This window comes from Drosophila obscura, unplaced genomic scaffold (genome assembly GCF_018151105.1).
Source record: "Drosophila obscura isolate BZ-5 IFL unplaced genomic scaffold, ASM1815110v1 contig_165, whole genome shotgun sequence".
NCBI classification, from domain to species: Eukaryota; Metazoa; Arthropoda; class Insecta; order Diptera; family Drosophilidae; genus Drosophila; species Drosophila obscura.
Genome location: NW_024542752.1, coordinates 97,432 through 236,080, shown reverse-complemented (window position 1 = coordinate 236,080; position 138,649 = coordinate 97,432). Strand labels below are relative to the sequence as shown.

At 43.8% G+C, this 138,649-nt stretch overlaps 17 protein-coding genes and 2 long non-coding RNA genes across 21 annotated transcripts; 11 read left to right on the top strand and 8 right to left on the bottom strand.

The window, feature by feature from the left end:
- Positions 1-24,678: 24,678 nt before the first annotated feature.
- On the top strand, positions 24,679-25,954 carry LOC111070735. The gene is made up of 3 exons (XM_022361477.2): positions 24,679-25,211; positions 25,266-25,438; positions 25,503-25,954. Exons 1-3 carry the CDS (start codon positions 24,745-24,747, stop codon positions 25,757-25,759), a joined length of 897 nt encoding a protein of 298 aa, XP_022217169.2. The 5' UTR covers positions 24,679-24,744; the 3' UTR covers positions 25,760-25,954.
- Positions 25,955-26,825: 871 nt separating this feature from the next.
- On the top strand, positions 26,826-27,971 carry LOC111070733. Its single transcript, XM_022361475.2, has 3 exons — positions 26,826-27,423; positions 27,478-27,650; positions 27,715-27,971. Exons 1-3 carry the CDS (start codon positions 26,981-26,983, stop codon positions 27,969-27,971), a joined length of 873 nt encoding a protein of 290 aa, XP_022217167.2. The 5' UTR covers positions 26,826-26,980.
- A 94-nt stretch (positions 27,972-28,065) lies between these two features.
- LOC121403891 lies at positions 28,066-52,207 on the bottom strand. Its single transcript, XR_005967536.1, has 3 exons — positions 51,371-52,207; positions 39,633-39,666; positions 28,066-28,752 (listed from the first exon to the last, which is right to left on the bottom strand). It is a non-coding gene; the product is annotated as an uncharacterized LOC121403891 (long non-coding RNA).
- Positions 52,208-53,144: 937 nt separating this feature from the next.
- On the bottom strand, positions 53,145-55,603 carry LOC111070676 (atypical kinase COQ8B, mitochondrial). The gene is made up of 2 exons (XM_022361392.2): positions 53,910-55,603; positions 53,145-53,831 (listed from the first exon to the last, which is right to left on the bottom strand). The coding sequence occupies exons 1-2, from the start codon at positions 55,346-55,348 to the stop codon at positions 53,279-53,281; spliced, it is 1,992 nt and encodes a 663-aa protein (XP_022217084.2). The 5' UTR covers positions 55,349-55,603; the 3' UTR covers positions 53,145-53,278.
- Positions 55,604-55,876: 273 nt separating this feature from the next.
- On the bottom strand, positions 55,877-57,564 carry LOC111070688 (FAD synthase). The gene is made up of 3 exons (XM_022361412.2): positions 57,439-57,564; positions 56,405-57,109; positions 55,877-56,338 (listed from the first exon to the last, which is right to left on the bottom strand). The coding sequence occupies exons 2-3, from the start codon at positions 57,050-57,052 to the stop codon at positions 56,045-56,047; spliced, it is 942 nt and encodes a 313-aa protein (XP_022217104.2). The 5' UTR covers positions 57,053-57,109; positions 57,439-57,564; the 3' UTR covers positions 55,877-56,044.
- A 314-nt stretch (positions 57,565-57,878) lies between these two features.
- On the bottom strand, positions 57,879-59,806 carry LOC111070711. The gene is made up of 2 exons (XM_022361443.2): positions 59,393-59,806; positions 57,879-58,980 (listed from the first exon to the last, which is right to left on the bottom strand). Exons 1-2 carry the CDS (start codon positions 59,544-59,546, stop codon positions 58,073-58,075), a joined length of 1,062 nt encoding a protein of 353 aa, XP_022217135.2. The 5' UTR covers positions 59,547-59,806; the 3' UTR covers positions 57,879-58,072.
- Positions 59,807-60,411: 605 nt separating this feature from the next.
- On the top strand, positions 60,412-61,124 carry LOC111070713 (probable 39S ribosomal protein L49, mitochondrial). The gene is made up of 2 exons (XM_022361445.2): positions 60,412-60,522; positions 60,583-61,124. Exons 1-2 carry the CDS (start codon positions 60,466-60,468, stop codon positions 61,063-61,065), a joined length of 540 nt encoding a protein of 179 aa, XP_022217137.2. The 5' UTR covers positions 60,412-60,465; the 3' UTR covers positions 61,066-61,124.
- Positions 61,125-61,148: 24 nt separating this feature from the next.
- Positions 61,149-62,780, bottom strand: LOC111070712 (breast cancer metastasis-suppressor 1-like protein). Its single transcript, XM_022361444.2, has 3 exons — positions 62,418-62,780; positions 62,080-62,324; positions 61,149-62,002 (listed from the first exon to the last, which is right to left on the bottom strand). The coding sequence occupies exons 1-3, from the start codon at positions 62,662-62,664 to the stop codon at positions 61,607-61,609; spliced, it is 888 nt and encodes a 295-aa protein (XP_022217136.1). The 5' UTR covers positions 62,665-62,780; the 3' UTR covers positions 61,149-61,606.
- Positions 62,781-63,249: 469 nt separating this feature from the next.
- Positions 63,250-64,767, top strand: LOC111070725 (protein YIPF1). The gene is made up of 4 exons (XM_022361465.2): positions 63,250-63,829; positions 63,902-64,108; positions 64,190-64,282; positions 64,348-64,767. Exons 1-4 carry the CDS (start codon positions 63,356-63,358, stop codon positions 64,636-64,638), a joined length of 1,065 nt encoding a protein of 354 aa, XP_022217157.2. The 5' UTR covers positions 63,250-63,355; the 3' UTR covers positions 64,639-64,767.
- A 20,299-nt stretch (positions 64,768-85,066) lies between these two features.
- LOC111070686 lies at positions 85,067-88,773 on the top strand. The gene is made up of 2 exons (XR_002607383.2): positions 85,067-85,703; positions 88,601-88,773. It is a non-coding gene; the product is annotated as an uncharacterized LOC111070686 (long non-coding RNA).
- Positions 88,774-89,335: 562 nt separating this feature from the next.
- Positions 89,336-93,016, top strand: LOC111070685 (ELAV-like protein 2). 3 transcript variants are annotated; one of them, XM_022361410.2, is made up of 5 exons: positions 89,336-89,930; positions 90,163-90,207; positions 90,294-90,551; positions 90,637-90,880; positions 91,315-91,378. In XM_022361410.2, exons 1-5 carry the CDS (start codon positions 89,732-89,734, stop codon positions 91,361-91,363), a joined length of 795 nt encoding a protein of 264 aa, XP_022217102.1. In that variant the 5' UTR covers positions 89,336-89,731; the 3' UTR covers positions 91,364-91,378. The 3 variants fall into 3 exon arrangements, with proteins under 3 accessions (XP_022217102.1, XP_022217101.1, XP_022217100.1); XM_022361409.2 differs by lacking the exon at positions 91,315-91,378 and adding an exon at positions 92,291-93,016 and having other exon boundaries at positions 89,340-89,921; XM_022361408.2 differs by lacking the exon at positions 91,315-91,378 and adding an exon at positions 92,291-93,016 and having other exon boundaries at positions 89,340-89,930.
- Positions 93,017-98,656: 5,640 nt separating this feature from the next.
- Positions 98,657-104,328, bottom strand: LOC111070726 (calcitonin gene-related peptide type 1 receptor). Its single transcript, XM_022361466.2, has 10 exons — positions 104,243-104,328; positions 101,138-101,346; positions 100,733-101,066; positions 100,444-100,534; positions 100,288-100,379; positions 100,102-100,228; positions 99,930-100,031; positions 99,483-99,601; positions 99,296-99,369; positions 98,657-99,238 (listed from the first exon to the last, which is right to left on the bottom strand). The coding sequence occupies exons 2-10, from the start codon at positions 101,328-101,330 to the stop codon at positions 98,859-98,861; spliced, it is 1,512 nt and encodes a 503-aa protein (XP_022217158.2). The 5' UTR covers positions 101,331-101,346; positions 104,243-104,328; the 3' UTR covers positions 98,657-98,858.
- A 1,718-nt stretch (positions 104,329-106,046) lies between these two features.
- On the top strand, positions 106,047-107,541 carry LOC111070727 (heat shock protein 60A-like). The gene is made up of 2 exons (XM_022361468.2): positions 106,047-107,146; positions 107,199-107,541. The coding sequence occupies exons 1-2, from the start codon at positions 106,139-106,141 to the stop codon at positions 107,475-107,477; spliced, it is 1,287 nt and encodes a 428-aa protein (XP_022217160.2). The 5' UTR covers positions 106,047-106,138; the 3' UTR covers positions 107,478-107,541.
- Positions 107,542-108,173: 632 nt separating this feature from the next.
- On the top strand, positions 108,174-109,568 carry LOC111070728 (spore coat protein SP96). The gene is made up of 3 exons (XM_022361469.2): positions 108,174-108,449; positions 108,521-109,191; positions 109,258-109,568. The coding sequence occupies exons 1-3, from the start codon at positions 108,182-108,184 to the stop codon at positions 109,417-109,419; spliced, it is 1,101 nt and encodes a 366-aa protein (XP_022217161.2). The 5' UTR covers positions 108,174-108,181; the 3' UTR covers positions 109,420-109,568.
- A 7,009-nt stretch (positions 109,569-116,577) lies between these two features.
- LOC111070724 (cell wall protein DAN4) lies at positions 116,578-118,476 on the top strand. Its single transcript, XM_041591947.1, has 4 exons — positions 116,578-116,826; positions 116,886-117,428; positions 117,463-118,133; positions 118,197-118,476. The coding sequence occupies exons 1-4, from the start codon at positions 116,586-116,588 to the stop codon at positions 118,425-118,427; spliced, it is 1,686 nt and encodes a 561-aa protein (XP_041447881.1). The 5' UTR covers positions 116,578-116,585; the 3' UTR covers positions 118,428-118,476.
- Positions 118,477-119,219: 743 nt separating this feature from the next.
- LOC111070715 (mucin-5AC) lies at positions 119,220-122,058 on the top strand. Its single transcript, XM_041591973.1, has 4 exons — positions 119,220-119,520; positions 119,585-119,743; positions 119,819-121,291; positions 121,354-122,058. Exons 1-4 carry the CDS (start codon positions 119,229-119,231, stop codon positions 121,677-121,679), a joined length of 2,250 nt encoding a protein of 749 aa, XP_041447907.1. The 5' UTR covers positions 119,220-119,228; the 3' UTR covers positions 121,680-122,058.
- Positions 122,059-122,261: 203 nt separating this feature from the next.
- Positions 122,262-123,124, bottom strand: LOC111070720. Its single transcript, XM_022361456.2, has 2 exons — positions 122,997-123,124; positions 122,262-122,936 (listed from the first exon to the last, which is right to left on the bottom strand). Exons 1-2 carry the CDS (start codon positions 123,054-123,056, stop codon positions 122,346-122,348), a joined length of 651 nt encoding a protein of 216 aa, XP_022217148.2. The 5' UTR covers positions 123,057-123,124; the 3' UTR covers positions 122,262-122,345.
- A 348-nt stretch (positions 123,125-123,472) lies between these two features.
- LOC111070658 (mucin-5AC) lies at positions 123,473-124,811 on the bottom strand. The gene is made up of 2 exons (XM_022361366.2): positions 124,221-124,811; positions 123,473-124,156 (listed from the first exon to the last, which is right to left on the bottom strand). Exons 1-2 carry the CDS (start codon positions 124,777-124,779, stop codon positions 123,492-123,494), a joined length of 1,224 nt encoding a protein of 407 aa, XP_022217058.2. The 5' UTR covers positions 124,780-124,811; the 3' UTR covers positions 123,473-123,491.
- Positions 124,812-132,591: 7,780 nt separating this feature from the next.
- LOC111070701 lies at positions 132,592-134,013 on the top strand. The gene is made up of 4 exons (XM_022361429.2): positions 132,592-132,965; positions 133,044-133,310; positions 133,381-133,580; positions 133,656-134,013. The coding sequence occupies exons 1-4, from the start codon at positions 132,669-132,671 to the stop codon at positions 133,918-133,920; spliced, it is 1,029 nt and encodes a 342-aa protein (XP_022217121.1). The 5' UTR covers positions 132,592-132,668; the 3' UTR covers positions 133,921-134,013.
- The last annotated feature ends 4,636 nt before the right edge of the window (positions 134,014-138,649 follow it).

The following is a 138,649-nucleotide window of genomic DNA, read 5'->3' as shown; positions in this document are numbered from 1 at the left end:
CCAACCTCCCAACCCACCGCCCATTCCCCTTCGATTCTCATTTCATTTCGTTGCCTGGGTGCGTGGATGGATTAAGATTGCACTGCACCTCCTTTTGGGGGGCTGGCACTGGTGGAGGGAGCACCATGGCAATGCATAAATCTAGCTTCGCTCCGTGTAGTGCCGCAGGCGGGTGTCGTGGGACGGGGGATAAAGCTCAAACTGAACGATAAAAAATACACGATGCTGGGGTTGGGGATGGGTGGGGAGGGGAAACAAAGCTCACGCGGCTTCGTCGCAGGAATTAGCTCAAAATTGCAAAACTTAAGCCAAATGCTGGGACGAAGAAAATAACACAAAAAAAAAAAAGAAAACAGAAAAAAAAAACCAAAGAAAAATAAACTTAAATGCGGTTCGTTGTCATTGCGACTGGGAGATACCCTGCAATCGAGGAGCAGCTGCAACTCAAAGCTCTGAGTTCCGCATCCTTGACAACCTGTTCCGAACTGTCGTTATATAGCCACTGCAAGAAAAGGGTATAACAAAAGCAGAAACTGAGCTGTCGGTGGGGCGATGGGCGGATGGGTGGAAAAAGGGAAAATCAAAACCACAAAACCAGACGAACAAGCGGCCGGAGGAAGGACCAAGGTGCCTCATTCTTTGTTCTACGCCATCTACATAATAGATGGGACAGGACGGGAATGGCAAAAGGAAAGAGCTAGAGCCGGAGAGCGGTGGAGAGCGGCAGAGAGAAACGGAAACAAGTCAATTTGCATTCCGGCTTAAACGAGCAGCGAGCAACGAGCACGAGCAGCGCGCAGCGAAGGAACATCTCCGGGTTGCTTAATGTTGCAAGAAGGCGAACTGCTGGGACTGGGAAGAGCCGTGCTGGCGGCTTATAAGGGAGTGGGCGGACCAACGTCATCCCATCCGGATTTCGGTTGCATCAGAAATTGCAAATTAAAGAAAAGAAAAGAAGAGAAAAGGGAGGGTTGGGTTGGGTAGGGTAGAGGGTAGGACACCGCAGCTAATGATTATCGCTTGTGCGCGGCTGTTCAAACTTATTTTATTGTTTCGAAATTAGTTTTGCCCAACCACCAACACCCACTAACGGGCCAGGGCACCCATCAATCCATCCATCCATCATTCCAACGCAAACGCTCTGTGAGGGGTTAAAAAGTTCGATTAACTTTCTTCACTGCCACTCGGCCGCACGGCCGCACGGCCACACGGCCACTCTGCCACTTGGCCCCCCCTCCCGCAAACAGAAGTTAGTGTCCAGCAATTAACCCCAACTTTGATAATGAAATAGAACAAGACATAACACAATTTAAGAGCAAGTTGCTGGCTGGGACAGCCGAAGGACCTTTTGCAATTGGCCGACCCCATCCCATCCACCCACCAAAATGTTCGAATATCATGGCAGGAGCACAAAAAAAAAATAGATCTTAATGCTTGCAGTTCATAAATCTCTACAAGAACTCTACTTTCATTTCGTTTAAAAATTGAGCTCTTAAAACTAATCCCAGCCATAGCCATAGAAATATACGAAATATACATGCATAAATGATTAAGCAAAAGTGTATATGCATGTTTTGCCCGAACCAACCACAGCATCAAAGTTTAGCTGCTCGTTGAGAGAGAATGCCTTTCTCCATGCTATTCATGGTGGGTACATAAATCAAAAGTCCTCCCAGACAATGGACTAAAATTAACAACACATTTTCGCATGTGAATATTTAAGCCAGGGGGTATAAAAGGCGGACACACCCGCATTTTGGAGGGACTCAACTATAAAATTCATTAAATGCGGCTAAACAAAATGCTGAACCAAATAAATAAATATTATTGACTGTGCTTTATTGGATTTCGGTGTTGTAACTGACATGGCTATTATAAAATTAATTAAATTACTTTGCAGATGGGCGCGCGCACACAGGGGGGGGGGAAGATACAGATGCAGATACAAATACAGATACAAATACTTGTATAGATGTGTATGGCATATGGCAATGGCAATTATAAAACCATAACAGGCAGCCGCCGACACCCCCGACGCATCTGTCTCTATATGCAAACTTTTGGGGCACTCAAAATGCATTTTTTTGTGTGGATGCAATTGTCCTCCACAAACACAATATTTGTATTCATAATGGAGCGAGCACACGCATGCGAATTCAATTAGAAGGCTTTAAAAGCACACAAAAAAACTGCAAAATTGAATGAAAAATCAGACCAAATGCGACATGCATTGGACCAAAATGGACAAAGGACAAATTACAAAGCTCAAAAGCGCGGAAATTTCGTATAGCAATCATTTGTAGGCCTGCATTATGACTGGAGTGCCGAAAAATGGAGCTTTATATATTTTTATATATTTGTATTTTTATTATCTTATATCTATGCTACGCACTGTCTGAATGGGTAGGAGTGTGGTAAGCATTCTGTTTGGCACTCTTGGTCAAAGTAAGCTGTTGCCAAGCTCCCAAAAGGGTTCATTCCCGGGGGCCAATCCTTTCGCCTTCGAGTGGCCCGAAGCACAAACATCGGCCAAAACGCTAATAGTGTGAAAACAAAATGAAGAAAGGAGGCTACGCCATAAGAAGAGGAAACAAAAGCAACTAAGTAAAGTAAGTAAAATGCTAAGGCAAACAAAACATTAATAAATAATGAACATTGATTGTTTATTTGGACAAGATGAAGGCGGACATAGATACGGATACGTTTACGTTTACGGATACGTATACGGATATGGATATACATATGTATGTCGTTGTATGTCGTCCAATCATTTTGGTTGGGTAAGGGCAGAGACAAGCGTAATTGATTTGGGTGTGTGTCAGTGTCTCCTGCCTCTCTCTATGTCTCTGTGTCTGTCTCTGTTTCTGTGGGTCAAGTGCTAATTGTTCAGTAAGGAGAAACTATCATGAGATGGCTCAAATATAGAAACAGATACTCGCATACACATACGTACACGTATGCGTGTGTGCATAAATCCACTGCAATCGAACGGAGGGCGACACTGCCATCGGAGAGGGAGAAGGAGTGGGAGTCTGTAGAGCGGATGACTAATCACGACATACACACATCCTTTGTATCGCACATGTAACAGATATCCGCTGCCAACAGGGTGCTAGCATGGGATGCCGAAGCAGAAGCAGGAGCAAAAGCAGGTGATAATTCCCACTGCATACCGAGAAGGTTAAGTGCTGATGTCCATTCAGCTCAGATTGGACTGACAGTTTAAGTCTCAAATATGCAAATATTTATACCAATAGAAATTGAAACTGAGACGGATGACGGAGACCGCAACTCGACACTCAAATCGGATCAGAATGAATGGCAGCAGCCATTAGAGAAGCTTCTGAACTGCTTTTACAATTACGAGCGTAAGCGGAATGTTTGTCCCGTTAATGCCAAATGAATCTCTATAAATGTAATGCAATTCACAATTAACCTCAACGGTTGAAGCAGCCAGCAAGCAGCACTGGACAATGAGAATTATTTCCCAGCAAAATATTATTTCTCAAATCTGCACTTTAAGTCCACAGACTTTGCAAATGGAGAACAATGGTGTAGAGTGAAATGCCTTCTTCCACAGAGCTCTAAGTGCAGGTTGTTATTTCAAGGAATGAGAGGATGAAGTTTCGCTGCAAAATGAAAGCTAGAAGCAAAGCTCCAAGCCAAAGCATGAGTCATGTTTGCCCTTCATTGGGCTTGGTTTATGGCTTTCAATTTGGCCATTTCCCTGGGCACCCCAGCTCTGTCATGCATATCCACGCTACGAGTCCAAGGTGCTTAATAATTTAGGCTAACGCATGCATATATGTATGTATGTACATATGTGTAGAACGGTATGCAAGGGGGTACTGGGCTCTCCACAATCAATGCCATTATGCGCGTTCTATGCTCTGCGCTCCCCCGTGTGTCTCTCTCTCTCTCTCTCTCTCTCTGTGGTGTTGCATGGGAATTTAATGCACTTCTTGATGCAGCTGTGCATAAGAAATCAGATGCAGCCAGCAAGGAATGCTAAAAATTGTCTTATTTTTCTTTCTCTCCATATACGTATGTGTATCTGAGTGCACGAAGAATTGTGGGTGAATGGTTGGATACGAGTACTCGCAGCTGGAGCTGTAGTACATACGAGTGTGCACAGAATTTGCATATTCCCGCAACGAGAAAAGTTTTACTTCTCATCGCATAAACAATGCCACAACCACTAGTCCGAGTGCTGGGCTAGTTATCTATCTATAGGGTTTCCGCAGTTGTTGGGGCGCAGGGGCGCGGGGGCTCTGTTTGGGTTCCTTGAACGGTTTCAACATTTGCATGACGTTCCGTGCGTTATTTACAGAATGGCTAAAATGGCAACATGGCTGCCAACCGCGGCTAATGACATTTTAAATATAAAGACCTCCATAGCCATATCTATATACGTATATATAGCTCTCTCTCTCTCTCTCTCTCTGTCTCTTTCTCTATCTATATATATATATATCTTGATCTTCGTTGTTTTTTCTCTGCTCTGCTGTGGCCTGGCAAAATGCTTTCAGCGTAAAATATGAAAATGTTATTAGCATTAAGACATATTTTATATCTGAGTACGAGTATATCCATAAACGGAACGGAACGGAGCACGGTTGCAACGGGTTAGCCACTTAGCAGCAAAAAGTGGAAGCGCCACTAAGTATGCAATGCCATTTGCCGCACATTTCAATGGCATGGCATCGCCAACGGGCTGGGCAGGGGCAGAACAGGGCATTGGAAAAAGTCTAAATAAATAATTAATTAATACCATTAAATATGCTGTTGGTTTAAATAATTTTGTTGCTTTAATTGCATCGATTTTTATTGAAAATTTAATCATTGATATGTTCTTGATGCATTTTTCATCGACACTGAATTAAATATATGTATTCCTGAAATTCTTTTTTGCATTTCTGCTCACATTTTTGTTAAAGCAATTATTAAATTGTTAATGAAGAGAAAACTTTTGTTAATTTAGAAACAAATCGAATCTGTACGAATCTGCATAATATTTCTTAAGAAGCTGAACAAAAACCTCGTTCTAATGACGGTTAATTGAGGCACAACGCGGCCATAGCCCATGGCCCCCTCCGCAACCCCAGACAAACATTCAAACACGCAGAACAAACGACAACAAAGGAACAAACAAAACAAAAACCAAGCAAAAGAAGGGGCTGTGGATGGGTTGTGGATGGGTTGGCGGTGGAGCGGGGGAGTAAAGCGCCTAATCTACAATTGACATACATAGGCGCTGAACAATCTATCTACCCCTAGAGTCATCTGCCAGCACCCCAGCCCCACTCCCCACACCAGACCCGCAGCCACATACATAGCTATGAGTACGAGTCCGTCCACCTTCAGTCCCTGCCCCGCCCTGAGCCACTCTCTCTCTCCCTCTCGCTCTCTGCGAGCACTTGCAGTGGAGCACCACATGGAGACCCAGCGAAGCGCACAACTTGCGCTGTTTTCTCATTATTTATGCGCGACCTTGTTTTGCGCCATTTTTATTATTTTGCTAATTTCGCGCATTATAAAAACAGAACACAAAAAAAAAAAACAAAACAAAAAAAAAAAAAAAAACAGACATAACCCCAAAGGAAGCCATGAGGGCAAGGGAAGTTTCTAGCTAGCTGTAGACCTGTACGGGAAATCCTTTGGCACACATGAAACATCTCTGGAGAGAGAGAGGCAGCAGCGTATCCAGCAGGCGACTAAATTCGAGCATTTTTAATATTTTCAACGGTTTTATTTATTTGCTTTTTTTTAAGCCAAACTTATGGTTTTCGTTTGAGAGCTTTTAACCTATTTTCGCCGTTTTCCCATATTATTTTTTGCGCAATTTATCAACAAGTTAATGTAAGCATAACGCCTCAGATACACATACACATACACACATGTGGCATGTGGCACAAACATATTTACAACTTTTTTGTTTGTTTGTCAAGAAAATTTGCATTTTCCTCATTTGTATTTTTTATTTTGTTTTTTTTTTTGTATTTTTTAAATGCATTTAATTAACTCGAAGAGCGGGTCTTTGCCTTCCACTTCCACTAGTGTGTATCTATGACTTGAGTGTGCACGTGCGAGTGGGCCAGAGATATGTACATTGTACATATAGGAATGGTACGAAAGCATATAAGGAGGAGAGTCAAAGGATTGTCAGGTGGTTGGGTGGCTTTTTATTCTCAAATTTGTAGAAGTTGGCCCACATAATTATATAAATTTTATTAATAATTTATTTTGCACTCTTTTCCATGGCTACTCATTGCTCGTTCATCCCCATTAGGATTGAACGATGGCTGGACATCTTTGAGCAATGCAATTAAAGCATTTTATGCTATTCAGCTCATTTCCACTACGATCCAGTCAATGGAAAGTTTCCTTTTGGTGAGGAACTCCCGGTGCTGTGCTTTGGATATTTCAAATACTTTTTGCTTATTGGTTCTGTCAGTTATTATCTCTGTATCTCTGGCAAGAAAATTCACGCTCGACAGGCACATATGGCATTCAAAACGATGAAAGTTTATGACAATGCGATTCAACGCCTTCGCTGCTCGTCCCTTGGTTCTACGTGCCTCACTCCGATGATGCCCACCTGTCAGTGGCTACCCTGCATACGGGTGGGGTGCAGCCCCCCTCCCTCCCCTTGGCTGGCGTATCGAAGTGAGCCGCATAATAGAAACAAATGCAAAACTTTTGATTGGCAGCTGCCTTTGTCTGGTGGCCGGGAAATTTGGAAACTTTGGCAAGCCGCAACTTTAGACAGGTGCGAAAAAAAAGGAAAGAAAGCCCCCCTTCACCAACACACACACACACACCACACACACACACACACACACTAGTAGATGCCGAGCAGACCGCATAAGCGTTTCCTTTTTTTCCCACACCCACGCAGAGACACCCACTCAGGTTTTAGTGCCTGGGAAAACTGACACCCAGCCATTGCCATTACATTAAATGCCACAGCAAGTCACTCAATTCTTTTGGTCAGCCTCTTGTCCCTAACCGGGATCCCTATCCCTATTCCCATTCCTGTCCTTATTCCCGTGCAGGGCATTTCCCTCTCTCTCTCTCTCTCTGTAAATTTCCATAATTTTATGAGCTTGACAGGCCTCCCAGCAAAAACACAGTAGTAAAGTGGAATTTTCAAGAACATTTGAAACCACACACCAGTCCCCGTTCCCTGCTCACCGCTCCACGTACCCATTCCATGCCCATTCCCGACCCTTCTCGCTTTCATTTTTACATTTATGCATTAAAATTTATAGGCGCTAAGGTCCTGTACGGGCATCCGTGGCTGGACACCTTCGTGAGCAGGCCTACCTTTTGGAGCATTCCCACTCTCATCTTTCTCTCATTTTCACTGGCCCAGAACTATCATTCCAGCAGATCGAATGCTTTTATGCGACAAATTAATGAAACCAGAGGAGAGAGTGGATGTTCCGGACAGCCTTAGTAGATCCCAATAGCAGATTGCATTGCCACCAAATAAAATCAGCAAGAAAACACACACACACAAAAGCGCTTGGAATTATACAACTTTCAACGGGGAGGAGTCTTATTAAATTATCCAAAATTTGTTTAACACTTTAAATTTTTGTGTTAGAATATTTCAATGGGTTTTTGGAACTGCACATCATCTAAGCTGTGTTTGAAATGCCAAAACACAAGAACCTTTGGCTAGTTATTTAACTATTATAAGTAAGCGCGTCATAGGGATGGTACGTGTGTCTTAGAGATGGGACAACTATATTTGTATAAAATTAATCGGTATTAATGCTTTTAAAATTCCCTCCACTTTCAATTGTTTTAAGTTGTTGCAGCTTTTTCGCTTCGCTTTGTTTTACTTTCTTTTATTTTTATTTTACGTTCTTCGTCGCCCTTTTGCGGCAATTTCGCTGCAGGATATTGTGCGCTAAAATCTGTCAACAGAAATTCAATTACAGCTTGTTCTGTTCTGCTTGTTGGTGGCGTGGCAATGGCAGTGTTGGGTGGTGTTGGTGCTGGTGGCGCCTCGACTATGCCACGACACGACGCGTCGTTGCGATTGTCAGCTTACAAATGCTACAACATGGCGCGTGGTGCGTGCTGCATGCTGCGATCCGCCTTTTTATGGCTGCAACTGCTGGCGCCAGCTCTTTCTCTTGCTCTTTGTGCTTCTACTGCCGCTTCTTTACCTTCCTCCTGGGCTGCTGCTCCTCCACCGCCTGTCTGGCTGGCCACATCGCTTAGTGTTTTTAACTGCTTTTGGCTTAAGCGTCGCCGCAGCTGCCGGGAACCCAGCCTGCCCCTGGCACTGTCACTGCAGCCGTCGCACAGCAAGCGGTGGAACAGCAGGCGGCACACAGAACTGGGCAAGGGATCGGGAAGAGTGACTGCCAGCACCCAATCAGACCCAGAAATTGGCTTTACAGCACTGAATGTGGAAATGTTTTGCAACACTCGCGCACCCCGTTTCAGTGTGGCCAAAGTTCGTGCAAGTCTGACAGCCAAGCCACGCGAGAAAAGTGCAAATCAGAAAAGGAAAAGAGTCACGTTCGGTGTTTTCGCTGCGTGTTCTGTGTGAATCGGATCGGGGCTTGGCTTTCTTGAGGATTGGTAATTGCGCGAATCACTTGTTAGCCATTTGCCATCGTTCCTGCAACTGAGGGAACCAATTTGCACCATTTCAGTCCAAGTTCCAAGCTGTCTGTGAATATCTTCTGCGAACACGTGCTTCAATATGCCCAACAGTAATGCAAGTGATGCCGTGCAGTGGTACCGGCAGCCCAGGGAGGGACTGCTCCTGAGCACTCTCTGCGAGAGAAGCCTGGGGAAGAGCGTAAATCACTTGACGGCCACGCACTACTACCACGTGGCCTGCGAGAATGAGATGGAGAACCTTCGGAAGATCGTGGTGGACTGGTTTCTCGTCAACCTCATGGACCCCTCCATCGGCCAGCCCCACCTGCTGCGACGCATCCCCATAGAGCTGATGACTGAGCTCGTGGCCAGCCCCAACCTGTACGTGGTGCCCGGCGAGAAGGAGTTGTACGAACTGCTGTGCATGTGGATGTATCTGCGCATCCACCTCGGCTCCGAGCCCGGCGATCTGGAGAACCAGGAGAAGGTCCGCGAGACGCTGCGCAAACTGGAAGCGGCTCAAATGACTCCGTCGCGGTACTTCGCCGAACGCTACGGCCCTCGTGGCTCCTTTCTTGACACTGCCGCCGGCCAGCCCTACGTGAAGGTGTTCCAGAAGCTGCGGACTCAGTATCTCTGCAAAAGCGACAGCAGTGTGAAGGAGCTGGACGACGGGTACTTCCCATACCCGCTGGCATGGTTACGGTCCAAGCGGTAGTTCTGACCAAGCCATCTAAGGAATGGTGGCGCTGGCCGAATGCTGACATTGACTTGGATATTTGCGGAAAAGTGGAAAAAAACAAGCTCAAGATTCGTTTTGAATATGCCGGAAACCCTTCAGGATTTCAGGAACTCTACCAGGGGCAACAGATCCTAGTCCGCGCCCGCCTCACCGCCCTAAAAGAAGGACTGCAGCTGGGACATGGCCAAGAGTCGATAATTTTTCCGCTGAGAGAGGGCTTAGAGAGCGGTGAACCGGTCACAGTGTGTGAGGCTAGCGTGTGGAGGCGCTATCCCCTCAAAATTTCGCTCAACATTTTATCGATTATAGCTGCGTAGCTTTTCGGCACTTCCATATTAGTAGCAATAATCCTCATCTGCACTGCAAATTTACTCGAAACTAATTAGCGCGAAAATTTGGCGCGCCAAAAGGTGCCGTGCCAAAAGAATATTATAAACAAAATGCACGTCATAGTGTAGTGTTTCCAAAACGTAATTAAAAGGACTGTAAGCTTTCGCATAGGATGCAACGAATCCATGCCGAGTATTTTGCAGCTCTTGCAGAAGCTATTGCTATTGCATTTCACAAAGAAACTGTCCGCTTTACATGCCCATGCCCCATGCTGCGACTAAAAAATTATCTTTGGCTTAGTGCAAACAAATAAACTCGCATCTGCTAAGACGTAAATAAATATTTCAGAAAATGGGAAACATATATACACACATATATGTATATTTGCTCATTTATTGCTCAACATTCTGCCATAATATGAGCAGATCATTTGAGCAATATATGCCCCAGTATATGTTGCAAAAGCGCAACAGCTATACATACATTTGTATGTACATACATATGTATAAAAATGCCTCGCACGAAATGCACAAATGTAATTAATTATAATGATCTTGTTGATCTTGAAAATGTTTTTTTAAAGAAATAAACTCTAATCATAATCAATTACAATACAAAATAAAATTAATTTGTTTTAGTGGGGATTCGGGTTTGGATTACAGCAGAAGAGCCGCGACGGATCGATGGTAATGGTTATACTCGTGGAATTGTAATATCCGTGCAGCGGTATTCATTGTATTTCATAGATTTGATAGCAGTTCTCAGCGGATTTTCCCCTTGCAGCGGCAAGGACGCCCTGCCGTGCGCTCCGTGAATGGTCAATATGCAGGATGTTTTGTATTGGGCTTACAGTAGAAGCACAAGTACCCTCTGGTTGGTTCTTTTGGCTTAATTGAAAGTGCACTAAATTGTTTTAACCACCAAAAAGGCATCGGAGCTGGCATCAATTTAAATTCGCATTCTGACATTTCTGGGCCGTCGCAATTGTGTCGTTTGTTCGTTTGTCGATGGTCGATTGTCGCTCCGGCCCTCCGTTCCGCCGCAAATCGACATTTTCTTTCCAATAAATTGAGCATACACCACAGAGGACAGAGACCCGGAAAACTCACCCAAAATACAAAAAAAAAACGAAAAAGGCTAACGGATATGCAAATGGAAATAGGGAAAAAAGGAAAACCAAGCCGCAGCCTAAATACGAGTAGAGCAAACACACACACACATACATACATACACCCCATAGACTTTCCTCATGTCAGTCGGCCAGTGCCAGAACCCACCCAGTCCCCCCCCCCCCCCACCACCACCGTCCCTCGACACACCGCGCAACCCCTTAAGCATATGCATTTCCATTTTCATTTTCATTACACAAATGAAATTTTTATGCACATGCATATGTAATACGTATGATGTGTGTGTGTGTACCAGTAGATCTCTGTCTGTGTGTGGGTGTGGGTGCAGGCGACGTGCCACTGCCAGAGAAAATCATAACTTGAAATGCGTTAAAATGCATATAAAAAATTTATAGCCTACACTTAGACGCACATAAAATGACATGTCTGTCAAAGGCTTGTCGCTGACTACCCCCGCCCCCACCACCCTCACCCTAAAGATCGGCAATCTGGAAGGGGATATGCTGGGGAAATTATGTACTGTGCCTGCAGCTGGTGGCCAAGCCTGGAAACCGCTGCCTTCGCCCGACCCTGGACCGGCAGCCTGTCTGATCGACTCTGCTATAGCTGCTGACCCCAAAAAAAAAAGAAAAAATCGAGCAGAGCAATGAAAAAAACCAAAAAACCAAGCAAGTGCCGCTGCAGTCCGACATTTCGACTATGTGATACCCACTAAAACTATAAATAAACCACTAACTAGTTGGCGGAATCTTTTGCTTTTTGATATCTGTGAAAGTCTACCAATTGGAAAACAAGTAAAGTTCCAAGTAAAGGCATCTGTTTGGCATCGATTGCAGGGTATTCTTGTAAGCGAAAACGTATATAACGATGATGTGTATTTTAATGCACAATTTGCGAGCTTTAATAACACACAAGCCAAACACACACACATACACACAGCTAGCAGCAGGTCGGTCTTGCTGCATACCTCAAGGCGTAATATGTGCATATGTATGTCCCATTTGGCTTGGTGGCAGTACCAGTACCCCGAACACCTTGGCAAGAAGAACGTAATCACAGCCTTTCCCTCATGCCAAGCATTGCACTCCGAACCGAACCGCCGTTCCCATGCAGGACAATTGCTGGAGGGGGTGGTGATGTGCCGCCATAATTGATTAATTTTCGCTGATTTAATAAATTTGTCGTGGAAACTTTTCCATTTGTTCGAGCTGCCAGCATCAGTGCGTCAGTGTGCATACGGAAAATCCATTAAAAATATTATTGAAAAGTTTTCGAAAGAGCAGAAGATCGAATGCCAGCAAGTACTTTCCGGGTCAGTAATTGGAAATTTACCTTTGAGATATTATATTCATTCATGAATATATAGATTAAATGCTGGCTGTAACTGCCGCAGGCTCAAACTTTACTCTGCAGTGTAATCGGTCCCAGTCCCTTTGTATTTTTTACACTTACAGATTTTATATTAATGAATCCCTTTTCCTTCACATAAATCAGAATAAATAAAATAAATAAATGGCCATTTTCTCTGGGGTGAAAGCTTTGTCTTTCCTCTATCTTTCCTACAGTGTATTCCTGGCTCTCTTGCACGTAGAACTAGTTACAGCACACAGGGCTAGGCTGGCGCAGCACTTGACCGGTTCTCGTACTCGTTCTCGTTTCCCTTCCCTTTCTCCTTTGCCTTTGTTAATTTCTGTTGTTTGCCTTTGACCCCCAAACACACAGGGGGACCCCACAAAGCGGAGCAAAACAAAAAACCCGCAATCGAAACTGAAACAGAATGTCAAAAGAGAATAAAGAATCGGGCGGCCTTTCCATGACAGCGCCCAAAATATGTATGATATGGCTACCAGTCATCTGTGGCTGCCGATCAATGCCGATTTACACTTAAAATTATCGAAAATGATTTCTGTTAGTATGGGGGGAAAGTGGGAAAGTGAAAACCCATGTTCGGGCTACACAAACGCAAATACATAGGGACATATTCAGAGACATAAATGTGCCACGATCTCGAAATCACTTGCCTGATTTTCTGCTGGTTTCTGTGGTCCTTGGGGGCTTGGCGCCTGATAATGCCGATGGTTTTTGCCGGAACGGAACTGATATTTGAGTGGCTTTTGGAGCACTGATTTCTCTGTGGTTCTCGCCCTAGTATCTCTATCGGATATTACACATACGCACTGTAGTTGCACCAGAAAATAATTTGCAAAAAAATCAACAATAAAAAATACATACATATGTACATATATTTCGGTTTTTTTTTTTTTTTAATTTGTTCGGTTTATTGTCTCACGGATTTCAACCGCATTCAATTCTTAATCATTTGATGTCCATCATCTTTATAACTTTTCTTTTTGCCGACACTTTTGTTTTGTTTGCTTTCGATTTCTTTATGCCACTTCCTCTCCCTCTTTCTTTTTTTGTGTTTGGTGTGTATGTGTGTTTGGTGTGTGCTTGTGAGGGTTTTTGCTGGTGCGTGTGACCGAGTGTGAATGTGTGTGTGTGTGTGTGTGCGTAAGCGATTCCCTCTGCGATAGATGGGCGTGTGGGTGAAATAGTTGCTGTAATCCGCACAAATCCGCTGGTAAATTTGAACTGAACGAGTTCAGAAGCCAGAGTGAGTTGTCATACCCCGAAAAAGGCTACCCCACAGCCGAATCGCAGCCGAGCCGAGCAGCCGAGGCAGCCGTAGCAGTCGAACACTCAACCGAGCGGCCCGAGTGGCCTGCCGAAGTGTCCTTGAGAGAAACTGTGCTAAAAAGCTCTGCTTCGTGTGCTTAACGGCTTTACCCAAAAACTGTTCACATTTGAAAATATTCGAAATATTCAAAAAAAAGTATTGAACAAAATTCAAATCTCTCAATTTGCACAGAAGTAGGAAAACAATACACAAAATTCGGCATTGGCCCACCAGCAACTTTCACTTGAAAGTGTTATACTAGCTGTATAACAGTTTTCAACACGTTAAAAATTGAAAATTTGGATTTGTAATCCATCGTTCGAAAATATCAGCATTTCGTAATAAATGCCATCAAAATGCTCAATATATTAAATTGATTTTGTAGATTGTTGCACAAAAATCGAATAACCATTTTCTCAAGCAAATTAAAACGAATTTTCAAAAGCCAAAATTCCTGTTTATGTGAAGTTTTGTTTAAAGTTAATACAAACAAACATAACCAGCACACACACAAGCTCACAACACACAAAAACACAGAGGAGGCAACAAGTCCTTTGTGGCACACTTCGAAAACACTTTTCTGAATGAGAACTCTGGCAACACCAACCGCTCTGAACAGCCCTCCAAAGGGGATCGAACTGAACAGAACTGATGTGAAGCAACAACTGACCGAGCCGAGCGTTTTCAAAACCCACAGATGCAGCCGTATAACAGCGTAGAACAGTGAACGAAGCAGCGTCCGAGCACACACACGAAATGTGAGCGAGCGAGCGCCGAAAGGAACGTTTTGGTGAGCGAAAGCTTCGGGGGCTGGCTAAGGAAGCTCAGCTCTCCGGTGCTTTCCACACAAGGAAATTAAATGCATACAACAACAACAGCAGCAGCAGCAGCACAAAAAAATATGGAAATGCTGGGATAAGAAAATCAAGAAAAAAAATAACACCAAAAATTTCGGTTTAGTTGAGGGCAAACGAGAAGAAAAGCTCTCCTTCTCTCAGCGCCTGCGCTTGCGGGAAAGTGTGGGTAAAAGTCTACCCATGTCTTCACACGTTGTTGCTGGGGCATTGTTGCACACCTGCGATTTGACGACGAGCAGGACAATTCGCCTGCCACGTTCCACGTTGAGCACAGCCGAAAAAAAAAACACCTCACGAGTAGAATATGAAAACGCGGCTGGAGAAACACTAGACAAGAACAACCACAGCCGCAAGGCGGGCGCCCTTACTGTTGCGTGGAGCGCTGGCGGGGGGTGGGTCGCCTTACGAGCATTCGTCCGACGCACTTAGAAATGATAGCCCAGCTTTATGCTAATGTTTGCCATTGCCTTAAGTATCCAGTTCAGTCGGTGAGTTAGTCACTCACTCACTCGGTCAGTCACTCATTGAGTCTGTCTGTCTGTCGGTCTGTCGGTCAGTCAGTCTCATCTCTCGGCAAGGTACTGGGACCTGAGCTGCCCGTAAGTTGGGTCAGCATGCAGATGGCGGGTGGCTGCGGCGTTTGCTTTTGGGGTAGGCTTAACTTTCATATAAAACAGCTTTCATCGGAAATAGCTGAGCCCACACATGTCCAGAGCCCAAACACACAGAGCCCAGAGCATAGAGCACAGAGCCAAGAGGCCGTGTCCTGTGGTCGTGGGCTGGCTGCCATTCCATCAATTCCACTTCCTGGTTAATAAAGCAATAAAATTAGCTCAAGTTCTGTATCAGCCTGGCAACATTGGGTCAGCGCTATTTGCTTGGGTAAGGAAGGGGGCAAATCAGCATGGAATACGATAACTTACTTCAAGGAGTTTCCGCAAGACCAATTTTAAAGGGAGTAAGCCCTTAAAATCTCCTTAAAATCAATTTAGTTTCGCATTCTTTATTGTTTGTACATGATTATTGGACGATGCTTGGAAATCTTCTTTCGTTTCATTTCGTTTCGTTTCGTTTAAGCTTTATATTAATCATGAAAATTATATCACAGGTAAATAGAGTTTGGGTTAAGTATCTCCCCCACGACAAGCACACACACACACACACACAAATTTATATGTATAAGAAAATTGTAATCCATGCTATAAATTTTGGTCTCCGTGTTAATTACATGGAACTCCGACACCATCCATCCATTCCATCCTTCCAACGTTTTATACTTCGTCCCCCCTCTTTTTGGTTGGCGCTTAACGACGGAAAATTCAAGCATCCCAGTGGAGGAGCAGCCCAGAGCCCGACATGCAAATCAAATTATTTTGGCATATAAAATACTTATTAACAGATTATATGCTCACTCAATATTAACTGACGAACAGACTGACTGACTGACACACTGACACACTGACTGACTGACTGACAGGCAGACTCTCTGACTGGATGGAATAAATGGAAGCCAAAGGCATCGTCTCCTCAACCCTTGACTTGGGTTGTTGGTTTGGTTGGGCGGCATTTTTGTCTTTGTCTTTGGACTTTAATACCCTTTGATGGTATCGGGAGGCGCAATGAGTGCTAAACACTTTGGGCCGCTTATTTATGGCCGATAACAGTCGACAAGTCACCGGACAGATTGACACACAGACAGACAGACAGACAACCCATGGGTGGTGGGTGGTTTTATGTCTTTGTTTGGGTTCATGGGGTTCAATCAAATGTCATTCACCGATGATTCACTACGGATAGGAAGTGCTTGATTTTTCCAAAGGAACTTTAAGGAAAAAGTTCTATGGAAAAAGAGAAGGCATATCCCTATGAACGTTGACCTGCAACGAGAGCACCTTGGGGGAGACCTGTTGAGGGGTTTTTCGATTCAATAAAATTTAATTTAATTAAATGCAACCATTGTATAAAAATATTTCAGCCATTTCAGTCCCTAAAAACTCTTTCTTTCGCTGTTGCCCAAAATAAATTCGTATGTAATAAATACTCTCCTTCAGCCACTTCCTTTCTCTGGCTCTGGAGCTGCTGCTGCTTCTGCTTCTGCTTATTATTCAAGATTTTTGGCACTGTTTGATTTAAATTTGTGAGGGTTGGGTCTTTGGAAATTCAACACGGAGTGAGAGAGTGGGAGGAGAGCTGTTCGAGTAGCTATCCCAATAATAATCAACATCATCCGCTTGGTTCTGGTGGGTGGGTCCTGGTCCTGGTTCTGTTCTCCTGCTAGTTGTTGTCCCACAGAGATTGGGGCAGGCATTTCATTTGCAGACAGCCACGCAAAACAAACCTAATTACACTTTACTTTCACTTTTGCCAGCAGAACTGTGAAGCAGCTGGAACAAGAAGAAGCCAGCAGCCAGGACTCAGCATCCAGGAGCCGTAGTCAAAGCAGTTTGGTGAGAAAAAAACTTCAAAAGCTTCTGGTCAAAAGCAAAGTTGGTCCTGTCCGGTACGTCCCCCGTCTCTGTGTCAGATTTTGCGTAATATATATATATATATATATATATATATAAATTTTACTGGCAGGTGCGGACCGGAATGGAGCGGAGCATGGAGCATGGAGCAGCTTCATGTACATGAATATTCCTTTGGCCTTTAGCCAATTTTGAAAAGCCAATAAAACGTTTAAAGCCTTGTGACAGATTTTCTTTCTTCTCATTTTGCTTTTCATTCGTTTTTGTTGCTCTGCTTTGCTCTGCTTTTTACCTCCAAGTTTAACAAAGGCAAAGAGCGGCGGCTGCTGCTGCTGCTTCTGAAGATGAAGCCAAAGCTGAAACTGAAACTGGAGATGGAGCTGAAGCTGGAGATGGCAATGGAGCTGAAGCTAAGGTTGGAACTGGTACTGGGGCTGGGGCTGGTACTGGGGCTGGTACTGGTACTGGGGAATCTGGGAAAAAGCATTGACATTTATTGTTCATTTGACAGCATAATGAACATTTTTATATGCAAATACTCCTCTCTGCTGTTAGCTGTTGCTTGTTGCTTGTTGCTGTGTGCGTGTGCTGAAAAAGTGTTATAAAGCGTTTTTCAAGCGCTTATTTGTATGTTTTTATTTAAATAATAAATGGGCGCCCTCACCCTACCCTCCTCTCTTGCTCACTCTCTCTCGCTCTCTCTCGCTGTTCCACTCTCTTTCCATTTTCATGGAGGCGCTCATAAGTAGGCAATGATTTTTGCTTTGTTGCTTCCCGAATTCGAGGCACCACCACCAACCACCCATCCACCATAGCACCGTCACACGGTCGCACCACCCACTCCCTGGGCAAGTACCAGTGGCCCGTAATGAGCGTGTCATTTAGCGTAATTTCACTTGATTGTTATGGCATTACAACAATGCCCGAGCACACAATACGCACAGCACACAAACAACAGGAGTGTTGGGCGGGGGTTTATCTTATCGGCACAGGCAACCTCTCTTTGTCCGCATAAATTATGAATATACCATGCACACATACTACTACATATACACAGCTACATGGCTACATAGGTCCTTTTTTTTGTTTGCGTATAGCCTAAGCATCGTTTAGTTTTACATTGCGATGATCGTGGGAACCTACCTGAACCAAATTACGAGTGGAACACTTTTTGGGACTGCTCACCTGCAAAGAGCAACGGGAGAAAATTGTTTGAATTTCAATTCAAATGTTAATAATAACATAAAATCAAATAAAATAAGATTCGATGAGCAAATGGAAACACAACAACAGAAATTTGTTCATTTATTTATGTTGATACTTCAAATACAATGTGAGCAAAAAATGTATATACATATATTTATATTCCCCTTTGGGCATGGGTAAAATTCATTGTGTTTATTTTTGTTTAAGACGTGTAATATTTTTTTTTGCCAAAAACTAAATGCTACAGTTCAAATATATCTATCCCAGGATAAGTGCCTATGGTTGCTTTAAGCAAAATTTATCCTTTGACATATTATTGGGATAATTATCTGTGGGTATTAGTTTTTGACTGGCTTTTTAATCTATCAATCAATTAGTTCAATTTCAAATTTCCAAGGAAAATAAATGCCAACGTGCACATGTAAATGTGTCTCTAGGTATTATATTTTCCATGGAAATGTGTGTGCCTTTCTAATGGGGCTTTTTCCCTCCATTAGTTCAATTTCGTGCATGTGTGTGTGGGCTTCAATTAGAGAAGTTCATTTTGAAACTTTGGGTTTCGTATAAATATGCATTTTGTGCAGTGCATTCCACCCCTTTCTCAGGGTGGCCTGGCCCGAGTCCTGGCCCAGGTCCCGCTCCTTTTGCAATAAAATTACTTTGAATAACAAATTTGTTTGCCTTTTGTCGTTAATAATTGATCCCTTGCAATGGCATTGCTGGCAGGATTGGTGGCATTCAACATGCAGTCAATACATTAGATATTTTTGCTCGAGCAGTCCTGCCAACTGCAGCAGAAGGGGAGGAGGGGCAGGGTAGCAACAACAGCAGCAGGAGCATCGATTATAATGTTGCCATTTGTTTGAGTGTCGAGTGTGTCCTCTGGGTACATTTTGTTGTGTTTTTCCAATTTTGGTAGACCATTGTCACCAAATTAATTGGGCCACTGCTTCGTTGTTCTTCGAGCGCTCATTGATGGGCGATGAGCACAGACATGTGAGCCGTATTAAGCCATCCCATTGATGGCAAACAATTTCGTTTAATTAAAACATGACCACACTTTGCCGCCTCACCATTATTATGATTGAGGCGGAATTGAAGCAGCAATCGAATAGAAAACAATATCGATGGCATTTAGGAGTCATCGAGGAGTCATAACCCCAATCCCCTGGTGCCACACACATAGACAACAACAGCAGCAGTGGAAGCAGCAGCAGCATCAGCAGTAACAAGATTGAAAAACGAACAGACATTTGAAATGTGGAACAGCAGAGTGAATTTTTGGGTGCGAAAATGCCAATGTGCATTGTGCTGGCCATTGAAAAATGCACACTCAAATTGTATGCACGAATTGCAGCCAATGGAGCAATGGAGCCAGCCAGGAGCAAGACCCAAAACCAGCACCAGAACCAGCACCAGCCCCAGAACCAATTGCCAAATGGATGGACAGCCTTCGCCCAATGCTCATTACAGTCAATTGAAGTTAATGCAGCTGCCAGATGTTTATTTTTGTGTGTGTACCCTGTACCCAGGGCATGTTAGTAGGTTAGGCAGAATATCCCAAGGTATCCGTGGTAACCTTTACTCGACTTTACCTGCATTTCGCTCTAATTTTTCCCCTCTCTCTTTTTTGCACTTTTTTGCCCGCCCCAGAGGTGACGAAAAGTATGCCAAAAAGAGCAAAACAAAACAAAATAAAAACAAACAAGCAAAAAAAAAGGTAAAAACAATTCAAAAGTGAGAACAAACAACGAAAAAAAAAGAGCAAGTAAAATAAAGGGGAGCGTAGAGCGGCGTCACAGTCGCAGGCTGCCATTATGGCAATTTAATCGAGCGGAAATAAAGTTCTTAAGCGTCATAAACAAGATTTAATGTGACAAAAAGGCAAATCACAGCACACCCAAAGCGCGGGTGGAGCGGGGGGGAGTGGAGTGGTGTGTGAGAGCAAACAGGGGGGGAAAGTCGGTGGCAAAAATGTCAAATGGCATTTCCTCCAAAGGCGACAAGCCGATGTAGCCAGCCCCAGCTACTACTTGCCCCTCTCCGTAGTGTCCTGTATAACCCTGAAAAGGTACGGGCATTCCCACAACTATGCAGGGGGGGATGGGTAGGTGGGTGGTGGGTGGTGGCTAGTGGTCCAGGGGCTGCTCTCGTTGCTGGGTACCATGAAATATCGCGGTCTAGTTACAACTTCAAGCGTTTCCCTCTCGGATTATGAAACCGTAAAAGAGTGTACCCCTCAAATCTCCATTGAGTGGGGTCGTTCCCTCCTACTGGATATACACATATATATGTGTGTGTGTGTGTGTGCTCCAACACTTGGATAAATGCGCGTGGACCTGCCCTCTCGCATCCGTGTGAGGCTGAGGCTGTGTGTGTATTTGCCAAATACTTAACACACTCAACCAGCGCCACCAGTTTGTTCTTTGTCAAATGCCAGGCCTAAGGGATAGCCAGCGGCAGTGATTAGTGATGGATCTGCCACACACACAAAGGGATCTTCAGGCGGTTTAAAACTGATGCAGAAAATGTTTGGATAATTATTTGTTGCATTGCCAATTCAGCACTGAAACAGGTTTACTTTTGTCGATCTCTGTTGATGGGCATCAAACGAGTCGAGGCGGCCTAATGTGGCTGTGGCCAAGTGTCTTGCGGTCGACACCTTGCCGTCCCATTCCAAATATTTGCTCTAGCAATGTCAATAAAGCGGAAACGGAAGTACCAGAGCCAGAGCAAATGAGTGGAGAATGGAAACTGCCAGATGGTGGATGGCTGGGGAGATGGCCGGGCAGATGGGCAAGGAAATGAGCCAGCAATTAACTCAAGTTTCACTTTTCAACATTAAATGGCAGGAAACAAAAAAACCCATGCAGATTTAGATTCAACGCGCGGGAGTGCGGCGGCGGGCTGCGAGTAGCTGCGTGTATCTGCGTTGTGTCATCAATAAATGTCTGGAGGGGCGGGCACTCCATCACAGCCATTATCGAAACGGTAGCAGCAGGCAGCAGCAGCACACATCGACATTACTGAAAAGTGGCAAAGAAGAAATACAAAAAAAAATAAAAAAAACACCACAACGAAAAACTTAGGAAAACAGATACCGAAGCGAAGACAGCGACAGCAACAGAGCAGGGAGAGAGAGTGGGAGAGAGAGAGAGAGAGAGAGCCGTGTGTCAATCACATGAATTGTCAATCTTATGGCTTATCGCCAAATGCAATCGAATCGAAAGCGAACAAAATACAAAACTTAAGGCGGGCTGCTCGGCCCGGTCGCCGAGAGGTCTCTTATCGGTCTCTTAGGCTCACTTAACCTGCTGTAACTTTTGTGGCTGTGCAACCAGCAGCGCGATAAATCAATCAAATCAAATCGAATCGAATCAAATCAAAGTCAATAAATAGCAAATAATAATTAGACTCAAGTTGACTGAACAGACTGACTGGGCAAATAATAAAACGCACACACACACACATATGTGTACACTATCCATCCCACTTGCGGAGCGCACAGTTCCGACCGACATGCTCCAGCTGTGCCCAAGCAATATATAGAGAAGAAAAAAGGAAAATACTGAAAGACAGTCACAAGGAGTAGGTAGGTCGTTTATGCACAAAACTTTATATGGTATATATTCACAAGGTAATTTTGAGGCATTTTAAAAAGCGAAAACCATTAGCTACTACTAGAAGTTGCTGAGGAAACAATCGACACAAAGGATTTGTTGCTCTGATCACCATACATATATATACATATACCAGTATCTTTATCGGGAGTATCTTTAGCTGCGCTCTCTCCTTAAATATTTGATTAATTGCACATCAAACAGAACTTTTGACAGCCACCTTTGGCCCCCCTCCTATGCATGACATAATTTCGTATAAAATATTTATCAAAGAGCATTTCAATTATTGGAGAGGTGACCAAACAAACGCAAACACAAATACAAATACAACACACAACACACACAATTTGATGCAATGTAATTAGAGTTTGTAAATGAAATTGAAGGCAATGCCAAACAATTAACAAGTCAATTGATTGACTGAATGTTGATTCAACACACCCTCACACACACAGACACACACACACACAAAACGTTTAATGTAATGAGTAAAAAGTGACAATCTCTATTTCTCTGTCGCTGTCCCTGTGCCTGTTTTTTTTTGCTCAAATGTCAATTAGAGGAGCGCTCGAGCGCTGGCTTAAATTGTTTATTTGCATATGATTGATGGACATCGATATGGGCTGGCCAGGGGCTTGCGAGAGTTCAAAAAGGTTCCGGTGGGGGGCGGGGACTCTGCCTACGACTCTGCTATTAGAATGCCAATTTAAAGCTCTAAAAAAAGCTTCAAATGAAGACATTTACATGACATCCTTGCTGCTCGTCACTGTATCATTTGTCAGTCAGCATCGCACACACACACATGCAGTAGGAGTGCTGAGGGGGGGGGCGGCGCACTGCTGACAGTGCCTAAGCGGCCATTTTATCATGTCATCCTTTCAGCGCACACACACAGACAGACAGACACACAGACAGACTCGCACTCGTACTCGTACGTATGACAAATGATGGCTGACACATCGTCTATCAGCTTCCTCTCTTATGTATGGCACCCACACCCACCCCTCCCCCCCCTGTCACTGTTGTGCCTCAATAAACATGAACCATTCCTGTGGCAGATCTAAGCGAGACACAGATTAGTCGCTGAAATGCAAATGGCAGGACTGGCAGCCAGAACTACTGTCTCCGAGAGCTTGCAGCATATCTGAACGTAAATTTCCATTGGGGGCTCCCATATCTTAGTTGCCAGAGACCCAAAGATAAGTACTCGCACATCGGTTGGCATGGTCCCCATTTGGATTTCTCAATTGAATTTCTTTGATTGCATTCAAAACTCGTGCACTTTGATGCGCCTTCAATTGGAGACCCAGGAACCAGCAGCAAATGCTTGGATATATTTTATTTTTGCAGAGATTTAACGCAGGAAAAACATCTACAAATTTGTTCAAAACTTATTTCGTTTGATTTAGTTGCCAGCTACTTTTTGCTGGAGTGTCCTGTCGTGTCCTGTGTGGCATTTTCCATTAGGCAAATATAATAAGCGGGCATCCGGCTTTCCCCTTTTTGACCTTTCGGCAGTGAGGAGTGTCCAATCCGGCTATTGACAAGGCTAAGTGCATCCTCCACGCGTCATCCGGGACATCTCCTTACCTCTCCACCACTCTATCTGTCTCTCTCTCTATTTTTATATATTTTTTGGCCTTTGAATCGTTATCGATGGACACGGACAACGGATACCGCGACAATGGCCCTGGTAGTGGCACTGGCACTGACACTGGCACTGGCACTGGTCCTGGTCCTGGTCCAAGGCTTCTCTGACAACTTTAATGGCAGTTTAATTAAGTTAGTTGGCGGAAATTGTTGCATTTCCCATGAGTGCATTTTCGATTCAATTAAATGGAGCAGAGGCCGTGCCAGAAATAACAAACATACAACAACAACAACAACAGCAGACCGCAACAACAACTACAAATAAAGCCGGAAGAAAAAAAGACAAGCCAGAGAGTTGCAATAATTGAGTGACGGGCAAGTAAATTTCCAATGCCAATGCCAATGCCAAATCCACAGCCGCAAATACCTCGTGGCAACTGCAACTATGTGAGACTATGTTCCGAGTATCTGCAACATTTACCTAGGTACGCTAGGGTAGGGCCTTGGGCCGCCATCGAGGATAAGTCCCTGGCAGCCGTCGATGAATTGCGCCCGTGCAACAGGTGCCTAGCTACTGACCCCCCACACACCCACACCCAACTCAATTGTTGACTGAACCCTTCACTGGCGCTGGCCTTTGGCATTTTGCGTGAAGGAGCACAGCAGCAGCTCCAAAAATCTGCAGCAAAAGTCATGGCATACCATTTGGGGGGGAAATTGTGAAAATAGCGAAAACATCAACAGTGCTGCCGATTCGATTCCATGAATCATAATTCATATGCACTGAATGAATTGGCAACTGGTTGCTGCTGCTGCTGCTGCTGATCCTGCCCCTTTGCTTGCTGCAGCCTCTGTGGCATGGCAGAGGCATTTATTGGCCATTGCCTATTCTGCGTATGCTGCGTGTCCTGCATATCCCGTGGGCGGAACAGCATCCTAATTATGCACTCCACTTTTGCAACGGGTTCGAGTTTGGGAGTGTCAAGATGCAGCTGTTGCAAGGCTGGATTCACATGGATTTCAATAGAATAATAACTGCAAAGGATTGGCGCATATTTTCTCCTTCATTTTCTGACCAGTCTCTGGGCATTTTACTTAGGAAATCAACAAATCTAATAATGAATAAAGCTAAATACAATTATCTGTTATCTGTTATCTGTTAACATATTTAATTTAATATTTCGGCTTGCCAATCAGCCAGAAAATACGAAAAAATTAATGTGTGGCATTAAATAAATTAATTTATACAATTTACAAAGATTTTGCATATTAATTAAATAGCTTTATATTATTTTATTTTATAATATATTTAAATTATATTTTATATTCAGTCACAAAGTAACAAAAACTAAACCAAAGGGTGCCATTGATATTCGTTCACACTTCGAGCATCATTCATTCACTTACATTCAACATTCAACGACGCAGTTCATTTTTTATTTGCTAAAACTACAAAATATTTCCGCAGTGTAGTTCGCGGTACTCAAACGGTCGTCGGTATCATGTCACGCCCTACGTCCAGGATGAATGGAATTTTTCCAGTGCCGCGACCTCAACCGAGCCGCAACTTTCTCGACGAAAATAAAAAGAGCTTGCGCTCGCTGGAGAAATCTACAACTAAGAAGCTGGAAGCCAGGGAGCCAGTGCGTCCCGAATGGATGCCAGCCATGCAGCGCGTGGATTCCGAGGCAAGAGAATCGAAAGCAGTCAACCGACCCCAGACCCCTGTATCGGTGTCCACACAAAACACCCGCGAAAGCAGTCTGACGCGCAACCGTTTGAAGTCGTGTTCGCATCACCCATTGGTAGTGGGCGCCGCGGAGTCTGGCCAACGTATTGACCCTTCGGAGGTAGCAGCACAGTCGTCGGAAAGCTCCAATTCTTGTGGCACACAGCGCAGCTGCTCAACCATTGCCACACAGACGGAGGACATCAGCGATGAGCTCTACCTCACAAATTCCCTAGAAAAGTAAGTCCAGACAGTACTAGATGTCTGAATGTGGCATTATTTTTGCTCTTTTAGATGCAGTTTTGATGGTGCATCCGGGATGGGTGAGCGTGAGTCCGCAAGTAACTACCAAAGATCCAATCGGTATGATTATAGCGAAGAAGAGGATCTACAGTCACTTGGCACATATGGCAGACAGCAACAGCAGAGTCCCCACAACATGAAGGATGATCAGGAAATTGAATACTGTGAGTACAATCTACGTGTTCCCCCCACGTCTCGATGGCTCATCAAGCTTTGTGTTTCAAACAGCACGCGACAACAGTCATCCTCGCTCTCTGGACAAGGATGCAAGTGATCCGGAACATGCACGTGTTGGCGAATTGAACAGCGCACAGCGGCGCTGTGATGGGCTCATCAGCGAGTTAAATCACATGCCCATCACTTCGCAGAGTCTGTGGGTGCGCAACCGCAAGGCAGAAATTGAAAAGGAGCTGGCCATCGTGGATGAGGAGATTCGGATCTACTTCAAGCCCAAGCTGTACATTAACTCTAGCAAAAATAAGTAAATCTGACACATCCAAAGGAGTCTGCATTCAGCTGACTGATTCTTAGTTCATAGTTTTTGGGGGGGTTCCCAGAGAGCTACTCCGCCCCCCCAAAAACTATGAACTATGACCTTCGCCGTACATGTGGGACTGCCAGTCCTTTGAATGCATACAACTGAAAACTCACTTAAACATCACATTCGGTTGGCAAAATTCAAGAGAACAAAAAAAATTGTATTTAAATATTAAACTTTGAGTGTTCATTTTCTAAAAGTTGACTTTTAAAATCTTTTCTGCTTTATTGTTTTTAGTCCGCGGCTGCAGCTGACGTACTTCTGGGCTGATAAAAGTGCTAAAAGTAACGGCAGTTAGCCCTTTTACCCTTAGCCCAAATTGAGCCAATTTTCTGGAGTTTTCTGGCTTAAAGTTAGTTGAGAGACTTCGTGGCAGAACTTTTATCAACGCTAATGAGTGATTTTTTTAGTTTTTTCCTTCATTTAATTTAACATTTGTTTGCGGAAATTTGATGAAATTTCAGTATTAATTATTAATTTAATTGGTTAAATTACTTAAGTAGCAATAAATTTAGCATACAATAATGGAGACGGTTTGTCCTGCATATCCCGTGGGCGGAACAGCATCCTAATTATGCACTCCACTTTTGCAACGGGTTCGAGTTTGGATCCAAGATGCAGCTGTTGCAAGGCTGGATTCACATGGATTTCAATAGAATAACTAACTGCAAAGGATTGGCGCATATTTTCTCCCTCATTTTCTGACCAGTCTCTGGGCATTTAACCTAGGAAATCAACAAATCTAATAATGAATAAAGCTAAATACAATTATCTGTTATCTGTTAACATATTTAATTTAATATTTCGGCTTGCCAATCAGCCAGAAAATACCAAAAATTAATGAGTGGCATTAAATAAATTAATTTATACATTTTACAAAGATTTTGCATATTAATTAAATAGCTTTATATTATTTTATTTTATAATATATTTAAATTATATTTTATATTCAGTCACAAAGTAACAAAAACTAAACCAAAGGGTGCCATTGATATTCGTTCACACTTCGAGCATCATTCATTCACTTACATTCAACATTCAACGACGCAGTTCGAATAGCTGCAAACAAAACATTTTTTATTTGCTAAAACTACAAAATATTTCCGCAGTGTAGTTCGCGGTACTCAAACGGTCGTCGGTATCATGTCACGCCCTACGTCCAGGATGAATGGAATTTTTCCAGTGCCGCGACCTCAACCGAGCCGCAACTTTCTCGACGAAATATAAAAAGAGCTTGCGCTCGCTGGAGAAATCTACAACTAAGAAGCTGGCAGCCAGGGAGCCAGTGCGTCCCGAATGGATGCCAGCCATGCAGCGCGTGGACTCCGAGGCAAGAGAATCGAAAGCAGCCAACCGACCCCAGACCCCTGTATCGGTGTCCACACAAAACACCCGCGAAAGCAGTCTGACGCGCAACCGTTTGAAGTCGTGTTCGCATCACCCATTGGTAGTGGGCGCCGCGGAGTCTGGCCAACGTATTGACCCTTCGGAGGTAGCAGCACAGTCGTCGGAAAGCTCCAATTCTTGTGGCACACAGCGCAGCTGCTCAACCATTGCCACACAGACGGAGGACATCAGCGATGAGCTCTACCTCACAAATTCCCTAGAAAAGTAAGTCCAGACAGTACTAGATGTCTGAATGTGGCATTATTTTTGCTCTTTTAGATGCAGTTTTGATGGTGCATCCGGGATGGGTGAGCGTGAGTCCGCAAGTACCTACCAAAGATCCAATCGGTATGATTATAGCGAAGAAGAGGATCTACAGTCACTTGGCACATATGGCAGACAGCAACAGCAGAGTCCCCACAACATGAAGGATGATCAGGAAATTGAATACTGTGAGTACAATCTACGTGTTCCCCCCACGTCTCGATGGCTCATCAAGCTTTGTGTTTCAAACAGCACGCGACAACAGTCATCCTCGCTCTCTGGACAAGGATGCAAGTGATCCGGAACATGCACGTGTTGGCGAATTGAACAGCGCACAGCGGCGCTGTGATGGGCTCATCAGCGAGTTAAATCACATCCCCTTAACTTCGCAGAGTCTGTGGGTGCGCAACCGCAAGGCAGAAATTGAAAAGGAGCTGGCCATCGTGGATGAGGAGATTCGGATCTACTCCAAGCCCAAGCTGTACATTAACTCTAGCAAAAATAAGTAAATCTGACACATCCAAAGGAGTCTGCATTCAGCTGACTGATTCTTAGTTCATAGTTTTTGGGGGGGTTCCCAGAGAGCTACTCCGCCCCCCCCAAAAACTATGAACTATGACCTTCGCCGTACATGTGGGACTGCCAGTCCTTTGAATGCATACAACTGAAAACTCACTTACACATCACATTCGGTTGGCAAAATTCAAGAGCACAAAAAAAATTGTATTTAGATATTAAACTTTGAGTGTTCATTTTCTAAAAGTTGACTTTTAAAATCTTTTCTGCTTTATTGTTTTTAGTCCGCGGCTGCAGCTGACGTACTTCTGGGCTGATAAAAGTGCTAAAAGTAACGGCAGTTAGCCCTTTTACCCTTAGCCCAAATTGAGCCAATTTTCTGGAGTTTTCTGGCTTAAAGTTAGTTGAGAGACTTCGTGGCAGAACTTTTATCAACGCTAATGAGTGATTTTTTGAGTTTTTTTCTTCATTTAATTTAACATTTGTTTGCGGAAATTTGATGAAATTTCAGTATTAATTATTAATTTAATTGGTTAAATTACTTAAGTAGCAATAAATTTAGCATACAATAATGGAGACGGTTTGTCCTGCATATCCCGTGGGCGGAACAGCATCCTAATTATGCACTCCACTTTTGCAACGGGTTCGAGTTTGGGAGTGCCAAGATGCAGCTGTTGCAAGGCTGGATTCACATGGATTTCAATAGAATAATAACTGCAAAGGATTGGCGCATATTTTCTCCCTCATTTTCTGACCAGTCTCTGGGCATTTAACCTAGGAAATCAACAAATCTAATAATGAATAAAGCTAAATACAATTATCTGTTATCTGTTAACATATTTAATTTAATATTTCGGCTTGCCAATCAGCCAGAAAATACCAAAAATTAATGAGTGGCATTAAATAAATTAATTTATACATTTTACAAAGATTTTGCATATTAATTAAATAGCTTTATATTATTTTATTTTATAATATATTTAAATTATATTTTATATTCAGTCACAAAGTAACAAAAACTAAACCAAAGGGTGCCATTGATATTCGTTCACACTTCGAGCATCATTCATTCACTTACATTCAACATTCAACGACGCAGTTCGAATAGCTGCAAACAAAACATTTTTTATTTGCTTAAACAACAAATATTTCCGCAGTTTAGTTCGCGGTACTAAAACTCAAACAGTCGTCGGTACCATGTCACGCCCTACGTCCAGGATGAATGGAATTTTTCCAGTGCCGCGTTCTCCACCGAGCCGCAACTTTCTCGACGAAAATAAAAAGAGCTTGCGCTCGCTGGAGAAATCTACAACTAAGAAGCTGGCAGCCAGGGAGCCAGTGCGTCCCGAAATGGATGCCAGCCATGCAGCGCGTGGACTCCGAGGCAAGAGAATCGAAAGCAGCCAACCGACCCCAGACCCCTGTATCGGTGTCCACACAAAACACCCGCGAAAGCAGTCTGACGCGCAACCGTTTGAAGTCGTGTTCGCATCACCCATTGGTAGTGGGCGCCGCGGAGTCTGGCCAACGTATTGACCCTTCGGAGGTAGCAGCACAGTCGTCGGAAAGCTCCAATTCTTGTGGCACACAGCGCAGCTGCTCAACCATTGCCACACAGACGGTGGACATCAGCGATGAACTCTACCTCACAAATGCCCTAAAACAGTAAGTCCAGTCAGTAATAGATGTCTGAATGTGGCATTATTTTTGCTCTTTTAGATGCAGTTTTGATGGTGCATCCGGGATGGGTGAGCGCGAGTCCGCATCTACCAAAGATCCAATCGGTATGATTATAGCGAAGAAGAGGATCTACAGTCACTGGGCACATATGGCGGACAGCAACAGCAGAGTCCCCACAACATGAATGATGATCAGGAAATGGAATACTGTGAGTAAATACTACGTGTTCCCCCCACGTCTCGATGGCTCATCAAGCTTTGTGTTTCAAACAGCACGCGACAGCAGTCATCCTCGGATTGTGGAGAAGGATGCCAGTGATCCGGAACAGGCACGTGTTGTCGAATTGAACAGCGCACAGCAGCGCTATGATGGGCTCATCAGCGAGTTAAATCACATGCCCATCACCTCGCAGAGTCTGTGGGTGCGCAAACGCAAGGCGGAAATCGACAAGGAGCTGGCCATCGTGGATGAGGAGATTCGGGTCTACTCCAAGCCCAAGCTGTACATTAGCTCTGGCAAAAATAGGTAAATCTGACACATCCAAGGGAGTCTTTGCATTCAGCTGACTGGTTCTTAATTCATAGTTTTTGGGGGGGTTCCCAGAGAGCTACTCCGCTCCCCCGCAAAAACTATGAACTATGACCTGCGCCGTACATGTGGGGCTGCCAGTCTTTTGAATGCATACAACTGAAAACTCCACTTACACTCACATTTGCGGCTTGGTAGCAAAATTCAAAGAACACAAAAAGGGTGCATTTAAATATTAAACTTTGAGTGTTCATTTTTTAAAGTTTAATTTTGCAAATTTTTTCTGTTTTATTGTTTTTAGTCCGCGGCTGCAGCTGACGTACTTCTGGGCTGATAAAAGTGCTAAAAGTAACGGCAGTTAGCCCTTTTACCCTTAGCCCAAATTGAGCCAATTTTCTGGAGTTTTCTGGCTTAAAGTTAGTTGAGAGACTTCGTGGCAGAACTTTTATCAAAGCCAATGAGTGATTTTTTGAGTTTTTTTCTTCATTTAATTTAACATTTGTTTGCGGAAATTATGAAATTTCAGTATTAATTATTAATTTAATTGGTTAAATGTACCATAATAAGCAGTAGGTTTATTTACAACAATTGTAACGGTTTTTTTCGGTGGTAATTGAATTGCATTAATTTGCCCCTTTTGTCAGGAAAAAAGGCGAAAGAACAGTGTACAAAAAAACCATCATATGTATGTGTGTATGTATGTATGTACATATATCTATCGAAGCACCATATTAAACTCTCAACAAAACTGCTGCTGAAGGACTACAAAAGGACTGGGCTTAACGGAAAACTCTCTCTCTCCCTCTCCCCCCCCAGCGCTCGTCAGTCATGCCAAATTCCTTTAGTTTGCTTTTGAAAATTGCAGTCTTGACGCTGGGATTACGTGGGATTGGGGGTGGTTGGGCAGGCAACAAGTCGTGGGGGCTGGGTAGGGGGCAGCAGCGCCAGAGCCAGAGCAGCGAAGACAAGCACCGCAACGACCTCCAATTAGAAATAGTTAGCTATTTGGTTGCCACTTGCCACATGCCACCCGTGTCTGTGTGTGTGCATGAAATTTAGCACGCTATATGCACACACACACACACACATAGACACCGATTTATGCCTGGCAGTTAGCAAGGAGCCAGCAGGCAGGAGCCGGCAGCCAGTAACCGTAGCTGGAGCAGGCACTTGCCAGCAACAGTTTCACCTTTGCACCATATTTATGTTTGACTCCACACAAAAACACATGCATAACGAGCGAAAGAGATGGCCAAAGAAGGCAGAGAAAAGGATGGCTACGGAGGAGAGAGTAAGTGAGAGCGAGAGAGTGAGGGTTAAAACAACCTTTGCCACGCGGTGACGTTGCTTTTGACCTAGTAAAATGCAACAGCGTTAAAGTCAAAGTCCAATGTTGTTGCTCTCCGCTCCGCTCCGCCCCTGCCCCTGCCCCAGCCACCCGTCTGCCTGTAACAAATGCCAGCGCTCTGGCAACAACAACAACAACAGAAAACCAACCCAACCCCAGGGCAAACCACACTGCAAGAAAAGCAGTCAAAGATCAAACGATTAAGTGCAAATTGCAGATAAATTAGTAGAAGGGGCGCAAGAAACCTTGGCTTAAACGTTAACAAGCAGTTAAATGGGTTTACTTACACTCGGCAAGTTGAAGGAAACTTTCTGTTTTGGGATATTTCTGCCCAAAAAGTATGCAATAAAATAGCAAAAAAAAATAAATAAAGAATGAATGAAAAGCTTTCTCCTGCTGCTTGAGCGCAGTGCAATGAACTCACACACACACACACACACACACATAAAAAGGATGCAACTGACAGCAGATGCATAAAGCAGCAGACAAAGGCAAAGGCAAAAGGTTCCTCCATCCTGTCTCCCCCCCTTCCAGCGCTATGTCTCTCTTTTTAAAATGCATAATGTCGCTTTCCCGAAAGAGTTTTCCCCCCGCTGAACCCGAGTGCTGTACCCCAGCAGAAGACGATGGAGTATCAGCAGCACCACGAGGATGCTGCTCATTATGGATGGAGAATGGAGAGTGGAGGATGTGAGGGCATGTGGCCATGTGGCCATGTAGCATCCTGCTATCCAGTGGATTTGCACGGGGATCGTGTGACGTCGTGTGCCCGGAGTGGTAGCAGTCCACCGTTTGGCAGGCCAGTCGCGTGCGGCAACCATCTTCAATGTGGCACTAACTAACTAGTTAGACACTAACAGCTGCCATTGTTGAAGGCGCTGTGTTACGACGGGCCTGCAATGGAGTTTGCTGGAGGGGTGGGGGGACAGGTGGAGCACATGCAAATTTAAAAATGCATTACATATGAGTGTTTCCAGCGAGTAGAAGGTGGCTGGGAGTCAGCAGTTGGGTGGGTGGGTGCCTGCCTGCCTGCCTGCCTGCCTGGCTGTTGGCCTGGCTTAGATAAATGCAATATATGGCTCACAGGCGAGGGCAATAAAGTGAAAGCGAGGCAAAGGCACAGTTCCAGCCAACACACACAAAAACAAAACAGAAAAAACCACTAAAAAGGAGTAAAGGAAATGGCAAAGAAGGCCAGTCGCTGTGTCTTCCTTCCATGCCTGGCCAAGACGGGACGGGGCAGGGGCGTTGCAAATAAAAAGGGTTTTCTCAGGGCATGTGAGGGGTTGGGGGGGCACGGCCCACATTGAACTTTAAACTCCAGCAAATTTTTGACTTGGCCAAATGTTTACCCATGTCAAAGCCCCCGCCCAGCAAACCAAAAGCAACAACATAATATTCATAATGAAAAATAAAATGTAGAAACTATGTTTAAGAGCAGGGAGCAGGCAACAGGGAATAGCACCACAGATGAAAGCAGTTTAAGCAGCAGACAAAGGAGTATTTAAATTTGTTCTTAAAGCTTTGCCCACAGGCGACAGTTTGCATGCAACTTTCAGCGCATCAGAAACAGACATTTTGTTAGCTCCGGGATGCAGTGAGGTTTGGCTTCTACACCACTTTATGGCACATGCGTAAATTAAATTAAATAATTTTTTGTGGTCTCGCAGCATCAAAGTTTCCTGCCCTCAGCGCTGGCAGAGCAAGCGGATATCTAACCAGCTTCTCAGCTTGTCGTAAACATTGGACAATGACGAACCACAAGTCGCTCGCTTCATTAGTCGACAGTCTCCGGCCCCTTCGACCCCTCCCCTAGCCAGCAGCTGAAGCTCCAAAAGTGTGCAACAAATGCTTAAATTCAGCTTAAAAATTAAACAATTAAGAAGCACACACACACACATTGCAAAAATTCGTGTGAATGGAACGGTCACTAAAGGAGAGTCTGCTGCATGAAATAGCCTGAAACGAGTGCAACTTTTTAATGCAACACAGCAGAGCAAGAGAAATAGAGAAACAGAGCAATAGACTGCGTTGCATGCACTCTTGGATATGCCAGGGAAACAATTAAAGTGATTCACACACAAGTTTTCATTTTCATTGCACACACAAAAGCAACAGCAACAGCAGCAGCAGCAGCCAGCACTTTCGGAGCCAAAGAGCCATTCAACGATTTGTGTGTGTGTGTGAGAGATATTATTTGGGTATATTTCAACAATTTGTGTGTGTGTTTTTTTTTTGGGGGGGAAAAAGGTTTCAAAATATTCACTGTCAGAACCACAACAAAGCAAAATCTTTGATGGCAGAAACTCAATTAACAAACATGGACCAGAACACACACACACACACACAGAGGGACAATATACACATATACTCGTACTATATATCCCCTCTCATCCCCCTTCTATTTCCAGGAAACATTGACATGTATTAAAATACCTTTTTTGCATGTCCTGTGATAAGCAACAAGAATTAACACAACAGCGTCACGGGTCTGTTTCCTGCCAGAATGTGACTGAATTAGTTTCGGGATCCACATATATAGACACGTATGTATATAAAACGCATACATATATATCTATGTATCTATGTATCTGCATGCGCTAGTGTATCTGCGTGTGTGTATGTGTGTGTGGCGTGGCCCAAATTGTGTCGGCAATTAATGCTGTCATTGTTGTTGGCATAATATTTCATCAGGCAACCAACCGAACCGAACCGAACCCGCTTTCGTGGGCCCACATTTTGCACTCTGCATTCAAATAAACTTCCCAAAATTGGTTTTCGCATACAGCTTAGCATGTGTGTGTGTGTGTGTGTGTGTGTATATATGGCTGCAAAGGGGGAATCCTCCCTGCCGTTTGATCGGTGTACACGGTGGCAGCACGCAGATATCTTAACAGCCAACACCTGTAAACGCCTTTTGGGGCCAACTTCAGTCACACTTTTTGAGCAGCTTGAGTCACGCTGTAAGGCAGCTTGAGTCACACTTTTAGGCAGGAATACGAAACAATCCCAGAGCAACACTTTTAAGCCTTTTGGCAAGGCTGTTCCTTACACTGATTGGGAATACAAATGCATGTCACACGACTATGAATAACTTAGCTTCTTCATTCTGACCTCAGATTCGGCTGAGGACACTCAACTTCTCCGAATATCCGACTATCGACGTCTTTATTCGTTTTTGGGGAGCTGTGTAATTTGCTTAAAATTATAATATTGCGCTGCTTGCAGGATCTGATACCGGATTGGGAATCGGCGAATCACAATATATGTAACTTGATTTTATTTTGCGGACTTCTTGTCATGAAAACATTAATAATTTCGAAGCAATCAGTCGACTGATGCCTAAAGGCAAACTCAATCAAAGGAAAAGACGTAGCTCAATTTTTATATTGGAAATTGTATATTGTAAATTTAAAAATACAAGAAATTTTGAAATTTTAATACGAATATCTAGAGTCTGATTAAATTTACAATATTGCAATGGAAAATGTTTTTTGCTAATTTTTAAATTTTTTTAATGATATTAAGATAAACGGAGGGGCGGGGACGATACCCAGAGATATGGTTTTTGGGGGGGGGGGGGGGGGGGGGGCGGCTACGCGTTTGGGGGCTCGCCGGAGGGCCGCCGCCGGGGGGAAGGGCGAACGAACACTTAGCAGTGTGATGGTGGAAACCATTGGTACCCTACTTGTCTAAATACAAGAAAATGATGGAGACGGACGACAGACATGGCTATATCGACTCGGCTATGATGCTGATCAAGATTGTTTCTTTATGGGGTCGGAAACGTTTCCTTCTCTGCGTTACACTCTTTAACTTTTCTAATATACCCCTTACTTGGTACGGGTAAAAATGAATAACTTAATTTGTGTTTAATTATGGAGCATCCATTCAACCTTTATATTGGCGGAAAACCAGCACAAATCTTGGAAAACAATTGATTTAGTATTGATTAACTTAAAATTAAGTTATTGTAGGCCTGCAGCAAACTGGCAGTTTATGTTCATGGGCCTGTGTTATTGCATCAGAGACGAGGACACAAAATAAATCTGTAGTCAAATTGAAAAGTTAAATAAACAAATAAATTCCACAGAATGGAAAATTGTCTTGTCCAGGCAACAGAAAATCTAATAAATATCCACACCTGAATATCTCTGCTGGCAATCCATTGCTGAATTGAATTTCACCAGAATTGTTCATTAGTACTAAACAGAAATAGGAGTAGGAGTTTTCGTGCAAACTGAAAGTGTCCTCTGGTATTCAGAATTCAAAGGAATGTATATGGATTCCCTTGCATAGGGTGCGCGAAAATTCCAATTGAACGCTCTTTGACGTCGGGCTTATTACAGTTTTTGGCTTTGGAAAACCCGAGGGGCTGCACGCGTTGCAACGCCCACTTGGACGCTCAGACACAGTAGCTGTGTGGGTTGTGGGGGGGGGAGGTGGGGCAAAACAATTTAAGGTACAACACACACACGCTCCCCCCCTCTGTACCTCAATCCTTTTGCAGCCGTCACAATCAAAATGCATCTCCTATGAGGCTAGAAATTGCGCATACGCAATGTTGTCACTTTAGGGGGTGTGGGCAGAGGCAAAAGGCTGAGCAGCTATCATCCAACGATACCTTTACAATATCCACTATTTTCGTGTGGCATGAATATCAATTGTGCCGTGATGTGGCAGGCAGCCGCCCACACCATACAATAAAATACGAGTATTTTACAAAATCAACTCGAGAAAGAATTTTCTTGTGCGGCAAACATCTCACAAAGATAAACAAGGCAGAAAGTGAGAGAGCAAGAGGAAAAAAGAGCAGGAAGTGCATAGTTGTCTGAGGGTATGCGACCATTGAAATACCGTAGATGTTTGGGGAAATAATCTAAAGAAATCTTAGATTTTTGCAGACAGAGAAAAGGTCTTTTTTAATATTTACTTGAATTTAAAAATGTTTAACTACAGAAATAAAATGTTCTCACTTACATTTTGGCATACATGACATGAAAAAAATTCAAATAATAAATATACTTATTATATTTAAATTAAATTTAATGTAATATTTCCATAAATAAATAAACAAATTAAGCTACACATTTAATTTAATTTAATATATTTATTTTAAAATGATTTTTATTTAAATTACAAATGCGAGCACTGAAATTTTAATATTTAAAAAGTAAATTTTAATAAAAAAAACCGAATATTTAATTACATTATGCTTCTATGCAATGCCCTTTTTCTGTGAATTTAAAATTAAAATTATTCAAATTTAAATGATTAATTTTTTTTTAGTTGCTGTTTTTAATTTTTGTCTCCCATTTCAGTGCTGCGCCTGCCGCAGCACGCAAATCGAATCCTTGATTCGAGCACCACCTCAAGGAGCAAGAAGACGAACAGGGTCTTTGATTTATTTGCCAACCAATATACCCGGTCCCATCATCATCTGTCATTTAGAGCGCATCGCGCGGGACAAACAAGAAAGTAAGATTCAGCCGAGGATGAAGCGAGTCGACGCGAGGCGACGGTTCAGGTTCTGAACAAAACCGAAACCAAAATGCAAAACGTGACTTTTCCCGGGGCCGTCGACTGAGGCGCTAACTGCCAGACTTTTCCACTTTCCCACTGCGTTTGGTCAGGGGTTGGGGGGCGGTGTCCCGGTTCCGCCCTGGACAGACGTACGGATGGATGGATGGACCGACTTGGGGGGCTGGCAGTTTTGTAAATTTGTTTACCTTTCCTTGCGCGGTCTTTGCAATTATTAGCGGAGCAAGTCAACAAGCCAGCAGGGCACATCAGACCACACTGGTGGGAGGGGGGGGAGGTCGTCCCGAATACGAGCCCTTTTAATAAAAATAAGCGGCAGGGGCGAGACGCGGACCCGCTGTGGATGATGAGGCACAAATGCGGGCACGAGAATAAATGAAGGAAATCCCCAATTGGTTGATTTTGCCGATGATAGATGAAGAACAACAACTAAGAAGAAAAAAAAGACACTAAGCAGCTAAGATAAATTTACCAAGCAAAACTCTGCACAGGATTATAGAGAATTAATGGCCAATTGCACTTTTCTGATTCAAATTAATTACAATATTTATGCAGGTATATTTTGAACCATTTCAATATCTTTGACTACTGAACCCTAAACATCTCATCCATGCGAGTGCAGGGTATCATCGAATGCGTACGAGTGGCTTTGTTGGAAGAGGTAGTGCGGACTGGCCTGGGCCGTGCTGGACTGGGCCGCTACCAGCTGCAGCTTCATATTCAGTTCTGAGCCACGGCTTCAGTTTCATGCATATTTATTTATTTGTTTTTTTGTTTTTGGGGTGTGTGAGAGTGTCTGTGCTCTTCTGCATATGTATTTGGTTAATTGAAATTGATTTCTCGCCTTCGGGTGCCAGAAGCAACAGCATGCACGAGGTGTTCCAGAAGATATTCGCACTTCTAGATATTATATTTTATTTTATTTTTACGTATACTTATTATCAGACTACTGCCCAGAGAGTTTCTCCCCCTCTCGCTCTCAAGGGCATTGCACCCTATACGCTCTCTTGTGTCTGCATTAAACACTGCCTATTGGGTTCAAGCCATCAACTACTTAATGTGCAGCCCTCGCATATGAATGTCTGCTTGTTTGTGGCCATCACCTGAATTGAGTAGAACCGAAGAGAGCAGAGCAGAGCAGAGTGGAGTGGAGTAGAGTAGAGTGGCGTGGAGCAGAGTAGGGTGGAGCAGAAAGGCGTGGAGTGGAACAGAACAGAGCAGACCATTGTGGAGCACAACAGAACTCTCATAAAAATCAATTTCAATTTTCAACTAACGAAAAATGTGCGCATTATGCAATGGTTGGTTGGTTGGTTGGTTGGTCGTCTCTCGATATGCCAGAGACTGGTGACGCGGAGGAAACTTAAAGAAAACCGCAGGCTGACCGAGTTTTGGGGGTCTGCTGGATGGGGTTGGGGTTGGTTGTTGGGTGGTGGTGCTGCTGTTGCTGCTGTTGTGCCTGTGGGAGGTGCTGCTTCTGCTGCTGGGTGGCTGGTTTGTTGCTTTCGAAGTGAGTTAAACCGCAAGAACCGCTCGCTTGGCGTACTGCGGCCTGACCTGCTTACTTGAGTGCTGGACACAAAATTCGGGCGGTTTGGGGGGCGTTTTTCTCTATGTGTATATGTGTGCGTGCAACATGCAACAAGCTTGCCTGTCTGCCCCCGCTCCATGCTCCACGCTCCAGGTGCTTGTGGGTGGTTGGCTGTGTGACGTCAATGAACACGCAACTCCACACAATGACAACAATGCAACAGACAGGGCAGGCAGGCAGGGCAGGGCAGGCAGGGCAGGGCAGACACCGAGGACAATGACAACAATAGCAAAAGTTCAGTGAAATGCGATGACAAATGATTAAATACCAAACAGAAAAAGAAAGTTTCAAGTTGCCCTCCAGCAACAACGCAACAACAAAACAAAAAAACGAAACATTAAAGGGATTTTCCCATTCAATTGCAGCATCAAGTTTTCCCCTCAGTTATGGAACGAATCATAAGTCAAGCTGCACAAAAAAAAAGCACAAACACACACACACAAACTATATAGATATAGCGCCACCTCCTACCCAGACAAAGATCGAAACTGTTGCCATAATCGCTTGCTGACAGAGTAATTAATTAAGTTCTGGCCTAATCCATATGGTAAGTAAGTAAGACCAACTGTTTGACACGAAACCAGATACAGAACAGATACTGAAACAGTAACAGAAGACTGGCAGCTGGACGGGGGCTGTGGGTGTGGGTGTGGGTGTGGCTTGTGCTAATGCACCCTGATATGCCCATTGATCAATGGCATTCGCATTCGCATTGGCATTGTCTGAGGCGCCTTAACGGCGTTTTTTTGTGCCGTGTTTTGAATAAGTCCCGAGCTCCCTCTCTGACAGTGAGAGATGAGTGCACGGGGCGAGAGTTGCAGATAATGGGAACCCACAAAACACGAGACACACTGAGACACGAGACATTCCCCCATTCCCCCATTGCCCCACTGTCCATTGCCCCATTGTGGCAAGCAAACAAATATATCTAACACCTTTTATTCTTTAAAATTTAAATGAACTCACCTTATTTGGGTTAATAGACAAGTCCACGCGATATCTGAAAAGAAAAGAATTTTGTTATTACAACAACGAACGAAGAACGAAAAGGGAAGGAACAAAGAAGGAAGAGGTAAACGAAGAACGAAGGGGAAAAACGTAGAGAACAACGAAACGAGTGTGCAAATAGAATCAATTCTATTTGATTAATTGTTACATCAAATCGAGAGTGTAAACAATATGTTAACAGCTTTATTATCGCACATCGATATGGGGGCTGACACGGTGACGGTGCCCGTTGGGGTTCGGTTTCGTTTTTGAGGGGGGCGGGGCGGTTGCTGGTTCGTGGGCGAGCCTTGTGCGGGCCTCTATGTATAGCTACGAGTAAGTATACGATACGTCTAATATGAGAGTGCTCCTATGCGTATGAGCAACATTTTAGCACTTTCCTCCTCCACTTTCAGAGCGGAATTTATTATTGTGGATGGATCAGCTCGAATATAATCTCCGATGTTTATTTATCTACTCCTGTTAGCTACACTCAGAGAAAAGTGGCCCAGTAAGCAAATTAAATTGTGACAATTACATAGAAATCACTTGGACTAAACATAAACGGTTGGGTTAGGTTAGTTTAGGTTAAGGGTTATTTCAGCAAAATATAAAACACTATTTAAGTAAAATAAAACATTAAAAAATATTTAATTCAAATATTAAATATATTTAAATGAACTATTTTGAATTTAATCATTATGGATAATTATTTTCAGCGATGATTATCCGTAAAACTTATTTTTTTTTTTAAATGTATTAATTTTTATTTTTAATTTTTAAATTTTATTTGTTGGATATGCATAGAATATTCTCAGAACAGTGGGTACTGTAATTGTGCATTTTTAATTTTTCATTTTTATTTTTGGTGCCTGCTTTCTTGTCTATATTAAATAAATAGTTAAATTGTGGAATCCAAAATTTAATAATTTTTACGAATTTCAATTCTCGGTGCAAATCAATTGGTGCAAATTTGATATATAGATTTATACTAATAAATAAACTGTAGAAATACTCAAATTTCAGGGCATTCTTTGGACTGTATAGACTCTCCGCGAGCAGTGTTGGATGCGGGCGCAAAAAAAATGCAAAAAACCATTCGGAATTGTGGCCATTCGTTCGGTGAATATAATGAGGCAGGCGGCAGCAGCAATGGAAATGGCAAACGGTAACGGCAATGGCAACGGGGGGCTGGGTGGTGGGAGGTTGCTGAGCGATGCCGGGGCGTAATTAAAAATTTCTTATCTACGAGTGTTTCCATTTTCAATTGTTAGTTGTTGCGGCTCTGGGGTTCTGCCACTATGCGTGTGTGTGTGCACACAGTGCCGACAGGTATTTTATTTATATCTACATAAATTTACCGCACTGTACCAAGGCATCCCCTTAGGCAACAGTGCAATTAAAGATCCATAAAGAGAGTGCGAGATGTTAAGCGACTCTTCAGCGCTGAATACTCTGGGCTTATATATCATAAAATGATCTAAACACGAACATAATTCACGCTTAATCGCATAAGCTACGATAAGATAAGTGGCCCGAGAGATAAATATCATTCCCTGAGAAAGAGTGAACTTTGAATGACAGTAAAAGGGGAAATATAGATTAGAAACGATTACCTAAGGTTAGGCAATAGAAAGTGTCTGTAAAAGTTGCGTTCAGATAAGCGCAGGCGATGGCCAAGGTTACCGTAGATTGGGTTATCCCTGGTTAGGGTCTGTGTATCGTTCTGACTGCAACTGGCCTTGGATCAACGTTGCGAACAGGACAGCTGGACAGGACGACTCAAACTCTGATTAATTAAGCTCTCGTTTTTCGTACTGGGAGAGATGCGGTTGTTGCATTCGAATGAGAGAGAAAGAGAAAAGATGAAAAACAATGACAGCATCTGAAATGGAAATCCAAATTACACTGTTTGTCAAAGTTGCAGCCAACACACAAGCACATGCACATGCACACGCACACGCACACAGCCGAGTGGGCAGCATACACGGCAGATCCTGGTATTAGCAGCCTTGGCCTTGACAGTCCTGTTGGTCCTGTTACTGGTATTGGTGCCCACAAATGGAGCTGGATATTTTCACTTGCCATTTCCGGGCAGAAACAGCCGCAGCAGCAACAGCAGCAACAAAACCGCAGGCCACAGGAAATTTCGAGAGGCGAAGGCAGGCTGTACCTGCACAGGAGGAGCTGACATTGTTAATGCCTGGGCTCGGGCCAGACCTGGACTCGTGTGCAAGGTCAAATGGAAACCTCAAGGTACACTCTATCGAAGCGTCATAACAGCCATAATTCCGGGCACAGCATTTAAAGTGGGATTATGGGCACAGACTGGGCACTTTGGTGTGTGTGTGTGTGTGTGTGTGTGTGTGTGTGTGTGTGTGTCTATAGCCAGATAAGAATGGGTTTAACTTACAACAGCTTTTGAGGCATTTAATCACTGCTGAAGTAAAGGGTTTTCCGCACACGAAGGCAAAGCCAAGTATAGCCAAGTAAAAGCGAGAGTTAAATATATTCCTTAGTTTGGAAAATGTGCGAATATATCGGCCCAAAATAGCCCAAGATATATTCCGAATTTCGTTTGTTGTGTTGTCTCGCTGATCAATGGCATGATCGTATTCCGATTTCGATTTCGATTTCATTTGCCTCTGATAAATTAATGCCAAGGCACTTGGCCCCGCGCATCGAGTCGCGCATTTTAAAGCCTCAGCTCACCTCACCCTTCGGGCTCTACAGACACTACGGATTACCCGCTACCCGCTGCCCGCTCCAATCCCACTTGCGGCACGCGACTCTGCGCCTGCGTCTGCGTCTGAACAACATCAAAAACACCCAAATTAAAAAAAAAAAACAAAAGCAGCTAAAAAGCAGACAAGAATTTGGCTAAAATGCCAGTCATGTAGCGACGGAACGTTTATTTATTTAATTTATTTCGATTTCGGTTTCTGTTTCACTTCTTTCTCTCGTCTCCTTTACGTCTGCTCTTCGTTGACAAAACATGGCCCGAAATGATGAAGCAGCCGTAAAGGTGTTAGACTTCCCTACCTACCGGCCCCCCGTCCCCTCTTCTGCTACTGCTACTGCCCTGCGGCTCGATGCTCTCTTAATGATCGCCATGGCGTGATCCATCTCACCGTTTTGACTTATGGGCTCCGCGCATGGCGTCAAAATCGTTTGGCTCGAACGATTTATGGAGCGCTAATTGGTTGTGAAAATCGCTGCTGATTAAAAGATTCGATGCCGATATTCAATCGTGATCGTTGGATATCTCCATCTCCATCTCCACCCTCTTCTGCTCAGTGACAATGGAAATGCGCCGCCAGAAGAAAGATTTGTGGGCCAAAAATTAATTTCTAATTCATTGGCATTCGTGTGTAAATAGTTTCGAGACCCTTGGAATGCAAACGGAAATCTATTCGAATTCCTTTCCATCGATGCCAATGGAAATTTCTCAGTTTTCATTGTCGGCAAAACAACGTACAGAAAGACAAACACAACAAATAGAGTCATCTATCTCAATCGCAACGATTCGTGACACTCGGCAAATATTTACACCCTCATTTGCTATGCCCTGTGGGGGGTACGGGACCGGTTACGGGTACGGCTACGGGTACGGCTACGGGTACCAATGGTGCCATAAAAATGTATATGGTACTCGCATTTTCCATCCAAGTACATTCCAGGAATGAACCGAAACAGAACCAAAACAGAGATACAGATACCAGGGATTCCAGAGGCATTTAAGAGGAAATTCGAGTCTCACGTGGGCAGTCTTTGATCTATGAAACCAAAACAATTTTATGCTCGGGCAAATGACATAGATATATGTATATAATCATAAACAATGAAACTGGAAGATCTTGCAACAGAAATTCAAATAAATAAAAATGTTATCATGAGCATGAAATTTTAGATCCTAGATATCCATATTATAAGCCAGAGCTATCCCAAGATAACTGACACCTAAACAATGATTGCTTGGGGTTTCAATTTGCATTTTGTGTCCCATAGTGCCATAGATCGTACGAGTACGACGCAGATCTATGCATTATGGACTCAAATGATATCTGGCTCAAATTTGATTCGCAAATACTAGACCAAGTTCTGTGTGCTGTGTTTTCTGTGTGATCTGCTTGATAAAACGTTAGCTGCTCCGTTAGCTTGGCGCTTTACGACACCGCTTGCGCTCTCTCTCACCCTCTCTCTCTTTCTCTCTCTCTCTCTTATCGTCCATTGGAAGGTCTATGACATTTGCGGGGCCCTGTTAGAGCCGCCGTGTGGCGAAGGGGGCGCGAAAGGCGGAATGACGGAAAGTCGGAAAGGGAGCAACAGTCTAAATTTAGCAGCAACTTTTTGACAGACAATCGAAGCGTTACGTTGATAATACGCGTATTATGTGTAGAATTTCTTCTTTTTATTTTGTTGTGCGTGCGCGGCCAGGTGTGGGCTAGTTTTGGGCGGTTTAAGCCGCCAGCGGCAGGGTAAAAATTGTATGGCCAAGACGTCGCTCGTTCGTTCGTTCTGCTGGATATTTGTTTATAATTTCTGATCTCTGGCAATGTTTCTCCCTCTCTCTCTCTCTCTCTCGCTCTCTCTTTGCGGCACGTGCATATTGCACTTGCACTCTTCTCTTCCTTACCCTCTCTTTCGCTCTCTCTCTCTCTTTCACTCTCTTTGGACTGCTCTGTCGCGAGTGCCGAGACTTGTTTGTCGCATTCGCATACGCAGCAGCAGAAGGCGTTGCGAGCAAAGTCCACCGAATGCTGCCAAAGTTCATCCGCGAGATCTTGGCCTATGCTACCAATAAATAAATGAAAGAGTCACATATGTATTTACTGGGTTTATATTTTGCGATTATTGGCAACTAAATACAGCAAAGAATCCTGATTCCTGATTGAAGCCAAAGTTGAGCGAGCTTGTGGGCTCTTTTTGCTGTCAGTTCAATCATTGTGAAGATCAATGATTTAAAGGGGTGTATCCTCTTAGATTAGTGAGCAGAATGAGCAGCTGAAGTGTTTTAATGATCATCGCATTGATGGTTCATCGTTTGTAGACTTCTGAAGCACTGAAGTCCTCCCTAATGGTGAAATCTGCAGCACGATCTCTCTTGGGTTATGATTAATAAAGAACTCCCTTCATTCATTGCATCTGCAAGTTAATGAACCCACCCACCCCCCATCTAAGGTCAATTATTAACCCCAGATAATTTCAGATAATCTCTTTGGGAATACTTTAGTTAGCGATCTCTTATGGAATGACCTCTGCGACTGCCTGCTGGCTGGTTTAGTATTTCAAGCACAAAAGTTCTCTTAAGTTCTGCCCATTACATAGCCCCCCTCTCTCACCCACACCCCCCACTCGCTGCTCATGCTCTCCTCTCTGCCGCTCTCCCTCTCTCTCTGTCTGTCTCTCTGTCTGTCTCTCTTAGATTACAGTCGAATCGGAGCTGCTTTGAGTGCTTATCAATATTGTACGGTTTTCTTGGATTCTTGTTGTTGTTGTTGCTGTTGTTGTGTTATTTGTGTGTGTCATGCGTGTGTGTGTGTGTGTTTTTTTTTTCATTACGTAGCACTGATACGGATACCGGAGGCCGACCGAAGGCGGTAATCACAAGAGTCACACACCACACACAACAAACCACTGCTACGATGATTCCATTTATATTTCCATCCAGAAACACAATTCAACAATTTAATGAGAAGTATTAGAGATTTATGTAAATATTAATTTAATTCTCATTTTATGTAAGCTTTTGTTTCAACCAAAGAGGAGAGAGGAGACTGCTTGCTGCTGCTGCTGCTGCATCTAGTGAGAGAGGGAGAGAGAGCGCGCGACTTGAGCAGAGGCTCCACCACACAAAAATAGCAACAGACCGACTAACCGGTTGTAAAACTCATGTGCGTGTGTGTGTGTGTGTGTGTGTGTGTGTGTGTGTGGGTGGGGGCTAAAGGAAAAGAAATATATGTATGTATGGTAGGTATAGCAACCGAAAACTATGCGGCAACAGGTCCCCCACATCCACATCCACATCCAAGTCCACTTCCAGCATACACCACAATATGGAGCTGCGCTCTGAAAACAAACAAAATAAAAAGTGGTTTGCTCCAGTCCCCCAACTTGGCCGATGCCCGGTTCTGTTGCTCTGTCGCTCTGTCCGCCCTGCCTGCCTGCCAGCCGCCTGCCTGCCAACCGCCTACCCCGCTTAAGGTCGTCTGTAGAACGGAACCCAGAGACAACAACCAACTGCGACTGCTACTGCGACTGTGCGACTGTGTGAGATGGCAATAGCAACAGCAACAGCAACAACAACAACAGCATACACAACCGGCACAACAGCTTCAGGCATTGCGTTATGCCAAGGCAAATCTTGATCATCATCATCATTGAGACGAGCCTGGCCTGGCTTATGCCATGCAGCGTCATCATCGTAATCGTCATAATGACGCCGGACCAAGAATGCGCCAACCTCTCAGCTCAGCTCCTCTCAACTCCAACTCCAACTCCATGTCGAGCGGCCACAGTCCGAGCCTCACACTGCGTAGCTCTGCAATGCAATGCAATGCAAAAAAAAAAAAAGAAAAAATAAACAAAACAAGTTTCCTCCATTTTCCCCCTGCAATATATGAGCGCATCCGCACAATGCGCTCAAGTTCACGTTCCATCTGGTAGGAGGAGGTAGGAGGATCCAGACCAGACCAGACCAGACCTGACCAGACCCATGGTATGTGGATTGCACACTGCCTGCCACATCTGTGCTGTGCTCTGCTGTGCTCTGCTGTGCTGTGCATCTGTGCACACACAGGCTAATGCCAGTCAATTATAGTACCAATGAGTGTACGAGCGGCAATCAGGTTTTTCGGATTCCTAGGAGGATTTTCCTTCTTTTTTTTTTTCTTTCAAAAATCTGTAAATACTCTAATATCAAAAATCGTCCAAGCAATGCATCTGTGTGCCATTTTTTTTTAATTGTTTCCATCGAAAAAGAGCAAAAAAAACTCGTGCGACAATCTCATGTTTCCATTTGAAAATCAGACCCAAAGCTGCATATAGTTTTCCATAACTGTAAACCGAACTTTGTGATCAAAGATCGTTTAGCAATAAAGTACACAATTTTTTGTTGGCATTAAATTGAAGCCAGAAATGAATCAATCCTCTGAGCAATCTTTTATTTCCATCCAAGAAATATATCTAGCAAATTCTTGAATATACATATATTTAGTACTCGTAGCACACATTCCAAATATTCTAAAAAACAAAAACCAAAAACGTAAACACTTTATTGTTTACGCGCGTGCAATTTTTTGCAATTAACAAAACATAATAATAAAAAATCAAAAATATTAAGCAACAAATTAAAAAAAAAAAAAAACTCCCTTGGCTGGAACCAACAAAATAAAATACAACAATTTATTGTTATTAGTATGTATTACTAAGTAATATTCTTGAGATTGCTCGCTTTCAGTGTTTTTTTGTTGTTCCCTTTTGCTTTTTGCCTCTTCTTTTGTTTGTTTGGCTTTGCTGTTGCTTTGTGCGTGGAAATGCAAACAGAACATGAATTTTTATTTACCATTTATCAGCACACATCGGCCGATATATATATCCATATACTGTACATATATGGGTAAATGTAGGAGTGTGTGTGAGTGTGTGTGGGTGGGGGGGCTAAGGGTATCAAATTATCAAGGTGAAAAAGCCCTGAGGCTATCTATCTATCTATCGAAGAGCTTTGCAATGGTTCAAGGGATTGTGGCAGGTGCCTCATGCTTCCCAGGGTTCATTGGGGTGCAGACACCTCTCGAATGGTATTCCCTTGTGCCGAGCCATTCATATTCAAGAACTTATTCTTCTTTGCATTGCTTGAAGCCCCCTCGATGAGTTCCTGACTTGATTCAGATTCTATTCGATCACACATCACAATCTTTCGGTGCAATAAACTCACAGGTTTACGATCTATAAAACAATTAATCAATCAATCCATCATCGTGTCAGCAATGAATCTACAATGGGAATCTATGGATCCCTGATTTTGTAATCCATAAAGAAAACAAAACAATGAATCAAACGAATACCAAAGCCAATGATGTCAAAGGTTTTATGGTCCATTATTCATAGATTAGTTAATTAAAATTTTAAATGTTCTTCCACCAAAGAATCTTGATTAAATATCTATCAAAATAGCAAAGATCGAGCATTGGAAAAAACAAACAACTCTTTTGGGGGCCCAATATTATTCTGCCATTTTACGAGGTATCCGTGCGTTGCGTTCTTCATTTTGTCATTCAGATAGTTAGTATATATGCATATATATTTGTTTTCGTATCTCTGGCGCCAGTTATCCGACCGCAGCAACAATAATAACAACAACAACAATGGCAACAACAATGGCAACGAGCTGCTATTAAAAACATAATTTATCAACAATTTACATGCCAAGTCCAAGGCGTTTGTTAAGTGTTATTAAAAAATTACAAAGATCGACAGCGAAGTAGATTGCAGTGGCCAGCCTTGCCTGCCTGACTGCCTGCCTGATGAATGGATGGATGGATGGATGGCCGTACTGGTTGTGCAGCAGCCTCATGAATATGCAGAAGGAAGACCCCAAAGACTGCCTCAAGAAAAAGAAAATTGCTGTGATAGTTTTTCCAATCACAAAATTATACTCGCAATCGCTGCAAAAAAGGGTGTGCCAGTGTACAAGATTTCAATTGGAAATTGCCAACCCAAAGGCCAATTATACATTTGTGTCCCCACGAGAGATGCCCCCAAATTGCAGATCTCATCGCCACATACATATCTGTATGTATGTATAATCGATGAGCGATTTATGAGTATTATTTCCCCCGCCCCAAAACTACTTGAAAGCAAAAATAAACAAATAAACAAAGAATCGTTTGGCGGCTGCTGAATGGAATATTTCATTTGTCGATTCTTCAGATTATTCTCCCCCAAGTCAAGTCAGCACTTTGTGGGGGAATGGAAAAGTTTTGTAGGGTCTGCCCTGCCCCACAGCAAATCGGTTTGGTGGGTGAAACTGATGTGGAAATTCTAAGAAACTTTATCGATTCATTTTATTGATGAGCCGTACAGAAAATTCACAGATCTCTTTGCCTTTTGCTGTCAAGTATTTACACTCGGCTTGCGGCTTTTTCGCTCTTGTTTAGTGATGATTTATGACAGCTAAATTGATACTAATCGATAAATACCTTTGTGGATCTATTAATTCGCGATATTCCTTGATGAGAGGTGCATTAATGTTGGTCTCTCTTTTTGTGCTACAATCTTTACTTGGTTTAGTGATGCTTTTCGGTCATTATCGATCGATAAGTAACTTTGTTTTTTGTGATCATGTGATGGCATTTTTGCGTAGCCTCTGGCTGACATATTTATCTCTTATTATTTCTCTTTCCAACGGGTGCATAAAAAAAAAATTTGAAATATTTGAAGCGTTTGGCACGTGGGTGAAAAACCGACCAAGCGGCAGAGGCGGAAGCGGCACTTGATGATGGCCAAATATGTATCTCAGCGAATGTATCTCGCGGGCACACATCTGTGCAGTGCCACAGTGCCTCATAATCATTCAAGTGGGTGTCTTCCAGCATGAATGAAATGGAATTGGAAGTGGAATTTGGAATCGGAAGAGCAGCAATCACAGTCGCCGCAACAGCAGCAACAACAACCAAATCTCGTTCTCGTTCAACAGCAGATAAAAAACGTATCTACATACAGAGATGGATGGGATGGATGGATGGGATGGGATGTATCTGCGACTGCTTCTGCGACAGTGGACAGTGCTACTGGTACTCGTTGATGTTGATGTTGCCCCGTTGCCCCGTTGCCCCGTTGCTGTTGCCTGCAGAGCAATCGAATCAAGAGACAAACTGGGTAATTGGTTCATTATATAGTAGAAGCCAACGACATCCGCTCGTTAATGTAAATTACACAATAGTTTCGAATCATTTTTTTTTTTTTTTTGTACCCAGCACACAGGGTAGTTGCTATTCGACAGATTTACAGAACCAAAAGCCATGCAGGCCATACAGGCCTTGCATACAGGCTTCGTCTTCGTTTTTTTTTCACATTTCAATGCCTGCCTGCCTAATGGGTATCGACTAGTCGATTGATTAGCTTAGAGCAACGCTTAATTTTCATTTCATTTCTCTTCATCATCGACGGAATGTGCAGAGCAGGGTAGGCGGTAGGAGGGGTGGGGGGTAGAGAGCACATGGATTGTGTACATACTTATGTACATATTGAGAATAATTGTTGCACATCGCTTGATCGTAGCAAATGGTGTCTGCCAGATCTGCTCAGAGATTAAAAACCTTTGGGAAAACTTAAAAGAAAAATTTAATCCGATGGGGTGGGGGGGCATATTGCTCCACTGTATTCTAAATTTAATAAACAATTATTAATATTTGTTCAGAAAGAGAGCGAGAGAAATTAAATACCCAAAGAGATTCCAGCGAGAGCGGCAGAGAGCGTGCGCTGATAAAGCAGTGTTTCGGAGAGAGCAAGCGCAAGCGGGAGAGCGAGCAAATACAATGCGAATTATCAGTAGGACTCCGTGATATGATTATCAAAAGGTTTCTTCAACTGCGACTGCGGTCTGAACTGGCACGAGGCGGGTGGGAGAGGGAGAGGCAGGGGCTGTGGCTGTGACTGTGGCTGGACACAAGGCAGTGGCACCAGCTGGCAGCGGCGGCGGCGACAGCAGCAGTGTGGGGCAGTGTCTGAGGCATTTCTCAGCATATATGTATGTACATATGTATGTTTGTATGTATGTAAAGTATCTGTATCTGTATCAGTATCTGTATCTGTACGATTTATACATACATACATATGTATGAATTCGGAACATTCATTTTATTCATACTCATGGCATATATGTACATACATACGTACATACGTACTCGTGCATATTTGTAGTATTATTAAGACTTTTCCAACGTGCTTCGCTCCGCGATAGTACACGTAAAAAGCAACACACAAAATAAAAACAACAAAAATATTTCAACAAATATCATTCCCCCCCTCCACCCTATCGTTCCGCTCCCACAACAGCTACTACTGCATGATATATAGTCATCCGATTTCAATCAAATATTATTTCTATGTTGCTGTCAAATCACTTTCTCAGATACAAATCAGCTTAAAGCAAAGAAATGTTAGGGTTTAGGGTTAGATTTGATTATCTTTGTGGGATTATAATTGGTACCGAGTTGTCGCAGTCCTTCATTTCATTCTACGGATAGTAGAGCTTAAGCTTTAGCTGATTCTCGAAATACCACACACACAAAACGATCGTCACTCGAGCTGAATAAATAAGGTCTGAAAGTATATTGAACTATCAAGATCAAGAACCCTTTGGGTTCTGTGTGACTCAAAGGAAGAGCAGTCCAACTGAATCTCCCCCTGCGAGGAGGATATATTCCATAAAAGGAATCTAGAATCAGTGCATAATCTGAGTTGATATATCTCAGAACATTGCTGCCATTCGGATACTCTTCTTACAATAATTTGTGGAAGATATTTTGGATTTGAAGGCTGATTCTGATCAGCTGGTTGCACTGCTTGCCTCTTTTGCCTTTTCATTACTTTATTTATGGATTAATGTACACACCGATTCTACAGATTCCACTGCAGATGCTACTTCTGATATGTACTATCTCTCTCTCTCTCTTTATATCTTTATGAAAATGCAACTCTGCTTCCATACTTACTTTTCGTCAATCATCAGAGATGCTATCTATCCCCTCTGCTATTTTTCTGCCTTTGCTCTGCCGCTGCTGCTCTGCTGCTCTGCTTTTCGTGTCGTTGCTTTTGTTGCTTAAATTAACTTTTATTAAGCATGAACTCCCACCCACACTCTCTTTTGTTTTGTTGGTTGTTGTTGTTGTTGTGGTTGTCACAGCACTCTCACGTAAATTTAAAAAAAAATGAAACAAAAAAATGCATTAAATGCAGGGCAGAGACGTCGACATCCGCTGGCTGCAGTCGCGTCGAAAGAAATAAATATGCTCGCGCGCGACTCCCCCGCAGCAATAAACACACAGCAAACGCACAGGAAACTCACAGGAAACGCGCAGGATCCGCTCAAAACGCACTAAACACGCACAAAAATCGCTTCGCCAAACGCTCGGTAAACGCACGCAGAAACAAATGTTTGCAACGAGCGGCCAACGGGGGAGGAATTTTATTTAAATTATTACTCTTTACTGTAGGGGAATACTGTTACATAGAATCCGATTGGATCGGAATCGATCGATTCTCGAATGCAACCGACGACAAATTTTTGGAATTTTTTGAATGTACCGTAGGGATGTTTTTGAGTATATACTGATATATCGTTAGATATATTTATGCATATGCAGATAGATATATTTTTAGATGATATTTGGTTTTTGGTTGGCTATCAATACGGTTATAACGGAACTACTTTTCTGAATGCGGCTAAAAACGCGCGCCAACCGCCAACAGCTTTCGTTGTCCGCGGCCGTGTCTTTAATCATTCATTCAACAGGAGAGTTTAACAGGCTTAACATTTTCCAGTTCAGTTAACATTTAGTTATTTTGTTATATTTGAGCGAAAAAACTGAGTAAAGTGGTTGAGTGGATTTTTGTGTGCTAGAAGAGTGAGAGAGGCTCATTTTTTCAACGAAAAATGAGTAGGCAGAGCGGAAAAAAAAGAGACAAATATTGATCTCGCGGAAAAAAGGTATGGACAAGGCGGCAAAGAGCCTGGTTACATTGAAATGCATTCTACAAACCTCACCTCAACACGTGCACATACCTTGATTCGCTCTCGCGATCAAGCTAAGAAGAGAGCATAAGAGCGTGTATTACTCAATTTTGCGTTGAAAAATAGAGATTTGTATTCGTTAATCTGATCGATCATCTGTTTTCAAATCAGTTGAAAAAACGACTAAAACGATTTAAATTAGGATAAGCCAGTGGCAACCGAGCATATCGATACTTCATTAGAGTAGAACTGCGTTTAATCAGTTTTGTTATTCCACAATCAAAACAGATTTTTCATTTAAAACTGTTTGTTTTTCCAAAGACCATGCGACCTAGAAATCGATACTGCCAAAACCTATTGCAAAAAGCAGCTGTTCTTTGTTGGATAAACACGGAACAAATTGAAAAAGAAATCTGTTTCATGGAAACCAAAAACATTCCAGTGGGAAAAAAAACAGTTTTCTTTGGCAACTACTCAAAGCTGAGATAATGTATATAGGGCTATATATGTGTATACAATCTCTAGGCTACATTCATATGGTGTTATATTTCCACTTTCTTGAATTAAAAAAAGCTAAGTTTAGTTTAAAAAAAAAGAACCAAAAACCAATCGCCTTGCTGATCATCAGTGGTTCGAAGAGCGAACCAACTCGAAGCACTTTTGGTTCACGCGTGAACCAGTGATCGCTAACGAATTTTGGAAATTATCTCTGTAGAGTGCTGCCCCCCAAGGATTAAAAAAAAACCTGTCGCATTGAGCTAAGAAAAGTCTATTACATATATATATATATTGGGATTAAGAGCACTTAGTACTGGAAGTGAAACATTTAACGAGGATCGAGAAAACGGAATACCGAAACATTTGGGGGATATGGGGAGCCAGGCTGCTACTAGTCCTTGAATTTGCCGAGAATGATCTCCCGATAGAAGGGGAGACAGTTCATGCGGACATTGAGGCGGGCGCAGAGCAGGAAGATGCCCGAGAGCTTCCGGTGAATGGAGTAGATCTCCTCGGGCGGCGGACATAGCCGATGGGCCACCATGGTGGGCACCAGGGCGGCCAGTCGCTCGGTGGTATTCTGCTTGCCAAAATCAAAGTCGCCGTCGTAGCGAAAGATCTCGCCCAGAATCATCACAGCATCGACGTGGGCCTGCTCCATCTGCTTCGTCTCGTAGCCGGTGAGGAAGCCCATCTGGCGTGACATCTCGAGTACGCCCTGGCGATTGTTCTGGGCGGCACTGATGATCACCTGGCGGTAATTCCGGATGAACTCGTGCTTGTAGAAGCGCGTCGAGCCAAAGTCGATGAGCATCAGCCGCCGACTGGGCGCATCGTACAGGAAGTTCGACCAGTTCGGATCCGTTTGCATGCACTCAATTTCGAAGAGTTCGCGCAGGCACAGCTTCAGCACGCAGGCGGCAATGTGGGCGCGATGCTCGTAGCTGTCAGGGAAACGCAAGGCAAGGGGATTCGATTAGGGAGGGCATCTTTCACCAGAGGGGGGGAAGCACAGCACTCACCTGAGGTCGAAGCACTTGTCGAGGGGCACGCCGGGTATCAGTTCGGTGGTGAGGACACTGGAGGTGGTCAGATCGCGCACCACCCGTGGCACATAGTACTCCGGATAGGGGGCGATCATCTGGCGGAACTTCTCCGTGTACTCCGCCTCGCGATCGTAGTCGACCTCCCACTGCAGCTCCCGCTTGGCCACGCGCACCACATTGTCGATGAAGAAGCCTTGCGGAAAGACATCCCACACCTTGAGCATGCCCACCAGATTATCGATGTCGCTCTCGATGCTCTGGGCCACGCCCGGATACTGGATCTTGATGGCCACCTGCATGCCATCGGTGAGCGTGGCGCGGTGCACCTGCCCAATGGAGGCGGCCGCAAACGGTTTGTCCTCGAAGCTGCTCAGCCGCTGGCGCCAGTCGGGCCCCAGCTGTGTGTTCATCACGCGCTCCACCTGCCAGTCGGGCATGTAGTCGGCCGCCTGGCGCACCCGCTCGAAGGCCTTCGCCAGCTGCGGCGACACCACGCTCGAGTCCTGGATGCTCAATATCTGGCCGATCTTCAAGGCCGCACCGCGCACCTTGCACAGCGTGTCCACGATACGCTCCGCATTCGCCGGACTGAGCAAGGCCTCTCGCATCGTCTTGGAGCCGCCCATGCCCAGGGCGCCCTTGGTCAGCTCGTTCAGCGTGCCGATGCCCAGGCCGGCGAAGAGGCCACCAAAGGAGGCCATTCTGCCCAGGCGCGAGGCTGGCACACGCCGCTGCTTGGCCACCTTGCTCAGCTCGGGCACATCGATGCCGCCCTCGTTTCGCCGAGATGTGTCCAGAGGATTGGGCGAGGGACTCGCTACAAAGCGCAGCACATTGTCCACGTACTGGGTGTCCCTGGCGAGGATGCCTTCGGCTGGACCGGCTGGACTGGCAGGCGGCGCGATGGGCACCTGCTTGCTCTGGGTGGTGGGCGTACGTAGGCTGATCTGACGGTTTTTGTTGCGCTTGGACAGGATGTCCTCGAACTCCTCGAGCGTGATGGAGGATATGTCTAGGTTGGCGGCATCCAGCTCCACTTGCCCGCTCGTCGCCGTTTCACCAGCGCCTGGCGACGACCTTCGCCGCTCCTGGCTCCGGCCAGCGGTTGGGCCCGACAGTTGGGGCATCATCGAGAGTTTCGTTTCCAGCAGCGAGCAGATTCCCTTGGCCACCACGTAGCCCCGTTCGGTCGTCTCCTGGAGCACCTGTTGCACTTTCTTGAGCTCGTCGCCCGGCTGCTCACCTGCTCGGCGTACGGTTTGTCGCGTCTGACTCACGTTCTCTGCCAGCAGCTCGCGCACGCTCGAGTTGCTCCACAGATGCTTCGTCAGCGCCAGATGCTCGCGACCGCACGCCTCCGCCACCAGCTGCAGGCCCCGCAGCACCCCGATCAGATCTTGGGCGCCCCGCGACATCCTCCCCCAGGCCACCCCTCTGCTGCACTACACTATTCCGGTTTACCCACAGATGACGACACGGTGGTCGCCGCAAATGCGGTTGCGGAGGCGATGTGTGGGCGACACTTGAGGTGATGGTTGATGTTATTGCTGATGTTGCTGCTCGCTTTGGGCAAGTTTCGGCCTTGTTTTCGGGCCTCTTCTTTTGTGCTAGTTACGTAAACAAAATAGCGGAACAAAAATAAGTTCAAGAAATGCGGAAAACGGTCAAATGGCGCAAGTTGGCAGCACAGTTGGACCGGCAAGTCGCAAGGCTGTTATCGATATACATGTATTTGTTGTCTTCTTTGGAAATCCCCACTAAAATCCGCATTAAATGGTGGTAGCAATTTGCTAAAATGCTTGATGGCATAGAAAGGATAATGTTGCTGCTCTGACTGCGAATAAAAACCGAAAATAAAGCAAAATATTGTGAAATTAATAAATCAACATTGCTGACCTTTTGCAACACTACACCATTAACAGTCACAGTTACAGTTATGGTGGTATAAAAAAACTAAATTTATATTTGTAGATCGTCAATAGCCGATGCACCCAGACACCCATATATATATATATATACAATTTGTGACTAACTAATTTTAAAGGTATACAGGTATTGTTCTACACCACCGACTGACTCGCTGAGGCACTTTTACTCTGTCACCCTGAGGCCTACTTTCGCGGCAGGCGCCCGGCCCGCTCCGTTGTGGGATCGGCCAGCTCCCATGCAGGTCGAAAGTCGCCCGGTGTCCCGCTGCAGGGGCTGCTGCTGCTGCTGCACGAGTCGAGGCGTTTCAAATGCGGATTGGGCACCGTGTTGGACCTGTAGCCAATGGAGGTGTATCCCTTGTCATACAGCGGGCAGTAGGCCACGCAGTTCAAATGAATGTAGTGCCAGACGTCATGGTAGGACCACTCCAGAAGCGGGTTCAGCCGCATCATAGGCGGCCAGCCATTGTCCGTGGGCTGCAGTCAAAAAGGAGAAACAAAATTTAGGCAACGTGAATGGGGATGGGGGACTGGGGCACGAACCTGCATGGGTGCGAGGTGCTCGCAGTAGGGATCCGTGTTTCGGCTGCCCACAAATACGCCCTTGATGCGCGGCATATCCGCCGACATGTGGGTGAGGGCCTCCTTTAGCGACTCTTCGTACTCGATCAGCTGGACGTCGTAGTGCTGCACGCAGCGCGCCACAAACTCGTCGATCTCCGCAAAGGCGTCGTCCGACTTGATGTACAGCATGGGTATGTCCCGACTGCTGATGCCCTGCTGGCGGCAATAGCGCATCAGCAGGTCCAGCAGCACGGTGCAGTCCTTGCCGCCGTTAAAGCAGAATATGAGCTCCTCCACGCCATACAGCTGCAGGGTCTCGTCGAAGAAGTCAAAGGCCGTCCGCTGACGCTGCTCGATTCGCGCTCGCGTCTCGGCTGTGACCACAATGTGGGGCGACGGCGCCTCGGGAGTACGGCCGGTGGCCATACTCTTGCCCCCGTTCAGGGTCAGTAAACTGTTGTGGCGTGGCGGCGAGGGATTCGGAACGGGTGTTGTGATCGTCGTGGTGGTGGTGGCGGTGCAGCAGCATTTACTCATGACGTTGAAGGGGCTCTGTACCGCATGGGGGCTTCCGTATGCGGCGGTACGACGATAGATGTGTCCCAGCCAGGCTGTGCGACGTAGCATCCACTCGCTGAGAGATCTGTCCGGTGCTGGTATAGAATGCGGCCAACTGCTGACTGTCTGAAATCGTTAGCCAATTATAATGCATGTCAGCGCCAACTTTCTACCCGATGCCAGATCGGACCTTCCCTCGCCATGGAAGTGTGTGTCTGGGTGGCTGTGTGTGTGTGTGTGTGTGTGCGGTCGTGCCTTACATAATATATTTTGTGTAAATAATCAGACAAGTGTCTCTCCGTTGCCACAAAACCAAAACACACAAAACCCAATCACACAACTGATTTGCGTTATCTTCAAGCCAAATTACATCACATTCGCAGCCTGGAAGCGACAACCGCACACACACACAACACACACACACTATAGGAACACGTGCATGCGTGGATAGTTACTTTCACATTTAATTCTCTGACTCTTCCGCTGCGTCTAACTGTCCACAACCAACATTGCTAATATTAATGATTGATTGCTAATAATAAATAAAATAACCCAAGCCGGAGGGACAGCTGTTAGAAAGAGATAGCATATACGATAGAGGTGTTTGACAGCTCTAGTATACGAATTGTGCTGCTGAAAGTATCGATATGTGGCAGTTATTCAACACTGTCTCTATCATTTGATCTTGCTGAAATTAAAATAAAAAGCAGTTGCTCATTAAAGAGCGTTGAATGCTTCGCTTAAAATCAAGATTCGTTTGATTTGGTAACGCAACAAGGTAGAAATTAATTATTATATTTTCATAGAAAAACATCAGTCTACCAACACTAAACGATAATGACAGTCATCGATATCGTGTAGCTCTGGACAACTCTGATGGCGCCGCATTTAAACGTAATGTTCAAAAATAATTTTATTTGCATGAATTACAGGATTTATTTGACATACATATAACAAATGTTGGCTTACGTTCTCTGTGATAACATTCAACAGAAAAAAAAGGCAATGCAAATATTGTACACGTTAGCTAATAGCTATACACAGACACATAACAAATGGGCACTATTGGTGTTGCTCCCAGAGCCTCCATCATACGTCGACATTGTCCAGGACATTGTCGATGAGGCCGACAACCTTCTGGCGAAAGCGCCGATTCTGCTTGCCGCTCATCTCCTTCAGGTAGGGGTGCAGGCTTATCAAAAAGGAGTAATCCGCATCGGGTCCTGGTGCCCCTGATGGTCCTAGTCCTGCTCCTGCTGCTGCTGCTGCTAGGGGCGGTGTGGGCATGGCCGGTGCCGGGGTGGCCGCCATTGGTGGTTGTGGCGGTGGCGTCGACAGTTTGTGGTGTGACAGCAGCCCGCTATTGTTGCTGGGATGGTGGTGGCTGCTGCCCTTGAACCAGTGAGCCAATTCCGTCCAGTTGTCCATGTTTTGGTGGTGCCCCAGGGCGGCAGCCATTGTGGCCGGCAGCGTCACCAGCGACGACTGGTGGGCCACAATTTTGTCGCCCCGCTGTTGAGTTTGTGGCAGGGTGTGCTGTGGATGCTGCTGCTGCTGCTGCTCCACCTTGATCGACTGCAGTCGCAGGGGCAGGCAGGATGTGGGCGAGTGCGTGGCATGGTCCTTGCCCTCCTCCTCCGAAACCTGAACATCGAGCGGCATATGCGTATGCGTCTCGCCCTCGCTCTCCACGCTCTCTTTGGTCTCGTCCTCCTCCTCCTCCTCCGCGCTCACCATCCGCAGGTGACCCACTCCGGCCAGAAATGTGGCCGCCGTCGAGGTGCTGGGCTTGCGCAGCACCATGCCCGCTGTGGCCGGACCGGCTGCCACTGACACCTGCTTGTGGCAGGAGCGTGACTTTGTGTAGGGTATGAGAAATTGCAGGTATTTGGACAGGTAGTATTTGCGCTTGCCGCGTCCCGTCTGAGTGCGGGCCAGCTTCAGGGAGCGCAGGAAGCTGCTTCGAATGGTGCGCCAGCGCTCGCGGCAGTTGCGTACTGCGGGAGAGAGGAAGAAACAAAACAAAACATGAACAAAAGAACAACAGTTACTGCTTGCTGCTGTAGGGTATGCGCCGTGTGCAGCAATTGCTGAAAAACCCAATTGTCGGCCCCCAGAGGCAAAAGCAACAACTAATTGCATGCAAACGCTGTGCGACACAGTGACACACCTACACAGTCACACCAGCTGCATTGAAATCGCAGCGCACTCATATAGAGCCATCACAAAAAGCTTGCATCACACACACACAACAACACTAGCAAGAGGCAAATGAGCACGCAATTGAAACCAACAAAAAAAAACAGAAAAACAAACGCAAACGCAAAAATGAAAATGAAATTTGATTAGGAGTTGAAATGAATGATCAGCAAATTATCAGCTGGTGTTGGTGTTGCTGGTGGCCTGTACCCGTGTCCTTGATTTCATTGGCAACATGCTGCCAGGCGCGCTGCACCTCCTCCTTCTTGCTGTAGCCGGGATGCGTGTAGTTCCATAGACAGGCCTGGCTCTCCACGAGCTGCACGAATTTCACATTGAATACGGGATCGTCCTTGCGGGCCATTCTGTACAGCTTTACAGCACTGTCCTGGCACCGTTATCTCTCGCGGCCAAGCACATCACACACACACACACATACAGCTGCACCCACAGTTGTCGCACAGTGGAACGCACAGTATAACGGAGAGAATTTCGCGCGCGCCAAATTGCAAATTGCAACAATCCGCGAAAATCGGCAAAAAAAAAAAATGGTGGGCAAAGGAGCAGGCGATTGAGGTGGCGAGGCGTCAACTGGTCGCATCGAAAGCGCAACGAAAACTGAGCGTGAAAAGCTGATTGGGTGGGGGGGGGGACACACAAAAGCTGCAGTGCACACATTTTATGCTGTGTGTTTTTGCAAAAGCAACAATGAGCCAACAGCTGCAATGCAATAAAAATTGTATAAGCGCTGCGGGAGGGGGCAAGTGGCACAAGGGAGGGGGGCTGTATAGTGGCAAAAATCAAAAGCAGCAGTGAGTAACGTGGGCCGCGTTGCAATGGTGTTCGTGTTGGTGTGACTAAAAGCGATAAAAGCTTCTGCGATGACGTCACAGGCTGCATTTGTTGCATGCTATGTAAACAGAGAAAACGAGAGAGAGATAAATAATATTGAATCACTACGATGCACCACTGCCATGTGCTGTCGTTCCCACTGTGCGGTGAGAGCTAATCACAGCTGAATCAGCAAAAGTGTTGTCAAAAATGCATGAGAACTTAGTTCTTTCTATTCAAATATTCTAATACATGAAAAATTCTTGGTTGTTGGTTAGCTCGACAAGTGTTTATTCATTTCAATTTGCATATTAACGAATTTTTTCGATATGCGCTCCAGCGCTCGCTATCGATGTATCGATAGGCAAATGGTTGATGCGCCTTCCAGCACTGCTGCACCGCATATGTAACCCCGTAGCTGTTGTTTTTCACGTTAAATTTGTATAAAAACGATGGCTGCTAGCACGAAACTTCTGCTGGGCAGTGGCCTCTGCCACAAACTGTGCCAGGTGAGTGCCCACCATTCGGCTATATCCAAAGATTGAATTGCCATCCCGCTCTTGCTTCAGCTGACACGTTCCCTGCACACGCAGCCCGCACGGCTGTCCAGCTTCCGATCGTCCAAGGAGGTGCAGACCCTGGAACAGTATCCCGAGGTGGAGCCCGTCGCGAATGCGGCTGCCTGGAAGTTTGTGGAACGCCTGCTGCCGCCCCAGACAGTGCCCCGGCCGGTGGCCAAAACTGATTACCCATCCGGCTGGCAGCCACAGAAGTCGGACGGCTCGGACAGCGGCTATTTTGTGGCACGCACCAAGAATCACATGGTGCCCGTGTATCTGCACACCCGTTTCCGTGGCCAGCGTCGCATCACGGTGGTGCGTCGCGTCCAAGGCGACATCTGGGCCCTGGAAAAGGATCTGCGTTCAGTGGTGGAGCAGGCGCGCAATGGCAAACTGTGCGCCACGCGCGTCAACGAGCTCAGCGGCCAGATACACATCCACGGCGACTATGTGGATGTCTTGCGGGATCATCTCAAGGCCAAGGGCTTCTGATTGCATTACCTTTTGTTTGAAATAATATTAGAAATATAAAACCAATGCTTGTGGCTGAATGGAGTAGTCGGTTGGGACTTATAGAAAGGCTGCAGGCAGTACCTTGCAGTCACAAAATAATTGCATTTACTTTATTTGCTTAAACATATAGAGCATAAATTACATCGAAGGGATCGGCCTGGTTGCAGTGGAAATTTACATTGAGAGTGCGAACTGTGCCTTAAACTACATCTAGCTATTTAGGGGGGAGATAATGTGGGATTGGGGGTGGTGGAGGGTGGGTCACGTGCTGTGACTGGGGGTGGGGTGACTTAGCACGTGGGACGACACGACTCCCAGTCCTACCATTTAACGTTTACTGTCCTCCCCGTCATGGATCGCCACAGTGGGAGAAGTGGGCGGGAAAACGGGATGAGGAGAGTGGCGGTGTGGATGGGGGAGTCGATAGGGAGAAGCTCTGCTGTTGCTTCTGCCGTTGCAGCTGCTGCTGCCTCTGCCACCGTCAGGTACGCATGGGGGCGCAAGCAGCAGTCCCCCACCGCTATCCACTGGCACCGGCCATTGCCGGAACACCGCCACTGAGTGCCGAGAGACCCAGTCCAACAGTGGGTCCAACCAGGGCGCTCGTCCCCGATGTGGGTGTCACTGGGCCCGTGCCCGTGCCCGGACCCGTTGAACTGGTGGTGGAAGTGCGCTTGAGCGCCTTCCTGATGATCGTCCAGTCCTCCATGATGTCCTCCTCGCGCAGCATATACACCACATAGGGACCCGTGACAGTGACGGCCTTCTTGCGCCCCGGCCCGCGCACCTTGCTCTGTCGCTTGTCCGTGCCCCAGTCGGCCCAGGAGATGTCCACGTTGTGGCGATCCTCTTCCAGGCGGCGTATCCGCTCCAGCAGTTCCTCTCGCAGGTTGTCGCCCGCCATATGCTTCTCGCTCTACATCAGAATGGGGAATGGGGGGAGGAAGATTTGGTCTGTGAAATTTTTGGCGGGAAAATATGGTATCGATGTACCTCCAAGTGCTGGACGCACGCCTGCTCCTCGGACAGGAACTTGTGTTCGATATTCTGCAGACGAAATCTTCGGAGCACATCGGCCACCTCTATGCGTGTGCGATAGACCTTGTCGAGGTCCCTCTGGGGATGCACAAACTCCTCGGAACGGCCGGAACGCACCTCGGCCAGTTGGCTCTCGATCCAGGTGAGTCGCTCAAAGTAATATTGCTCGCGCAGCGTGTTGAACTGCCTCTCCAGACTCACTGTGGATATGCCAGAAGGAATGCATCGTTAGCAGGGCAATGATGGAGAGGATGGATGGGCGCCACTGGAGGGGGGGGGCAAAAGATGCTTACGCAAATCCTCAATGTGTTCGGCTCGGATGCGCTCAATGTCACTGGAGTCCATCTCGGAGGAGTCATCGGAGTCGCATTCGTTGTTCTCCTCCTCGTCCGAGGAGTCGCGGCCCTGGCTGGAGTTGGAGCGCTCTGACTCTGCCCCAGAGACGTCCCCTTCCCCATCGGAATCACCATTTTTCACTGGCATTTTCCTGTTCGTGCAGAGTGTGTCCGGAGTACGGGTCAAAACCTGTGCTCGATGCATGCACAATTTGGATTTTCCACTGGAACAATTGCGTCAAATCTGATGGGAACAATGGCGTCAAATCTGATGGAAACTTTTGCGATTCTAGAGCTGAAGCAAAAAAGTGTTGGACAACGTTGCGCTATGGCCCCAGTGCTGTGCAGCATCATATTGCTATGTCAGTGATGGCAGCAATAACTCCTATAAAAGGCTAAGTGTGCTACGTGACCAGCGGAAAATGGAGCTAAAAGCTAAACTGCTTTGTAGATAAGAAAAAATAGGTGTGCATAGGTATGGTAAAGAAACAAGATATATTTATGTATCAGTGAGCTATCTAGTATAATATATTTTACATATAGTAGCTAAATTTAAACTATGCACAACTCTCCTGATACGTAGCTATTATACTAGTTTGTGTTGGATATTACGTTTAAGGAAATATTTTTGATAATTGATTGATTTTTAAAGAATTGACAGCCACTTCTGGCTGATTAATTTTTGACCATGTAACCAAAAAACTGCCCCTCAGAGAAATCCAGCCAAACTACCATTACTGAGTGACTAATAGCCAGCAGCTGATAGGGCTGCCAACATTCAACTGTGGACTGCCAACTGGACGGAAATTATCGATACCTGGGACTTTTGGACAACAGCTCAGTGGAAAATACGTGTAATATTTACAAAACCTCGATTTTGTAGTGCATCCAGCGATATGGAGACTCCGACCGCAGACGATTTGCTACAGTTTCGCGACTATAGCACCACAAGCGCAACTAACAGCGGCACACCAGCGCAAATCAATGTGAATTCGCCAACGCATGCATCAGGCGGCGGCGGTGGTGGCATTGGTAGTGGATTCGGTGCACAACGTCAGCGCGGTGATCCTCTGGCCGATCTAATCTACGACATGAGCACTTCCGCACAGGCCATGGCTGGCGGTGGCGCCACCAATGCCCAGAACTCGCCCCTTGATGCATCTGGCGGTGGTGGCGGTGGCGGCTCTGGCGCACGCCTCTCCTTCCTGACCATCGAGTACTATCAGCAGTTCTTCAACGTGGACACTTACATGGTGCTGGAGCGCATTGCCAACTCGATGATACCCAAGCGGGCGGCTGGCAATTATCTACGCATGAACATTGGCGAAAATCCCGATCTCTATGGCCCCTTCTGGATAACCGTCACGCTGGTGAGTGAGCTGCAGTCACCCTATAGCCGAGCCTATGGACCTATTCAAACCCATATTTGTTTTGCCCCGCAGATCTTCTCGATTGCCATCAGCGGCAACATAGCCAGCTACTTGCATCATGCCAGCGATGGCTACCACTGGCACTACAACTTCCATCTGGTCTCGTACGCGGCCACGTGCATCTTCCTGTATGCCAACATCTTGCCGGCCATACTCTGGGCCCTCTTCAAGTACAGCCTGAAGCCCGTCGATGATGCCGATGCCGTCGAAACGGATAGCGTAAGTGCTCCCTCCATCCCGCTCTAATTCACATTCATGGTGTTGCATCCGTCTCTTTCTTTCTGGCGCTTCCTGCTGCAGGCCACCTACACACCCACCCTGCTGTCGCTGATGTGCATCTACGGCTACAGCCTGGCCATCTACATACCCGTCTCCATTCTCTGGGTGATAAATGTAAGTGGCTGCCCACTGCGGCTGGATCCACTCACTTGAGGGTAATTGATTCGCTTTGTTTGCAGATCTCCCTGCTCCAGTGGCTGCTAGTCATCACCGCTGCCCTGTTGTCGGGCACCGTTCTGATTGCCGTACTGACGCCAGCCCTGCGCAACTCCCAGTTCTCGCTGTTCCTCATCATTGGGATACTCAGTGCACACGTTGTGTTGGCTGCCGGATTTATGCTGTACTTCTTTCACAATCCCCCCGACTCGCCGGTGGCTATGCCCATGCCCACAGCTGCACCGGCTCCGTCTGTCATCAAGGCCGTTACCCAGGCCGGCAAGGCCGTGCTGGCGGGCAACCAGACCCGCTAAGATCCATTCCACAAAATCCTAAAAAGTCGCCGTCACCTTATGACATTTGTTGTAAACTAAGATTGTGTCTTTACCATACTGGACGTTGTGCAAGTTGAAATATCTGGATCAGGCCCAGCCAGCACTCTCCTCCCCGCCAGGCATGATCTTCCAGGAACCAGAAATATCCTTAATAATCATGCCTGGGGCATCTGTATTGACTTCTTTTAAAATTTTTGGCGACTGTATGTATATTTATAATAAATTAGACATATTTAGAAGTACATACCTACATATGCATGCATGTGTACGTGTAATGCCAATACTAAAAAAAAAACAACATTCAAGATTTGGCAGAATTCAACGAATTGGCGGCAGCTGGAAGCTGCCTCGAGGCTTAGAATATTGTAAATATAATCAATGTACTTAAAAGGAGACTCGTTAAACAATTACCCCTCACCACAGCCCCAGCCCATGACTTTATAGATATATATTCACACGATTCAGCTACGAAGCGTCCAGTTGGAACTGTATTTTGGATGCCTAATCTGTGGGGGGCTCTAATTTAAAAATGTTTTAAATACTGATATTAGCTGCTGATTAAGCAAGTAGAATCATTTCAATCGAGATGGGTCTGTCGCTTATTTATGAAAATTACTGGAAAAATTCGGCATGAGAGGAATGGGAAGGAATAAATTATTACAGAGGAATTAGTACATTTAAATATCTTAATTTAAAATTTAAACCCAAAGGAAATTTAATCATACCTGGGAATATTAATATTATTGCCTTTGTTCCTTGTTTCCATCCTTGAGTTGGGGCAGGGAACTTTGTGAACTTTGCCCCATTGCTGCGCTGATTTCCCATTCTTGTTCCGTGTGCACTTGTACATATTTCTTTAAGGAAATTTCTTCACATCCCAAGCCAGTCCAAGATCCCATATGTAGACTGCCAGTCCCATGTCTCCCACATAGCCACCCAACGAGAGAGTGGGCAGGAGGACGGAGGTGCGTTGGCTTGCTTTGGCTGTGGGTGGGGGTGCCTTCTTGAGGGGTGTGGACTGCTTCGGCATGAGGGCCATGGCTGGGTTGGGTTGGGTTGGGTGGTTTGGTTGTACGCTTGGCTGGCTGAATGAATTTTTGGGTGGTAGTGTCGTCACACACACACATGCACGCATATATCCCTGTTTGTATGTGTGTGTGTGTGTGTACATTAGCATTTTGGATGCCTCCAGGGGGGGCTTCTCGTTTGCCTGTTGTTTCGTTTCGTTTCCCTCTCCCAGTCCCAGTCTCCCACTCTGGGCTGGTCTCTCTCTGGCGTTGTTGTTTCGGGCGGGGAATGCTTTTGCCGAATTTCATGCGCTTGGCTTATTTATTCGAGCAATGTGAGAATTATTTGTATAGGGCCAATGGCTTGCCAATGCCCGATGCTGTCACAGGGTGAGATATTCGCAAGAATCTCGGCAAATAAGAGATTGTCGGTGAACGAATGAAAGATACCCAAAAGCTTAATATTGCCAAAGATTTTAATGGGTTTTAATAGAGAATATATGCAGCTATACATATGTATGTATGTATGTGTTATATGTATATGGAAATCTAGCAACTCACCACGAATTAACTTCCCTTTGTTTCGTTTCAACCACTTTCACTTGCCACTTTCTGATGTGCGAGAGATCACCCTGTATGCACAATCCAATTGGTATGGTGATGCACGTACATACATAGCCCCGTTATATACAATTTGACAGTGTATCTATGGATACACATACGCACATTTATAGAGAGAGAAAATTTCTCAATTTCGAATGCAAATATTCCCATAACGCATCGTTAGAGTTGGTTCTTTTTTTTCTTTTATACACAGAAATATACATATGTACACATACCTTTTATGCGTACCACAGGCGCAGCCACACCCACACACACATTCAGAGTGCGAATGAGATGGGTGAGCGAGAGAGATAGAGAGAGAGAGAGAGAGAGAGAGAGAGAATTTAGCTTTCGCTGATTTTCTCTACAAAAGCTGCACATCTGCAGTCCTTCTTCTGTGCGCGTATGTACATATATACATACATATATACATATGTATATATATGCGTGTGTGTTTCCTATGTACATATCTGCATGGGTGTGTGTGTTTTTGGGGCATGCTGCATAGTTGGATTACGGGGCGTATATGTACATCATGTCAGCATCAGGACAATAAATATAGGTACATAAATACATATGCATGTACATACATAAATACATATGTTTGTACATATTAACACCTGTATTTCGGGGGTTGCAAATGTGTGAAATATTCGAATATTTGGCAAATTAAAAGAAACATGTAAGTGCGTACATACATATGTATGTACATATGTATATACAGCGCGTGTCATAACTATAGGACTACTAGTCTTGGTCAAAAATAGAACTAACTTTCATTAGGATTTAATTTTGATTTTCATTGCCCCCTTTATTTTCAATGCAGGATGCATTCCGATAAATAATCGTTAAGTGTTCGTTCGATAGTCTAGGAGTTCCTTATGATCACATTTGATTATTCAACATTTGTGATAGCAATTTTAGGAGTTTTAATTAATTTAATTCATAATTTCATTCAAATTCTGCCCATCGATAACCGAATAATAATTTCGATTGCCCGCTTGGATGATCTTGGATCAGTTCATTGCGTGTGCTTATCGTTAATGCATATATGAATCACATACTCCCATGTACATTTATGCCACATACCCAATCCATTTTGCTGCAAGAAATATATGTACATGGATTAACTGATTTGCCATTCAGCTGATTAGCATTTATGTGTGGGGGGGCACGAAGGAGAGCCGCCTGCGGGTCGTGGACTGGCAACCGGAAACGGAAGTCACTCGATGGCTGTTAAAAGTTCTGTGGCTCTTTTCTCCAATTCCCCCTCTCTCTCACCATCTCTCTCCCTGGTTCTCACTCATTTTGGGTGGAATGAAATTAGCCAATGTTCAGCGACTTGTGTGATTCCTTTTTTGTTGCCTCTTAAAGCAATTACTGTGCCCCCAGCCCCAGCCCCAGCCCAACCCCAACCCCCAGCCAACCTTACAACCCTTCGAGCCTCATATGTGTGTATGTCTCTTTTTTAGCCCCTTCGAGTCGTACTCGTAATGCATTCGAAGCGTTAAAATGCCTCTTGAGTGAGGATGTTTGGGCACTGGCAAGGAGCTGCACGAGGGGCCCCCGCAATGCAATGATGACTGATGAAGTGGTCTGGATACTGGCAGCTCCTGCGGCTGGCTCTGCTCTGCTCTGCCTGGGACGAAGTGCATATGCTAATTGGCCCAGAGCACGCCTGAGCGAGCACCTGTTGAAGGTCGATGTCACGCCCCTGTCACAGACAGAAGCCAGAGCCCAGAGCCCGAACCTCCCGCTGCGGTCTGTCATACGATACGATTGAAAGCATTGCGGCGGCTGGGGGCCCACTCAATTGATTCGCATGCCACCAGAAACGAGCAGTTTGCGTATTTTGCAACATTTTATGAGGCAGCAAACAGACTTTATCGAACTTTAAAAATAATTATAAGCCAAAGCAAATTTGTTTCTTGATTTCTTTTCTTAGCTGGAAAAATTTCTTAGCTCTAAACTTAAATGAATAATAAAATAATCAAGCCACAAATGAGTTGATTTAATTGTTGGTTTATGGCCCTTTACTTTGTCTCCCTGCGGACGCTTTGTACTCGTATCGGGGGATCTTTTGGTGTTTTCTTTGTGCCATTTTCCTGCTCCTGCTCCGTGTGACTCTTTATGCATTTCACAGTTTGATTCTCAAGGCGTAACCACACACGCGCATCCATCCCAGAGGGATCCCACCCTCCTGCACTCAATTACAAAGACTCCGATGTTGACTCAGAGAACTTGCCAACTTGGCGTACGACTCGTGCGACTCGAATACGTGACTGGATGGTGCGAGTGCCACAGATCCCCGCCCTGCCATAGCCAGCCCTGTAACCAGCTTTAATCGCATCTTAAAGTTTGCCAATTTTTTTCGGTTCAATTTCGGTGTGAATGTCCCTATTGGTGGCTTCGGTTACGTGGGCAATGTCCTGTGCTTTTTGGGGTACATGTACCGCGCCCATCTTGACACAATTTCGGATATGCTGTGCGGCCCACGCACCCGAAATGGCTCCATTTTTTGTTTGCCCACTCTGGGCAACTCTACACAAGGGGGGCCCTGCTGGCTGGCTGGCCGGCTGGATGGCTGCTGTCAGGTCTCCACGGAACAGCCAGCGCCCCTAAGCCGCTGTGAGCTTTGAAGGCGCGCCAGAGCTTTCATCAGTTGCTGCTTGCGCAACTGCATCCGCATACCCTGCACTGGGGCAGGGCATCCCACGTATCCCACTCGTATATCTGCACTGAGGCACTGCAGGCGGGCATTATGTATCCAGTTCAGGATTTCGCTTTGGATAATGCAAACATTTGTATGCGGGCTGCACTGCCACTGGCACTGCCACTGAGTTTGGGATTGAAATTGGAATATAGACAGGGTGTGTGGGTGTGGGTGTTGGTTGGGGGGCTCCTGGGTCCCTTGATGCTTGAGTGGTTCAGTGGCTGCTGCACCGCACACATAATTGCATTATTTATTTTAATTAATTGAAATGGCTGCAATGGAGGCCCCGCGCCCCGCCACTGACGTCGCCTCCTGTTGACCCGAATGTTGAGTAAGCTCACTAATTGCAATTGACTCCCAGGCAGCTTTCAGCACGAGCTCTGGCTGTGGATCTGACTCTAGCTTTGGCTTTGGCTCTCCCTGCGCACCGAGGCGGAGCCCAAGTAGGGCATTGGATGGATGTGCAGGACTCAAGTTTAAGTGCTTTCACCCCGATTGCGAGGCTACTTAATCTGTGCCACAAATTGATTGCCTTGAAGATTGATGCGAGCTCTCCTCATTGCCGATAAGCTGCTGGCAGCACTGCATCTTCAATGCCAGAGTGGAAAATGAAAATTAAAGTTTTCCCATCAGGAATATAAGCCTAAGTAAGCCTTCAAAACACTTTAAGGAATTTTTTTAATGGAATTATTTGTATTGTAAACAGCTGGAAGAAAAGGAGTGAAAAATATTTATTTATTTATATATTTTTATTTCATTTACTTTTATTTATACAATTTATTTTAATAATTAATTTAGAGTTTAATTATTATGCATAATTCCGTATGTATTCCGTATTCCCATCTACGATTAAATCCATGTACATAGAAAAACATAAATTATTCCTTGACTTCTTTGTTAGATAATTTTTGGATAATGTTCCGCACCGAAAAGTACCCTTCAATGGCTGTGCAAATACTTTCGCATCCGCATCCTGTTTGCTGTCGTCGACTGCAGACAAAGACTTTCAATTAATTTCAAATGCGAATGCACAGAAGCCCAATGCAAACATTTGCACAAAATTTCAAATCGCTTTTGGTTTCTCTATTCGGGAGTTGGGCGTTGGGTGGTGGGTGCCGCAGATGCCACTGAGATTACATGGGGATAATGCGACATGCTCGTGGCATACATTCCCTTTGCCACTCCCATGCCCCACGACAGTCCCACCACCCGTCGCACTAAGTCCTGTAAATGCATTTCCAAATGATTTCGAACAGCACACCCCCCATTCCCTACCCCCTACCCCACCCGCATACGAGCATGGCACAGAGCGAGCTCGTTGGAGAGTTTTCCGCTTGTAGAGTTGTAGCCGAGTCGAGTCGAACCGAACCGAAAGCTGTCCCTAAAGCTTCTTCGTGCCATTAGCCCGGCTGTCATACCCTGCACTGGTTGGGTATGCGCTCTAGACATATATCGCTGAGATTTTATGTGACTGAGTAGCCCAATTCTGGATCTACAGATGCATCATGGATGCCATATATTTGATATTAAATATGTAATATATATAAAATAAATATTATAATCAGAATCAGCGGGCCTTAGCTGCTTCTCCAATGGGTATCCATTAGTTGTGACTCGTTTTTTGTTCCTGATTTTGGTTGAAAGTCTCAACACGGGATACGTTAACGCCTGCTGCTGGTGCTGTCGGTGCTGCTGCTGCTGCTGCTTCTGGTGCTGTCGCTGCCGCTGTCGCCGCTGATTGTGATGGTAGGCACTGGCATAGCCGGCACTCTACGGGTCCTCTCACTCCGGGTTCAGTACGAGTCAAGCAGTCTTCGGCGTATCCAGCAAACGCGGTTCTTTTTTAAGCGCGTTTTGTATTATTCTACTCATATAATTTATCATTTGCGTCGCTATATGATTTCCTCCTTGTTTCCGTAGTACACAGGCAACTATTACTACTAATTGAACCAAGCCGTCAATCGAATTGAATCGAATCGAATCGGTCAGCCAATCCATACAGGAAATTGCAAAGGAAAGGCCACAGCCACAGCTATCAGCCATCAGCCACCCAGCCGCAATCCCTCAGAAATTTGACGAGAACGAAGAACCGGTCAACGGAGGCCGTTGTCCTACCTGCTGTTCGCTGTCAGTTCCACAGTACGTCCCACCTGGCTAAAGATTTACATAGCTTAGAAGTTCCAGCTTCCAGATACCTGTGCTTTTTTTTTTGGGGGGAGTTCTATGCAATCAATTTTTTTTACCAAATTTTTGTACAAGTGTTTGAGTGAGTGAGAGAGAGAGCGATCATATAGCATACAAATAACTATGTGTACGTATGGAATGGGTGTGGCCCATCGACCTAATTACGAATAACCTCTGATAATGCATACTCCCCTTGATACTTTTGTGGGCTGTTTCTTCCGCTGTGTGTTTTATGATCTATCAAAGCCCTTTTCCAAGCTATATTTTTTTTATATATCCTCTCGTTTCAGCCGATTTGGAACGCGCGAAAGTCTGCTGGCAGCAACCGATTAAAAGCCAAACAATTAATTGACAAAATTCGTATAGGAAATTAACATCAAAATTAACGTAACAATACAAAAGTTATATACGATCTTCATCAGACTTTTCCACTGTTCCACTTGTTTGTGTTATCGACTGAGAAAAAAAAACAAATTTCGTTAAAGAAAAGCAATTCACCCACAAACAAATTATAAGAATAAAAAATATATATATATAATTAAAATAATAGCAAATAATAACTTAATGAATAGTTCGAAATAATTATAAAGAATAACTGAGTTTCATTCATATATTTTTGTTTTTGATTAAATGTGCGTCTAGCTAGAAATATATATAAATAGCCTGGATAGCAGTTGACTTATCATCGTCAGTGTCTGTGTCTAGCCAATCAATCTACAAATAGTATAGCATATAGGAACCCCATAGAGTACCACAAGGTTTTATACTGAATTTATAGGATTTTTCAAAAGGACGCAGTGCGCATCGAAAGCTCCCAAAAATCACAATAAAAAATTAACAGAATAACAAAAGAAATCAAACGCAACAACAAACACCAAATAAAATATAATAATTTAATTTAAAAAAAAACATAAATACGAAAGGCAAGTTTTTTTAAATATAAAGAACTATACATACATATTTACATAAAAGAGAAGCAAAAAACCAAAAACTATAAAAAAAAGACTTGAATTTCTTAAAGAAATAAATATTTATACGAATAATAACAAGAACAACAACAACAACAAGAAAAAAACGGACTTCCAACGATCTCAAAAAAACGACGAAACGAAATATATATATATATTGCAGATCAGAGCCTAGCCTCGAAACTAAACTACGAAATTCGGTCAAAAAAATATTTGCCAAATTATATAATAAAATAGAAAAAACACCAAAAAAAAAAAACGAAACCTAATAGAATGTCGAGCTACAAGAATTTATACTGAAAATAAAAAGCAACCCTTTCCAAAGCCTGGCCGAGAAGGCGTGAGGGAGTGAGTACGAGTAGCAATCAGGAAGGGAGACTTAAGAAAAGAGCGATAGATCAGCTGTAAAGTGATATTTTATAAAAACCAAAAAATATCAGTTAAGGACAACAACCTATAAGGTAAGTGCATATCATAAAATATATCAAACGACAAATATCTCAAGGAAAATCGTGAAGCAATCATTGTGGTTTGCTTTGCTTGGCCTTGCAACGAATGAGTCGCGTAACTTAACTTATACTCCTAGATATTACCCTTTCATAACACAAACTGGATGCTGAAATGCCTTTAATTGGACTAAGAGAAAGCTCTCACATATCGAATACAAAAACATTGAGATAATATGTATCGAAATCAGCATTTCTTTGTCCAATTATAAATCACAATAAATACAACAATTTTACAATTTGCACATTAAAATTCTTTGTAAAAAAAAAGGAGGAATGCAATTAAATGTATATAATGACAATATCAGGAATTTCCAATTGCAATTTTCCGCCTTTTTTTATTGTTGTTGTCTGCATCTGCCTTTGCCTTTTCCTGTCTATCTGGCCATCCATCCGCTTCCACATGCCGGGTTTTTTCCAATCGAGCTGTTCGACTAGCAATTTGTGCATTAATTGTTTTCGTTGATTGCATTGTTGTGGCCCACACACAGCCATGCAGACACTCCTCCCCGCCCACCATCCATCCACACACAAGCAATCTACTCTCTCTTTCCCTTAAACTCCTGCCATTCAGATTTCCATTGCATTGTCTGCCGAATGATGGCGGCATTGCCTCCCACTCATCCACAATCCAATGCAAATTGTGGGCTATGGGGTGTGGGGGGAGCCTGGCCCTGGCCCTTTTGCACTCCTCCTACGCGCCTCTACCGTGCAACGTGCAACGATTACACAGCAATTTCATCGATTTTTAAATTGGCACAAATTAATCGAGAATATGCATTTTGAATATACGATGCCCTCGCAAATTGTCTTTGAAATGATATAATCAAATCCAATCAAATCACAGGCTGTCAGAAATTGGAATTGCATATTAAATGGCGCCATAGTGCCTGGAAATTGTTATTAGCTAAGCCGCAAGACAAGTTGGCAGAAGCTTATAGTGCAGTGCACAGTCACAGTCGAAAAATTCAACTAAGACAGTGATTGCTTTGCGGTTGTTAGGGCTCATGAAATCAGAAATACCACACAATAAAACCGATGATGATTTACGGATACTAAAAAGCATTTAACTGATCAAATAATATATTTGTATGTGAAAGTTGTGATGGCACTTAACTTGCAGTTATCTGGGGTTAGGTGGGTGGATAGGTTTTGATAGTGCATTTGATCTAGCGAAGATCTCTTATAAAAGAGAAGACATTTCTGATACAAAATATTATTCTGTGGGGCAGTTTTCTGCCGGCTTTTAACGGTGCGTTGTTTCCCTGGATACATATTTGATTTGATTTTAAATGGTTTAGTTTTAGTTTAATTAATTTAGTTAATTTTATCTATAGATATATTATTGAAGATTATAATTCTGTTTCAAAGGATCGTATTCTTATAGAGTGTGGGTAGTTTTTTTTTTTTTAGTATTTTTAGAGTCTTAACAGGCAGACTATCCTAAGTGATTTTTTCACAATTTTTTTTGTTGCTTTAACCCGAAATGGCGCCAAAAAATTAATAGGATTTCTGCTGTACAAGTACAAGTATCGATCAATCGTTCAATCATGTCTGTCCTCTGGGTTTTTTGCAGTACTTTCATGATAAGTTGAAGAGAAGATCACAGGGGCTTTATTTTTGTTATTCTTGCGCTTGGAACTATCGAATATTCGAATATTCTTAGCATTGACAAATGATCATGCATTTGTCATTTGTTCTATGAGTCACGATAATCGTATAGTTGATCTGCAATTCCACAAATATATCGACTAAAACCCAACCCAAAAGCAGGCAACGGAAGTGGATGAGAGACAGTGGCGCAGACAGGACGTCGAGTGGTAGGAGCTGTAAAGTGTAATGCAATTTTTACTCATTTCATTTTGTATATACTCGCACATATATCCAAATAAACGTGCCAGCCAGCGCCAATACAACAAAAAATCAATTATTTAAATGCAAAATTTGCAAAAACAAAAAAAGTTCAGAACTCGATGCCGACCAGTGAAAGAGACAAACGTACAGCAAGCAAAAGGAAAGACAGAAACAAACAGACAGAGGGATAGACAATGATGGAGTGAGAGAGAGAGAGAGATTTCTGAGCAGCACTGAAGGATGATGATGGTGGTGATGGGGCGGAGGCCAGAGCCAGAGCCACAGCCAGATTATTATGCAATCAGCAGCAGCAACTACGACAAGTACTCGGTACATGAATGCATTCAATATGCTATACATAATATATATATATATATATACATATGTATATACATATAAATATATACATATGTACTCGTATAATTGAAAATGCAGCCTCACTCACTCACTCTTCCTCTCTGTTTCTCGTCTCTGCTGTCGGCTGTCTCATTCTGTATCTGTCTCTTGCACAATTTATAGCGCTCGCTCGCTCGCTCTATCTCTCTCTCTGTCCCTTTGTCTGAGTAGCATTTGCTGTCATGTCAATGCTAGCACAACTTTCGGCAGAGTGCTTCAAGTTATCTTCTGCTGTAGACCAACCCCCAACCCCCAAAGGGCATTAATCGGTTGCACACCTGAGCCATGACAAGATCTCTGCTGCATGCTGTCCAGTCTGTTTACATTGCTGACTCTTGTATCCAACTATTTGGCAGCATTCTGCATTATCAATAGTTGAGCCAGTGGCTCCAGAAGATTCGCTGCATGGCGGGGTTTTGGACTCGATGTGCGGCAGAAGATCAAACAAAGCATATAGATTGCTGCCACGCTTTCTGCAATATTCTACGCGGAAAATCCATTAAATATTAAAGCAATGGAAAGGTATCTTTGGTTTGCTATGTCTCATGCGGCTGCCTTATACTTTATACTTTAACTGACAAATAAACAACTTAATTGATAAACTTTGCTGATAGTATCCCTGGGATGGAGTGCAGCTGCATAGCAACAGATTCAACGAGCATCTCGTCGTTAGCTTTTATGGAAAATGACGTTCAGCCAACGCTCAATCTGTGATGGGAAAAACCCACACAATGCCACTGAGACCCATGGGATTTCCATTCAGCGTTCGTTTTCATACTTGGCCGCATTGTGGCAGAGCTGGGCGCTGGCTTGGGGGAAATCTTGAGACGAGTTTTTCTTTCAGTTGCCATCTTTCGCTTTCCGTGCCGTTTGCTTTTTGCGGATTCTGCAAATTAAAACGCGTTTCCAGGGCCACGCCTAGGCGACCTCCCTGCCCCCGCCCTCAGTCCACCGAGAAGTGGAATTGAATTCTATTCGAAACTTTTTGCCTCGAAACGCATTTGGCGAGGCGAGAGACTGAGTATGGATAGACGGGTAGAGAACGGGCGAGCAAACAAAATTAAGGCTTTCAGCAAGAGAAATTGAATTTCCCAAAGAGTTATTCGCCTGCGTTTTTTTTTTCCACTTTGACGATGAATTTTTGCACTCCCCCCCAGTCCCTCTCGCCAGCTGTTTGTGGCCTTTACTGTCTGGAATTTTCCTTCCTTCCATACTGACGATTTGATTTCCTGAGCCCCCGTCAAGTGGTTTGTTTCCCTCAAACCGTTTCGAATGCATTTTCCTAGCCAAATAAAGTTTGCAACTTGCAAAGAAAACGAATCAAATTGGATTCCGGCTTATACATAGACTAAGCCTGTTGGGGGGGTGGATGGCTAGGGGCTCTAAAGCTTTTGTCTCCCATTGAATGGGAAATATTTTGGGTGAATTATTGCCTAATTCTCAATGCCATTTGAATGGGGGATTGATTGGAAACAAAAACGCACACACACTTGTTCGGTAATTAAGTTGTGTGTGTGTGTTTGGGTGAATAAGGGATTGGGTTTTCAGTTGGGCTGTGGATTGGGCCTTTGGGCTGTCCTTTGGCTTGTCCTTTGGCTTGGGCTTCTGTGGGGGAAATAATTTGATTTGCTCTTGTTTCACGAGCCTTATGGGCCATGTCCTTCGCACTGACCACATTCAATTTCATAGGCCATTTGGCCCAGTCAAAAGTTAAAGGAAATTACAGCAAAATATCCTTTCCTATTCACAAAGAGACCGAGAGAGACAGAGAGATACACTCAGGCACCCAGCAGTGATAGAGAGAGAGAGAGAGAGAGAGAGTGTGTGTTTGTGTGTGTGTGTGTGTGGGTGGGGAGAAAGTTTTCTCGGATATTGCATTTTGGCAAATTGGAGGCTTCCCTTTGAAGTTTTTGAGCCGGATGCGGCAATCGGCATCGCTAAAATCAATATGACGCATGCGCTGCGCTTTCAACATTTGCCCTACCCCTCCCCCCACCACCAACCACTCCATTCCCCACCCCTACAACTTTCCCACACACACAAAAAGTATTGAAATTGTCCGGAAAAGTCTGGGGAAAAGCGAAATGCATTCTCGGTAAATGGCACAGATTAAATATGTACAAACTTTACATACATATGTGCAAGTAAACAAAGAGAATGATTAGCCATATGGTAATTACACTGCCAGTGTTGGATAATTGCAAAAACAGCTCACAGAGATCAAAGTCAGATCAGGCAATAGACTGACTGAAATGAGTGCTCCGAAGAGGAAAAAGAAATTTTATTTAAATTCGAATTTAAATGAGGAAACATTTTGAGAATTTTTAGAACAAACTGATGGAAATGCACTTGAAATCAGTGTTGTGTAAGGTACGTAGGTATGCTCGCAAAGCAAGCGGAAAGTATATCTTTGACAATTGTATTCAAGGCAAAAGTAAAGTTTGCCTAACCATAATCATTAATATGAAATTTCTAACATTCAGTGTTGCTTAGCCTGTTATTTTTGTACGCTGCAGTTACAAATATATGCCCGAAAACAGCCAAAGAATATGTGTACACAATGTGTATGTAAATATTCCCGACCCCCCCCAAAAAGTATGCTAAGGGATAAAGTTTATTTGCCAGCCGTTTTTTTTGCCATTCTTTAATTAATGCAATTGAAGTGCACTTTGGCCCCCCACCCGTAACCCAGCTCGCTCCACCCGTAAGCAAAAGTTTCCACCACCAAAAAGGGCACCACCATAACCGTCAGGAGCAGCAGCAGCACCACCACCACCGCTGACCAACGACTGCCTCGCGGCTAGCTAAAGTGCAGCATCAGCAGAGGACGTCGAACCACCACCAGACCACGAGAACAAACAAAAAACAAAAAAAAAAACGTTGTAAAAAGAATCCGCTTCACAGCAACCACATGGAAATCCATAAACAAATATTTCAAATCCACCAAAGTTTCGGCCAGCAGCGCTGCCAACAATGAGCTACAGCGACTGCAAATAGACGAATGACCACTGACAGTACTGCTGCTAAAAGAGCCAGCAAAGAGTGCCTATGAGGTGCCTATGGCAAAGAAACTCTGCCATTTCCAATTTTAAATTAAATTAAAATAAAAAATAAAAAAATGTATTTGCATGTTTCATGAACTATCTAAGACCATGAAATCTTCGAGCAGCATTTTTTGATATTGCACCTATAGAAAGCTTGAATTGTTGTTCTTCCTTGCCATTTTTTGGGTAGAGCATCGTCTTGAGGGCAATACCCAGGGCTGATGCTGACGCTGCTGCTGCTGCTGTAATTGTTGCTGCTGTTGCTGTAATTGTTGTTGCTGATGCTTTTTCGGCACATCAAAAATGTACAAACTGACAACAGCAACAGCAACGGACTGGGCCCACAGCGACAGAAGAGTTTCTACAATGGATGTAAAAATTCAAAATTCAAGCACCACTCCAGAGGGTCTGCCGTACAATAATTGAAATGGACAGCATCCGGCTGCAACAAACGGGGTAGGATTACATGGCGGAGGTGGTAGGGGAAGGAGGTACGAGGTACGAGGTACGATGCCATCAAGCTGCAAAATCAGACGCTTTGTATACAGTCGGGGAGCCGTTCTTCCGCTGCCGTTGTGTTGTGTTGTGTTGTGTTGCATAACAAGCAGCGAAATGGTTGAAAATATAAACTGCATCAACTGGGGAATCGAACGAATCCCCTGCCCTTTTTTTTTTTTTTTCTATCCATCTATCCATCAGTGCTTTCAACACAGTCCATCCACCACCACAGGTACACCGCTGGAAAGCTTGAAACCGGATCAGGATCAGCAGGAAACAAGTTTCCCAAACAGATGAAGTGCTAAACAATTAATTAGAAAAGTTTATTTTTTTTGTTTTTGTTTTTTTTGTGTCGCTCTGTCCAGCTACGAGCTGAAAACCAATTTTAAAGTTGCCAAGCATCAACCATCCCCCACAAAAACCAACACAAAAAAGAAAAAAACTTCCTTGTTCCTTGGGCTTGAGCTTAAGGTGGTGCGGGTGGTGGGTGGGTGGAAATGCTGCTATGTGGATAATGCTATTCGAAAGGGTGGTTCGTGGAAAATTCAAATTGAAGGTCCTGCCAAAAACGTACTCGGTAATCAGTTGAAAACATTTTTTGTTTTTTTTTTTACTTGCCGAAGAGTTTTTCCAGTGCGAAGCACCCTGTCTTAACACCCTCCCTGCAACAGAAATGTATTACACAATTTTCTTAGAGATCAAGGTGGAAACTAGACAACTTTTATATACCCATAAAATACAGAAAAAGAAACACAGGGACAGTCTTTAAACTCTAAGAAATCTACTCAACAATTTGGCTGAAAGATATGGGGGAAAAGGTATATTCTGTGTCGGGTTTTTGCACTCGAATCTGATATAGAAACCACCCAGCCACCCAGCTATGGGCAGGCTGCACAGCAGGGTGTCTCGTTATCAGTCTCAATTATGTAAATTAAGCTTTAATTTCTCTTGCTTTTGTTACATTAATGCCAGGCATCCACTGGCATCCTCCTGGCATTCTCTTTATCCCACCATGTCTGAACTTGCCCCACCCCACCCTCCACTCTGCTGATCTACCAGTTAATGTCTGCCTGGACAATTAAATGTGTGTGTGTGTGTGTGTTCTGCTTTCAGCTGATTTTGCTTTTCTGTTTTGTGCTGTTTGTGGCGGTTCGTGGCGGTTTCCCCCATGTTGGTATCCTTCCGTGTTGTCAGGTATTCTACATGGATATGTACTCACTAATGCCATTTGTTATGCTATGTGAGCACACACAATCCCCAAAACACACACACACACATACATATCTATTGCAATTTATGAGAAAATATGAAGACAGCAAAAACAGCAAAAAAGAAATGTAAGCAGAAAGCGGAGGAAAAAAAAAATATCATAAACCATTTGATGTGCTAACGGAATAACAAAGCAAAAGCAAAAGCCGGTCGTTATGTTTTGGACACGCACACACACAGACAAAAACATAAGAGTTCTCACACATATACGCGCACACGTGTACCGTGTACACCACCCGGCAGGCAACATATCAAAGGCCATAAAGGATACTTGGCCATACCCTGCACAGAACGGGGTGTTATAATTTTGATAAGAATCTTTGCTAAGCAACCCCCAAAACAAGATCAGCGCCTCGATTAAGCCACATGTCAAATGCCTGGCTGTCAGCGCTAATTATTGAATGCGAAAATCTTTACAAAAGCATTATCAAGATATATGTTTATGAAATCAGCACATAAATTCGAATATTCGTTCAAAAATAATTCACAAATTAGCACAAATGTTGGGAGAATATCTCAATATTTCATGAAATAAATAGAAATAAATATGATAATATTTAGCAACGATTCGTGCTGAAGAGTATTAGCTCTTTCGACCATCGAGCTGGTTCCACTTTCGTCTTTATTTTGTTGTTCCTTTGCAGAGTTTTTTTTGTATGCCGCAAATTCAATTTCCGCGCATTGTGCGCAGGACACCGGTCTCCACCTGCCACCCACTCCTAGCCCCCCCACACACACAGACACGCACAGACAGCTACATGCGCTCCATGCGCAGTAGAGAGAATTTGCTCTCTCACGTTTTGCATTTGCTTCCTAGTGTTGGTTTCTTTTCTTTCTTTTTTTTTGGGTGAAAATTGCGCAATCTATGAAAATCAAAACAACGCCCAGCAAATACAGACACAAAACACACACACACACAGAAATGGAGAGAAAGCGACACAGAAAGAGAGCGAAAGAGAGAGAGCTTGGAGTTTTGGGAGTACCAGGAAGTGGATACCACTAGCTGGAGTGGAGACCAGTTTCCCCCATGCATCCACCTTGGCTACCGGCCGGCAGCTGTGGCAGCTCTCTCTCCCCAGTGCCATATGATTTGTTGTACGTGTATATAGCATTGTGTCAGAGTTCAATATCCTACACAGACACACCCACACTTACAGTGAGTGAGAGAGAAAGAGACACAGAGACACAGAGAGAGAGAGAGGGAGAGGGAGAGAGAGAGGGAGAGAGAGAGCTGCAGGTGGCATTAGATATGGTGGGTGGTGGATGGTGGATGGGTGGGTGGTGTATGGTGGGTGGTGTTGGTGCTGTGGTGGTTTGGTATGGTGGTCCTGCTGCGCTTTTTCCTTTTATCATATTTATTTTTATTTTGTTGGTCAGGTGACAAAAAGCGGTCCAACGACATAATCTCTATGTACAGCCACACACACACACACACACACACACATGGAAATTTCTTGAAGCATATATGTACATGGCAGATCGTATAATGAATAAAAATTCAGTTTATTACGTGCATGTATTAGAATTAATGTTTGCCGGAAGAGCAAGGCTCAAAGGATGAGGCAAGGGTTTTGCCATAGAGTTACGGCAGAGTGGAATATTTGTTAAGTGATCCAAAATACAATAATCCGCACATATGTATGTATGTAACGTACATCGAAAGTGAATTCTTGCCAAATAATCACGGGAACCCTGGTGCCAGTCGAAGGAGTTAAGGCGTTATTTTTTTCCAGCAATTTCGATCAATTCAAACAACATTATGGGCTTAGGTTGGGGACACACACACACACACATTTATTTCAGTCCGTTAGATGCATTAATTAACCAAAGGCAGGACATTTGTTCAATTATGAGCAGGCCAGAGCAAGAGCCAGAGCCAGAGCCATAGCCAGAGCCATAGCCATAGCCAGAGCTACAGCCATAGCCAGAGTGGTCGTTCGGTGTGTTGGTAACGTCTCATTTAACGGCAACCCTTATGGACACTGTATACCTGGCACAAGCCCCGCACATGTGGCACGCTAATGACCAAGGGTGCTCGTTGCTTGGAGTTGGAGTTGGAGGGGGGACGGATACCGAAACCCAAGACAACAGCCAGCGACAGAGCTGGGCATCGTATCGGCAAAAAAAAAAACTCTACCTGAGAGATGCTGAATCTAAATTCGAATCTGAATCGCAGTACGTGGCAGGGTGCATTGAACCCAGTGGCAGGCTAACGAGCAAGCATGCAACACAATGCCGATCATTTGTAGCGAATTTGCCTCACGCACAACGCAACACAACACAACACAATCGGGGTGCAAATTAATTTTGATGGCTATCAAAGCGTCAGAGGCGTCCCACAACCCCCTCAGCGTATGCAGCACCCAGCAGCCAGGTTTACACACATTAACAGAGCATTTACAGCAGATAAGGCAGGGGATTAAGGCAGCAAGCAGAAAGCATAAATGTATTCGCAATCAGCATCAATATAGTATGGCCGCTCATGTCTGGAAGGTCTTTCCACGCTCTGGCTGGAATTTAAAAGCAAAAATTTGTGGCTAAAAATATTCCAAGCCAATTCAAGGAAAGTGCACTTTGCTCATAGCTAAACCAACATAAATTCCCCCTTCAACTACACCACTGTGTGCCACGCTGTAAAATCAAGCAGCAGCATTGCTTGCGACGTGCGAAATTCTTAGACGGGTAAAACCTCTGCCAAACAGCCAGACTGCACAAAGCACTGCTGCAAAAAAATGTCAATAAGTCGCAAGTCCCATAAATCGAAGCCAACTGAAGCTTAAGATCTCCCTCCATAACTATTCCCAGCGGCAACGACAACAGCTGCAGCGTACCGATCCTCCAGCGGATCGTAATGGTGGTGGAAAGCTGATATGGTGGTTTCTCGCCCCGCGCGAAAGTGGAAAACGGGCACGGAAAAGTGTGTTGCATACCAACAAAAAAAAAAAAAGAAAAGAAGAAAAGGAGAAATGCAAATCGATTGGTTCTGGTTCTGTTTTGTGTGTTTCTGGGAAAGGGTTAGCTTTCCCTTTGTTACCCCCCCCAACCCCCCTGGAAAACGGGTTCGTCTGGTTTTGGGTTTTTGCTGCGGGGCCTGTCGCAAAGTTTTTAAAACATTTTGACACATGTCCGTCCGCACACGGGGGTGGGGGGCAAATGAGAGAAATGGAAAATTGTTTTCCAAAAACTAAGACATATGGCCATAATTTCACAATTAAAAGTATACGAAGGGGTTGAGAGTTCATTTCGTTCGATCGCTGGGAAAGTTTCAGCCTGGCCAGCCAAGTGGGACAGGCCACAGCCACGCCCTAGCTGCCATCCCCCCCCCCAACAACTTAAGCGCTTTCCCCCACTCGTTTTGCCACCCACTCAGAAAGCGCTTATCTCTGGCACGCAAAGAAGGGCACACAGCACAGCACTCAATGGAGCAGCAGCCGCAGCAGTAGCAGCAACATTAAATTAAACGAATTGGGTCAAAGGATAAACGGAATTATCTTCAAGAGAGACAGCCTATGATGTGGGAAGGAATGTAAGCGAAAAGAAATTCAAAGAAAATTCAAGCCACAAGAAGCAGAGTGGCAAAATAAACCGAGAGTCCTTAAAAAAAAATAAGGAACGAAGCAAACGGTTGCCACTCGAGGGGCATGCACATGACGCTCATCCAAGCCCCACAGCATCCCAAAAAAAAAACACCCAAAGCATCCACCACCACCAGCAGCAGCAGTCGTTCGCTCCCCTTCGCTGCTGCCTCAGGTCTCTGGCAGAGCCCCTTCTTCGCCCACCCGCGCTCTTGGTGTTGTCAAGCGAAGCGTAGAACTTTCATCATTTATAGCACGGAAGCTGTATGGGTCCAAAAGAGAGAGAGAAAGAGCTCTAAAGTGTATGTGTGTGTGTGCGAGAGATTCCGTATGTGTGTGAGGGGGCAAGTGTATGCGTGTGTGTGCATGCTTGATTAATATTCCTCGCCTGCAAGGTGCTCGCTCTCGCCATGCCTGTTCTCTCAGCTTCCCTGCTGATGCTGATGCTCTCTCTCTCTCTCACTATTTCTCTCTGCCTCCCCCCATTAATCCCATTCCCAATTGAGAGACAACCGGCGGCCGGCATCTCCCTCTCTTTCACTGTCATTGCATCTCTGGAATATCTCTCGCTCTCTCTCACTCAGAGTCCGTCCACATCTCTATGCCAGAGAAAATGGAAAGCCCAGAAAGCGGTTGGAGTTTCCGGAAAAGCCTTTTTTTGTCTAAGTTTTCCAATTGTTGTTTTCGCCCCGAAGCCATCCATTAATGGGAGCAGAGGCTGATCCAAAACTATCTCGCGATCATGCTAGTTTATACTATTTCATAAAATGTCTTCATAAAATGTTCTTGGGTTTCTATTGTATGGGATTGGTTCCACTAGCTATATGGATTACAGCCTCCACAGGGGAATTTGGAGGCCATTAAACGTGCATTTTACGGCTTCAGGGATCCTGCTCCTCCTCCTCTGTCTTCAATGGCTGTAGCTGAGCTACTGTGCCCTCAAGTGTCGCAAAATGAAGCACATTTGCATCATTCGCAAAGAGTCAAGCTCTCGTAACAGTCCTCCCCCCGCAACCTCCTACTTGTCCTCATCTTTCTCTAGCCAACTCTCCTGCTCTCACTATCACTCTCTCTCTGTCTCTCTGTCTTTTTCTCTGTGCTTTGCTCTCTCACACAGGCGCTCTCTCGTTCGTGTTGCGTTGCCCAAAAAGGGTGTGTACTGCCGGCCGGCCGGGTCCTGGCTGGGAGCGCAAAAGAGGTCCTGCCTGTATAGAAGGGCGGCGCAGTGCAGTGCAGTCCTGTCCTGGTGGTGGCTGCTCTCTCTCTCTCTCTTCCTTCCTCTCTCTCTTTGTCGTCCTGTCTCTGTTGCGCCACTGCTCTGTTGGGGGCGCTATGAAAAGGATGAAAGAGAAGGCGCCTGCCTCTGCCTGGCTGCCCCTGCCCCTGCCCGGCTGCCCTCTACCGTTTGAGGTTTGGCTCTGCTCCCGATGTGCTTGTGCTTGTGCTTGCCGGCCGTCCTTCGAGTCCTGGCTGTGGGTCTGCCATTGAGTCGGTTCAGTCGTACGTGTTCGTTCGTTGCTTTCGTTCGGTTTTGATTCCATTCGGTTGTGTTTCTCGTTCGAGAACATTCATTTATAATTTTTTGACTCCTCTGCACCGGTTTTTGTGTTGTATATGTATATGCTTCTATACATATACACTTATGTATATTCAGTTACGAATTAGTTGTGTCCTCGGTTTTTCATCCAACTAAAACTACAACAACAACTACAACCAAAAAACAACAACAAAAACACTGTCACAGTCACAACAACAACAACAAAAAACTAGGAACTAGAAACTAGAAACCAAACCAAGCAATATCTGTGCAATCCTTACTACCCCCCTGCCAACCGCCCCACGAATCGCGGAACTCTTGATTTTTGTTCTGTTCTACAATCGTCGTGCAATATTTAGAACCAACTCTAGTCAATAAATTCGTTTTGCTTCCCCTTGAAGGATACTTGTCCAAGAAAAAAGGATACCCCCAAAACGTTTTTTTTTGTTTCGTATTTTTTCGAGTGTGTGATCTGAAAGTGCGGTCTCGTCTGACTCTAAACTACGCGAAAAGTAGCAAGAAACGGTAATAAAAAATAATACACAAAAAAATATATATAGACACTATCTTTCAAACGTTGGACAAAGAAGCGTGCAAGGGAGACAGACATCGAGACAGACAGAGCGAAGCAGAGAGAGAGAGAGAGACAGAGTGAGAGAGTGCTAGACTTGGAAGAGAGCGAGAGAGCCAACGAGTCGACGCGAGACTTTGAGAAAGTTTTTTTTTTCGTGCAATCAATATATATTATAGTCAGAGTCCTTCCCCACACCCCCCCCACCAACCCAAAAAAACTATATCCGAGCAACTTTCAAGCAGCAGCTGTATGACAGTATTTCCAGCCCAACCGGCACCTCGGCACACCCACTATTTTCGTCTCGGCCCCAAAGCATGTAAGTACGACTAATAGCCGAATGATCTAATCAACATCCTCCAAAAGCCATTCTATATGTATATATATACATATATCCCCATGGTTATGGCTATAGTTATACTCGCAGTTGAGCAGCAGTTGTGGCTCTGCAATCGATAAAAGGAGGGGGCGGGGAAACATTGAATATTTCCATGACATTTATTATTTGTTTGCCATATATTGCCAGAGAGTTTCCCCGCAAGTCAGTAACTTCCAAGGTTTGAGTAATGCTACAGCAAAGCGAGGATCAGTTTTTGAATGATGATGGGAAGCCTCATCATTGGGGGGGAATGGGGAACTGGAATAAATCAAACCCTATGTAAAAACCCCATCCATTACATGGAAATGTATTTGCGTTTGCTTTGGTATCTCCGCTTATTGTTTACACTTGAGTTTTAACTTTAATAGGCTAACAAAAATGACTTATTAATATTCCCAAATGTTTTTGAGTTCTTGAGTTTCGTGATGCTAAATATCCATAATATAATGCAATGATTGATCATCATCTGTACATACAATATATATATTTTAGTGGTGCAAAATCATCTCATTGTAGGTGGATCTGGTGCTCCACAGATGCTGCTGATTCTAAGCTGCAATATTGCATTCAAGGTGAAGCTCAGCTCAGCTCACTTCAGCCCTGTTCCTGTTCCTGCTCCTGCTCCTGCTCCTGTCCTTGCTCCTGTCCTTGCTCCTGCTCCTGATGGTGACCCTCAGGACATACCCTGACCCACCTCAAGGCCCGCCTCTAAGGCTCTTCAGCACAGCCGACACACATTCCCGAATGAGGTCACACATATCGGCGTAAAAGTGTCAATTACACATTTTTTTCGCTCTTGGTTCTTCCTTTCACAAACACACACACACACACACACACACGCGCACTCAAGGGGGTCCTGGAGGGGACGCCTGTTTGTATTATGCCGTATCACGCCATGCTGTGCAATTAAACCATATCTTCCTCCCTCGTGTTCTTTGTCAGTCCCTCCACCTCCACCTCCACCTCCCCCTCTTCCACTCTTCCACACTCTTCTCTCTGGGCCTGTCTTTTACTTGCTCCGTTTGTGGGTGTGTGGATACCCCTTTATGCACTTTTTGTTTTGTTTGCACTGCACTTCCTTTTGTTTTGAGGCGCCTTTTGTGGCAAATATTTACCCGTTCATCCTTCCGTTTAGCCGCTCTGCCACAGTCTGCCAGTCTTTGCCTGCATCTTCACCTATTGCATGCTGCCTTTTGAGGTTTGTTTGACATTTACACCCCACCCTCCCCAGGCACCTTTCAAAGCCTTTCAAGTCCCTGGTCTGCCCTGGCCTGCCCCCTTTTTGCAGCAGTTCAATGAACGCGCGGGGCCGCCTGGCTTTTGAACAGCTGTTGGCAGCAGTTTAATAACCGCAGCCAATGCCTCAGGATATCCAAAAAAAAAAAGAGCAAACACTGAAGAGTGGGAAAGTGGAAAACACACACACACACACACATGCATAGCTAAATGTGAAAACTAGAAAAACCCAAAGCCACAGGCACAGATGCAGTCAGAGTTCAATGACCTCAACGACAGGGCAGGACATGGTCGTGGACTGGGACAGGACTTGCCTGCTCGTTTGTTTGTTTTTCACGTCAGGTTTTTACCCTATTTTCAGTGCAGTCTTTGCCAGTCACAAACACGCAGCCAGCCAGGATCTAACAGAAACTAGGAAGTCCCGGCTCTCCCTCTCTCTCTGTCTTTTTCAACCCCCAAAAACTATTCCAGTTGGAAACATTCTAGACACAGAATAGATGGTAAAATAGTCCTAGACTACGATGACAATACACTCGATGCATGATTGGGAATTATTCGCATATAGAACTTGCTAAGGTTTTTTTCAACAAAAGCAAAAGATTTAACTTACAAGCATCTACTTAAATTAAGTGAAAATTTCAACTTAAACTCCGAATACTCTTTGACAATTTCCCCCATTATATGCCTAAAATAAATTCAAAAATATCTTGCAGCTGTATCACATTTATTCTTGCCATTAAATTTTCTGTATTTCGGCGCAGTGGGAATACAACAAATGTTACGCGTATTAATGCCGAGTTGGCATCTTTAGATATCATATCAGCGTCGCTTTATAGTAGCTATGTATGTATGTGTGTGTGCACCTTTATGGGAATACATACATATGCACACACACACTCGCCCACACGTCGAAAAAGCGATTTAATTAAATTCCGAACCATTAGGCGAGCATTTTGTGCTGACAAAAAAAAAACAGAAGGACTCAACACAAAATCCCAAACTTCCCATATACTCGTACCATTGTTGTTTGATAAACAGATTTCAGCTTTGACTTACCCTTGTCGTCCTGCCATTATGCAAGAAGAGGGTGGGGGTGGGGGGCGCATATGATACTCCTAGGTAATGGTGGTGGTGGTCGTGGTGGTGGTGGTCTGTTTTTGACAGTGTCAGTGAGTGTCATTTTCAAAGGCCACTCTCTGTGTGACAAAAGGGAAGCGAAGTCGTGTGTGAAACGCGCTTATCAGGCAATTTTTTTTTTTCCGATCATCGCACAATCTTTTCTCCTTTGACGTACGTCTGCCACTGATTTGAGTCTATGGAGTACAAATTTTGGAGTTCTTTGAGAGCAAACATTTAATAATATTTCGTAGTGCACTCAAGGCTTTATTTTTGTCGTCTTTCTGTCAAAAGGTATTTTTCCTTTAACTCTATGCCACAGCTGGAGTGATTGATATAGATTGCTGAGCTGAAGATGCAGAAAAAATAAGAACCAACTTTTATCATATATATCTTCAAGTATTAAACCCCTAATCGACTCATCCCTACTATTACTATTCCATACTCAACTAAGCTAGACAAATACTTTAAATTTTTCATTGCAGATTGAGTAAAAGCAAGAGAGCAATCGAACAGCCATCATTTATCAGGGGCAAGAAGAACAACAAGATATTGAAGAAAATCCTTGGAAATGAGACATTTTTAAAACTGCAGAAAGCAGAAAGTATCTGGAAAATAAAAACAGAAACGAAACGGAGCAGAACCGAATCGAATCGAACAGAACCGAACAGATAACAGATCGAACCGTAAAGAGAGGAAAGCTAAAACCAAACACCACCAAACAAAAACCAACTACTATTAATTTAACAAAGCATTAACGAATAATCATATTCAAGCGGTACGAGTACTCGTATATACTCATATATTATACAAAAGGATAACGGAATAATACAACTAACTATATACTATATATATGATATATGTATGTATGTATGTATATTTGAAGCCCAATGCTAAGTTCCAACAACAACAACAACAACAAACACCAACCAGCGCAAATTTAGTAAAAGTATAATAAAACACCAACAACAAACTACAACAAATAATTGCTATCTTTTTGCATTTTTGCAATTTTATAAAAAAAAAATCAACAAAAAATCCAAAACTGAAAAGAGAGCCAAAAAAAGCAACAAAAACAACAACATAAAATTCTCAAGAACACTTCAACACTCGGCGAAAGCAAACCATTTAGCAAAATTTACTCTTTTATCTAAAAATAAAAAAATAAAACAAAAACCAAAACCAAAAAATATACAAACGATTATTTAATTCAAGACATAAATTCAATTTTAAACGTTTTCGACAGCGAACGATACAGAACTTAACTAAAATTAAAAAGAGAGAATACGTTTTTTTTCGCGATCGTAGTTGATCTAAAAACCCCACACAACCGAACTAACAACCACAGCAACAACCACTTCTGCGGCTAAACAACTTCACGGGACTTGTGCAAAGCGCAGTCGAAACTAAAATTAAATTAAACAAAAAAAAAAACATAAAAATAAAACCTAATTCGTAAGCGTTAACAAAACCAAGCAGTGAGATTAATTACTAAGCGAACAACAGCAACCATTTAACAAGGAAAAAACTCAACCAACAAAACAATACAAAAAAAAAATCGCGTTACCCCGAAATCGAAACCGGAACCAAAAGAACAAAAAAAAACCGAAAGCAAAATGACCAACGCCATGGATATTGTGAAGAACGGCAGCGCTAATGGCTCCGTGGATGGCAGCAATGATGAGTCGCGCACCAATTTGATCGTCAACTATCTGCCACAGACCATGACGCAAGAGGAGATGCGATCACTCTTCTCGAGCATCGGTGAGCTCGAGAGTTGCAAACTGGTGCGTGATAAAGTCTCAGGTAATTTGGGTAAATATTAAACCAATTATTCTACAATTAATCTCTAAGCTTTATCTCTATTTATGCTCGTTTTTTTTTAATTTGGATTTGGCCTTTTCCAATCCTTTTTTCGATAGTACTTCTAAAACTTATATGCAAGCCAATAAACTATTCGAGATTTTATTCCAAGCATGTTAGCAGCCACCAAAGTGAAAGTAAATGCTAATTTTTAAAAAAATTTTCTCCTCTTTCCCTCTAATAGTCTTGCCAGCATCGTTGACCGCCCTCAATCCGGCACTCCAGCAAGGTAAGCGCGCAAAAATAATTATTAAATAATAATAATAAATAATAATAATAATAATGAAATAATTATTATTTATTGAAAACTTGTAGGTCAAAGCCTGGGTTATGGCTTTGTCAACTATGTGCGGGCCGAGGATGCTGAGAAGGCTGTGAATACCCTGAATGGTTTGCGTTTGCAGAACAAAGTTATTAAAGTATCATACGCCCGTCCAAGTTCAGAATCTATAAAGGGTGCTAATTTATATGTATCGGGTCTTCCGAAGAATCTATCACAACCAGACTTGGAGGGGATGTTTGCATCGTTCGGCAAGATAATTACATCTCGTATACTCTGTGATAATATTTCCGGTAAGTCATTAATTGCACCTACATATGTACATATCTAGTTATTTTTATTTTTTGGAAATTATTAACTTATTTATATCCACTACAGGTCTATCGAAGGGCGTCGGTTTTATACGTTTCGATCAACGCAACGAAGCCGAACGGGCCATACAAGAGCTGAATGGCAAGACACCTAAGGGTTATGCCGAGCCGATTACCGTTAAGTTTGCCAACAATCCAAGCAACAGCGCCAAGGCCCAAATTGCCCCGCCCCTGACCGCCTACTTGACGCCTCAGGCGGCAGCAGCCACGCGACGTTTGGCCGGCGCTCTACCAAACGCTGGTCGCATCAGGTGTGTACTGTACTTCTATCCACGAGCAAAGTCCCAGTCGCAGTCCCAATAAATGTAGATCTGAGCCCGCATTTAGGATAGGCATATAGGAGAGTGTCATAGGCTGTCTGATTGTGTGTATTCCTTTGGTTGAGGTGGAGGTGCAGGTGAAACTGGCTGGGGGTAAAATTACTTATTCGAGTTTCAATAATTTCATTCACTTTCTGTTCAACAAGAAAACAAACAAAAAATAACAAAAAAACAAAAACGATTACCCAAATGAATTCTTCGTTTATTTTCGAGTTGAGTTGAATAAAAAAAAGCTTCGGTTATAAATTATATTTTTTCGATTCGATTATCCAACCTACCTTATGTGTCATTTCGGTTCTACTTTCTTTCTTTCTTTCTTTCCTACTTTGTCTATTTGGAAAACAAATTATTGTCATCATTTTTAGCATTGGAAAGTGTCCCATGTTAGCGGTTAACAGGGGCCTACGAAGGTGAATTATTTATTTATGATGTTCATTTCACATACGTAACTCTCTATAAATACGAGTATCAATTTATGCATTCTAATTTGGATTTTGTTACCTTATATTACCATATTCGTGTAAACAGTGTAACCGAATAAGATAGTTTTTGTGTTCTATATGTGTTTTAGCATCAATGTTCGTTTATGTGTATTTGTTGAACGTACTTTATGCGTATACAACCTTTATCTGGTTTATATATGTACAATTTGTTATACTCGTACGGGATAATTGTAGAGTTGCGGCCACTGAGGCGACTCACAACGTTCTCTCTCTCCTTTTTCTTTATACATTATCTATGCTTTCCTGGATTCGCTTTGCTTTCGTTTGCATGTCACAATATTCTTTGTATGTATGTCTCAAACTTTTGTCAACATTCAATCATCGACTGCATTGCGTCTCAGAGGCATAGGAGGAGTCCACTCCATTCCTATTCATTTGGAACGCATTGCGGCCTATGGTCCACTACACATAACCCTATTCCACAAACGTTTCCGTTTACGTTCCTGATTTTATTCCTGGTGCATCGAGACCAGCAACAATTACAGTGCAAGTGCTTAGAACTCAATTGGGCAGATGTTTAGACAATCAAAATTATGTATAACTTGGAGCACAGTGTAATGCTGTAATGGTGCTCTTGCATCGTGGAATTCGAATTCCCACTCTCGAAGCATGTACCTTAAAGAATTACTCTTCAATCAATCAAAAAAAAAAAAAAAAACTCACCCAACCAGCCCAACTAGCGCATTCTAGTTTTATTCGTGGAGGGTTTCCCGACTTAAACTAAGATTTTTGTACAAATCGATGCCATCGATGACAATAGTCACAAAAAGTTTACTAATCGAATATTTTATCTATCGTTTCCCCACAACAATCAAAAAATGATACGATCACACTCTAGGTACTCGCCATTGGCCGGTGATCTGTTGGCCAACTCGATATTGCCTGGCAACGCCATGACCGGATCCGGATGGTGCATATTCGTCTACAACCTGGCCCCGGAGACCGAGGAGAACGTGCTGTGGCAGCTGTTTGGGCCATTCGGGGCCGTTCAGTCGGTGAAGGTGATCAGGGACCTGCAGACCAGTAAGTGCAAGGGATTCGGCTTCGTCACAATGACCAACTACGACGAGGCTGTGGTGGCCATCCAGTCACTTAATGGCTACACCCTGGGCAACCGTGTGCTCCAGGTCAGCTTTAAGACTAACAAAACTAAAACTACTTAAGCGAAACTGAACTAGTGTCTAGGCCTAAGCGTAGCCCTCTCTCTCACTAACAAAATACTCTATGATTTGACACTAACCGAGACTTTCCGTACGATTGAAAGTTTGATTTGCCAACGTCGACAAGTTGTAGTCAAAATTACACATTTACTTATACAAAGATAAAGATAATGATAAAGTCAAAAGACAAAGATAAACATAAATCAAAATCATGATCATGATTGATGGGAAATAAGGTGAGGAAGAGGAGGATTCATCTATGATTTGATTTGTATGCTAAACGAAATTATTATGATTGTAATTCTAATGAAAACTTAGTGAAAATTGATTTGATTCTGTGTGTGGTGTGTGCATGCGATATGCATGCACCAATACTCGAAACTATATAATTTAATTTGATTAAACCAAAGCCTAAAACCCAACAAAAACAAAGCTTAAATGAGGCAACCAGAAACCAGAAACCCAACAGCAACTAAAAACGAGGAGGGTAATGTGTACGAAGCAGAATCTTTAGGAAAAACAAGACAAATGTCTATAAATTGACAAAAATTAATATGGGAGGCAATGAAGATTGGCAACATTGCATTGAGCAAATAAAGAAAACAAAACAAAACAAAACCAAAAAAAACCACAAAAAAAGAAAAGAAAACAACAAAAAAAAAACGAAAAAAATATATGAATCAAGAAAATGATGATCCAAGTCGCAATATATAGAAACTATTCTTTTTTTTACTTATCGATATGTAATTCAATTTGATTATATTCAATTAAACCGTATATTTAACGAGCTAAACAAATGATTTACTTAATGTCTACTGATTTAAGCGAAAACCCAAATAACTCACACACACACAAATATTTCTCTCAGCTTACCTAATTAATTATTATACTTATTATAATGGATATGCATAGATATATTATATTGTATTGTATTGTATTTTGCGTTCGTTTTGCCAGATTTATCTTACGATTAATTCTAGTTCCACACGATGTGATGTATTCACAACTTATTCGAATTATTTCGCATTGATTTTGGACTCGAACACGAAACGAAAACGAATGCCGCGTGAGATCTCTCCAAACGTAACAAGAAACCAATAATACACATAAAACACACACACACACACGAACCACGAACACATACACATTATTATATAGAAGATACATACATACATACATTCATATATCTAGCCAGATTTAAAGATCCTTTTTTCGTCGTCTAAGCGGAGGAGAAACAAAGTATATTCAATATTCGTATTCGTCAAGTGCAAATCAAAGTAAACGAAACCAAGAAAACCTATTATATTGTATTCATTATTATATATTATTATGCCTACTTATTATTCCATTTTTATAATTATTATAACTTATTGAATGCCACCAAAGCGAAACCAAAAACGAAACTAAACAAAACAAAACAAAAAAAAAACGAAACAAAACAAAACTAACACAAAATACAAAAAATAAAATTAAAAAAAGGCGAACTACCACAAAAAATATATATTTATTATTAAATAAATGTGTGACTTATTCCAAAAACTATGCAAAAAAATGAAAAAAGCGAAAAAAACCACAAAAAACCAAAACACAACCATTTGTTTTCTTTTTTTCCACCCAAAAAAAGTAAAAAAAAAAAACAACATCACACAAAATTGGCAACGCCGCAGGTGACTTGTGATCGGAGTGGAGTATCACTCTGAGAGGTTTTGGCAAACAGGCCAAGTGAAATGCGGTAACACACCCACATACAACCATAGAAACTACTACTACTACAACAACAACAACAACAACAAACAAAAACAACAACAACAACAGCACTCGCATTTAACAATGATACTCGAAATACGAACTAAGTTTCAACGATCTATAAAAGTATCATTAAGTTTTAACTGGTTTTATATCGTACGCATACATACATACAAACATAAATATATCCACCATCATAGGCAGTATACATACAGTATAAGTACACATACATAAATACAATATGTATATTCATTGTATATTTGAACAAAGAGGGCCACCTAGTTGACCTTGCGTAATTCGATTTTCCATTTCTATATCCTAGTTTTATTCCCCTCTCAGCCCTAATGATCATTCAGTAGTGTCTACTTACAATCAATGTGTGTGTCTGTAGCATTAGTAGAACAAAACAAAAAAAAACAAAAACTTAAACTAAAACAAAAACTAAAACAACTAAAAACGAAAAATCCAAATAACAAATCGTAAACGCAAAAAGATTTTTTTTTTAGTAAACACACTTTTTGGGTGTACTCGTCTCTTGTGCCCGGAATGCAAGGCCACATCTACATGGCAAGCGACCCTAAGGCTAAGAATACTGCAAAACCAATAAATTAGTATAAAAAAAAAAACACAAAATTAAAAATTAAAATAAAATAATACTTAGAGTATTTAAGAAATAGAGGGAAAAAAGAGATAACCAATAACCGCTCCAGCAGAGCAAAATGTTGTGGGAGCTGCGAGCGCAAATTGAAAACACCAAATTTTTAAATATAAACGATGTAAAATTTTTTAAACAAAGATTTATAGTAAAATTTATTGAAATATATATATACATGTGTATATGTGTATATATCATATACACAGAGGGGAAGTTAGCGAGAAGGAGTAAAAAAGATGGGAAAATAGTACGGAATACATGTCAGAGAAATACGCGCAAAATAAAAAATGTGAAATACATTAAAAAAATACCTTTAAAAAAAAAAGGAAACAAAACCGAACTGCTTCAACGACAAACAAACAAACAAGAAACGGGTAACGAAACCGAAACGAAAGAATGAGACATCACATGATCACCATAAATCGTATTCCCCTAAGGCCAAACAGAGAGATGTTTGCTTCTTCAAGCACTTAGATGCAAAGGGCTCAGATCGATCAACATTTGATACAGCTTGGCGGTCATTTGGCTTGCAACGACCCATCGAAGTTTATTCGTTTTCATCTCACCCGATGACTTGTTAACCTACTACTCAAATACAATACTCAGCAGTGTAAGCAACGTGGATAACTCAAGAGATAATCGAATAAGGCCCATTAAGTATACTCAAATACTTATTATTAAACGCCGCATCGCAGCAGCAGCCCCGATTAGGCTTCTGCGGGTGTGAGTGTATGTCATTCACAAAAGCAATATTAAAATGTGGCACGAGTCAGATACTGAAGTAGCTAGGACCCGGACTTGGACTTGTAACCCGACTTGACACGACTTAAACGTGAACATGAACGTGAACGGAGAACGGAGTTGTACAAATCGGAGCTCAGCGACTCGGGTCACATTCATTCACAGAGTTTGCACGCATAAGTGCTTTCTATACCATTTACTTAAACATTAATTAACTATCGAATATTAGTATCGTTTATTGGTTCCATTATGACACACACACACAAACATACATACACACACACACACATGAATACACGCAGTCGAATTTTTGGATGTTCTTCAATTTTAGTTTGAGTACAATTACAACAGAGCGAAAAAAGAAACGGCTAAAGGCATACCTAAAACCGAACCCAACAATGAAAATCATCAACTAAGCATGAAATGCATTTAAAAGTTAAATACAACAAATACATATTTATGAATCTATATGAAAATATATACATATACATACATATATATACATACCTATGTAAATGTCTACTTATATGGTCAGAGAAATACGCCCCAAGCAAGAGCAACGCAAAGTCAGAGAGTTTGAGAAGCTACAAAATTTCAAATTTCAAATCCGATACAGAAACAGAAACCGATGAGCAAAAAAAAAAAAAAAATACAATGAATACAATTACCAACGCCTCCTGAAGCTAAACAAAACATCAACTTCCAAACATTTTTATTGATATACACTAAAATCTAGTCACGTAAGGCGATTTCATCGATACAATCTAACAATCTAAGCTAATGGAGCAGATAGAGAAAGTATATTGTTCATTTTCATAGTGACAAAATTGCATGCAAATTAGCGAATATAAAAAGTTCAATTTAGTCGATAAGAAACGATCAAACTGCGAGGGAAAATAGAGATCAAATCAAGAGGAAGTGGACAAGCCAAAACAAGCACATACCCAAAAACAAACAAAATTCAAAACCAAATGCCAGCCAAAGGCAAAACTACACGGTATACTGCGGCCAAGCAGTTTAAGCAGTTTACTGCCTGGCCCACAAGCAGTGACAGCAGTTTACTCAAGCAGTAAAACTGCTTACAATGTAAAAAATATGAGAAAACTCAAATAGAAAACAGAATAGGAAAATGTTGAATAATTTGCATCAATTTGATCATAAAAGAAAATAAAAAACAGGAATAAAATTTTAAAAAAATATACGTAGCCGCCAGTCAACGGAACGCGCCCAAAGAATATAGATTTAACTTAAACTAATGAAAATTCAAACCGACAACAAAATATTTAAATCAATTTTGTGAAAAAGGAAAATTGGTAACCGTTATACACATATATAAGCAAACCCTATACATAGAAGATATACGATACGTATGTATGTATGCAGCAGAAACAGCTACAAAGCAAAAAAAAAACAATGGAAAAAAAAAAACCAAACAGAACTAAACTTCAAAACTTAATTATTTATTGTCTATTTTATTGTGTATGCTAATTATGATTGTCTATAGCGTATCGAACTATATGCATAAACCCCATATACATATACTTTTGTGCAGATCTGAGGCCAGCACATATTTATTATACTTATTCAATTAGTTAACCACATACCGCATATCCATGTACTTATCTTACTTTATGTACGTATATGCTTCATTAAAAACATTTCGATATTGTATTCGTAGCCATCGAGTAGGACTTGAGACTTATTTGTACAATCACCTCCTCCTCCTACACCATCAGCAAACATCAAACACCAATCACACATTGAAAACATCCCAACAAGAGCCTCAGCTAAAGTTCTCAATCATCGTATTTACATACATATGTATGTATGGTCTAGGGTCTATGGATAGTCGCATATTTCTGTATGTATATACCCATAGATAAAGCTAAATACACACACACACTTACACAATGTGAAGGATACCGAGGTGACACACAAATTTAGATGCATATATAATAATATAACTTAAATGGCAAAACAAAACCAAAAAAACCAAATCGAAATCGAAATCGTAAGAAGGAAGAACGTAAAATTTTACTATACTCGTACTCGTACGTATAAATTATATGAATGTATGTATAATTATTATTCAATTTGTATTTTATTGTATGTATTAGCTTTTGCTCTTTCATAAACAAAAAACCAAACAAAACAAAAAGGAACAAAAAAAATTCAAAGGAAAAAACCAAAAAGCCGGCAAGCAATGGTATACAAAATAAATAAAAATATGACAAAACGATAAAAAAAAAGAAATAAAATTGAACAAAAACAAAAAAAAAACAACAACAAAAAATTACCAACAGGAGATTTTTATTTATTCCTTCCAAAGGATTTCGCACCCTCTTCCCGTTAAAGAAATTTTGGGTGGATAATTAACTTTGTTTATTCACTACGTTAGAGTGCTTGAGTAAGTGGCTTTAAGGTGGATATATTTATAATAAATATCTGAAAACTACAGCGACATTAACATTGCATACATGTACATACATATACATATGTATGTATGTATTTATGTATGTATCTATCGTTTATAATATTATTATTAGAAAACACGAAAAAAAAAATTGTGTTCCATTAGGTACACTCGAGTACGTACGTACGTATGTATGTATGTATATTTTGTATTTTAGAGGCATCCATTAGCAAGTGCCTGAGTAGAATCTCACTGGATCGGTAGTACGCATCATATTGTATGATTTAAAATCGTTCTGGTTTTGAATGAGAAAACCTTTTGAGTCATATTTTTGGGTCGGGTGCTTCAGGGGGTCGGGTGCTTAATCATACACAAAATATGTCATCTGAAAATGCTGCTTAAATTCGGATATACTTCGGATATATACGTTGCATCTCAGATATACTAATTCAGGTTAAACTAAATGTGGGAGTTTCATTAAATTAAACAAATAAATGCCGTTTAACGATCTTTAAGATCAGATCTTCAGATACTCGAATACTGAAAGCTTAAGGAAAGCGACAGACAGATCGTTTCGCACCTCAAGAGAGAAACGAATCTCAGGCTCCTTCAAAATCTCTGCTCTGCGATTATCTGCGAGTTGCTCGGGTAGATTCGGACTCTTGGGATGCTGTTGCTGATGCGGTATACTTTAGACGCCCAGCTCACGACTGGGCGTGGTTGTGGCCAATTGTCCAGTATTACTCCCTGCCGGCGGTGCCGCCACCAGAGTGGGCACCCATTTGTTGAGGAGTGTGCGCATGGCGAATATGACATCGTGATTGGCGAAGCAAAACAGGAACGAGACAACGAAGCCCTGCAGGCTGACCAGAATGACGGAGAGCAGCTGATAGAATCGATCCAGCTGAGTGCCGGCATCTGGTCGATAGGGTAGCAGAAAGTGCTGCAGTCCGAAAAGCGGCACCAGAATGATGGTGGCCCGCACGGCTTTGCGGATGGCCAGGGGAGCGGGCTGGGCCGACTGTGGATGCAGTTTCCGTACAATCACCCGCAGAACATTGATGAGGAAGACTGCAAGATATTTGGATAGAATAAAACTATAAAAAATATAATAATGCTGCTACATACTAAAGCTGGCCAGCAGAGAGAGAGTTATGGGCACCGAGAAGATCCACAGAAAGAGGCTGTCATTGATCCAGCAGCTGCAAAGATAGATAAATACATATGTATGTATATAGATGGATGAGCATAAGAATTATATGAACGAAGGTTTGATTGGTTAGGTAAGGTGTAGGCAGGGCGCTGAGGTACTCACTGTTCATTGTCGGTGCTGCTGTAGTGCCGTGCTGCGCCATAGAGCAGCGCCACATTAAGCGGACAGAGCCAGCTGATGATTTTGAACCAGCGCATAACAATCGTGTCCTTGACAAAGACCTGGCGAAGACAGCACAAAGGGAAAGCAGTAAGAAGGCGGCTGCAGTTCTGACATTACCAGCCTGACGAAGACAGAGAGCAGTTTGCTAAAGTTGCGACTTGCTTTCACATAAATTGAGAGGGCGGTAGAAAAAGAAATGCAGATAAAAGCTGCTGCAGCAGCAGCAGCCGTACAGCAAATCACATTTGCCAGCCACATCCACCATCTGCTCATAAAGTATGCAAACCTGCCAGCAATTACGAGGATTTGCATGTGAATCATGTAAGCAAGAAGCAGGAAACGAGAAACGAGAAACAGGAACCAAGGATGATTGCTGGCAGGACTCACCACAACGAGAACCAAGTGCAGATGCAGACCCTCGCAGAACATCCAGAAATAGTTAACCAGCATGAAGTAATGTATGACGAGATGGAGACCAATGCACCAGAGCTGAAAATAAATATATTTTTGGCTGTGGTTGGGTTTCTTTTGTTTGTTTTTGTTTTGTCAAATGACTTACCGGGCTTTCGGCTATGAGCTCGGGTCGCTCCACCACCAGACGGTACCAGAGGATCCAGGACACACAAGTGCAGGCCAGCGAGGCGAACAGATGGACATGAATGCGAATGCGGGTGCAGCGCAGCGATCTGCAACGGACAGTCATCAGTTGTCAGTTGTCAGTCAGCTTCCGAGCTAAAGCACTTACTTGAAGCCCAGGAATATGATGATTGATATGAGTAGAGCCACCAGCGAGAGGGCGTAGCCCTTCACATACAGCTCGTTGATGAACTGACGAAACTGCAATGGCAATTACCCTGCATTAATCCTTCGCGCTGGCAACCAATCCACGGCGACAACTTACCTCCAAGTCCTCGTAGTCCACACAGTTGGTGTAATTCGACCAGGTAAGATTGCTAACCGGATGACGGAACCACGAGCCCGTCTCCAGGCAGCTATTTAAAACGAAATGTGCACCATAATGTTGGGATTACTTTGCATTTGACTAAGCAGGGATATGTTACAGCATAAATAATTCTTAATCTATGGCCCATTTATCGTTACATAATAAACAAAATCAATAATTCTTGAAACGAAATCATCAAAGTGGAAGTGCGCCTACGAATGGTCCCATTTTTGGGCATTTAACTCACGTCTTGTGGGCCAGAAATTTGCTGTTGAATCCCTCCACGAAATCGGGGCAATATTGACTCAATACGGTGCCGGCCGGGGTGCGGGGCCAGCATAGATATCCATCGAAGTTCAGGGGACAAAAGAGGCTGCTGCTATTGTTATTGTTGAGATTCGCCTGGTGCTGCTCCTCCAGATTCGTGGCCATTGTGGCGCTTAGAATGGTGGCATATATCTCGTTATTGGCTGCCGACGCCTCGTCCACACTCTGCATATCAATGCTGCCCTCGTTGAGCACAGCGTTCTCCAGATATCGCGGCACCGGACTGAAGTTCTCCGGCACCTCCACCCCATAGTCTGCGGCATGAAAGGCGTGATTGGTTGAGTGTTGATGCTGCTATGGGGAATCACGTACATGTATGTCTAACCTGTTGCCGGTACCGCCGGGTCCTCGTCGTATGTGTCGTTCTGGTAGCGATAGACGCACTCGGCATACAAATGCTTTAAAAATATGCGCAGATTCTCCTGGGGATGGGCCAGCTGCCCGGCCGATGCGGACGCTGCGGAGGCCTCCATCGTTGCCTCCATGGGGGACGCCTCAATGTGGGAAACTGTTGTCATATCTCAAAGCTGCTGGCTGTAGGAGACGGGAGAGTGGGAGACGGAAGAGACGCGTGTCAGCTGCTTCTGGCTGTCCATTCGTGTGTGCCTTGGTAATTTGGTTAAGCTTCAAAGAGTTGAGTTTGGTGGGAGCTCTGATGGCCCATAGACACAGCAACAGCCACTGATACTCGTACATTCGAGTAAGAATGAGAGTGTGAAATGTCATTGTGTGCCACGGGTTATCATGCTCTGGACCAGACCAGATGACCCCCAGCCAAGACCAGCGAAGCGTGACAGTTACAACCTTGAATGGAACTGTGATTACATTGCCTCGCACTCGCCCTCCCACTCAGTACCCACGTGGCACACCGCACCGCCCATATGTTATAAATCAGTTTATTGTCTAATTAATGCCAGCATTTGAAGGAGCTTAATTGCATTTAGTCACAAAGCAAAGGCCACAGGGCAAACTCGAATGAAATGCACTGCACATCGATCGAAAAAGTCGTAGCGCGGTAGGGAGGTGGTATGAAACTCCACGGGAATGCCACCAGAAAGCCATCGGAAGACAGGGAGATGCATATGTATGTACATTTGTGTGGCATACTCGTAGGATGAGCTACGCTGCAAAGTTCTAGCCTAACATGGTTATATTTTTAATCAAAACTCATTTCGCTTGATTGAGTTTTAACAGAAAGCCCTGCACCGGCAACGGCACCGGCACCGGCACCAGCGCCGACCCACCCACGCCCCCAGTGCCAGTGTTTCGGGGAGTGCACACCAAATGTGGATGAGCACAAGTCTCTGTTGTGGAGACTGGGGGCGCAAAAAAAAAACAACTTTAATTTGAGGGCCTAATTTATTGCACTTTGTTGGACAGTTTTCAGGCAGATTGCAGCAGGGTAAACCCAAGCACAGGTGAGTATCTGGGTCTCATAAAAATGTACTTAATAAGCTGATGTAAACATACATACATACATACATATGTAGCATAGCATATCATGGGTTTTGTTTGTTTGGCTAGTTCCCGAAGCATGAGTACCTTCTGGTCGGAATGTCCACCATGACATGCAGCTCATGCTGCAAGTGTCCCCAAACCACAAAATTCCAAGCAGTACAGCTTTAATGAGCTTACATTTCTGTTGTAGTCGTATGCCTTTCGCCATTTTCCGTGTCCTGTTTTAAATTGAATTCATTGAATTGGCGTAGGCCCCAGACCCTCCACCGCCACCCAGTCCAGAGAGCCTTTGCCAGGGCCAAGCGTGGACAAGCTTTGAATTAACTCCTTCATAATTGGTACTTATATTGCCATGGCTCACAATTCAGAGCTTATGCAAGAGACTGCAGTTCCAGTTAATTGCACCGGCAACGCAATGAACCACAGTGCATGCCAGAGCCAGAACCAGAGCCAGAACCACAGCCAGAACCACAGCCATGGCACTTTTAGTGCTCCTAAAGCAAGGTTTTATTTGCAGAATTTTTCAATTAGTTAGCTTTGTGTGGTCCCTTATATATTCGCTCTATTTTCCATATTCATCTCGCGATGTTATTCCACTTTAAAGTCAAGTCAAAACCACTTGTCCAAACAACACTACAAAAATACGCTATTTTGTGGCTTTCAAAGTTCAACTATTGCCGCATAAAATTATACACAATTTGCATGCAGCCCTTTCTCTCTTCCCCTATAATTTAAAAAGCATTTAAGCATAACGAAATCATAAATCAGTGTCTGCTACAAATTCAGTTGAATTTATGCTGAATGCGTATTTGTAGCTGATCAATTTTAAGCTTTATTTATGGATAAATTCTTTATCAATCATGAAGGAACTTTTCTCGATATTTCCATTAACGATTCTCATAGTTTCTTAAATCATTGGCCTGGAAAAAAATTCAGTTTGAAGCCTCCATAAAATATAATAATTGGAAAACGTTTGCCTGCATAAATTATGCATGAAATTGAAATTTATTGTCAACAACAGGCAGCAGCAGCAGCAGGCAAAGAAGCCCAAGCAGAAGGAGTAAAGACAAAGGCTCAGTCTCAGTGCCACAGTCTCAGTGCCACAGTCTCCCGCTGTAACTGATACAAATGGCCAATCGATGGCAGTGGTTGGGAATCGAGCCAAGGAATAATTATACGAGTATGTACACATGCTGAATATTGATGATGAATTGTTTTTTGTCTAGCGAGCGATACAAAACGATGGAAAAAACGTCAATGCGGTTAATTATGCTGCCACTCGTTCTCGTTCTCGTTGTTTGCCTCTGCCACTGCCACTGCCTCTCTGTGGCTTTGGCTTTTGCAGCCCGGAAACGGAAATGCCATCACGCACACAGACGCCTAATGGAGCTGCCTAACACATTGACTAATATTGTGTTATGTTTTTCTGGCAATTCGATTATTTTTTCAGGCAATTACAATAATAAATGACTTCAACCATGGCAATAGCATCCTAAATGCAATTATTTACGGTCGCTGGGCCCCCGGATCCGTTCGGATTTTACGCTGATTTGCTGTCATTGTCCGAGTTTAGCTGTACGAAAAAGTTGCTAACCTTGCAAATTATTGCAGTCATTTCCTGGCCATCACTGTATATGTTTTGTCTTTCCAGCTGCTCAAAGGAAAACTTTTCCTGTTATTATTGCAAATGGGCTGATGAGGGGATGGGGAGGGGAATGCCGGGCAGATTAACCAATTACTTATTTATTTATGTTTATGTAGTACGAGTATGATTTTTTTGATGGAAGTGTTTGCTCCTGAGAGTGAAACCAGAGTTCGTCTCCTGCTGCGAATTATGAGCTAGCGAATTTTTGAAATTTTCTCATGTCTATTCCCACACAATATTCATAATTTCAGTTCATTTTCACTTCATCACAATTAACAGATATAGCCAATATATGGGTGAAAATAGAAATGTTGAGAGATCACTTACATGACGGTTTCGTCTACGAAATTATCAGATCCATTTTGAGTTTTTCCAGCTGATCTGCGGAAACCAGCTGTGCCCGTTTCATTTAATCAAAAAAAAAAAGTTCCGTATTCCGTGTCTATCGCACGTAACGTACAAAGAAAAAGTACCACAAAAACCACTTTTAAATAAATAAAACGGATAAAAAACCCGCAAAATAAGTGAACCGTTATCTGTGGGCACAGATGCCGTCGCTCTCTTCTCAGATGCCGACCGTGCGGCAGGGCGTTCTAGTGGCAAGTGACCAAGCAAGCAAGCATCCAGCGAGAACCGACCCGACACGAATCGACATGAACCGATACGGCCCACCCGGGCACGGGCACAGGGCCCGACCCCGACATTTACCGGGAAGCAGCAAGTCACGACAAGGCACGGCACGGCACGGGCGTATCTGCTTGTGCCTACACTGCGAATGTTTAAGTACTCTTGGAAGTCTTAACTATCGGGTTAGCAAGAGGTTACAGCATCGTTTTGGCACTCCAAGCTCGCACATTTCATCTACTAGCCAATGCCAAAAAGAGTTTCAATGCTTGCCGCGACAGGAGCTTTGCTCGCGAAAGTTGGTTAGCATTCGAAGTAGAACAATTCGTCTTTTCTTCTTATGGGAATGCTCGTGAAACTTCTAAGAGAGTAAGATGGGGCTTATCTTTATCTTTGATTACTGTTTGATTGTCGCTTCCTGCTCGAAGGTTAACTAAGAGAAAGATTTTACATAGTTATGTTCATGGAAGCAGTCTCGTGGAATCCACGACGTGAATGCGCTGAATCAAGCGTTGAATTGCACTGCTTATTTTCTCTCTGTGTGGCTTCTGCTTGTCCATGCTCGCCTCTCCCGCTCTGCCGCTCAGCCGTTCTCTCATCGTTTCGTGCGCAAGGCCAAGCAGTGGGGTGCTTCGGCACCAAGCAACAAGTTGGCGTACGCCTGCTTGCCAGCAGCAGCAGCAGCAGCAGCAGCTTACTTTCTTGCTGTGACACCAAATTGCTTGGCAATATGTCTGTTGTGGGCGTCTAACAGTTGGATGTACGCCAAACAGGGCGTAGACAGTTGCGGTGCGCTGTGGAGCAATTGCTACTCGTGCAGGAGGGGACGGGCCAGCATTTACTTAAGACATTTAAACGGTAAGGTACAAGCAGGAGAATACGAGTGCTCGAATTTTCCTCCCTATGATGATTTGTCGTGTGGCTATAATACGATTTGCATTTCACATGAACTTTTCCATTTGTTGTATTCACTTTGAGAAAGAGCCACTTAAGTGCCACTTCGTATATTAATTTGCGCACAGTTCTTCTTAGCGAACGTTGCCTGTAGCCATTGAATATTCCATCCTTTATCCCATGTTTCCTCTTTGGGCATACATAAACACATACATATATACAAATGTATAAATTATAAATAGTTCTTTGTTACATTGCAACGAAAATATTGGCCAACCTTATATAAAATGCATTTCCAATTAGCAGCTGGACAAATTCCGTGGCATTTAGTTGCCGTAAATCCTTAGTCCAAAAATACATTGCATATGAAAACTGATATGCGAGTCCTTTAGGAGTAAATGGAAGCACACAAAAAAGACGGCTTTATTTTCTATTTTTATGCCAAAAGAAACTTTGCAAATACATCGAATTACTCGTAGTAGTTTCGAGTAGTTTCCTTTTGTACATAGTGCTGCCACATTGCTGTACATTTTATTGTTGTTGTTGATTATTATGCTTGTTGCCGAACAATATTCAAGACTCAGAGGTTGCCTTTTGTTTAGTGTACAAACAAACATCAAATACACATCATTAATTATTCAGTATAGAACTCTGACTATTACCCGGCTTAAGTAAATTCCGTGCTCTTTCGCATTTTATTCAAAAATGCATAAACTTTCGACTTTGTTTGGTCGTGGGATGCCGACTACCATGCTACGCTCTTATGCAAACGCCCTACCCCGACCCCACAAGGAAGAGAGGCCGCTGGCCAATTCGTTGCTGGAGAAACTCGATAAGATTGGCAGCCAGCTGGTCCAGGATATCGTAGACGGTGCACACCAGCAGGCTGACGGCATGACGACTGCCACAATTTTGGGCCGAACTCTTGTGAACGAGAGCAACAAATATATATCAAAGGGCGCTGATCCCAAAGAAATTCGTGTCGGCATTATGGCAGCCGTTGAGATGGTCATCAAGCAATTGAATGCCATGGCACGCCCCGTCTATATACCGGAACAGCTGCTGCGTGTGGCCATCACATCGGCACACGGTGATCGGGCCATCGGTGGTCTGATCTACCAGGCCATCAGCAAGGCTGGACTTGAGGGAGAGATCCACGTACAGAACACAAACAACACCTTCGACGTCGAGCTGCGTTTCTGTGAGGCAATTAAGTACACGGAACTGGCGTACCCGCAGGTGATTACTGCAAAGGACATTGTGGATGAGGCGCCGGGCCATTTGGTGTTGCAGCGCATGAATGCAGCGAATGCAGATATTGCCATGGCCTCTGGCAGCAATGAGCCGCAGCCTGAACCATCAGCCATGAGCATCTGCAATCTCGGCAAGGTGGAATGGGTGAGCATCCCGGCAGAGAACAGTCTGCTGCTGCTGGGCTATGGCGATGAAAACGAGATTCGTGGCACATCCTGCCCAACCCAGCAGAAGATTCTTCAGGAATCTCGCATGACTCTGCGCGACACTAGGGTCGCAGTCTTCTTGGTGGGCGGTTCAAGCGAGGGCGACAAAATTAGGAAGAAAGAACTCATTACTGACGCCGTCCGGACCACGCGCGTTGCCATCGAAGGTGGCCTCGTGCCCGGTGGCGGCACTGCCCTGATCCGCTGCATGGAACATTTGGATAGTCGCTTGACAGTCGAAAACAGAGATCAGGTAGGTGGTGACAATAACTGATGTATCACTGTATAACTCATGCGATTCCCAGCGACTCGGTGTGGATATCGTACGCCGAGCGCTGCCCATGCCATGCTGGACTATTGCAGAGAATGCGGGCTTCGATGGCGACAAGGTTGTATATGTTGTGGAGACGACCACGCGCATGCACGAGGATTTTGGCTACGATGTGGTGTCGGGAAAGTACTGCAGCATGTCCATGCAGGGCATCATGGATCCCACCCAGGTGGTGTGTACTGCCATCACGAATGCCGCCGGCATGGCCGCGCTCCTGATCACCGACCACGAGTATGCCTCGGACTCTGACTAACTGTTAGTGCTGTTTGTGCAACAGAAATTATATTTCCTATAATTTGAGTAAATGTTTGAGTTTCTGCTAAAAATATTTGACAGGTTTTGGTGGATACTCTGGGCATAATTCGAGTATTAAATTTATTATTAGAAGTCGAATATATCGAAACTGTAGCTGTTGTTATCAGCTTCGCATCGCGCCTGGGCTAGCCAATGAATTTAAATTCCCCTCGTGAATCCATATCAGAGCAGCAAAGTACACAGCAAGGAAAAGAAATCCCCAGTGCACATAATTCAAGTAGAGTTATAAGTGCTGATAAACTGATCGCCGCTACACGCTCCCATGGGGTCAGCAAATTCGGGGCGCCACCGGAGAGCGCTTAAAGTGCGAGTGCAAGAGTTTAAAAAAAAGCATGCGGAGCGATGGGAGTTTGTTTCTTTTTTTTGTGAGGTAACGGGGCACGTTTCGGGGCGATAACTATGGGATGGATGGAGCTGACCAGAACAGCGTTAAGCGTTAAGCATTAAGCAGAGGAAGGTGATGTAAAGAGCATAATCATTCGTCCGGGGCTGACAAGCCAGGCACGTAGCGCCGTCCAGAGCCCGGCCAAAGCCCCGGCAGCTATCGGCTGTTGGCTTTGGCTATGGGTTTGAGTTTCGGTTAACCCATAAAAGGCGTAAGCGCTGCTAGCATAGACATCAGTACACTCAAAAGGCCACAGCATGTTCCACTCCAAGCTGCTCCATCGGCTCCATCTGCTCCTCAGCGTGGCCAGTGTCCTGGCTCAGTATGATCTCTATGGAGACTTGTCGTACGGCGGCTCGGCGGAGTCGCAGCTGGATTACTTGTTCACGGACAGCGACTACGACGTCATTTGTCCGCCCGGCGGCAGCCCGGTGTGCGCCACGGACGGCAGCCAGTACCAGCGGTTCGGCAGCAAGTGCCGCCTGGACTCGCACAACCTCAAGCTGCTGTTCGCCGGCAGTCCGGGTGAGACCCGGCGAGGCTCTCGGCCAGGACCAGTGTCTTAAATCCATGCTCTCTCTCTCTCTCCCTCCCAGAACTGACGCAAACGGATCTCATCTACTGCTCCTCGTACTCGGCTCTGGCCCCGTCCCCCTATTATCTGCGCGCCCCAGCGCAGCCTTCGGGCTACCCTGCGGTCTCGGGCTCCAGCTCGTTCGCTTATGCCACGGCCCATGGGCCCTATGGCGCCAAGGCATCCGCTGAGGCTCCAGGTCCCTATGCCGTGGGATCCGCCTCCTATCCCTCGTATCCGAAAAGCGCTCCGGCGTACAGGCCTTACGGCGGAGCGTATCCCACAGTTACTGCGGCTCCGGCTAGTGTTTCCACAACGACCAAGGCAGCTCCTAGGTACCCTCCTAGGTATCCCCCCAGGTATCCGCCCAGGTATCCCACTGTTGCCACAACTTCAACGTCTGCCCCCACATCCACATCTGCACCCACGGCGGCACCTACTGCTACAACCACTGAGGCATCCACCGCTGCTCCAACAACAGCTGCACCCACTGAGGTAACAACAACCGCCGCTTCAACCTCTGCCTCCACGGATGCTTCTACGGCTGCATCCACTGAGGTAACAAGCACCGCAGCTTCAACCTCTGCCTCCACGGCTGCTTCTACGGCTGCTTCAACCTCTACCTCCACGGATGCCTCAACGGATGCTTCTACGGATGCTTCTACGGCTGCTTCCACAACCGCTGCTCCCTCCGTAAGTGATCCTCAACCCTGACATTTGACGTTTTCTCAACGGTTCTCCATCGATCCACCATTTCAGGGCGATCTGGTGATCACGGAGACAAGCGGCACGGTTACCACCACCACCACCGTGACGCCGGGCACGATCGAAACCTGTCCCGACACCTTTACCAGCTTCACCGTCCTCTTGAATGGAGTGACGAGCACCGTCAGTGGCTGCAAGACTGTCACAACAACCTGAGGAGTGGCGAATCCAGCGGGAAGTTGAGAAACCAGCAGCACCGTTGAGCGGTCATAGATTCAATATAATTCAAAATAGTTCAAATCGATCCGATCCGATCCACTGCAATGTGCAGAGTGTTCCATTTAATGTAATAAAACTGTCAGTACAGCCCCATAAACAACTGAACTCGATTGCATCTGGTCGAGCGGGAAAATGCGAAATTGAAAAAGGGAAAATCAATTGGGGGTATTCCATCAACGCACATTTTTCATTACACCCACACACACACACAAACACACACAGTCGTGTGGAGCATAGAGCAGGTGTTTCCGCTCTCCCTTCAATATTATTCTCGGGCTTTGGCTTAATATATATATTTTTTTTAAGCAGTTTACGCTTTTGTGTCTGCTTATCTCTTTACAATAAAACGGCATTAAAAGCTTAGGAAAAAAAAGGCGGGCCAGGCCCCTGTTCCGGGAAAACACGGATGGCGGCCTTTGTATCATAGAGCCGGTGGCTCGGCGGTTCGGCGGTGGCTTGCCCGTTCCAAGCGGAAACGGAAATTAACAAGTGCCCCTGGCAACACTTTGCATCTGCCAAACAGCAGTGACAACAAAAGCAGCAACACCCCCGCTAAAATAGCCATTTATATTCAAATTGTTTTAGCCTGGTCCCATTTTTGGCCCACAAAAACATCAGTTTTTTCTGGTATTTTTTTGTTTTTTGTTGGGCGCGAAGGTAGGGTGCTTCAAGTGTAAAAAGTTTAATGTGGAAATCTGTTTAATTAAATAATAAACATTTAATTTGAGGTGCAATTTTGGGTACATTTTGTTGCGGCAGCACCAAAACCCAAGGGCCTTTGGTAAATTATTTTTTGTTTTGTTTTCTTTCTGAGAAGAAGGAATGAGTTTCAGTGAATAAAGTAAAGGAATTGGTGCATGAATTTTGATTAAATTTAGGTGGAACTTTTTCCATGCTTTTCATGCTTTCCAGGCTTTGTTTCGTTGCCATGTTACCATGTGCTTAGAGCCTTTTCATTTTATGAACCTCCATGGACGATGGTAGCTATGCATCCACTTAAATTCTCAGATATCAGATCGTCACGAGTCTCATTTCGCACATGGCTTTGCTTCAGAAACTGGCCAAAGACTGGCCGAAAACAATTTTAGGGTAATCTACCTCTGGGCGAAATCCTTTTCTAATTGTTGAAGTATTTTTAAATCGCGAAAGAGGCTTTCTGACATTCCGGAAATGTACATTTGAATATGCGTTTTTCTGAACTGAACTGGAATCAAATGGAATCCCTTCAATCATTCCACCCCGTCTACCCCTGCCTACCAAAATGTCAGATCTTTGCATATTTAATGTTAAATAAATTAAGAAGTTTCATTGGATTTGATTTGCCGGCCTCAGCAATGTTTTTTTTTATTTGTTTGCATTTTTCTTTTTGCCCTTCCACCCAAAAGTTGCCCGAAATATGCTGGGAGGGGGCAAAAAGTTGCTGAATTCGCCAAAAGATTGGCCGAATGAATGAATTGAATGAACTCTTAATATTTTTTTGTAGCCGGTCTGGCGCGATTCTCTTGCACCTCCACACGTCAATGCGGGGTGTGTGGTGTGGCTGGTAGTGTTGTAAACAATGAATGGAGGGGCCAAGAAAACAATATCATTAATGTTGAGCAAGCCAATCGATGAGATACCTCTTAATTACATTCGAATTCCTCTGCCTGTTCTGTTCGAAAATTAAAATAAAAATATACACAAATAGAACTGAGCGCCAAAGATGATTTTTGGCTGTCGTCTTTGAAGTGTCTGACCAGTCCATCATACCCCTTTTGTGGTGCCACGAGCACCGTACACACCTTCTCGTAAACAGAATGCGAGACGCTGAAACTCAAAAGACAGCTGCATGCCGCATGGCGCCCCGCCTGCCGCTTTGCGACGGCTGCTGATAGCTGACACCAGATGGTAGATAGCCGTCACAGTCGGATGGCAGTGGTGCCTCAACTTTTTAAGCCAATTATTGACACGCTGTGGCAGCTCGAATAAATCAAAATCTGTGCTAAACCGTTGCAGGAGGAGATGGCGGAGGAGCGAAGCTTGAGCTGAGGCCAGGACCAGGACCAGGCCCTGACACAGGGCGCCTGTCTTGAGTTACGGTGTTTTTAATAAATTTCAAGTGGAACAAGATTTGTGGTGCCTTAGAACTGGGTAAATATTTTGCTTAGATGCCATGCTGGCCACGCCCACACGACATACATAAATCAAATGCCGCCCCACATACATACCACTCGAGTGATTTGATTCCTTTGATTTTGGCCCTCTTTTTTAAAGCACTTTTTGTTGTTCCCTATGGCTGTGGCTGTGGCTGTGGCTGTATGTGGCCCGAATTGATATTTATGACCGTGAAATCGGCTTATAACATTACCCATTCCTCTCGACTCCACTACCCAACCACCCACCCGCTTGTATTTATATTATTTTCTATATATGTATAAATTTATTCACGTACACGGCTGATCCATTGGGCTGTTTACAATTTATACCGCGAAATCGAATCCCATTCAACGGACAAGAACAATCGGTTGTGTTGTGTTATTTTTATTGGATTTAATCGTGCTCGCCTCGCCTTGATTATAACGTATACGGATGTACGTACGCGTACGTACTCGATTCGCACCTGAACCTGAACTTGGCCGAGAAATGTTCTCCGGCCAGCAAGATTCTGCGTCCGCTGGCGGAAGCCACAGCGGGCAATCCAATTAACCGGAGAGCAATCGAATAACGAATGATTTACAGCCTTTAATTTGATTGGGCGTTCGGTGTGGGTGTCAGTGTCGCTGATGGCAAATAAGAACACAAATTATGCAAAATTAATGGAAAAAAGTGAACGAGCTTCGTGTGCAACTCGCTGACAGCTTACAGCCCATATTCATCAATTTCAATTAGTGGGAAACATAATCACATGAAGCGCCCACTCCAGGATTCCCACCCCTAAAGATTCATTGCTCAACGAAAGGTAGAAGGATCAGCTGAACACTCTACACAGTCTTCGCTCTTTACTGCTGCCTGATGCAATGTCCAATGTTTACTGTACTATCTGCAAGCTTTCTTTTATTTCGATTCATTTAATGAATGCGGTTTAATCATTTACAGTCATCAAAACTGCACTTTATGAATCTTCTTCGTCAGTTTGGTTTCTACATATTTATTTTCTTAGTTCTCGTTTGTTTTTGTTTATTTTTCTTTGGCTATGATTTATGGATATATATTTTTGGAACACATACAGACATGTACATGACTCTATGAAATACATATACATATGTATGTATGTGCGTATGATTATTATTAAGGGGGAGTGCTAATAGTCATATTTATGTGATCCATCGATGATCAAAATCAACAATACCAAACAAGATAAGTAACAAACACTTGCTATTCGCTCTCAATTAATAATCAGCAGAATTTGTGGGCACTTCTGGGCCATCAATTTTGAGTGCTTTCAGTATGGGCATTACCATAAAGTATAGACCATAGAGCATAGGGAGCAGAGCGAGTCGCGGGTCCTGTAAATATGTTTGCAAAATTAATCAAACGCCGCGCTGACAGCTGAGGGAGCGTCGCTGCGAAAATAAATTAAAAATACATAAAGCGCTCAATTACGAAATTCTGTATATTTAATTCGTGCTGGCGACCAACAAAGGGCACTCGAAGAGCACAAAGGGCAACATCACCAGAAACAGCAATGGCAACACTGGCCAGTGCCACCAGAAGCAGTGACCGACCCCCCCGCAAAACAGAGTGGGGCGGCGGAAGAGCAGAGGGCGCACCGAAATGGAATCCAATTTCCATGTACATATTTTTTTTTGTTTTTTCTTGCCGTCTTCCTATTTTCTGTCCCTTTCCGCTGTTGCTGTGTTCTGCGGGGCGGACATAAAAATTTAATATGCGCCCAAAAGTCGGATACAATAAAATGCGCAGCTTCAATGTCAGCACGAACATGTTTTAGTGCGGACAAGTAACTTCAATTTGAATCATAAAGCATGATAACCCAGCCCTCCGATCCAGCCACCCAACAGCGCCCCTGTTGCGGCAGTGCTCCACCAAATTATGCTGTAAAAGTGGCGAAAAAACAAGCAAGCGATGTCACTTGAGACACCATTTTTGGGGCGGCCCCCCAAAACAGACAAACAGAGGCACAGACAGTCGCCTCATTAGTTCCGCGCACTTGGCGGTCAACGGACAGCGAACTGCCGACAGCAGCCAGCGGATAATGGAAAACTTTAAGAGCAGTGCCATGAAATGGCTAGATATACGAACATTTCTAAAGATATGCGGGCAAGGGTTTTGGGTAAGCAACATTCATGACTGGACATATGGGCGGACGCGCTTTAAGAAGCTGCTAAAACGGGGCATAGAACTTTTTCCAAAATTTAAGGGTTGCTCAGACTATAAATCAAGGCGCGCTGGATACTGTAGGAACTCTACCGCCATGAGAAGAGAATATCTGAGATTAGAGGCAAATTCAAGTCTGAATTTTTGGTAAACTCCGAGGGTAATTCCCAAGCATTCATGGAACGGAGCGTAAGACTGAGGTTACTGCTAATTTGGATATGTAAGAATGACTTAAATATTCTAAATATTTTTAAACTAAAGCTAAATGGCAACTAGTTTCCGCTTTGCTCGTTCGCTCTGAGGTTAAATTCTTAATGCCTACACCATTGCTGGTCGGGAAACACTCTTGATTGGTCTGTCCGTCATGGTGTTAACATCGATGTTGGGTGCAATTTTTGGGGGGGGACATGTCGACACTTGTAAGCCCTTTGATGAAGCGCCTGTCATCAATGTATTTGCGGTGGAACTGTCACATATCGGGCTGACTCCTTCTTATGTCGCTTGTCATGTGCGACTACAAATACATGCATATATGTACATATGTATGTATGTATCATATGTATCAGAGACAGATAGACAGCTAAATGCAAGAGCACTGTGAGGGTGGGACACTGCTGACTAATGAGCATCGTTGTCTTGCCAGCTGTCAGAGAGCTGCCGAAATGCCTGGGTAGCATGATGGAGGTCCCGGCTACTGCCAAATGCCGAAAAAGATGCCCCAAAAGAGAACAGTCGAAGTGTGCTTATAAATCAGCTGCCAATGGCATGTGCACAATTTATTGCCCGCTTTGAGGCGGAGCGGCAGCGGTAGCGGCAGCCGTTGCAGTTCTTGCTTATACAACTGTCAGTCATTGTCTGTGTCTAGAGTGTATGCCTGTATCTGGTCTGTACGGCCTGTTCCTATGCTTAAGCTCACTCCAGTGTAGGTCATACCACACACCAGCAAACACGTTGCCGGAGGCAGTTGCTAATTGAATCACAAACCGCAGTCTAAAATGAACAACAAACAGTACTACAGACAACGGCAGCAGCAGGAGTAAGCGCATGAGCAGCAGAGGAGAGGAGCCACAGCAGTGCCCACAAAGGCGGGCACGCCACAAAGGGAATGGCAGGCGCAGCAAATGGAAATGTGGAAATGGCAAACTCAGAGCATGCCACATGATGCGAGATGATGCGAATACGTAAGAAAGAAATGGCAAATGCTGCAAAGTAAACAGCAAGCGCTGCGGATACGCAAAAAGAAAAGAAAAAGATTAATGTAAAGATTTTAAGGATTTCGAGGCTTTGGGACATAAGAGCTGACCAGATTGATAAATCCTCTCCGGGCCGGGCATAAAAAAGCTAGGAACATATTTATGGGATGCCTGAATAAATCATATCCAATGCACCGACGAGTTATGTACATTGGAGCCCAAAAAGTAAATACAAATTTAATGTGTCTTTGCCGTACACACATCTGTGTGTGACAAGCCGCATTTGGCATTGGATCCACTCGATGCCGAATGGTGGATGAGCTTGGAGTGTTTGACAGAGAAGAGTCTCATCTCAGAACAAACAAAATTTACACAGAAAATTCTCAAATGCTCGTGGAAGCCTTACACACAAAAGACAGACAGCAAATAAGGAACAAAATTGATTCAATGACGTGTGCAATTCTATTTACTAAAGTCTGTTTACCTCAGTTCCGGGGGGCCATGTGCATGTTGCCGCGGCTGCCGCAAACTATTGCTTCCCGATTTACGATGACTCTCGAATTTGGCGCGCCAATTGTGGCAGCCGCAATGCCGAAGCGCACGCCAAAAACCACAACACTCAGAAATTGCAAACAAGAAAGTGATACGCAACCGTGCGGCCCAGCAACCGGTTTGGAAGTGAAGCTGCCAGAAGGAGCCAGAGGCTCCTTCCAAGCATTTGAGCGAGCAAGCAATAAACTGCTTTCCGTTATGTTTACTGATTTTACGCGCTGCTTTAAAACATTTGCCAAGCTTATGGACTGCTTGTGAACTCTGTTTATGCTTGTGTGGGAACTGCTTGCAGAAAGTGGTAGCTGAAAAAGTGTACTGCTTTATTCATAGCTTTCACTGCTCGTCACCTACCGCACTGCTAAAAGCAAACTTTGTGCTGCTTGGATGCTTTGCAATTTGTTGAGAAACTTTAATATTAAATATTTTAAATATGTATACACCTAAGCTATCAGTCTGACGAAACATTGGAAGTAATTAATGTTTACAACATAAAGAATGCTCAAAGACAAAAAAAAGAAACAATATATTTTAGTTTCCATTGATGGGCATTGTTATGATGTGAATATGCACAAACTTGAATCAGTTTTTCGGTCAGTTATTTATTGGAGCTTTGCACTGCTTAGTTTCCATTGTCCAAGAAAGCTTTTCAAAGCTGAACAACCAATGAAAGAGTACAAGCAGTCACTTGTTTGTACATGCTGCAAAGAGCAGTTCGTTTTCATAAAAAAAAATAATCATGAACTTTTTTTTGTGTACGCAAATTTCCTGTTCTGATCTGTGTTGAGACGCACCTGGTTGTATCTGAGCGACTGACAGGGAAACCGAGACTGGAGACTGGAGAACCGGCGAATCGGAGACGAGACTTAGGCTTGTGGCGCGGAGCGGCGCTTAGTTTACAATTGAAAGCGCAAGTTGGGCACGTATGCCGATAGCCGGCCGCCGTCTGTGGCTGTAAAGATTCTGGCCGAGTGGGAAAGAAGCTGGCTGTATAAATAGTTGGCGGAGTGTCGGCTAACCACATCAGTGACAAACAGAACATTCAGAATGATGTTTGCCATTGCCTGCTTTGCCTTGGTGCTGCCAGCACTGACCCTCTCACAGGGCTACTCGGAGGGGTATTTTCCGAGCAGACAATACCATCACGAGCCAACAGTCGACCAGCAGTACGACTACGGATCCTGCGGGGGCCGTGTTTGCGCCTCCAATGGGTATCGCTACGCCAACTTCGCCAATATCTGCCGCCTGAACGACTACAATTTGAGGCTTGTGTTTGCTGGCCATGCAGGTAAGTCCTTGAGTGCCAAGAACGACCAAGTGAGTGAACAACTATCCTTCCGCTTTCAGAATTTGTCGAAGTGGATCCGATATACTGCCATCAGCCCCCAAGAGATGTGGGATACTACTACAGACCGCAACCAGCACCCGAATCGCACCGACCAGGCTATTCGCCGCACGTGCCCTGCATTCCCATGACCCGGCCCCACATCGGACCCCAACACATCGCTCAGTCAGCAAGTGCTTTTGCTTTCAGTGGATATTCTTCGCCTGCTATTCCGTTCTGGTTTTACAAGCCTGCGATGTCTCCCACAAGGCCCCCAGCTGACAGCAAAATTTATTGGTATCAGGCGCCCCATACGAGCAAGCGACCTGTAACCTACTATTACCCAACAACATCCACCGAATCTTCAACGACGAGTACCACCAACGACCCTTCAACAACAACCACCGAATCTTCAACGACGAGTACCACCAATGACCCTTCAACAACAACAAGCAGCGAATCTTCTACGACGAGTACCACCAATGACCCTTCAACAACAACCACCGAATCTTCAACGACGAGTACCACCAACGACCCTTCAACAACCAGCGAATCTTCTACGACGAGTACCACCAATGACCCTTCAACAACAACAAACAGCGAATCTTCCATCAACGAGTACCACCAATGACCCTTCAACAACAACAGCAACCACCGAATTTTCAACGACGAGTACCACCAATGACCCTTCAACAACAACAAGCAGCGAATCTTCTACGACGAGTACCACCAATGACCCTTCAACAACAACCACCGAATCTTCAACGACGAGTACCACCAACGACCCTTCAACAACCAGCGAATCTTCTACGACGAGTACCACCAATGACCCTTCAACAACAACAAACAGCGAATCTTCCACGACGAGTACCACCAATGACCCTTCAACAACAACAGCAACCACCGAATTTTCAACGACGAGTACCACCAATGACCCTTCAACAACAACAACCAGCGAATCTTCTATGACAAGTACCACCAATGACCCTTCAACAACAACAAACAGCGAATCTTCTACGACGAGTACCACCAATGACCCTTCAACAACCAGCGAATCTTCTACGACGAGTACCACCAATGACCCTTCAACAACAGCAACCAGCGAATCTTCTACGACGAGTACCACCAATGACCCTTCAACAACAACAACCACCGAATCTTCAACGATGAGTACCACCAATGACCCTTCAACAACAGCAACCAGCGAATCTTCTACGACGACTAACACAAATGTTCGCTCTGCGGTTTTACGCACAGAACTCAACTCTGCTGTAAGTTGAGGAATACAATTAAACCCATAATATCCCACAATTTTAGTGAAATTTATTCAATAGGTGGATCCGGTTACCATACAGATCACAGGTCCGAACGGGAAATCCGTGCGCCTCGTCCTCTCCGACCTGGAAGCTGGAGGAAGCACATGCACTGATGCGTACACCCTGGACGTGACCAGGGGATCGACGGTGTTATTTCAGTTTACTGGTTGCGCGGATGCAAACACAGCCCCGTGGATCAAGCCGTCATACCTTTTCTACCATACATCCACCAGCGTTGTCCAAACCTGATGACGCTCATTCACAAATACTCCGAAAAATCTATTACTGAACAATAAATATAGACTACAATTGCAAGCAAATAATGATTATGCATTTGAGAATTCCCCCCTTTTGGCGTGTGTCACGTTTCCCCGCAACCCTGACACCTTGTGGGAAGGGTTAAACAAACAAACATACGACTACTACATGAAACTGAGTTAGTATCGTGTTAACGTGATATTTCGGCATTTGTAAAGCCAAGCACGTGAAGCATTTGCGCACTTCAGTTCACGAGCAGCCCCGCGATGCTTGTCCCGTACCTTTCCCAAACATCTGTTAAGTTCTGGCACTGCTTACTCATATACTCAGTTCACCACTGCTTATCGTTGCTCACCTCACCTCACCCACGCCATTTAACTGCTTGCATTGATGAATTTCAATTCACAGAAAATTTCACACCAGTTTTCACATGACTCAAGGCCATGTCGTAGCACTGATAGGCCAAGTGCAATTTCATAATGAAATGACCAAGAAGAACAGCAAACAAAGAGAGAGAGAGGGAGAGAGAGAAAGAAAGAGAGAATGAAAGCAAGAAGAGCCACTAGCCACTGTCTGGCCATTGATATGCATAATGTAGCGCAATAATAATTATAACTGCAAGTTTAGCTGTATAATAGCCCCCAAATAGAGCCAGCGACACGTAGACATTGCAATGGTATGAGAGCATTGATGACGCTCTGCCCGATCGCGCTTCGAGGGTGGTTTGGTGGCTGGTATAAAAGCTCAGCCTGGACGAGGTCACAGCATAGTCAACAGCAAATCGTTCGCAAAATGACAACAGCCTTGTGTTCCATCGGTCTGGCCTTGTGCCTGCTCGCCTCCATCGCCCGTGGATGGGACTACTCGATCCCCTACGACTACGCTGCACCTTACTACGCGGCCCCCTACTACGCGCCCCCCTACTACGCGGCTCCCAATTACTTTGCACCGCCGCGTTACGACATATCGTCCTGCCCACCCACCGGAGAGGAGAGTGCGGTCTGTGCCGTGGCCCCGGGCGCACAGCCAGCGACCTTCCCCAGCCCCTGCGAAGTGGATCACTTTAGCCGCCAGACGGGCGTAGGTAGGTGTTGCCCTGTATGCACTCCAGTTGCGAGCCCAGTTCTAACATGGATTTACCCCTGCAGCATGGCAGATCATCTACGAGGATAGGTGCGACAAGATGGAGGAGTGCCCGGAGGTCTGCAATGATGAATATAGTCCCGTCTGCGCGACATTCCAGTACTCCAGACGCACCTTCAGGAACTACTGCGAGCTGCTGCTGGTCACCTGCCGTACACATCATCGTAAGTACTCTGACTCTGGTTCCTGAGGCTGGGTGAAATGGGAGTTTTTAATCACAGTAATTTTCCACCCTACAGAGTGGAAACTTGTGCATGACCGCGTCTGTGACAGCAGATTGCCACCTTTGTACTCGCCACGCGCTCGAACCTACAATCCCTACGCCATGCACGCCATCCAGCACTCGCCCTCGTATGGATCCTACGGCTCCTATCGACCACAGCCATTGAGAAGGCCACAAACGTCGTTTGTATCCCCGCCACCGCCGTACAAGGCGGTAGCGTACGAACCCTACGAGATCTCTTGGGACAACCTGCCCACCGAGTATGAAATGAAGCAGACCTCCCCAGAGGCATATGTGACGACTACTCAAGCGCCAGAGACTACTACCCAGGAAGCGCAAACCACTGAGACGACGCAATCCACTGAAACAACCGGGGCTCCGGCTGCCTCAGGGAGATCTGCAAAAGTTTTGAGCGTTAATGCTGTGGCCATGGATAATGAAACTACTCCGGGACCCAGCTCGACGGTGGCGGTAACTAGTGAGGACACCACAGAAACATCGCGGGAAACCAGTTCTACAGCCGCCCCTACACAGTACCAGCCGTATCCATATTATAGTCCGACCTCTACAACAGAAGAGGCTTCCACCACAGTCAAGCCCCAAGCACGAGCTATAAATATCAATGCCATTGCAATAGAGGATGAAACTTCTACAGAGTCCAGCTCCACAGCCTCTTCACCGAGCTACGAGACATATCCATCCTTTCCAGTATACAACACGACTGCCCCGCCAGAACACGCTACAACAACTGCCAGACCTGCGGCACGATCCATACAGATAAATGCAGTTGCCGAAACCATAGACGATAAAACCACCCCCGAACCCAGCTCTACAGTCGATTCATCAACGGAAGCAAGCTCTACAGTGGCACCTTCAAGCTATGAGACGTATCCGTCATATTCAGCCTCACCATCCTATCCTTCCTATTCAGACTCCTCAGCATATCCCTCCTATAGCCCGACTGCTACTGAGACCACAGAGGAAGATTCTACTACTGTCAAGACCGTTCTAAAATCCCTCAGAATAAATGCAGTGGCTGAGACTGAAGAGGATGTTGAAAAGGAAGAAACAACACCAGATCCCACAACGGAAGAAACTTCTACAGTGGCACCTTCGAACTATAAGACTTATCCATCATACTCCGCCTCACCGTCCTATCCTTCCTATTCAGACTCCTCAGCATATCCCTCCTATAGCCCGACTGCTACTGAGACCACAGAGGAAGAGTCTACTACTGTCAAGACCGTTCTAAAATCCCTCAGAATAAATGCAGTGGCTGAGACTGAAGAGGATGTTGAAAAGGAAGAAACAACACCAGATCCCACAACGGAAGAAACTTCTACAGTGGCACCTTCGAACTATAAGACTTATCCATCATACTCCGCCTCACCGTCCTATCCTTCCTATTCAGACGCCTCAGCATATCCCTCCTATAGCCCTACTGCTACTGAGACCCCCGAGGAAGATCTACTACGGCGTCTCCCCATGGGTGACCCGAGGAAGATTCTACTACTGTCAAGACCGTTCTAAAATCCCTCAGCATAAATGCAGTGGCTGAGACTGAAGAGGATGTTGCAGAGGAGGAAACCACCGCCGATACAACAACGGAAGCAACTTCTACAGCTGCACCTTCCAGCTATGAGACTTATCCATCATACTCCGCCTCACCGTCCTATCCTTCCTACTCAGACTCCTCAGCATATCCCTCCTATAGCCCGACTGCTACTGAGACCCCAGAGGAAGAGTCTACTACTGTCAAGACCGTTCTAAGATCCCTCAAAATAAATGCAGTGGCTGAGACTGAAGAGGATGTTGCAGAGGAGGGAAACCACCGCCAAGCCGAGCTCTACAGTCGCAGAGGCGGAGGCCAGTACTGAGAAGAGCCGGTCCTACCCATCTTATACAACCCCTCCAGTCAATAGCTCTACCGATGCGCCGAAGATTACCTCTACATCGGATTCACTATCATCGTTTAGGGTGAACGCGGTGGCTGTAAGCGAGGACCAGGCACCTGTACAGGTGTATAATGCGACGGCATCGCAGGGGTCACTGTCATCCGGAAACGCTCCGAATAACACAATCGTGGACTATGTGTCTGGAAAAGATGGCGAGAACAAGCAGCACATTCGGGTGTACAACACTGGCAGCCAGGGTAATGTCATTATATTTAACATTAATAATAACTAATCGAGTATTTTGAATTTCATCAAAGAACTGAATTAGATAATCCGTTTTATAAGTCGATTAAATTGTTAAAAAAATATATATACATTGTTGTGTGCCAAAGTCTGTGTGGAAGATAAATTGCGGGTGGATCATTGCCTTGAAGAAAGCATAATTCCGCGTGAAGATACACGAGTCGTTTGTAAAACTGCGGGCTCACTATGAATTTATCACTGAGTCTCCTGCTATCTCTTGAGAAGGGTAAGAATTAAGGGTAAGACATATAGTAATTTTTCTCATTTATTTCTTTGGGTTCTGTTTTTCTGCTCGCTTATAAGTTAATTAGTATGAATTGTTCGGCTTTTTCGGAAGTATTTTCTTTAGTGATGTCTGTACTGTTGGAGAAAGGGTCTTCCTTCTCTTTCACTTGGCACCTCAAGGTAGTCACGCTCTATAATATCAAAATACGGGGAACGCCATTTGTCGGTGGGAGATGAGATCTGTTCGCGGAGATCCGAGGATATGTAGTTGACAAATCGAATGGCGTCAACAGCGCGCATTTCCAACAGCTGGTCAGCCACTTCCGATAGGATATTTTGTTGACGTACATGGTTGTAGTGTACGACGTAAGCCAGCTCGACTACCTTCTCGATCAACTGCTGTTCAGCCATAATGTTGCTTTTGTAGACGTGAAGCTCCCATTTGAGGTCCCTCAACAGTTTGGCCCGATGACTCAGATGGCTGCGCCTGCGCCATGTGAGGGGCCACACTTTCTGTGAGTCTATCACTTCATCGTTTGCTGCTTGAAGATCTTCTGCGTGATTGGTATCACAAAAAAACAAGTCCTCGATATGACACATATCCAAATGCACAGCTGCCAAGCACCGACAGTGGGTGCTGTCGGAGGCAGAAGCTATGGCTCTGGCTCCGCCAAGAAGAAGCATCAAAAGAAAAGCAAAGACGCCGGCCTGCTAAGGCCAAGACGAAATCAAATGGGTACCAACAGATATTTAAAGTGCGGAAGTACTCACCATTATGTTATGTTTGGGAATCCTCTGGTTGGGTAGGGAAATTATGCCTGGGATGTTCATGGATGATTACATTCCATGTGATGCTGGAATGATATTTAAGCAGTGTTGAGTAGCGCCTCAAAACATACTATGCCACTTCATTTGAATGCCAATTTTGCCTTAAAATGACTTTACAGCACGTGGGAACTGTTTATTTCATTTTTTTTTTTTTAATATGAAGTTTGCTGAGTTACCATTGAATTGCGTGGGTTGCAATGCATAAACTAGTTTAGTTTGTTGATCGAACTGACTAGTTTCCGCGTGTGCTTTGACCACGCTGTAAATATTCGTTGGCTTTTAAGAGTGTGCCCTGAAAGCCGAGTGAAATGCGAGTAAATTATGATTTTCAAAAATCTTTTTATATCTTAATTATTATTTTCGATCCATAAATATTGAGAATAAATATTATGAATAAATATTAAATATAAATGTTCGGATATAAATGTTCTTTATCCCTTAAAGTGGCTCTGCTCTATCCGCTGCAGATGAATCGCTGGTTGGGTCATAGCTGAGGCTATCGGAAGCCTCTGTGGTTGCTGCTGTGCTGCTGCTGCTGTGCTCCGAGCTTTCGGTGGTGATCCATGTGGAGGTGGTGCTGCTGGTCCACACGGTTGGGGAAGCCGTCGTCGTGGTAATGACTGGCATGGGCATGGGCGTCAACGTTTCTGCCTTCGGTGTTGTGGTGGTCGTTGTGGTGGTGGGATATGCATCGGTTACCCGGCCCACGCCGGGCACAAAGAGCGAGAGCGTCGAGTCGGTGATCTCGCCATAGTCGTAGCCCACATCGTCTATATTGTAGACACTGTAGGCGTCCATGGCACGCGACACGGATACCATCGGATTGCCGGAGTTAATCAGCTGACGGAATCGCAGTGGAGTCGCAGTACTGCTGGCGATCGGCATCGTTGGCATCGTTGGCATCGCTGGCATCGTTGTCGTCGTCGTACTCGTCGTGCTTTTCCTTGTCAATGGCTGGGCCAGCATCACATAAACCTTGGGACGATCTGTACCTGTTCCTGCTGCGGATACTGGCCGCTTTCCCTTGCTGCGGCGCAACTTCTTCTTGCGCCTGCCCTTGACTGGGGGCGGAGAGCAGGGTCCGGCATGCAGGATACGCATAGCTATGGATGGAAGATGGTTGAAAATTAAAATAAATTAATTAAATTAATTAACCTTTGCACCCACCTTGTTTGCTCTGGCACTCGTGCCGTCGCACCTCACACTCATTGGGGAATGTAATGGGTGCCTGAGCGCCGCTGCCTTCTCCTCCGATCTCGGCCAGGGCACAGACGGGCCGCTGGACCTTCGTGCACTTCATGGTCCGGCAAGTTGGCAGGCATCGCTCCAGCTCCGTGGGCTCCAGCTCTGTGCCGTACTGGAACAGCATCTTCATGTTGTGCGCCTCCAAGCGGCAGTCGTTCTCGAAGTAGAAGTGATCCGTGCCATTCGTGGCGCAGACGGGCACACCGCCCGACGCGCAGTGTGGCTGGTAGTCGACGTACTTGATCTGCAGGGGACCCATACCCCTCTCAACTCCATCTGCACCTGCAGCTGCAACCGCGCCTGCACTGGCACCCTTCTCCGCGGGGTCCTGGTCGTGGCCAATGCCATTATCCGCCAGTATCTTGGCATACTGGGCACTGGAGTAGTGGGGATCATTGAAACGCCAGTTCCCAAGCGAAAAGGACTTTCTCGCCGCAGCAGCCTCGACGTTTAGGGCCAGTAGCAGGGCGCCCAAGGCCATTATTCGCTGGACGACTTCTCGCTTCTGATGTGTCTGCATCTCGGATCGACTGTGCACTTTCCCCGAGGCGTCAATGGCTTTATAGCTGACGGGGCTATCGGCCACGTGCTGATTTCTGCTGCATTTTTCCGCTGTTGGCGCTCTTATCGCGGCTGAGCTGCATTTTTGCTGCCACTCGGCCACCGATAAGAGAGTGCTGTGCCACAGCTGTGGGTGGCACAAGCTCTCATTACCAGCCAGCACTTTCGTCTCCATAAAAATCCACTAATCTGTAGGTTGCTGATTCTTATACACATGTAACAGCTCGAGATTATATCATCAATCATCTTCATATCGTGCCAGTGAATCTTTCTTCACTTCAGAACATACTCGAACTTGTTTCTACGATTATTATTCGGTATACTGCTATTTTGGGGCCCTTCAAAACAAAGCTTTGGTTTTGAAAATATGCACAAGGACCTTAACAAACCTTTCGAAAGCTTTCAGAACTCTACAACCTTGAAATTATTTCGGATTCTGCCAGCTTTGTTGAGCTTTGAAAGCTGCATTGGCTAAAATTTAAAGCCCGATTAATAGCTTTGGTAAGCTGCTTTGTGGTGAAAAGCTTCCCGTTCCGAGTTTTTCAATAATTCTGGGACCTTAAAACTTTTAATAATTATGGATTCGATTGCTTTTTTGCAACATTTGGATAGTTTATAAATCCTGAAAAGTCAATAACATAAAAATGCATTAACTTTGTTAACCTATTTTCGATATTTTTTGGTACTTTTGTATGATGATGATAAAAGTCTTCCCAACATATATGTAAACCTATCTAAAAAAAATGCATAGAAAATTTTTCCAATCTCGGCTAATGTTAGATTTATAAGCTCTTGTTACCGCTGTAATTTGGTAACGTTACGATGACTCCGCGAATGTACATATGTATGTATAACAAAAAACCAGCTAAAGATTTTACATATAATAAGTTGGAAAATTATCTCTTAATACTTCATATATTAGCACAAGAAATTGTATTGGCAATTTTGTACCCCAACCTCAAAAACCTCTACTGTTTTATGTAACCCAAAGCCGTCTTACTACCATTTTTTTGTGTTGAACATAGGGCTACCTAATTACTATTCAACAAGGATAATTTTTCTTGCCAAATTTTGTATTTTTCATTAATTTTTTTTCGGTTTTCTGTCTCGCATGTCCCTGCCAATCAATCAGGATGATGCTGGTCTGAAAGCTTCATCATGTATTATTTTGCCCTGTGCAGGTCTAATAAGTTTCAATTACACAAAAACTAACACAGAGTTTTTGCTTTTGACAGGTGACATCACATTTATAATTGAGTTAGCTGCGGTTCAGTCTGCTGTTTGCCAGAGTTTGGCCAAGGGGCACATAAGCGCACAGCAGAGTGATATCTCCATCGCCCTTTTCCATAATCCACACTAAGCACATAAATAGATATAAGCATATAAATAGATTTAAGAATATAAACACAATCCATCCCATTTCGGCTCTTGAGTCTTGTGGGCAACAGTCCTAATGAACTTGGATGGGAAGCTTTTTGTTTAAACTTAAGATCTTATTGAGGTTGGCTAACCAACTTGGGCTGGCTTGCACTACTGACGGCTGGCTGCAATTGTTCCACGAATGGATGCACAATGTCCTACTAAATTATTTCGCTTATTTTTATTCTTGAGTGAATTTATTTTGCAGCAGCTTGAAACTCTTTTTGACAAGCAGAATTATTAGTTAATAATGCTTTTACCCCATGAAATGTATATGGGTAGTATTTATATAAGTTTGCAGCTGAGCTGTACTTGCTCAATAAATTCTAGATGCATCATAGGATGAGTTCTGTTCAAACGAGAATAATTATTTGGCAAGACGATTGTCGTTTATTGTCTGCCTTCTAGACGTGGTAAAAAACAATGCCTTAGCACACATACAACGAGCACACAATGCGAAGATTGATTTGCCCAAGGCATTGATCTAGTCCACGTCATCGATGGCTTCAGCTTTATCATCCAGGAGGAAGTGCAACGTAAGGTTTTGCCAAGCACTGTTTTGACTATTACGAATCCCCCCATTCGCTCTCTTTGTTCTCTGTATTTTGTAACAATACACAAATATTAAACATATTCTGAATTCCTAGAAAACGAATTTGAAAGCAATTAAATAGTTTATTGCAGGTGTATGTATGCATACATATGTTTGTATGTATGTAATGTATATTGTGTGTTGCCTGTCGCTTGCTGTGGTCTCCTTTGTCGTTAGCTGAAAACCACACATCATAATAATAATCATGTCCCTGCCTTAGAACAGACGGGAATTGGGCCCATTTCGGTTTGAACAACCCCAAAATGGAAGCTGGTAATCGATCATTATTTGGGTTGTCAACACCCCCCCTCCCCCCTCGACAAATCAACCAGCAGCCACAATTTCATAGTCCCTCATTTTGGGTGTAGACGCAATTAGTTTGAATTATTTAAATATTGATTTATTATTTGAAAATTTAATATCTAATTTAACAGGCGGTGAGATGGGCGAGATGGCAGGGAGCGACTCACAATACAAACGAATTTATTATTATCCTTGAGCACCTGAAATTGAAAAATAAATGCAAATGTATCTCTGATTTCCGTCTTGGCTGGTTTTATTTATTCCCTTTTATTGGAGCCTTCTTTGCTAACCCTTTTGGACATATTTAAAATGCTGTTCGTGCGGCCAGCACCCGGAGTTTACAAATCAAAGGAGGCCACAATTTGGACTCTAATGATGCTGATCAGCATGCAAATCGAATGGCTTCCAAAGGAGTCATTGGTAGAAAAAAAATCAAATATTACTTACTATCAGTTGAATATAATGCAACATAATTTGAGCAAATAGCATCATAATCAGATGACTTTATGTACATATGTATGTACTATAGATATGTATCTACTCTGAAAGATTTCATTTATTTCTTGTTTTTATTTTTTGTAGTGCTGATGTTGAAAGAAAGCACAATTATGCACCGATGTTAATGTATATATACATTTTATTTATATATAGGTATATTTTTCTGTACATATGTACATATATGTGTGTTTTGTAACATATCCACAACATCCACTCGATGTCCAGCCTTCTCATGGCCAGTCAGGGGGCGGCTTTACTTTAACACGCCCACATACACACACACATACACATACATACGCACAGTCATACATAGTGATGCTGTGGGAAAGAGGGAGAAGCGAAAGGCTACACATGTAGAGGATGACATATTCAAAGTTTATACAGCGCCCGTTTTGCACATTAATTTACTGACCTTTTTGCACTTTTTCCATAGTTTTGCAACCGCACCTCTGCTGCTGGATGGGCGTGCCCGTACCGCTCTCCTGCTCATCTCCTGTCCAGCGTCTGTCGGCTTCCGGTATTCCAACCCCCTGCTACGTCGACACAAGCAGTAGCAAGGACAGAGACCAACTTTGACCCGATGCTAAAGCTCAACACTGCCTCTGTGTCCATGTGGGCACAACAATATGCGGCTTGCCATGGCCAACGCGGAATTGTCCCAGACCCAGACCCAGCCATGACCAGCGGCTGGCTGGGAGCACGTTTGGTCTGCTGGGCTGGGTCTTTTCACATCCACATCCACAACCACTTTCACAATATAACGTATGATGAATGTGTGACATTTTTGCAGCTTGTTTGTTTGCTCATTGTTTGTTCTGTGTGCTTTACCCACTTTTCCTTTGAGCGCGGCTGCCTGCCCAAAGAGAAAGTAAAAATGAATGCGGAAAAACAAACATGATAGCGAAGGTATCGAATAAGGAGATGCTCTTCAAATGTTTAAAGATTTTTACTAGCGAGACAAAGAAAGAGTCTCTCTCTCTCTCTCATTCGTGGAAGAAAGGCTTTAATTAATGAAATGAAAAATGTTTGCTCGTTTCGTTCTCCGACTTAGTAGACAGGCTGTTGCTCTGGACTGTTAACAGCGCTGTTGCCCCGTTACCGCTGCTTGCCTGAACACTAACAAAGTTTTGGTTCTTCTAGGCGAGAGATTTTTGCACAGTGTACTCGGTGCTTATTCTTCTTCCGATTGCACTCTGTTCTTTTGACGTCCGTGTCCACGGAGAGGGGGCGCTATATTTTCTACCTTTTTCTGCATTGTTTCCCATTAAGGATGTCTCTGGGTTCATGGAGGGGAGCTACTTCATAAAAGATTTTTTGGATTCTTTTTCTTTTCACACTTTTTATTTAATTAATTTTTCACTTATTTGATTGCTGCTTGTACAGTTTTCCATTTCATTTGCTTTGTTCTGGCTTTGAGTCGCGGGGGTCACCATGGCACCTGCAAGATGATTCTCATCGCATATTAACCCATCGGCGTGGATAGGGTATCGAAAACTTTTGTTTGCTTGCTTGTCGCCCGTTTTTAGCTACCGTCATCTTGTCTGTCCTGCCATCGCTCTCGTATACATTTATGTACATATGTATTAATGTATGTATGTGTTTTGTGTGCGTGTGTGTGTGTGTGTGTGGAGAGTATATGTAAGCATATGCAGATTACTTTCAACGAACGTGTGCGCCGAAAGGAGAGTGTGGAAAGGGCCCAAAAACCCCGGCAGTGCCGGACTCTCTGCTCCTTCATTTTCAATAACGGCAAAGCAATAAACTTGCCCCGAAAATAGCCTTGCTTTTTGTTGACGTTCGAAAACTTTGCCACAACTGAAATTGTGCGGCGGAGATTCGCAGTTGAAAGGCAAACACACTGACAAAGGCAGCTGTGGCAGCACCCACAAAATATACAACACATACACTGATAGAAAAAGGCATAGTGAAAAAAACTACAATCATATTTGAATTTAAAATGCGATTTTTAAATACAAACATGGTAAAATTTAATAGAATTCACTTTGATTCAAATATAAATGTATTAAAAATGCTTGTTTAATACGGTCATATTTAATCTAAATACAAAACACTTCAAAATAACTATAATATATTAAATTTGTAGTTTAATATGTTTCATTTTTAAATTGAATATTATTATGACTTGATTTCAAAATTTTTCGTTTAAAATCAAAAGGAAAACTTTTTATTTTAAATATTCCATATTAAATGAAATCAAATATTTTTTGTATTTATTTTAACTATGTTTATATTATTTTTTTATGTCCCTCGAATTCCCAACTGGTTCCAGCTGCTGCCGCCTTGAATACACAGTAAAATTATCTTAGCTCAGGGGCATAATCACAGCCAATGCCGTTCTACTACTGTTGCGATTATTTCTAGTTGAAAGCTTTACCCAATTCACACCATGAGATAAGGACTTGAAATGTAATTTGCGTACGCAAAATAATAACCAATTAGTTTAAAAATGAATACTCAATATAAATATGAAACATATTAGATTTAAATAATAAAAATATTAAATTTAAATATTAAACATATTAAATTTAAATATGAAGCATATTAACATTAAATATGAAACATATTAAATTTAAATATGAAACATATTAAATTTAAATATGAAACATATTAAATTTAAATATGAAATATATTAAATTTAAATATGAAATATATTAATTTTAAATATTTCTATATTAGTATCAAAATTTAAGTGAAAAATATTCAATTTTAATACAACAACTCTTGGATGAAAAACAATGGCATAAATATTAAAATCTAAGTGAAAATATTAAAATTTCAGGGCTTTTTTCTATCGGTGTATGTACACACACACACATACATAGAAAATCCATCAAGTCATCATCTTTGCGAAAGTAACAATGGGAGTGGTGCCAGGCGACAGGTAAGGTAACCTTCACACCCCAGAGTCACACTTTGCCAGCTTTTAATTGCCGCCAGAAAAAAAACTGCTAAGTTCGCTGCAAAACTTTTTGCCAGATTTCACTTGATTGGAATGTGGAGAAAGTACATGTGCTGACCGATTCTCCGCCTTTCGAACTCCTTCTTGGTGAACCACATCTGTGGTGCACAGTGCACAGTCGACGTCTGGCCAATGCACTATGGGAAATTTGACCACTTTTTGTGGCAATAATTAATAACTTCCAAACGAAACAATATTTTTTGGTTTAGTTTTTTGATATGAGTTTATAATATCAAAAATGAAGGTTTTTCGAAAAAAAATGGGCGTGGCAACTCCTTTTTTATAAAGAAATAATATTTTTTTTTTTTTGCTTAAAAGGCAAAAAATTATTTATTTTTTGGGAACATGTTGAGAACATTTGATTTTATTTAAGAGGGCGTGGCACGCCTTAAAAACAATTTAAAAAAAGTGAAAATTATTATTTCTGGTAGCTTTTTCCCAAACATTTTTATCAGGAGACCTGAAATATAAAAGAAACACAATTTTATTGTAAATAATAGGTTTTCTTTCACACCTTTTGTTAATCTTCATGGAGTTCGTTTTCGAGCTCCATCATCCACGAGAATTCTAGTTGATCTTCAGCCAGCTCATCGAAACTAATCTGCTGCGGTGGATCTCTGCCTGAACGATTGAACTCGCTTGATAAAAGACGGAACACCTGAGTTGGAAGGGTTTTTTTTGTTTGCATTTGTATGCTGCTTTCAAAGTTAACAGATGAGATAATAGTATCTGTAGTACGGAACATGTCCGTGAAATTTTCTTTTCGGCCTCATTTTAAATCTAAAATTTTATAAATTTTATTTCGAAACTTGGCACTCTCTTCTGCAAAATATCCCACAGGAAGAATCTTGTTTTCTTTTATATTGCTTGAATGCACTAGAATTTTGTGAACTGTCGCAGTGATTAACAACCAACGATATCGGTCAATATCACTTCTCGACAAAATCGAACTTTTTTTGGTATTTTTTGTAATGCTTTTTTCAGAGGTAGCTCTTTTATTTTGCACAACCTAAGTATCTTACATTTGGTTGCAATGAAGTTTGACATTCTGAAAAGCTGATAAATACATCTATAAAGCAGACCTGAGCACCTTGTAGCTTCAGCTTTCCGTCTGGGAAATATTAAGCTTTCAAATGCAAAATTGATCGGTTTTGCTCAGTATTTTTTTCACAATTTTTACTTTCAAAACTCAAGAAAAGTCGAAAACAAATCGTACCATTTGTTCTGATATTTTTTTTTGTGTAGATGCATCAATTAAACGTCGATCAAAGTATTGTTCATAAAAATCTATGTAGAAATGACTCAGCTAAAATTGGTTGACCAACCCTCCAAAAATCAAACACGCGCAGATAACCATGATATACAATTCAACAAGAATTGAATTTTCTACAAGATGCATTACGTCATATGGCTCCTCGAGTGGTCACTTTTTTTGTACGCCTCTTCAAAGACACATTTATACTTGTTAAAAATGAGTCATTAAACATAATTATGAGTGAAATTTTTACAGTTCAAACTCATAAACATATATTAAATACCTGTCTGAATCGAACACATTATAAAGAAAGCACTTAAATTGATGAATTTAAATCTTTTTAGTCCATTTTATAAGATGAAAAAATAACTTTTTGCACCAACTACTTTAACTACTTTTGAAAAAGTAGGTCAAATTTCCCATAGTGCAATGACAGGCACATTGACTGGCTCTCTGACTGCCACAAACGAGTAGATGCTGTTCTCATTTGCAGGCAGGCGTTAGCCTTGGATCCCACTTCCGGTTCCCGAGGACTCCCCCAGATAGCTGTGTGTGGGCTGCTGGTGCTTTGTGGTTTATTCTGCCGATATTTGACATGAAACGCCCTGCCTGATATGCCTGCTTCCTGCACCTGATCCGAATCAAAATCTATGCTCAATTATCAAGCAGGCTACAAGTAAGCTGCCATGCCCACACACCATTCCCATCACTCACACAACAAGCTAAACCAGAAAAAACTGAAAATAAATACATAATACATAAATGCTCAACATGCCCAAACGGGAGCGTACAAATGATGCAGACTCGGACGCCGATTGGAAGGGGCCAGCAGCTAAACGCATCTGTCTGTGTGTCCAGTTGGAGCGTCTGGGCGGTCGTCAACTGACCGACTTTCCGCTTGAGATAATGGGGACCATATTCGGCTACGCTCGCTGCGCTAATAACTTAATGCTGGTCAACACTAGACTGAAGAGCCAGTACATTGCCTACATGTTGCACCGGCAGCGCAGTTTTAAGCATTCAAATAGAAACCAGCCCCTCATTACGGCCGTAATGAAGGTGAGTGAGATGAGCATACAAAAACATTTGAGATGCAGCCGCATGCATGCATCCATCCGTTCACATCTGCGTCCACAGGTGCTGCACCACGCCACAGATTATGCTGTCCAGGGGGGCTATGAGGCCCACTACATATACAATTTGCAGGCACTGCTGGATCGGACTTGTGCCTCCACTTCCATCCGGACGATGAACACACACCTGCGCAAATTTATTTGCCACTTCTACGCAAGTCTGGAGATGCCCTTGGGCAGTGTTCAGAAATTCAGTGGCCCGACAGTGGACTCTGCAGCAGTGCAGCATCGACGGATTCTTTTAACCATGTCGCTACTCAATATGCTCAAAGTGGGTAGATCTGTGGAATTCCATGCCAAGAGGCCACTCTCAAATTTTCCATCTCCTTTTCCCTTTTCAGCAATTTCGTTTCTTTAAGATACTCAGCTCAGAGATGAAGTTCATGCATTGGCAGCTGAAGGTGGAAGTCAAGGGCATTTTTCTTGACATGCTCGAGCAGTTTAAATGGAATGCCAGCAATGAAAATCTCAGCAAGAATATACAAATAATCGCACTCATGGCGGAGATTCTGCTCCATGACATGTTGGAAAAGAAGTTTGCGTAAGTCACTAACTATATATACATTGTATATAGATATATTCGAGCGAGTATATGCATCCCGATCCCAACCATCAGATGCATCAAAACTGTCGGCAAGTTTACATTGAAATACGGCCTGAACAGCAAAATGGGAACACGCTTGATACTCAGATTCAGTATCCTGGCCTCGACGACCATTATTCGTGTGCTGCAGATGGCTATCGCGGGCGAGATCGATCTGGCAGTTCCCATCGAAATGACATCTGACATGACGTTCAGTGTGCGCCTTGAGCTGATCAAGAAGCTGCACAAGGCCTGGACCAACAAAAACTTTGTTTTGCACTTGGCCAAGAGCAACTAGTCGATGACGATTCAATTCCACGACAAATACAGTGCCATACACATTCTCGTTGCTCAAATTTCAGTGCTAGTTTAATAAAAATGTTCGACTTAATTTACATGAATTAGAAACGTAGATGAGCACAAAATGTATGGAACTGCTGCAGCCAAGGGGCGCGACAGGTGGAGTCGAAGGTGGTCATAGGTAGGGTGCCCACAAGCCACCCATCCCTACTCCCCAGAAGTGGGGATATCCAGCGCTTATTTGTATGTTTTTATTTAAATAATAAATGGGAGCCCTCACCCTACCCTCCTCTGTTTTTCACTCTCTCTGTGTTCAATGATTTTTGCTTTGCTGCTTCCCGAATTCGAGGCAGCACCACCAACCACCCATCCACCATAACACCGTCACAGGGTCACACCACCCACTCCCTGGGCCAGATCGGCAAAGAATAATTTGATTTTGCTGGAACTGCAAGCAATGCACTATGGGAAATTTTACCACTTTTTATGGCAATAATTAATAACTTCCAAACGAAACAATATTTTTTGGTTTAGTTTTTTGATATGAGTTTAGAATAGCAAAATTAAGGTATTTTGAAAAAATGGGCGTGGCAACTGCTTTTTTTTATAAAGAAATCACATTTTTATTTTTTTGCTCAAAAAGTAAAAAAATAAACATTTTGGGAACATGTTGAGAACATCTTATTTTATTCAAGAGTGCGTGGAACGCCTTAAAAACAACTAAAAAAAAGAAAAAAAAGTATTATTTTTGGTAGCTTTATCACAAAAATTTTAATCAGGAGACCTGAAATATAAAAGAAACACAATGGGGGAGTGGGGAAACACGCACCGATCGACAGATGAAGACGCGCTGGTAGTTATTTAAGTTCCATTTTTATTTTATCTTTTCTTCTTCTTCTTTCCTAACGACGGTGAGACTTGCTCACCCTTTCCTAGCTCGCCGTCAAAATCTGCCTTCTTCTTCGTCTTCTTGGCTGCTTCCACTGGCACGTCCGTTCAGCTCGCTGGTCTGGAATATATCTCCCGTTTTCCATGTGCTTGCGATCTTATAAACCCACCCTTGTGGTGCTGGTGGTAGAGCTTTCGCTCTCTGCTCTCCCGCTCTCTCTGTACAGATGTTGGTGGTTGAGGTTCGTGTCTCCACTCTGTACTGATGTTGGTGGTTGAGGTTCATGTCTCAACTCTGGAGCTTTTATCAGTGCTATCAGTGATGACCGAGCGATCACTGTGCTTTTCCCTCCCATCTAAGTCACGACCGAGCAAGTACTTAAACTAATTTTGATTAATGCTATGAGCTTGCTTAACTACTAACAAATGCCGTCACTTAACCTAATAATGAACATAAAACATAATAATAACAAAATAATAGTAAATAATAATAAGAAATCCTTCATGGTGAAAAAAATAATGTGGGGGAGCGTCTGCTCCTTCACAGTAGATGCATCAATTAAACGTCGATCAAAGTATTGTTCATAAAAATCTATGTAGAAATGACTCAGCTAAAATTGGTTGACCAACCAAAGACTCTATATTTTATAGAGTCTTTGGACCAACCCTCCAAAAATCTCATTTTACCGTTTTATACGTTGCTGCAGTTTTAATGTTTTTGTCTAAGAATCAAGATTGCGCTTCTATGCGCAAACACGCGCAGATAACCATGATATACAATTGAACAAGAATTGAATTTTCTACAAGATACATTACGTCATATGGCTCCTGGAGTGGTCACTTTTTTTGTACGCCTCTTCAAAGACACATTTTTGTTACAAATTTATACTTGTTAAAAATGAGTCATTAAACATAATTATGAGTGAAATTTTTACAGTTCAAACTCATAAACATATATTACATACCTGTCAGAATCGAACCCATTGTAAAGAAAGCACTTAAATTGATGAATTTATAACTTTTTAGCCCTTTTTACAAGATGAAAACATAAGTATTTGCACCAACATTCGCCTATCGATAGCAAACAGCTGACTTTAACATCTGTTAATTTAACAGTGGAGCGCACTGTTAACTTTTTTTTGAGTAGCATTAAAGATCAATGTTATTCGGATATACGAGGTCTACAAATATATTATTTGGGTTTTGGCCAGAAAAAGTGGTAAAATTTCCCATAATGCAATGATGGCATATTTCTTTCATTCGTTTGGTACATTCGATGCCAGTGCGACACATGATCTTATTTTAGTTCCAGGGAAGGTCGTGTCGATTAGCTGCCAGTAAGTGCTGCCAATCCATCAAGTGCATCGTTTGTGTGTTTTTTTTATTAATTTTCGTAGCTCATACACAGACTCAGAGAGATGTGGACAGTAGTAGGAGAGGAGGCTACCTACCGGTCAAATCAAGTTTCTAATGGTCTCCTAGTGAAAACTTCATCGTTTTGTCAGATTCACAAAACAATTTGCATAGGGAAACAGTCGGAGAGAGCAGCCAGAGCCAGAGCCAACAGACAGGGACCAGCACTAGGACTCGGAGTAGGAAGCCAGCCAGGCAGGCAAACAGCCATAAATCATTTCGTACTAAGACTCCCGCCGCCCTACAGACTGTGCAACTCCTGGCAATGTCCTTCTGTCTCTCCATCCTGCTGTCTGTCTGGCTGGCTGCTGCCTGACAGTCTGCCTTACTGCCTCTCCCTGTCTCTGCCTCTGTCTCTGTCCCGTCCAGCTTGAAAGCTGCCTTTATTGTGCTTTTAATTCCAATTTTAATTTCACACCAAAATTTTGGCCAGGGCTGAGACTGCTTGGTCCTTATTCCGGGACTATCCAGCCCAGTTCGGCCCGGCTCTGTGCTGAATCCTGTCCTGGCCTGGCCTGTCCTGGCCTGGCCTTCACCGACTACTGCTGCTTGCTGTTGCCATTTTCTTTTGAAAGTTTTCCCTTGTCCATGTCGTGTTGTGTCGTGTTGTTCCGATTGTGGTAAATGATAATGAACGCCACTGGCCTGGCCTGGCCTGGCCTGCTCCATTGTTTGTCGGGGGATTCCATTTCGACTCGTTTCGATACCACTGCTCCCCATTCCTGCTGCGGTCACCTCACCTAATGGGCGGTGCCCCAGCCAAAACCCCAATACCTTTTCTTGCCCTATGCCGAACCCTTCCCATTGTTGTGGGAAGCAGATCCAATTAAAGGCCCCTAAACTGCACAGCAGCAGAGTAAATAAGAGTGCTTTGGGAGCAAAGAGTTCTCTTTGCATATCCCGACTAAAACCTTTGTGTGAGTGTGTTTGGATGCACAACAATTCCTGTGGACACCCGTGATGGCATTCGCGGATTCAATTCATTAAATTATGACTGACATGGACCAACACTGAGGTATGCATTCCATAATTAATCCAATTACGGTCACCGCACAATTGTCTTCATTAAGCTCATTTATTATTTAGTGTTCGAATTCCGTTGCAAATAGTTTTGCGGGATGGCATGGCTCTGGATTCTTAATTTGATTTTGGTATTTGCAGCTTTTTTATCTATACCCTGCAACCGTTGAGACATAACTTTTACAGCGCTCATATTGGTACTGATTATCGGTTAAAACTGTTTTCATTCAGAGTTCGGCTATGGGCAAATATTTATCCCACTACTTTGTGCTCTTCCATAATTTACTTTCCATTCGAATCTTTTTCCATGGGCTTCTTACAATCAGAAATTTTGTGCTGCATCGATTCATACGATTCAAGGCAAAGTCACAACAGCAGTGGGGCCAATTAAGTATGAAACGAAAGCGTATTTGGTTAGTGCAATTTAATGTGTGTGTCTGTGTTGGGATGGGTTTTCGCTTCGGTGTTCAAAGAACTGCCTGCTGGGGTAGGTGGCTCTCCTCCTCGTCAGGGGTGGGTGTCCTTGTTCCGGAGTTTGCTTGCTACCTTGTTCCGGACTGCGACTCCGACTCCGACTACCAGCCCTTGTATTGGTCTCTGTCAACACATTGTTTGGAATCCAGCGCTGCCTTACAGTACCGCAGTCACGCTGGCATTATAATCTTTGTATATATGTGTGTGTATATAAATATAATAGAGGTAAATTTACACACACACACACACAAACGAAGAGGAAGATCCAGAGGCAGTAGCAGTGGCAGTAGTGGCAAAGAGAGGTGAAGAAGCCTGCCTGCTGTTCCAGTTGCTTTGCCAGCCATCTTGGCGTCTGTCTTATAACGGTAACCAAGTCAACTCGACTCGACTCCGGAGTCCGGACCATGCCTTGCCTTGTGTTGTGTGTGTGTTGCCCCCCATGCCATGAAATACAACAAACAACAACCACAGCGAACCGGAAGTGCGGCATATTTTCCGCTTAAAATGCCACAATGTGTGTCGGTCCTGGTTCCTGTGTTCAGTGTTCTGTGCTCTGTGTCGTGTGTGTTTGTTTCAACTTCCATCCAGCCAGCAGTACCAAGCTCCAAGATAAAGGCCACAGCCACAGTCACAGCGACAACGAGCAGTAACAATTTATTCACATATTTGTATTATATTTTTCTTTATTGTCGTGTCGTTTATTGTTGCTGCTGCTGCCGCTGTTGTTGGCATAAGACATAAGACTCATGTGAGCATTGCCACACCTTTGCTTAAGCTTTCCGGCAGAAGTCACGGCAATTAAATACTTTAAATGAAAGTAAAACAGCAGTAAAGCCAACCCCACAACCATTCCGCTTTTTCGACTCAGTGCGTTTGATTTAAATTTATAAATTAATTGAAATTTGAGTGATAATTCTGTCGCACAGGCTGCC

What these genes read in the sequence shown, in the direction of transcription:
- LOC111070676 (XM_022361392.2), bottom strand. Translation starts at nt 55,348, where the DNA reads ATGTCGCGGGGCGCCCAAGATCTGATCGGGGTGCTGCGGGGCCTGCAG. An exon ending in GACAAGTGCTTCGACCTCAG is followed by an intron (nt 53,832 to 53,909) that starts GTGAGTGCTGTG and finishes TTTCCCTGACAG; the next exon opens with CTACGAGCATCGCGCCCACA.
- LOC111070727 (XM_022361468.2), top strand. Translation starts at nt 106,139, where the DNA reads ATGCATAAACTTTCGACTTTGTTTGGTCGTGGGATGCCGACTACCATG. An exon ending in CAGTCGAAAACAGAGATCAG is followed by an intron (nt 107,147 to 107,198) that starts GTAGGTGGTGAC and finishes TGCGATTCCCAG; the next exon opens with CGACTCGGTGTGGATATCGT.
- LOC111070658 (XM_022361366.2), bottom strand. Translation starts at nt 124,779, where the DNA reads ATGGCCTTGGGCGCCCTGCTACTGGCCCTAAACGTCGAGGCTGCTGCG. An exon ending in CGAGTGCCAGAGCAAACAAG is followed by an intron (nt 124,157 to 124,220) that starts GTGGGTGCAAAG and finishes TTCCATCCATAG; the next exon opens with CTATGCGTATCCTGCATGCC.
- LOC111070726 (XM_022361466.2), bottom strand. Translation starts at nt 101,330, where the DNA reads ATGACAACAGTTTCCCACATTGAGGCGTCCCCCATGGAGGCAACGATG. An exon ending in AGCTCATAGCCGAAAGCCCG is followed by an intron (nt 100,032 to 100,101) that starts GTAAGTCATTTG and finishes ATTTATTTTCAG; the next exon opens with CTCTGGTGCATTGGTCTCCA. An exon ending in CTCTCTGCTGGCCAGCTTTA is followed by an intron (nt 99,239 to 99,295) that starts GTATGTAGCAGC and finishes AATATCTTGCAG; the next exon opens with TCTTCCTCATCAATGTTCTG.
- LOC111070701 (XM_022361429.2), top strand. Translation starts at nt 132,669, where the DNA reads ATGCTCAACATGCCCAAACGGGAGCGTACAAATGATGCAGACTCGGAC. An exon ending in CGCTACTCAATATGCTCAAA is followed by an intron (nt 133,311 to 133,380) that starts GTGGGTAGATCT and finishes TTCCCTTTTCAG; the next exon opens with CAATTTCGTTTCTTTAAGAT. An exon ending in ATGTTGGAAAAGAAGTTTGC is followed by an intron (nt 133,581 to 133,655) that starts GTAAGTCACTAA and finishes CCCAACCATCAG; the next exon opens with ATGCATCAAAACTGTCGGCA.
- LOC111070725 (XM_022361465.2), top strand. Translation starts at nt 63,356, where the DNA reads ATGGAGACTCCGACCGCAGACGATTTGCTACAGTTTCGCGACTATAGC. An exon ending in ATGCCGTCGAAACGGATAGC is followed by an intron (nt 64,109 to 64,189) that starts GTAAGTGCTCCC and finishes TTCCTGCTGCAG; the next exon opens with GCCACCTACACACCCACCCT. An exon ending in CCATTCTCTGGGTGATAAAT is followed by an intron (nt 64,283 to 64,347) that starts GTAAGTGGCTGC and finishes CTTTGTTTGCAG; the next exon opens with ATCTCCCTGCTCCAGTGGCT.
- LOC111070713 (XM_022361445.2), top strand. Translation starts at nt 60,466, where the DNA reads ATGGCTGCTAGCACGAAACTTCTGCTGGGCAGTGGCCTCTGCCACAAA. An exon ending in TCTGCCACAAACTGTGCCAG is followed by an intron (nt 60,523 to 60,582) that starts GTGAGTGCCCAC and finishes CTCTTGCTTCAG; the next exon opens with CTGACACGTTCCCTGCACAC.
- LOC111070728 (XM_022361469.2), top strand. Translation starts at nt 108,182, where the DNA reads ATGTTCCACTCCAAGCTGCTCCATCGGCTCCATCTGCTCCTCAGCGTG. An exon ending in GCTGTTCGCCGGCAGTCCGG is followed by an intron (nt 108,450 to 108,520) that starts GTGAGACCCGGC and finishes TCTCCCTCCCAG; the next exon opens with AACTGACGCAAACGGATCTC. An exon ending in CCACAACCGCTGCTCCCTCC is followed by an intron (nt 109,192 to 109,257) that starts GTAAGTGATCCT and finishes CCACCATTTCAG; the next exon opens with GGCGATCTGGTGATCACGGA.
- LOC111070733 (XM_022361475.2), top strand. Translation starts at nt 26,981, where the DNA reads ATGGAATTTTTCCAGTGCCGCGACCTCAACCGAGCCGCAACTTTCTCG. An exon ending in CTCACAAATTCCCTAGAAAA is followed by an intron (nt 27,424 to 27,477) that starts GTAAGTCCAGAC and finishes TTGCTCTTTTAG; the next exon opens with ATGCAGTTTTGATGGTGCAT. An exon ending in TGATCAGGAAATTGAATACT is followed by an intron (nt 27,651 to 27,714) that starts GTGAGTACAATC and finishes TGTTTCAAACAG; the next exon opens with CACGCGACAACAGTCATCCT.
- LOC111070735 (XM_022361477.2), top strand. Translation starts at nt 24,745, where the DNA reads ATGTCACGCCCTACGTCCAGGATGAATGGAATTTTTCCAGTGCCGCGA. An exon ending in CTCACAAATTCCCTAGAAAA is followed by an intron (nt 25,212 to 25,265) that starts GTAAGTCCAGAC and finishes TTGCTCTTTTAG; the next exon opens with ATGCAGTTTTGATGGTGCAT. An exon ending in TGATCAGGAAATTGAATACT is followed by an intron (nt 25,439 to 25,502) that starts GTGAGTACAATC and finishes TGTTTCAAACAG; the next exon opens with CACGCGACAACAGTCATCCT.
- LOC111070720 (XM_022361456.2), bottom strand. Translation starts at nt 123,056, where the DNA reads ATGAACATCCCAGGCATAATTTCCCTACCCAACCAGAGGATTCCCAAA. An exon ending in TTCCCAAACATAACATAATG is followed by an intron (nt 122,937 to 122,996) that starts GTGAGTACTTCC and finishes TCTTGGCCTTAG; the next exon opens with CAGGCCGGCGTCTTTGCTTT.
- LOC111070688 (XM_022361412.2), bottom strand. Translation starts at nt 57,052, where the DNA reads ATGCTACGTCGCACAGCCTGGCTGGGACACATCTATCGTCGTACCGCC. An exon ending in AGCACCTCGCACCCATGCAG is followed by an intron (nt 56,339 to 56,404) that starts GTTCGTGCCCCA and finishes TTTTGACTGCAG; the next exon opens with CCCACGGACAATGGCTGGCC.
- LOC111070711 (XM_022361443.2), bottom strand. Translation starts at nt 59,546, where the DNA reads ATGGCCCGCAAGGACGATCCCGTATTCAATGTGAAATTCGTGCAGCTC. An exon ending in CAATGAAATCAAGGACACGG is followed by an intron (nt 58,981 to 59,392) that starts GTACAGGCCACC and finishes TCTCTCCCGCAG; the next exon opens with TACGCAACTGCCGCGAGCGC.
- LOC111070715 (XM_041591973.1), top strand. Translation starts at nt 119,229, where the DNA reads ATGACAACAGCCTTGTGTTCCATCGGTCTGGCCTTGTGCCTGCTCGCC. An exon ending in TAGCCGCCAGACGGGCGTAG is followed by an intron (nt 119,521 to 119,584) that starts GTAGGTGTTGCC and finishes TTACCCCTGCAG; the next exon opens with CATGGCAGATCATCTACGAG. An exon ending in ACTACGGCGTCTCCCCATGG is followed by an intron (nt 121,292 to 121,353) that starts GTGACCCGAGGA and finishes GCATAAATGCAG; the next exon opens with TGGCTGAGACTGAAGAGGAT.
- LOC111070685 (XM_022361408.2), top strand. Translation starts at nt 89,732, where the DNA reads ATGACCAACGCCATGGATATTGTGAAGAACGGCAGCGCTAATGGCTCC. An exon ending in ACTCTGTGATAATATTTCCG is followed by an intron (nt 90,552 to 90,636) that starts GTAAGTCATTAA and finishes TATCCACTACAG; the next exon opens with GTCTATCGAAGGGCGTCGGT. An exon ending in CCAAACGCTGGTCGCATCAG is followed by an intron (nt 90,881 to 92,290) that starts GTGTGTACTGTA and finishes ATCACACTCTAG; the next exon opens with GTACTCGCCATTGGCCGGTG.
- LOC111070724 (XM_041591947.1), top strand. Translation starts at nt 116,586, where the DNA reads ATGATGTTTGCCATTGCCTGCTTTGCCTTGGTGCTGCCAGCACTGACC. An exon ending in CAGCGAATCTTCTACGACGA is followed by an intron (nt 117,429 to 117,462) that starts GTACCACCAATG and finishes AACAACAAACAG; the next exon opens with CGAATCTTCCATCAACGAGT. An exon ending in GCACAGAACTCAACTCTGCT is followed by an intron (nt 118,134 to 118,196) that starts GTAAGTTGAGGA and finishes TTTATTCAATAG; the next exon opens with GTGGATCCGGTTACCATACA.
- LOC111070712 (XM_022361444.2), bottom strand. Translation starts at nt 62,664, where the DNA reads ATGCATCGAGCACAGGTTTTGACCCGTACTCCGGACACACTCTGCACG. An exon ending in CGAACACATTGAGGATTTGC is followed by an intron (nt 62,325 to 62,417) that starts GTAAGCATCTTT and finishes GCATATCCACAG; the next exon opens with TGAGTCTGGAGAGGCAGTTC. An exon ending in CGTGCGTCCAGCACTTGGAG is followed by an intron (nt 62,003 to 62,079) that starts GTACATCGATAC and finishes ATTCTGATGTAG; the next exon opens with AGCGAGAAGCATATGGCGGG.